Genomic DNA, 134,478 nt, shown 5'->3' on the forward strand with positions numbered 1-134,478 from the left:
GAGCAATCCACCAATCTTATTCAGATTTCCCATTTTACTGGTTCTATTCACATGTGTTCTATACAGTTCTATACAGTTTTATCACGTGTAGATTTGAGTCTACCAGCGCAGTGAAGATATGGTTCTATCACAAGGACCCCTCACACAGCCCTTTACATCACGCCTTCCTTCCTTCTCCCTAATCACTAATCTATTCTCCATTTCCATAATTTTGAAATTCCAAGATTGTTAAATAAACACAACACATAGTATATAATTTAATAAGCTTTTCAAATTTAGCATAATTCTCTGGAGATTTCAGTCAAGCGACTGCATGAATCAGGTTTGTTGCTTTCTATTGCTGTGTACTAGTTTATCCTGTGCCTTTTTACTGCATCCTCCCCAATTTTTTTTCTACACAAGGGTCTCTCATATTTTAATATCAGATTCAAATCCCACCTTCCCACCTCCAGCATTTGTTATATTTGTTCCTTTCTTCTACCTCCCTCTTCTCCTCACACCCGACCCTCCATATCCTCACCGGGTTGGGGGGCAGAGTTTATGAGCAGCCCTGTTGGTGCAGGGGGACCGACCCTCAAGCCACAGTTGAACAAACAGTGAGCGCTGGTTCACCCCAGCATGGCTGAGTCCCTTAGGGAATCTAAATTGGATTAAGAGATTCCCATCCTTTCAAAATGTATGTGTGTGTCAGAGTAGCTTAAAAACCCAGAGCCAGAGGCAGTAATACTTTTACATCATGTGGTCCAGGAGGCAGAGTTAGCCTAGAGTGAAAGAGAAGCATCCAGTCAGAGGCTGAGAAGGAGGATGAGAGACGGCAAGGGAAGACATCTCTGTTACCTACAGCTCCAGCCCCCAGTGGGATACTGAGACACTTCTATATCCTTATAAGCACCATCCTTTCCCCACCCTTGCTCCTGTCCCTTCTGAGCTCAGATGACTTTGTTAGATGTGATTCAACTAGACAGTAGTGTCTTCTAGGACACAAACTCATTTCTTTTTATGAATATGCTAGTACTTTTGCTTAAAAGTCCTTTGCATTCTGGACCGGTTTCTCGGCCTTCACTTCACTTCTCCCCCTTTTTAGAGACCCTCAGGATGCTCTCCCTATTTTGTCTGTCCTTTCTATCTCTCAGCCTTTTTCAAAGCACACTCTTATAAGACATCATTAACTTGGGCTTTGAACATACCTTATTTAACACTCAGGTCCCAGAGGCTTTCTGTCCTCAGTTTGTGAGATGCCTTCCCTTATCTTTTTGTCCTTCAATTGCCTGCCCTTTCTGAGTGCCTTTCTCTTTTCCCCATTAGGAGACCCCGAAAACCTGAGACTCTCTACCCCTGCAGTTTGAGAGTTCCCTGAGGGCAGAGAAAATGTCTTCACTAATCTTATAGATCCTCCAAGGGAAAACTTGTCTTCTATTTTTGTAATTCTGGCCTTCTCCTGGTTCCGCACACTGTGGGTGCTCAATAAATGTTCATTGACTGAGTAAATAATAGACTTAGTCCCCTGGAGTGTCATATTCTTTCCTTCCACAGCAAGAAAGTAATAACATTAGGCAGAGCAGGCTGGATCCCCTTAATGTGATTACCTGGGATTTGTGGGCAGGCAACTCTTTTCCTCAACTTTATTGGGTACATTCATCTCCACAGAATAGACATTCCCAGAGACCACTAACGCTCCTGGCCAAGTGGTGGGCTACCGTTAATTGCCCTGACCCTGTTAATCACAAATAAAGCTGCTGTCCCCAGCCCAAGATAGTGGGAGAACTCAACACTATTGTGGCAGTGGGTTGCCCTGAGATAAGTGTACTCTGACCAAGTTCGACATTTAATTCGCTCTGTACTGTATCTCTATTTAAGATATTCTACCATAAGCCAATGTATAACCTTAGCAAATAATTTTTTTGAACTATTTATTTATTTATTTATTTATTTATTTATTTATTTATTTATTTTTTACTGTTCCATTTGGAAGTCAAGGTTGGTGCCACCTAAGTGGGTTCCTGCTGCAAGGAATTTGAGGACATCCTCCTCTTCCATTCGCAGGATATCAAGGGCTCTGGACATTGTGACAGTTTCCCTTTAAGTTATGTGGGAACCAAGAACAACCCTGTATGGACCCTTTTCTGGGTAGCATGGAAAAGCTTTTTTTAACCTTTTAAAAACATAACAACTTGAGATATAATTCGTACTGCATACAATTCACCCAATTTAACTGTATAATTCAATGGTTTTTAGTACATTCATAGAGTTGTGCAACCATCTCCACAATATATTTTAGAATATTTTTTTACCCCCCACGCCCAAAAGAACTCAGTAGCAGGCATTTTCCATTTCTCCCAACCCCTAGCCCTAGGAAAACACTATTTTGTTTCTATAGAGTATTTGCCTATTCTGGGCATTTCATATAAATGGAATAATACAATATATAGTCTTTGTGTCTGGCTTCTTTTACTTAGCATGTTTTCAAGGTTCATCCATGTCATGACATATTTCAGTACTTCATTCCTTTTTATTGCCAAATAATATCTCATTGTTTGGAAATACCCTATTTACCTTTCATCAATTGATGAACGTTTAGGTTGTTTCCACTTTTAACAAGTTATTTTGTTTCAACTTATTCACCTATATAACTATAAATGACATTCTAAAGCATTACATGCATGTAATGATATAATTTTCATATTTATATGAGATCTACTAAGGAGAGTACTGTGGTTAGTGTTTGACTTCCATGAGCATATAGCCTGTTGTTGGTTAACTCAGGAAAATTGAGTGTCTCTTTGGGTTTGATTGCTATGTTAAGTCCATTTTGCTTTTTTCCTAGGTAATGGACTGCATCTCTTAGCCACAGCCTCTCATGTCATTAACATTTGTTGCTAGGACACCAGGTTAGAGCATGCTTAGCTCAATATAATCTGCTGCCAATGTAGAAAATCACTCGAATCATAAGAGAATGATATTTAGGCATTAAGGCAGTTTAATTTCATCCCAATTTTTAGCAAGAATGGGGAAAAGGGCTGAAGCTATAGGTATTCTTATGGGACTAAGTTTACCGAATATTTTGTCCACTCTTCTTTTTCTGATTTTAGGTTAGATTTCCTCCACCACACACACACTTGCATGTGCTAAGGTGACTTTTTCCCACTGCCCCTCAAGTAAGTGTGCTAAGGTAATACAAAAACATTTTAATATTAGACCAAGAGAAAAATGTATTAGGAAGGAAAACTTGTTGCCATAGTTAAATACAAAGATTCTGAAATCTAATTTAGATGTTAACATTACTTTGCTCCCATACTTTCTGCTATTTTTTCTGCAGGTATTTTACAGCTATAAAATGTATGGATGTGAGAGGTGTAGAGGGAAAAGGCTGGGGTGAAGAGTGGATTATACAAGAATGATTGTTTCCTTTACCACTAGTAGCTGCCTGGAGAATTTCCCTTTCAAAGCTTTGGTAAGAGCTGCTGGGAATAATGAACAGTGGTTAAAGCTGCTTTGTTTTACATCCAGCAAAAAGGATCATTAACACCTCAACTTTTTTTTTTTTAACCAAGCCTGTTGACAATCAGTAACCCGCAAGGTGACAGGGGCGAAAGGGTGGGTAATTCATCAGAAAATGGTATTCACTGATTTATGTGCACCACTACTCCTCTCCATTCATGTGCTTAATTAAGAGCTGACTAGTATAAAATAAATGAAATTGCAATTCTTCCTTGGAACTATCGGGGGAGCAACAGAAAGTTTGCAGGGAGGAAGGGTATCTGCTGGAAAAACTGCATTACCATCTCCCCATTATATTTCTATTCTAGGGTAATTTTAATGATACATCTGATTCTTATGAGGCAAGAGGCGCATGAGTCTAAGAGACATCTTACTGAAATGATGATAAAGGAAGAGTGGTAGTATAGTTTGTATAGTTTCATTTTCATTTTATCAAAGGAGAAATAAAGGCAAAGAGCTGTGACCAGGACAATACAGTTAGTGCAAAGCATAACTCCGATCCCATCAGGGAAAACACAGAAGGAATGCAGCCATAGCAGCCTCGGCTTTACCCACAACATCGGTTTCGTATCATTCAAAAGTATTTTGTAGAAGTGCTTGTAGTGACCAGCTGGTTGGCTGCCTGGGGGTCATTTCCATTTGTTCAGTCCTTGAGAGGAGAGAAAAGGGAACTGCTTTCTTATAAGTTCAATTAGGCAAATCTAGATGGAGAGAACTGAACTTGGTTCACAAAAGGTGCCAAAATCCACGCTGCCCCCTTTCAAAAACTGCATGGAAAGTTATAGCAAGAAGTCTCGAAATAATGCTTCACCTCAAGATAACGGCCAGGACACTAGTCTACGGACTACTTACGGCACGTGGAGAGAAATCATTGATGGGGTCCACACTTCCCACGTCCTTTTGATTAAACTTTTCCCATAAGCTTAAAAAGACCACAAACTCAAGGTTTATTTTAAATTATCAGAGTCCCTGAAACAGAGGACTAGTTTATTTTTAGTATTAAAGAGATTAACATTAATTCTCATTATTCTGACCTATCCATATTTGAACTCATTGCTTAGAAAGTTGCAAACTCATACAGTTTCTAACAACTCCTACTAATCGTGAAGAAAGGTTTAACAACAAATAAAAGTTATGTACACAGGAAAAATCAAAAAGGAGAAAATGTCAATCATAGGTATCCAGAAAGAAGGCTTTCTGTGATTGAAATCAATTTTTCAATTCCATGGTTCAGGAATAAGATGCTTCTATTGGAAGCTGAGAAATCAAGATAAGAAACCTTTGGTACCCAAAATGGATGCCTGAGTTCTCTGCCATGCCATTTTTGGCTAGTCTAATACAATCAGTTGGAGGAAGGCCTGAGGAAGAAGAGGAAGAAATTCTTGACCTCTGGTTAATCTCCAGCCCCAGGGTTAACACTGAGGATTGAATATAAAACACACTCAAGGCCTGATCTTGAGAGGTTGTGGAACAACTTGGAAAAATAATCACTTAGTATTTGGGTCAAGCCTGTTGTGAACAGCCAGGGGAGCTCCATCCCAGAGACCTAGTACTAGAGATTCTTGCAAGAATGGGCACCATAGGCAAAAGGCGGACAGTTATGTGCTTTAAAAAGTGGTAATGCGCATGGATGGAAGTAACAGCCCTTAACAGTATCTTTCAGATAATCCACATGACTCTACCTTTAGGGCAGCAGGACTGAGTAAATCCCTAATAATTTTAGGTTAGGCAGGATCTTGGGTTATAACTCATAGTAGAACCCATAGGTTGTACTCTATAAAATCTATGTACAGTATGTAGATCCAAGAGGCAAGGACACTTATAGAGTGTGGCAGAACACATGGTCTTCAAAGATTTGCTTTTCTTTTGCTGAGAAGCTCTTGTCACAAATGGGACAATTCAAATAAAGGGTCTGGATGTGCTGCTCTTCCAAGGTGTGATCAAAAATGTCATCAGCGATGTCTGATTTGCAGATGGGGCATTTCTTGGGGAGCTGGGAGGAAGAACAAAGGGGTCAGTAAAAAATGAGACCATGTCTGTCTTACTTTTCACTACATCCTCAGAACTTAGCACGATGCTTGGCACGTGGTAGGTGCTCAAAATAGAGAGGATGAATGAACAAGTTCACATTTGGAGGTACTCACTAGGGCTTTCTCTAACCCCAGGATCAAAAGGACCTAATATTAGTCAGACAGCTTGTTTTGTGAGCTGCCTAGTTCACATCTCCTTCCTAGTCTTGCTACCAAACTTAGCTCACAGTGGGGATCTATCTTGAGCAGAATGCTGATGGACGAACTGTGATTTCTTCTCCCTACCCCAACAGGCTCGTGTTTGGGCACTGAATAAATTGATCCAGCTGTTTTCTGAAATTATCAAAATGAACGAGTTTCCCTATGGTTCTCCCATGAACTGGAGCAGGAAGGGAAATTTTCTTAAGAATTTGAAGTGCTCAATCTCATGACTCAAAACACTTACCAGGCTGGGGGCAGAACTTTCTTGGATACCTGAGGATAATAAAAAAGATTTCATTCAATGAAAAAATATCATCCCTATATTCTCCAACTATGTTCTAGCAGCAGTTTTCTGTAACTCCTATTGTTCCCTTTCTCCCCATTGCCTCTACCTCTCATGTAAACCAATACTTCTGATAGAGGGGATCTAGGTCAATGATGAGGGAAAAAAGGAAAAAATAATGAAGTGTTATTTTCAACAGCCATGTATACATCACATAATCAGAAACAACAATAAACCTATTTTCAGTATGTGGAAAATGAGATTTTAATAAAAACAGTAAAAATCTAATGAGGAAACAGTGTGAGAATAGATTTTAAGACTGAATCTGTGCAGTTATTTTTCAAACAAATTCTTAAAAATATTTTTAAAGAAAAATAAAACTTTAAAAAAAAAAGAAAAAAAAAGTTGTACTCCTGCCTGTTGCAAAGATCTGATTGTGACCCTTGAAGGAATATGACTATTTTAAACTGTCCAAAAAAGCAAATGAGGTCTTATATCGCTGTTGGAGATAAAAGAGGAAAGTTCCCTGTTTAACAAGAACATCTGATCCCCAGTCTCTGAGTGACAAGAGAGGTTGTCATCTCCATTTCCAGTCCTCCAAACCACCCGGGGGTCTCTGTGGAACACCCACCTGCCACCCTTGGTCAAGCCATCGGGTGGCTAATGTAACTGCCCATTTCTGGGCAGCATTACACCCTCTTGTGCTCCATTTCTAAACCTTAATTAGCTTCCTCAGCTTTGTATGTGTATATCTTCCACTCAGAGACATTTCTCTGATTTATATATTTGGAATATAGCCACGGGACTCAATTTGTGTCTGCTGCCTCTAGGCGAATGATCTGATTTGCGTCTTCTAGATTCAGATTTATTTCTCAATTAACACTTCTTGCCTGGCAATCTTTCTATTGGGTCCTCAGCTTCTGCCCAGAATGTCTTAACAATGAGGCTGGTCTTAATTAGCATCTCAGACACAAAAAAATTTAGTGGGGGCGAGAGATGCAGGCAGGGCCGTTCGGCTTGAATGGCAAAGTCGTCTTACCAGAATATGGGTTTCCATAGACAAGTCCTGGGTTTTGTCCTGCACCTCCTTGATCTGAAGTAGGTATCTGGTATGGCAAAGAGTCCAGACCCATGTAACTCATCAATCTGCTGTTCTCTCTCTTCAAAAGCTAAAAATAGAATATTTATAGAGACATGTTGAAAGACAAAAACGAAGAAGAATCCCAAGGAGCTGGCTGGGGGATGCCCATTACAGGTTGTTCTCAGTTAACAATGTGGTACTGAAGAAGCCCAGGAAATTATAAACCATGATTCTTCAAAAGGGGAAGTAGCAGCCTCCATACTCCAAAGATCTGAGTTCTCAATATCTGAATTTAAACACATACCAGCTCAAAGGGGTACCATTTACGTGGATATATGAGGGTGGCAGGAGCTATATTAAGAATAAAACTGTTACACATTGAGAGTAAAATGCTTCTTTAAGTCTCCTTCCTAGGACAATTTTCTTACACAATGTGACTATTCATCTGATACAATTTTTCCTTCTTCATGTTTTATCTCATCAAATGGATATACCAATAGAGAGAGTAAGAGGATGGAAATAATAGAGGAAGGGAGGAAATGAGAGAGAACAAGAAAGAATAAGCTATGATGGGAGACAGACGGAATTATAGTTCTTAGAAAAAAGAAAATTAGTAAACTGCCCATTAGCATATTAAGAGGGCTTTAGTTCTTAACAAAGATTCCTAATATCAGATCTTTGCTTTCTTGTAAGTTGTGTGTGCACACCCTCCCCACCCCTGCCCAGCCCCAACAGATTGTCCCATGAAAACAGAGATTTCCAAGTCAAGGTACACTTATGACATGGCAAGAAACAGATAACAGATGCCTTCTGCAATAGTGAAACACACCGGCATAAATAAAACCAATACAGAAATGATCACTTGGAAGCACAGCCCAGAATGGTTACAGAGAAGGTACCGATGAAGAACTGTTAGAGGTGCAGCCAGAATGCATGGACACCCACTCTTTGATGCTTGGTAAGAGCATGACATTGACTTCAAGTGCAACCACTTCATTTGCTGCCATCATCCTCAATTAATAACAACAACTTGTGTTTAACACACAGCAGAAAAAAAATACTAGTTGTATGAATGAATGAACGAACTGATGAATGAATGAATGAATGAATGCATAGCATTTATTAGGGTCCTACCACGGGTCCAGCACTGGTACAGACCACCACTTCTGCTCCTGGTTTGGCAGCAGAAAAAAAGGAAAAAGTTGTGTTCTAAAGGAAAGGGGATCCCCAGCTAGCATAAGCGACATAGGATATTACCCTCCAAAGACAAAACTTACAAGAGTGGTGAAATTAAAACCAAAAATAGTAACTTAGATCTTCATCGAGGCTGTTCCTTTCAAGTTTACTACTGCCATGGCAAACAAGTTTGTTATTAAACAAAGAGAGGGTTTTGTGGGAGATTAGGAAACCAGATTAAATTTATTCCATTTAGAAGCAACTATCTTCTCCCACTGTCCCAGATGGGGCTCTTTCATTTAACTTTTTACTTTATCACCACATCTCTGGGTCACCCTGCTCCTTCCCCTTAAAACCTTGGAGTTTTCTACCCCTTTACGCACTTACATCGTTTTCTCTTTCCATTCTCTCTCTCTCTCTCTGCAGAACACTGCATATCGTCTGGTTCTCACTCAGTCTTTTTGACAAGTCAAAGTTCTGGTCCTGTCAAAAATTAAAAAAAAAAAAAAATGAGGATTAGGATCACGTATGGTAACCAGGATCCAAGGTGGGGTAGAATAAGGAGATTGCAGAAGCTCTAGCTTTCCAAAGTGGTGGGACTGAGGTGGGGAAGAAGGGAACTTGGGGTGGGGGTGGGGGTGATTCTATGGAGGGGACGCTAACTAACAAAAAAGGGACTTAAAATGCCTAATGGCCTGGGCTAGCACTGAGATGCTGGTTTCTCTTGGTTTAGCTGGGAATGTAAGTGACCAAAGAGAGAAAAAGTAAGCTTGGGGAAAACCTCGAGACTGACTTGTCAGAATTAGGAACAAATGAAGCCTTGCTGAACCCCACCCAACCATGGACACTATCATCTTTGTCTTGAATAAACATCTCCATCAACACTTAGGGTTACCTTAGCATGACTTCCTCCCGGAGTGAGGACAGGCACCTGGACTCAAGTTACACTGAGAAAGAAGGAACCCTGGAAGGTATTTCCCCAAGGCTACCAGGAACCCGGACGGGGGTCTTGAGCTTCCCAGTATGACGGGCTGACCTGACTAGTTTCATGGACCCAAACCTAGGCATGCTTCAACACATCCCATCTCCTACCTACAAACATGCACAAGCGCAGACCTCACAAAAACACTTTAAGCTAATCCTACTAGTTGTGGTTTGTTTTTCTTTCCAAGATTTTTTATTTGAATGCTGGTGCCCAAACTGCTGTGCGCTTCTAGCCGACCCTGAGGTAGTAATGCGAGAGGGGCTACCCGATGACAGTGCTGACTGCAGGCTCCTGGCTCCCCAGCCCCATTGGCTCCTGCTGGCTCTTCTGGTCCTGCTTCACTTCCTCAAAAGGCAGAAATAAGAGAGGGCTATCTGAGTCTGCACAGAAACCTGTCAATGGTAACCAAAGCCTTCCCTGAGACCCATGGCTGAACTGGCTCTATATTTCCGGGGATTTCAAGGCTTGTTTCCGGCCATATACTCTATCCCTCCTCTTTTTAGCAGAAATATAAATTTCTCTTCTTAACAAGAGTATAGAACCCTCTGGGCCTGGTCTAAGAACCACAAACCTTCACACCCCTTGCTTCCTTGGGCCCCTTTATCTCTGTCACCTACCAGTGCAGCAGCCCTGAGTTGCCTGATCTGTTTGTGGAGTCGTTGACACTCTTTGTACTTCTCTAAGAAACAGGCTTTCCCGGCCTCTACCTTTGCCTTTAGGTGTTCCACCTCTTGTACTAACTGCTCCTCCACTGCTGTTTTCTTGTTCTTAGGCTCCTAAAGTACAAGACACATAGTCCTCATAGTTAGGGGCCTTCTAGATGCATGAGGAAGAAAGAATTGCTATCAGATGGCTGGGGAGGGAGCCCCTGGGTCTTGAAAAATACTTCATGGAAATCAAGGAAACCCATACCTGCCACAAGAAGGTTAAAACCTTTGAATGGCTATAATTTAAAACAGTAATTTCTGTGCCACATTAGAGTTCACAAATTCAAATATGCCTATAGGGAGGGGCCAGGCAAGCAATGTAATCACACGAAGGAGCCGAATGCAGGAGCTGAACGGTGAAGACCGCAGCCCAGTGGAGAACATGTGGCCCATCTAACGGACGCAGCAGGCGCAGCAGCTACTTAGCTCCAGAGATTGCTACAGTGCAGGAATGTGGGCTCGATGTTTCCAGGTCCTCTAATTTGTCAAGAGAAGCTGGAATACAGTTTTTTATGGGAAATATTCTCATTTTTAAGTGTTGATGATTAATTCAATTTTAAAAAAACACCATGTAGGCCAAATAAAACATTTATGTGGACCAAAATGAACCCGTGAGCTGTTGATTTTCAAACTGTTTTACTCTTTATTATATCAGGCTAAAATAGACAGTATCTTGCATATAGTAGGTACTCAATAACTGACTGAATAATGAGTGAATGAATGAATGATGCACATATGATACCAGTTACAATCCTAATAGTTGGATATCTGCCAGACATCAGGATTTCTCATGTCCTCACATCGGTTTAGAAAATGGGGCGTCTGAGCACCTGTTATCATCATGAGGCCTCTTTTCCAATAATATATTACAGGAAATTATTAGTTAATTATGCTTTGACTTGCTGTAATTTTTTTTTCTTTTTTCCCCCTCTTTAATTCCACCCCTGACCTATGGATGCTGCTTTTTCCCCTTAAGAACTGGATCTCTGAAGGAGTGGCGTCTCCTCCCATATGCTTGTGGTATCTACCTGGGACCTGGTGCCCCTGGGGTATGGCCCATGGCTCCACCTGGGGCAGGAACCCAGGACCTTCTGTGTGTAAAGCAGACGTGCTAACCACTACACAGTATGGAGCCACCTGTAATATTTTCTAATCATAGAGCTCAACTTTATAATTATTAATTTGTCTGCCTGCATGATAACTCTTTAAGAAGGGGATGGGGTTATTCTATGTGATTCCTAGCGCGAGGCTCTATTTACTACAATCTGTCATGAAGTTTAAGTTCCAATATTCTTTTATCACCCATCACACATAGAAATGCCCACCTCTCCTAAACATTTGTAACTAGCAGATTCTCTGTATTTTGAGGTAGAGTGCAAAATGTCCAGAGGTAAGTGCTACTCTAACCTGTCTTGTGTCTCCTTTCCATCACCTGAAAACAGACCCTATCCTCTCCTTTCTGCAGGCTCCCACCCACATAGGCACCCAAAGACAGACATGCCGTTAACTCCTGCTGTTTCTTGGTTGCAGTAGCTTCTTTCTGCTTCAACTCCTCCACTGTCAGCTTGAGCTTCATCTGTTGCTCCCTCTGCACAAACACAGATTTCATTACCACTGCTGGAAAAATACAGACACATGTGTGCATACACAGACACACAAACACATGCACGCACTGGGGAAGGGACGGCTGAGTTAACAAACAAGCAGGATGCAGAGAAGCAGCAAGTCTTCACTTAACATAACAGTTTCTGAGAAAAGTCTTAAAATCCCTCATTTCAGATGGCTTCCTCTAAGACCCTTTCCAGAGCCAGTAATATCCACGGATATGATAAAGAAAGAACGATGTTTATATTCTTTTATAAATGCCTAAAATGTTATTTTCTTCCATGACTCTACCTGTTCAGTTAAGCTGAGGAAGAGTTTGCCATTTTCTTTTTTCAGATGCTCCAACTGCTCTGTCTTATCTTGTTCTCCTTGAATAAGCTTTTCCGTTTCTTTCTCTTGAGTTGACAGCTGGGCCTAAGGCAAAAATAGTGAATATGACCAAGATTTAAAGAAGGAAAACTAACCAGGAATTCTTCACTTTTCAGCCCTATATTATACCCTAAGATTCTAAGACTCGACTGAGTAAAATTCAACAACCATTCTCTAAAGCCCTTCTTTAAGGCATGGCTTCCCAAAAAGAGAGCAGTTGTGCTCTCTGCTTTACATTCCAGGCTTTTGAGTGAGAATTGCTTGAAAAGATTTTGTAGCTAAAAGAAAGAAGTTTGGAAACCATTGGTATAGATGACAGCTATCCATCGGAGCTCATGATAAATATAAACTGAATAAATTATTCAGTTCTTTGTAAACTGTGACCATAAAAAAAGGGGGGGGGATCAAGAATAGAAAACATATACTCTGAAACTTCAGCATGATGCTTTGAAAGGTACACCATTAGGCACTCATTATAATGAAATGCATCTTTCTGGGCCATTAGAGAGGAGTGGTGGAAAGGCTAGGAAACATACTTGGGCAAAGGTCTGGCATTACCCACCTGAAGCTGATCCACTCTGACTCCCATCTTCTCATTTTCTGAAGCTATCTTCTGGTTTTGTTCTTTCAGTCTGAGGAGGTGGAGATGGAGATGAGATGACTGTGTGAAACACATGCCGATGCCAGCTTGGCTACCCCAGGCCTTCAATGATTTAAGGCTGCCTTGGCCTTAAGCCTGAAGAGTTCTTTTAAAATCCACTAGTCTCATCTTGGCTTCCTGACCGCAAGTGCAAGTATTTAATACTTAACATTAATATTTGAATCCCCGTCATTTCTCCTTACCATTCTGATACTGATTCTCTAACCTACAATCAAAGAGCTCATGATTCAAAGGGGAGAATCACGCCTATCACTGTCATAATAGGAAGACAGTTTTCTAACAAATTCTAGAACTCCAAGGGAGTTTATAATACAGCAGTTCCTCCCATCTGAGAATCGCACTCACCGAAGCAGCTCAGTTTCCCAACTGTCCTTCTGCTCTTTCACTTTCTGCTCCAACTTCTCGTTGACACTCTTTAGGGTTTCTAGCTCCTCCTACAGATTGAAATTCCAAAGGGACAGACCATTTCTAAGACAGTTTTAGAATCTCAGGCAGCCAACAGATATTAACTGAGCATGTATTATACATTAGGCATAGCATGATACGCAGTGAATGAAAGAAATACCCAAGTAAAGGAATTTCCACATTGAAATGTTCTTAATATGTCATTTCCATTAAAAAAAAAACCACACATCTACCTTAATTTCTCTTCCACTGGAGCATACATTTGCCCATTAATTCTTAAACAAACATTTAATAAGTACCTATTATACACTAGACACTGTTTTGGCACTACAGAGACAGCAGTGGATGAAATAAAGTTGCTTTTCTCCTAGAAAAGTGCTGTGCTGTCCAATAAATTCAGAAAGCCACATATGTAATTTAAAAATGTTACTAGCCACATTAAAAAAAATAAACATGAAATTAATTTTACCAATAGTATATTTAAACAAGTATATATAAAATTTTGTTTCAATATGTAAACACTAAAAAATTTTACATTTTTTCATACTGAGTCTTCAAAATCTGGTGTACATTTTATGCTTACAGCATATCACAATACACATTTCACAGATGGCTAGTGGCCACCATAATGGTTCTAAATATTAGGTTTTTCTCGATTCCATTCTGCACTGAAGCCAACCTTGTATGTCAATAACAACTCCCTGCTTTTAGTTTCAAGATTTAAATAAGTTTTAAAAAATCATTTCTTTTAAAAAATCATTTTTTAAAAAAATTATAGTAAAATATACATAACATAAAATTTACCATCTTACCCATTTTTAAGCATATAGTTCATTGGCATTAAGTATATTCACAGTGTTGCACAATCATGACCACATTCATCCACAGAACTCTTTTCATGTTGCAGAACTGAAACTCAGTACCAGTTAAACACTAGACCCCTATTTCTCCCTCCCCCCAGCCCTTGGCAACCCAGTCTACTTTCTGTCTCTATTAAGATGACTACTCTAGGTACCTCATAAGTGGAATCATATGGTATCTGTCCCTCTGTGTCTGACCCACTTTACCCAGTATAATGTCCTCAAGGTTCATCTATGTTATAGCATGTGTCAGAATTTCCTTCCCTTTTAAGGCTTAACAATATTCCATTGTATGTACGCACCATGCCATGTCTATCCATTCATCCATCACTGAATACCTGGGCTACCTCCACCCTTTGGTCATTGAAAAAAATTACATTATAAACATGGGTGCACTAGTATCATTTTGAGAAAACAAGTATTATCAATCCCATTTTTATAGGAAAGGAAACTGAGGCTCATCAGAGATGTTAAGAAATTTCTTCTGGTTCATCAAACAATAAGTGAGAGAACCAGCCTATGTGCCTCCAAAGACAAGGTTCCTAATTATTGTATGATCCTACCTCTCAAAACCTTGGGCTTTAACATCAAAAGTTTCTGAGTTCAAATCCCAGCTCATTCCAAAGCTACAAATGAACTGTCACATTGAGGAAGTCACTTAACCTCTCTGAGGTGCAGGGCTGTTCTAAGAATAACGTGAAGCAATGTGCTTAATTATACTACCTAGCACACAGTAGGTGCTGAATAAGTATTGGCTTTTGTTATCGTTATAATAACTGGTCGCAAATATGTAGAACTAACTCAAGAACCCAGACCCACTGATTCCTTGGCTAGAACTGAGCAGGTGAGCTGGGCTGTAGGGCTCCTGGCCAGATGCTGGTTCTTGACAGCCAAGTTGTGAGTTATACCTAGGCCATGTTTGTTTGTTATCTCACTGCCTGGGACAGCCCAGGTCTGTAGCCTGGACCAGCTGTGCACACTCTATACCAGCCCAGGGTCGAGAATAGCACAGGCATGTGTGTGACAGCATGGTGCAAAGAACAGAGCACTGTCTGGGAATCAAGAGAAGTGAGTCCAAACCCAGTGTGATCATGAAACAGACCTTGCCTCTCCTCTGGGCCTGTTTTCTCATCTGTAGATCCAAGGGCTTTACAGGTGGCAATTGCCAAGGTCTCTGTGTTCTGGAAACGCCTAAGCTATAACCTCACTGTAATTAGTTTATAGTCTTTAGAGAAAACTTTAGCTTCTAGTATTATCAGCTCTTAGTCACCACCTGCTGATTTGAAGGGTGATTAAAAAGAGAAGTAGCAAAGAGTTTGGAAAACCTGCAAACTTGCATCACTACTCTCTTCTCTCTTGATGTCTATGTTCTAGCTAATTAGAGTAAATTATTTCAAATTATAAATAGGCAGTGGGAAGAAGCCATCAGATTGCCTGGTTTTGAATCCTGGCTCCATCAAGATTAACCTTTCCGAGCTTCAGGTTACTCGTCTATAAATTGGGATAATAATTGTACCTATTCCAAAGGTTTGCCATGAAGTTCAAGCAAAACAAGCCATATAAAACTTTTAACACTATGCCCATTCAAAGTTATTAGTATAAGGGAAGAAGCTCACAAGCAAAACAGAAAATAGCACAGGATAAGAGCACCAAATCTGATTTCCACACTCCAAGTTCACCTTTAACGAGCAGTCATACCTGCTTCTTTTGGAGCTCAGCCTGCATGTCTGAGTTCTGCTTCTGGAGGCTGGCACAGCTGTCCTTCAGCTCCTGGTTTTCTTTGCAAAGCTCACTGTTGTGCTGCTCAATCTCTTCCACCTCACCCTATGGAAGAGCATTTCATAAACTTGTATTTGACCCTTTATAACTTGGTGGATATTTAAATCCCTTTAGCAGAAAATTCCTATAGCCTGGGATGGCGAGGGTCTGGATGATTCTCACTCACTGCGGTGACATCTGTGTACTCAAAATGGGTGCAGCTCCTCAGTACATAGGGAGGGGGATAATAGAGTATGTCTCTATAATTGCAGCACTGAGCCTGCCATTATCTAGAAAGATAAAACTAAGGCCATCAAAAGTGAAAAGGGAAAATGACAAAGGAATGTAGATTTTTCTTGCAAACATTTAGTATTGTTTGTCTCTCCTACTGTACTTGCTCTTTGAGGCCAGGGACAGTGTTTTGATTGATTTGATTCTTCACTGCATCCTTAGTGCCTACCATCGTATTGAATGGAAAGTAGGTGTCCTGTTAAGTAACTGACTGAGCAAATGAATTTAACAGTCATGCATGACAGGCTCTGGGTCAGAACTAAGAGATACAAAGATTTGGAGCATCTCTCCTCAAATGAGCTTATCTATTTACTGCGGTGATAATATGTGAAGATGTTGAAAATTAGGTAACTGGAAAAGTTTAGGTAACAGAATTCCAACTAAATTATAGAAGCTTTAGATAAAGGAGAAATCACTTGTTCTCATTCTTATTAATGTTTCTAAGTCATTCCTGAGTGGGTTTGAGTGGGTATAGTGTAAGTTCTTCTCAAAAGTATCTGTTAGAGATTCAATAAAGCCTTATTGACTCAAATTCCATCCCATCCTAGAATTGTTACTCTTACTGGCAGGAAGGAATGGAGGTGAGATGTTTACAGACCTGTGTGGTAACAACCAGGATGTCCTCCTCGTTTTCTGGACGGAACTGGAAAGGGATACTTGCTCCCCGGACCACACCATCCTGATCCACATAGCAGAACTGGTAATACTCATCATCCTTGGGCAGGTAATAAGCTGAAAACATAAAGTGATTTGTAATCCAAAATAAAAACTAAAAAATCTGGAAGTTTTTTATCTGCTCCAGAAAGCCCAAGTTCAAGGGAGTAACTTAGTCTTGGCTACTAACTGTCTCCACCTTTGATCCAGTATTTTTCTCACCTTTGAAATGGACTTCCTGTTGCATAGTTGATTCGCTGTTTAGGTCAATGGGCAAAGTAACCCACATGAAGGTGTAATACTCACGGGTTGTCTTCCATCCCACCTACAATGACAAGAGACTTTCATTCGGCATCTGACAGTACTCAAGGGAAAATCTTTATTTGGACTATGTTTTTTCAAAATGCGCTGATTTTTTATTTATGTTGAAAATAAATATAATAGAATGAGTTCATTATGACAAGAGCCGCTCACCATGGATCAAATCTTGTTTTTTGATATGACAACCATACATGGCAAAATGTCTGATATAACTAAACACACACATGGCATTCAAACTACATGTCTTAGAAGGAAATGAAAACTGGCCACTCAATATCCAGGACAAGAGTTTCAAAAATTCTATCTCCAAGTCAGACATAGAACTGAGAGGGACTGGGAGAGAAGTTCTAGGATTGAGAACCTTAATCCCACTCTCTTCTTACATCGGTGTCCTCGGACCTTCTTAATCGGAAAGCACTTCTGATCCACTCTCTCCATTGGTTTGTCCTCTCCTGTCTTCAATTCAGTGTTGTCGCCTCTGCCAAGCTGCTTACTTACTGCATTTTTAAAAAATGCATTTCTTGAATAATGTGTGTGTGTTGGGGGTGGAGGGGCAAGAGGCTCCTCAGATTATGAGGCACCAGATAACTAAGTCCAGTCTATATAGTTTTCTTGCCTTTTGTGTTTTTCTTAATGCATGCTTAATGAAGACTTTTTAGTGATAAAAATAATAACAACAATCTGGTAGTCATAAAGGCCTCGTCTAGGTATCAAATGCAGTAAGTCATAAGATATAAGGATATCGTAAAATATGCCTCGGAGCAGACAGCTGGCTAAGTGGAAAATATTCTCACTAAATGTGAAGAGGGGTAAAAGATGGCTCAAATAGTGTCTGAAGATAACAGTACACCGGAGAATAGAAAAGGAGCCATTGTGTCTTCAAAGGGAGAACACTCAGCAAATGAGAAGCAAAATTACATTTATTGCCATGTTTTGACCCTGCCTGAACCCAGTGGGGAAAAAAAGAATGGAAAATAAATTCCATTTTTATATATTAAGGATTCAGAGCAGGGTTGAAAGGGCTACACTGAAAACTCATCAGAACATACTAGGGCATGCTTTAGTGTCTCATTAATACACACCCCATTGCTGTAAGCATCTCAGAGCCACTGCAGCCTGCAGTGGTGCGGGAAGTAGGAATTTTATGGAGTCTTCATTTACGTCCTGGAGTTTCTTAATGCACTGTGACCAAAAAAATCATCTGGAAAGGCCTAAGAATTACTGCTGTGTTGGAACAAGGAAACAACTTCTAGCCACCTGCAATTTCTGTCTTTGGCTCCTCCACCTGAGTAGTCCTGGTCCCAGTCTGCCTCTCGTGGCATGGTGTCTCCCCTCTCTGAAACCTTGGACACATTTACACACCCAGGTAAAGGACAGCCTGGAGCACAGGACTATGCACTGAAGGAAGGAGAGCCAATTCCCATCCACTTTAGGCTTCATCATGGGTGGCAGCTTTTGCTACATTGAGAAGGTGTAGCATACTGCACATTCAGGAACATTTCAGGAGTGCCTACTTGGTGCCAGGAAGTAGCAGTGTTATGGTTGACACAAAACTGAGCAATACAATTAAGACTACACTGAAAGAATACTGGGAGAGCTTTAGAAGTGAGATACAAAGGACAAAAATTCACAGTCAATTTCGAATTCTCGGGTTTACCATCTGTTGTTCAAAGGAATTCAGCAGAATAGAGGAGAAAAGGCAGCGGTTTGGGAGTGCAGCAAACTTGCTTCACCATTTACTGGGCAGCCTTGAGAAAAGCACCATCTTGAATATATTCATTATCTGTGGAGGTACTACTACTTACTTCAGGGGGCTATTGTGCTGTGAGGATTAAATTAGAAACACACAAACACACACACACACACACACACAACACCTCATCAAACACCTAGCACATCGTATATTTTCTAAAAGTTTGTGTTCTCTATTAGTCTTAACTTTCAGGCTTCAGGGTAGGTGTTCGAATCAATGGCCTTACGGACAATGAACATCAGAGGCCATTCTTTGGATTAACCATGATTTCTTTATTCAGGTATGGCAATACCTCTGAAATGCATGACACATTTCAAATGAAGATGTGTTTTTTAAATGTTTTTAAACAGCACAGATTTTAATTTGGTTTATGGTAAAGTCCTCCCTGAAAGTTGCTAAGTGCTTGGGGAATACAATCAGTATAAGCGAAACAGAAACAAAATGTTACAGATTATATTTCAAAGACAAAAAGTAAATTTTTAATCCTCTCTTTTTCTATGCCTGCACTGTCCAAAATGATAGGTACTAGCCACATCAGGCTACTTAAATTTAAATTAATTAAAAATTAATAAAATTTAAAATCCAGTTTTACTCGGTCACACTAGCCACATTTTAAGTGCCCAATAGCCACATGTGGCTAGAGGCTACTGTACTGGACAGTGAGGTATATAGCTCCGTTGAGGAAAGTTCTACTGGATAGTACTGACCATAGAAATTTCAGCTGGACAGCTTTGCTACATACGGGGAAGAAAAAAACAACTAGCACTTTCTTTCTAAAATAGAAAACACTCTGATGTGCCAGTTTTCTGTAGTAGAACATCTTTTGGTCTAATGTTTCAATATCCTGAAGTCTCAGGACTTGTCATGATAGCTGCCAGTGTCCTGGTTGTCTACTATCCTTGCCTCTAAATATCAGCCACCATGGCTCCATCAATTAGCTTGGAATTCCAAACAAGAAAAAGTAACTCAGTGAGGGATGTGACTAAGCATCCTTCACAGCGCAGTCAAGAATGATGTCTGATTCAGGATGAACAGCACTGGCAACTAGTGTATCACACTGAGGTGTCAAAATAAAGGTCACTGACATTGGGACTCAACAGCGTAAATTACTTAAAGTTGACCTTTATCTCTTGTCTTGGGAAATAGGAAGATTTGTTATTATGGAGTGTGTGTGTGTGTATGTGAGAGAGAGAGAGAGAGAGAGAGACGCGAGAGGGGTAAGAGACAGAGACAGACACAGATGAGGGGAGAAGCTGAGATAGAGAGTAAGCTTACTATAATTTAAAAAGTGCCATTTCTGTACTTGAGGTGACAGGCTGATTAGATACTAGAGGAGGTCACTGAGAGACCTCATAAACCTGTCCTTGAAAATCTTTACAAAGAAGCAAGAGACACTTATTCAGGGACAAACTTCTTGAAAGCAGGATGTCAAACTAGGTAACTTCTCAACATCCTCTGCAGATCTGTAATACTCATATGAAAACAAATTAAACACTCTGCTAAGAAAGTAATGTCTAAAGTCACAGAAATTATGTGAGGGACCACCCATCCCAGTCAAGTCATAAATGAATATTTCAAAATAGGATAAGTTTTAAAAATTTACATTTGGTCTCTGAAAGCATAAGAAAACTTAGGGGTTGTATGATTTGTCTTCTTGTTTTAGCTTGTGACTGAAATGAAAACTTGAGTTCCACAGCACATTTTGCTGTGCGAAGGGGGAAGTGCTAGGCTTTTAAAATTGGCCAGACATAATATGCAAAACGTTCATAATACACGGACAGTCATACACACTCAGGTAATGAAGAGTCGCTTCTAAATTACCCACTTACTCTAAAGATGCCAATCCAGTCCTTTCGACGAGGAATGAAATGCTGGGTGAGGGTGTAATAGCATGTGACATCCCCTCCGGGGACATAGAACTTCTCCACACTATTAAAGATGACCTGAGAGAAATGACAATGATCCAGCAAGACAGCTGATGTGGGGGGGTCTTCTACTGTCTCTTCCATGGTGGGGGTCCTGTTATGAGATATGGGATAGAATGAAGCTCAGAAAGGGTTGTCTGAAATGCTGGAGATTTCTGGGCTCTCACCCAGGGAACATTCCGTTCTAGACAAGTCAGGAAAAGCAAAAGCCTGACTACTACTGAGATCATACGACTTGCTTTCTGTTTCATTTTGAGGCATTTTGCATTCCTAACTTCCCAGGCCATCAGAATTTTCTGAGAATATCTTTGACCTCTTCACCACAGGCAACACCACCCTCACATACCCCAATTCTCTGCTCATAGCTAGTTTGTTCTCCTACTTTTCAATGCCTTAAATAAAGCAGCCTAGAGGAAAATAACCCAAACTGGGAATTATAAGACCTAAAGTTTAGATTTTTCATCCCAATAAGCCCTGTGACTTTTGGAATGTCGATTTTTCTAGATTTTAGCCTCTCCATTCAATACCATTTATCCTATAATCATCAGGCCCTTCCATATATTAAGGCACTCTGCTAAGAGCTGGGGATGGGCACAGGAAGAAAGACATGGATGAAAGAAAGGGACTATTTGACATGCAATGGTGACAAGCATGGGTTCGGAAATCAGAATGGTGGAATTCAAATTCTAGCTTCGCGATCTATTAAATGCATGATCTTAGGCAATTTAATCAACTGGGCTCTATATCTGTTTTCTCAACTGTAAAATGAGCTAATAACATCTACCTTTTTGGTTTTTGTGAGCATAATTGAGAAAATGTAAATAATGTAAAGTGTATAGTCCCTAAATCGGTACTTGCCACAGGGTGGGCACATCATACAAAATAGAGAAACGTTGAATGGCAGAATAAAGTGGTAAGGAGAATGAAGAAAAACTTCAAAAGTAAGTAGAATCCTAGATAAGCTCCTCAAGGAAGTGTAAGATTTTGACAAGTGGGTTTGGTGTGAGGAAATTCCAGGTGAATGAAATACCACACATAAAGCAAAGAAACAGAAAAATGCATGTCATGTTTAGAGATAGCAAGCAAGTTTGGATTCCCATTTATAAAATGGGGATACTAACATGTATTTCACCTTTCTAGGTAATAGTACTGATAAAATGCAATCAAGGGTGGGAAAATATTTGGGAGGTAAACAATACATAAGAGAAACAAAGTCTTTTAAATTGTTGAGACCCAATACTTCCTGCCCCTCAAAAGTCACATGCCCTATCTTCTAAGTGCCTCCCTGGTCTAACATTTAATGAGTCCATGATTTTCATCCCAGTATTTTACTAGGAAAAAAAGCAATATTCCAGTTCTACACAGCGGATGGATAAGGAGCTGTACATTGCAAACACTGCACGATACCTTTCAAATTCAGCTGTTGGAGCATGTTGGAAGATTGTAGGCATACGTACAATTTAAACAATAAGTAAGTACGATAATAAAACCAAAACAAAAACAGTAGCTCTTCTAACCCTGCCCCACCCTGATTATTTCCTGGTTTTATTTTAAACTGTAAACAACCAAGCCTCTTCTTCCAACTCTTCCAGAAGTCAGTTTCTTTCACAGAGAAGGCAAGGAGACTGAAGCACTGAACTATCTGTTCTTGGAGGTGAGTTTAGGAATGAAAAAAATGTATTGGCTTTCTGTTTTGTGACACAGTTTAACCACATCCTCAACCTCAAACCTCAGATCAGTTTCTTAAGGAAGCAAGAGATCATGTTGCAGTCTAGGTCAGGACTTGTCCCTCATGATAACCTGATGCCTGTGTGAGCTCTTAGATGTTATGGGAGGGTGGGGAGGGGGTTTGCTCAGCCTTCAGACCCCTATCTTTCCTAGTGGTCTCCAGTCAGACTGAGGACAGCATATCTTCCCTGCTCTAAGCCTGGACCACCATTTAGTGAGCATGTAAAATGACTTAAACTGTCCTTTGACTATGGATCTGAAGAACACTCGGGTAAGACTGACTTTAGGGCCTGTCCGAATTAGCCTAAGTACCATACTCCTTGTTCTTTTCCTTCATAACACTATCACCTCTGTATATACAACATAATGTCTAGCCCCTAATAATTGTTAATTGAGTATTCACTGAATAAAGAATGAATAAGATATGCATGTAATTCAGCTTTCTCTTTTCTAAAATGGAATAAGGAGATGATAATCTCCAAGTGTTGTGTCAATTCTTTGTATGGCTGGTTCAGCTGGCAGAGCTGGTTCAAGTGGCATGGTGCCAAAAAACAAAAGGCACAGATTTGATTTCCTTAAGGACCCATAAAATTCACACTCCATTACCCACCTTTGACACACTCAAACTGCTTTGCAAGCTGCTTTGCGAATGGAGGCTACTGTGAAAGGTAAGACCAGCCAAGGGTTTGGGGGCTTGGTATAGCCTCTTTTTCATTACTAGAAAAACAATCTGTAAGTTAGCTCATGAACAGGACACTGAAGAAGGGCCAGCATATATAGTCAAAATGACACGGAAGAGTTCAAGTCAAGGCTTGAGTACATTAGCTTACAGAAACTTATCTCTTTTCATTAATTTGAAAATCTAATCACCTGTCTGGAAAAGTCAACAGTCTTGGTTCCTTGCTTATCAAAAATGTAAGAGACTCCATTTGAGATCCCATCACCTTCCCAGTACTCACAGAAGGTACCCAATGGCACTCTGGATATTCAGACCTCAATCATTCTTGAAATCAAAACTCTCCTCTGTTAAAACTAGGAAAGAAGTCGAGGAGAAAGGTACAGTGGCTTCCCTTGTCTGTTTCCTACTAAAGCTGAAGCTGGAAAGGCCATGTGCACGACGCCAATCTGAACTGGGTGGGTGAGGGGGTGCCTCATTTGCCTTTTCCTGGAAGGAAGGTATCTACTGATTTTTAAGGTCAGCGATCTTTAAAACCTTTCCTTTCCTCCCAGTGATCAAATTCCCTAGGAGAAATGGGAAATTGCCTTTCTGACAAAGCAGCCTAGAAGTGACCTTTTGTAGAGGAAGGCAGGCAGGATGTAGAAGGAAAATTAAAATGATTTAAGCATCAACTTCCCCCTCCTTTAACCACTTTCCCACTAGAGAATCTGCCCACCATCCACTTCTAATTCTGGCAATATCCATAAAGGCATGGGAGGGAGAAAAAAATATAAAAACATCCAAAATGCATTTAGAAGCACAGAGAGCTACTAACTCAAGAAAAAGCAGTGGGATGAATTAGGCGCCCTGAAAATTGTGGAATGGTATTCTACCGAATTCCTTCTTCTTATCTTCAAGTCAAAGACTGGCCACATAAGGAGTGACCAGGAAAAACAAATAAAGATTTTTAAAAACAACCATCAAGCATGGGAAAATAATACAGATTCCATCAACTGTTACAAGCACTTTACTTGGACTCTGACATTGCTGTGACTTTTTTTGTTTCAGCTCAGTTTCCAAAAGAATTAGGGTCCTCAGAGGAGGAAGGCAATAATAGGCAACGTATTTTAAAACAAGTCCCCTGAACTGGCTGGTGGCTTCTCAAAAAATGACACATTTTCACCTAATGAGCTTTTCAAACCTAATATACTACTCCCAAGACTGTTCCACAAGGGCATAGATTTTCTTATGTTCTCCCGAAGAAAAGGAACGACGGCTAGTTCCACTTCTGCTTATTCTGTGTGAATCTTTGAACTACACTAATAGGCTTTGTAGCAGAAAAATTTCTAAGTGTTGTAAAGCTTCCTGGTTCAGATTCTGACCAATATTGATGCAAATATTCAACCAAATGAAATCAATTTTCCCAAAGATGTTTCCTCATGTATGCTGAATCATGAAGAATGATTTAAGTTGATGCTTAAATAACTTTATTAAATAAGTTATTAAAAAGTTATTAAATAACTTTATTAAAAATAACTAAAATTCTATCTTAAAGGATGTCCAGCATTTTTACATTAGTCTTTTACAGCAGTGGGCACATGCAAAAGAAATGAAGGCTGTATGTAGTTTCTCTGGATTAATTCACAGAAGGAAACTAAGTGCTTCCACAGCCAAGAGAGAAAAGCGAATCAATTCTTCATTTGTGAATAGTAAAATCAAAGGTAAGTAAAAACTAAACCCACATCAATCTAATTCCTTTATTCTTCTACTTACTTAACTTTCTAAACTATTAGCAATTAGAACTGGATGAACTGATTTGAGTCCCTTTTCTCCCTGGCCCAGGAGGAGATGCTTACACAGAACTATCCTTAGAAAACACTGACAATGGATACCAATGGGTTTGTAGAGGGCCTGAGACAGGGAGCAAAAGCAAAGATACAGAGTCACTGATCATCAAATTATTAGGCCACTTGTTCTAATTCAAAATTTCCAAGTTCATTCTAGTTCCTTACCTAAAATCTTTCAGAGTGCCTTAGAAATTTTTATACCACTAGGAAGCTTTAAATACTACTCATGAACAATTGTTCGGGCTGGCTGCCCAGTTTGTACTAAGAAGGCCCTCATCTCACATCACCACAGTGCCAGCAGTACTAGGGAAGAACTGAAAAATAGTTCTGGGACATGAGATGCAGGCAACCAAAAGAAACTGAAAAGCTCAAAAGTGTGTGTGAAATCTCCATTTTACTTTACTGAGATGTTACACTTCACCCTTGAAAGAAATGACTATGCTAACCCCTGAAATGACAAGGGTAGTGACGTTGTTTGGAGTGAGTGGAAATGGGATTCCTGTCTTAGTTCTGCCACCAACAAGCTCTGAGATCTTGGCCAAGTCACAGTACCTTCTTTTAGGCCTCAGTTTCCTCATCAGTAACATGCATGAATCGGGTTAGAAAATCTCTAAGAAACTTTCCAGCTATAATAATGATCCTGAGTGAAAGAAAAAGGAAGTAAAAGAGTTCATTTTAACTCTCTCTTCATCTAAGAAAATAAGGAAGCATGCCATTACATCAATAAGTACAGTTAAAATTTTAAAGAGTCCTAGCTGTACTATATGGCTTGAAAGCCAATACGACTTGTTAGTGATACAGAACTCTTACTGACCACCTTTCTCAGAGTCCTTTCCATCCCACAGCTGTCAAGTCTGCTAAAGGGTAGAGTTTCAGGTAGAGGCCTCTGAAAACACCCCTGAAGGTGAGTCACCTGGGTGGTACTTAATTATGTGCTCTACACTATCTACAGAGATCTACTACATAAAAAGCCCTTTGCTTCAAACGATTTTTGCAATAGCAGAGAAAAGTTATACAGAAGGTCCTCGAATAATGTCATTTAGTTCTAACGTTTATGAGATGCCATAGGAACTTAATTCTCATTTATGTCAATTAGCCTATGGTAAAAATGGTTTGCTTATACACCGTTAGCTTAAAGCTGCAAAACCTAGGACCACGTTCTGAGGACTTACTTTATAGCATCTTTATTATTCTACTCAGCTCCAACCAGGACCACTTGTTGGCTTGCATCAGGAGCAAAGAATCCAAGTGATTGAAAAAACTTAACATGCCGAGGAGAGGTTGAAATCATAATGTGAGTGGGAACATTAGCTCCCCAAACTAAATTGGACTGCTGGTGGCAGTGGGAGGAGCTATGGGAGAGCACCATAAAGATGCACGTCACTATACTCCAGGTGCTCTCTTCTCGGCTGCCTAGAACACCTCCTCCAACTACAGAGGCCTCATTTGAAGGAAAGGGGCTTCAGGAATATCACGCCTAATCTTAGGGAAAATGAGACCGAAAGAGAAAGTAACTTGCCCAGGGTGACTCGGTAGTCTCCCGCAACCCCCTCGAAGCAAAGGGGGATGATGTCAAGGACAGGGGTTAAGGAACCACCAGGTCCTCAGCCCGCGAGAGGGGGCAAGATGCCGTGACGTCAAGACCCTCACTCCCGTCCGAGGGGCTCACTAATACCCAAGGAGCCTCCCACCTGGTCACAAGCACTGAACCCTTGCCTTCCTCGGAAGAAAACTGTCCCTCAGCTTTTCAAGGCCGCGGAAGTGGCTCCAGGGGCTCCATGACGCCACTCCACTTACTGTCACCCTGGAAAGATGAAAGGAGATGAAAACCGAAACTGGCCGCAACTCTACAGCCCAAAATCCTGTCTCGGGACTGGAAGTCTGATTTGGGGGAACTGTGGGACCAGCTACCATTAATTAACCCCCTTCATTCCAGGGACTCACCACAGGGTAGCAGCCGGCGGCCGCGCAACAGCAACAGGGTAGGGCAGGGAACAGGGCGGGGCCAAAAATCCTAGGGAGAGCTTATTCCTTCTGACCCCCCTCCTTACGTCATAACGGTCAACAAGCCCCGCCCCTACTGCGGTGCTTGCTGGGACTTGTAGTGTTCAGGTGACTGGGCCCTAGGTATCCTCAGGTACTACACTCTTATGGTTATCCCAGTCCAGAGCAGCGATCTCACCCCAAAGATCTTATTTCTTCCCATAGATCAAGTCGTTTACTTACCTAAAAAACAAACAAACAAACAAACCTTATTTTTTTTTTTTAATTTTGAATGAGAACACTCTAAACTTTGAAGGACCATAGAGATGTCATCTTTATATTTCTCCTGTCTCCCCATAACACTTCGCTAAGGGTCTTATAGATAAGACTCCCTTTGGCGTTAACTATGCCTTCCACTTACCTCTAAAGAAGACCCAGCAATTTTCCTAGGTGCCCCAGATTTTGTGTTTCATCATTCCCTTTCTATAAAGCAATTGTTCTTTAGCGTTAATTCTGTCAAGGTAGTGCGCTTCCTAACTGCAATAAGAATAAACTAAGAGAGAATCCTGGAAAGTCAGTTTAGAGAGAATTCCCCATCCTTTTTATCTGAATAATCCTTGGCCTGCCTTCAGCAAGAATACTACATTGGTTTAGCAAGAATCCCCCTTACTCCCGATGTCTCTCTTTAGTTATTTTCCATCCACTTGTCCTTATTGTGTTTCGAGTTGAGCACAATCTCTCTCTCCTGTTGTAATGCCCCTATTTCAATAGTTCTAGATAAAGTCTTATCATTTTAACGAGTATGAGAATAATAATTTTTTTTAACACTGTGCATGCTATCTATGAAAGGTTAAATTCAGAAGTGCCTTTTTCCAATGGAGTAGCATGACATAGAAACTTTCTATGTCATCTAATGGGAGAATTACTGCCCCTGAAGCCACTTTAGGTTTCAGGCGGGAGACTGAGCATTTCTAATTCTGCCTTCTCACAAGACTGGTGGCATTCACTGAGATGAATCGATGGTGGGAAATGATGAGTAAGCCAGGGAGTGGGGCTTCTGTTGAAAATTCAAATCACCTTCTGAGTTACCAAAATAATACTCTTCCATTTTAAACTCTGTCTACAGAGATAAGTCAGTATCCTGGATACATTTCCCTTAATTTTACTTATTAGCATTTTAAAAAGCACTGAGAACTGACACCTCCTACACCCACACAGCTTACTGTCTACATTAATATGACAATCTTTCATGATTCATGCCTGAAAGTTAAAAATGCAAATAAATCCATTGTTCATTTTATAAACTTCCTAAACCACCCACTTTTCAATAGAAAGCATGACATGACAATTCTGCACAGTCTAAGATTCTTAGAATCCTTGGTTTCAAAATCCTTGCTTTGCTGTGTCCCCCAATCCTAAACTATTATATCATGATCTTACTCAATTGAAATCAACTCCTGCCCAGCCCCCAAGCCAAACATCCAAGTCTCAGTCAGTATCACTACTTCGTTCTGCTGTCCCTGAGCCACTACCACCACCACCGTCAAGGTAGTGTTTTTCATTACTGCAGTAAGAATAAACTCAGTTTTGTCTTATCGACAGCTTATTTTCTTGATAGTTTGTGGAGCTAAATTTGACAGAATAGAGTAAAAAAGAAAAAAAATTAATTAGTCTGGTTTATTTCCGATAGGAGTGTTGAGGGAAGGCTGCAAGTACAACCCTTTATAACTAGATAGTGAAGGAATGAGACTTGATTTTAAGATATAGAAAGAAAATCTTTCACTCCTATCTTTAACTGCTAGGTATGGAATCAAACAAAGACTGGGAGTGGATGTAGTCACTCTGTGCCGGACAAGTGGATTGTCTTATTTAATCACTATAAGGGAAACATTTTTATTATCCCCATTTGACAGGTAAGAAGATTGTGACTTAGAGACATAAAGTTACTTGCTCAAGCTCATACAGCTAGTAAGTGCCATCAGAAGGCTTTGAACTTAGCCTTCTGACTCATACTTTTCACGAGAGTTTAGTGATCCATAAAAGAAGACAAACACATAAATGAGTATAATACCACATGATATTGGCTTTTGAAGGGTAATTTACACAGTGCTAAGATAGCATAGAATTAATTTGTTTCTAGGGGCAAGAAGGAGAGTTTCATAAGAGAGGTGCCAAAGAAAAAATTATTCCAAAGCCTATTATAATGGTAAAAAAGATTTTATTCAGAACTATTGCAATAGGAACATTATAATAAGGGAGAGAGATTGTGCTCAACTCCAAATAGAATAAGGACAAGTGGGGATTTACAGTCATCAAGCAGAGTGAGGGGGTCAGTGGATGAAAAATTACTAAGGAGAGACATCGAGAGACTTGTTAAACTGACTTAACGGGATTCTTGCTGAAGGCGGTATAGGGATTGATCAGATATCAAGGGTGGAGCATTCTCCCTAAACTAACAGGATTTTTTCTAAAACCAAACATGGCAAGGATAGACAAAGAAGCTCAAAGTTGAGGCCTAGTCGAGAAAAGAGGGCAGAGGAGACTAATTGAAGTTTGGTCAAAGAGAGAGTCTTTGCTAGAGGTGACATTTGATTTATTTGAATAACAAGCTTGGCAAGCAGAAAAAGGAATGGGCGAGATGGAGGGCATGCTTACCTGCAATGCTGTCTAGTAGAATTCTTTGTAATGATGGGCATGTTCAATATCTGTACTATCTGACCTGGTAATCACTAACACATGTGATGCTGAGCACTGGAATGTGGCTATTGCAACTAGGAACTGGATGTTTATATAAATTAAATTTAAATAACCATTTATAGTCTCTGTCCTAGCCAGTGCACATCTACAGCATCTGGGGTGTGGACTCTGGGGAAAAGGGGGAGGCAGCTTAGGAGAACGTGCACAAGTAGCAGCTTCTTTAACCTTTGCCCTCATCTCCAGTCCTGCCCAGTCCTGTCCAGCAGCAATGATTCAACTTTGGACTCCCAATTCCCTGGAAAAAGAAAGTGAGAGAAATTTTATCTCTGAAGCTTGCTCTTTCTGTAATCACCTAGGCCTCTGCAATTTGATGACTTACAAAGTCCAGATAGTTTCTATGCCCAGGCTGGAAAAGAAGAGGATTGAATAATCAGTGGGGAAAAAAAAAGGAGACTACTAGTTAGCTTGAGACATCCTTGGGCTATTACCTGTATGCAGGCCAAGTATGGTGTTTTGTAATTTCAGGAGAAATAGGAGCCAGGTATACCTCACATTAACCACTGAATATTTGTTATTCATTAAACAATTTTTAGAAAGCACAGATTCTGTCTATGGCTATGCTACCCTGAACAAGCCCAATTCCATCTGATCTTGGAACCTAAGCAGGGTCAGGCCTGGTTAGTACTTGGATGGGAGACCTAGGAAGACCTAGTGCTGTAGTTGTAAAAAATAAAAAAATAAAAGATTATAAGATGACAAGGTCCTTGCAATCTGTGAGGTCAACCAAGGGTTGCCTTGCCTAAAAAAATAAATTAAAAAAAAAAAAGGCATAGATTCTGCATATATTTAACTGCTTCATAAGTCTAGATTTGACTATATATTATTATTTTTACCATAAAATAATACCAATTTATGAGGAAGAGGACTTCATTGTGTACACCTATTTTACACACATAAATATTGTTTGATCCACTAAAAATAAGTATTAGTGAGACATGGACGCTCCAAGCACTTTTAAGAAAAATAAAAGGCAACTATTGACTGCAGAGGATCTTTTTGTTACATGTAGCAGATGGATTAGTGCATGTGTCTGTGTCTCTCAGCAAATTGCCTTGCATATAGCAAGTGCTCAAGTAATGTGCCTGTTATTTCACCTGCAGTCAGGGCACTTTCTATGGAACTTGTTTCTAAGAGCCATCCATACTAAGAGAAGGATGCCCTAAAAGCAACCATGAGCTCTTTTCAGGGAAAGCTGTTTTCCCAGAGGTAGAGGGAAGATGAAGAAGGACAACATAAAAACAGAAGTGTGGAAGCTCCATTGCTCATGGCCAAGCAGCCCCATTCCCAGGGGCTCTCTCAGCCCCATCAGATACAAATCAAAATGGAGAACTCAAAGGAGGTGGTAGGCAGCAATTTCTGTCTCTATCCCACCTATAGCAGCAATAAGAGCATTAAGGAAGGAGGAGTGGGTTCTATGAATCCATTGCAAGACCTTGGCCGAGCCACCACATTTTTCCAGGCCTCACTTTCCTCGCCTGAAAACAAGAGAAATACCAGGGGGGTCTCTAAGAGCTCTTTTGATTTAAAAAGAATCCTGATTCTGTGATTATACATAGTTCTATAACATTCTCTCATACATGGCAGACCTAAAGGGAAAAATATAAATCTTCTAAGCATCTTTGCTTCATTTTAGCTCCCTACCCCATCCTTGATACATACTTCCTTTTGACTAGCGCAGGAAGAAAGAACTTCCAGGAGGGACCTCGTTATAGCGTAGCAGAAGCAGGACTCTCTTATCATTAACTCCTTACCGGAAGAGTCCCAAACTGAGAAACAGTTTGTGTGTCAACTGCAGAGCAAACAACTTTCTCAGGGTTTTGTTATTATCTTACTATTTATTTATTTATTTATTTATTTATTTAGTCAGGTGGGTGGCTAAGGACCAAAAAGACAGGGAAAACAATAGTTTCAGACCTGCTCCCCTCCCCATACGCTCTCTGAGTTGGTTCTTGGAAGAGGTGACACAATCCAAGTGTTTCGTCAACTGAAAGGACCCTCCAACATATCACTTCAATCTTTCACATCTGGGTTCAAAAAAACTCTTATTTAGTTTTGCCATGTGGAGTTTTCTGTTTCTGTCTTGCCAAGTACAAACCACGAACGCTCTCTGATTTCTTGGCTGTCCTTCTCTGGCCCTGGAGGGGATGCCTGGTTGAAGACAGGGGTGGCGGGGTGGAGCAGGGGGCTGGGGGAGCATTAAGCCTGCTTTGCTCTACAGTGGGAACAGCTCCACTGTTCACCCTGTGGTTGTTCCTGTCATCACCTCTGAAAAGACAGTGATGCCAGGCTCTGGCCTATTAAATCCCACTGCAGCCAGCCCTCTCATAAATAACCAGCTGTCAGGGAGTTTAAAGGAAATCCTCTGGAAATCATAAATCTTTGCTGCTCCCTCCTGCATCCTCTTCCTCATTTCCATCACAATATCACTCCAGAGGGATTTGAGACCAAAGCATGAGCTTCACAGAACAGATTGGTAGGTCACTAGAGAAAGAAAGGGTTGGGGGAGGAGAACAGAGCTGGGACAACTGGTCTTCGGGAAGCATCTGCTGGACCCTGGGGAGGGGGAAAGGCAAGATAGCCCAGGACCACCTGGAGGAAAGAGGACATAAAAAAGAGAACTGGATAGTAGAGGTTACTGGAAGAGCAGCAGGTGAACCGGTGGTCCTACCTTCTGCTCTTCAGGGTGAATTCAAGCACCACGTAGCAGACTTTCAATGTTGGCTTAGGGCTAAGATATGCCTTTGCCTCTAGCCTCCTGCCTGGGCAGATCAGCAGAATTTTAGGAGTCAGCTGCCACAACCTTCACCTCTAGAGACTGAGGACACTGAGCTGGCAGTGTCCTGTATTGGGAGAAGAATTTTTCCTCTACAAACTTAGGTCCAAAAAGTAACCAAGTTTTTCATATGCATATGAGAGCATTTAGTAGTAACTTCCCAAGTAGCTAGACGTAAAGATTTGAAGCCAGCTCAATAAGAGGGGAGAGTGGGGCTTCAAAGGATGGAAGGCTCTAATGAGACATGTTCACACAGTTTTTTTTGAAAAGTCAGATGTGTACAAGAATGAGCTTCCTGTACGGGAGGTCTCTCTAGAGGTGAAGGTTGTGGCAGCTGACTCTCCTAAAATTCTGCTTCTTTCAAATAAAGGAAGTTCAGATAAGTGTTCTTCCTGCACTACTGAAGCTCAAATGTTTTCACTTTGAAATGAAAATCATCTTGGAGGGTCTTTTCAGCCCCCTCATCTGCACTCACCTGACACAATGTTTGCAATGAATGTGCTAAAATCTTAAATCCTCTAGGGAATTTTCTTGGACTAACTCCAACATAAGATGTGGATTTTGCCTCTTCCATGAGTCCTTTTGACTGGAGACTTTCTGGGAAGGGCCTGTTTCTCTTCCTTGGATGTCTCTCCTCAATTCCTGGAAAAGGTTTCTACCCTCAGAAAAGAGTAATGATCCGTAGTCTTACATAATTCTTACTTTTTCCGACTAAACAGGAGCAGCTATATTTCAGTGGTATCAAGTCAAGCATCTGGAAAATTCTCAAGAACGAAGAGGTTTGGACGTAGGCAACAAGAATCTTTGGCTTCGTCCATAAGGGAGGGCCCCCAAATCCTATGGTTCAGGAACTTAAAGTCCCTTTTTTGGCCATTCACCAATTTTAACCTTGGCTGTCAATCCTTTGGAGGCAGGCAAATAGAAAGGGAAGGAAACCACAATTATTTGAATCCAGTCACTACTCCGATCCCCTCACCTATCTGAGGAGTGTCAAGAGTTGCTGTGAGAAACCAAGACCCCCAGGTCTGGGCGGCCCTCTCTTATTGGCCACAAAGCCCCGCATTCTGGGGAGCTGTCCTAATTTGATAAGGCTGAGCGGTTCATTGTACAGGTTTGCGATACCCATTTTACTGTTAAGCTAAGCCTCAGAGCGGTCATGTCAACTGCCGGAAGTTACCCAGGTAACAATATGCCTGAGATCTTGCCTTGGCTCTCAATCCAATGCTCTCTGCTCGCACCTCCTGCTCCTGGTTTTGGATATTTACCTTCCACAAAGGCCCAAGTACCAGGTGCACACACACACGCCGCCCCCCCCCCCCCAAGCTGAAGCTCAGGAGCCAAACTGTTCCCACCTGCGTCCGCAAACTGTGCCCCGACGGCTTGGACTGAGGCGGACGCAGGCGCGGGACTGGGCGAGACCCGCGGAGCGCGAGCAGTAGTGGCGCCCAGCGCGCGGAGCGCCGCCCAGCGTCTTCCGCGTCTCCCGGGACAACCTCCGGCGCTTCGCTCCCAGAGCTCAGGGGCGGTTAATTGGAATCGGGGTGGGGGGGGCAATGGCTGCCCACCGCCGGGGCCAATCGAAGGCTTAGAAAGCCCTATATGCAAATATGAGGGTCCGAAGGACCCCAAGGTTGGAAGAGCGCGGGTTGAGGTTAGGGGTTGTAAGACAGCCAATGGGAGCGTGTCTCAATCCTTCCTGGAGGGGGCCCGCAAGTATGGTTGCTAGAGAGACGGGCAGCGGAGCCGGAGCAAGACTGGGGAGTAGGAATCGCGGGTAAGATCTTCCCAAAGTCCAGTGTTGGCCCACAGATCGCGACCTTCTAGTGCCTCTTTACTGAAAAGCTGGTTCTACACGCCCCCGATGTCTCCCAGGGTGACCAGTTCTCTAGGACTAACCCTCTGCCCTTCCTGGTGGCATTCTAAAGGTCAAAGCCCCTTACCCTCAGGGCCCCTGGTCCCCCTCCGCGCCGTGGCCCGTCTTTCTGAGCCAGTAACCCTCGCCCTGTTCCCCACCCCATACTCGAGCTCACCGCTAAAATACCCACACTCCCTTTTCCCAACCTGAAGACCCCGATGCCAGGACCTTGCCCATACACCGACCCTTCTTGTCCCAGCTCCATAACCCCTCCTGTGCTCACTTCTCGAACCTGAGCTCTCTCCTGCGGCACCCTCACTTCCTGCCCTCCCTCGATTTCCCAAACCTGGTGCCCCCTTGGATACCGAAGATCTCTGAGAATCACACAGCTCTCTCCTCCTCCTGCTTCCCCATCATTGCACCTTTCTTACTTTGGAGAAACCTTCCAGAAAGACACTTCCGTTTTCTTTCCTTTTTTTTTTTTTTTTAATGGCTTGCCCAGCCCTCTGCAAATGTCCCTACTTCCGTTCTCCCTCTTCTTTCACTTCCAATTATTTCTCACTCTCCTGAAGGAAAACTCTTCTAGGCTTGAGGAAAGTTCTCCTTTGGTATCTGAGCTCTAGGAAGAATGTAACTTTGAGGATAACGTGGTGAGGTAGCTAACATTTACTAAGCACCAGTATGTGGCAGGTACTTCAATAAATTATTTAATACGTACTACCATTATATTTTCATCTTACAAAATAGTCCTTATTTTGAACCAAGCAATGCATTAAGAGCATTAGAAATATTAACTCATTTAATTTTTTTCTTTTAATTTTTAAAACAACCCCATGAGGTGAATATTATTATCCTCATTTTATTTATAAGGAAACCGAAGTACAAAGAGGATCAGTTTATCACCCACAGACACCCTTCTAGTAGGTGGGAAAGCTGGGTTGGATCCAGGTCTGTCTGTCTTTGCTAGCAATGCACATATTGTGGAGAAAATGGCTGGGCATGCACTTGCCCTGAAAATTGTTCTTCCAATTGAGGAATTGTGGAATTCCTCAATTTCTAGCCAAATAAAAGACAGCATCTGAGTCAGCAAGATGCTTATTGTTCTCAGTGAATGTGGCCAGTCATGCTCAGTACTTCTTTCATTTTTTTAAATTAATTTTTGAATTACAGTTGACACACACTATTATATATTAGTTTCAGGTGTACAACATAGTGATTCAACATTTATATAACTTCAGTGATCACTGTGATAAGTCTAGTAACCATCAGCTACATACAAAGTTATTATGATATCATTGATTATATTCCTTATGCTCTACATTATTCTCAGCACTTATTGGCACAGCCCTTGAGCAGTTGAGTGTCCCCATCCCTACCATGTTAGCCCATGTTTTGCTTCTGACCCCTTCAGGCTCTGTGCTGAAATTCAAAAGGTGTCTAAAATGAAAAGCCAAAAAGCCATAAAAGCCATCTTACTTTATCCTGCCTGCATCAAAGCTCAAAACACTTTCCTAGATATGAGACTTTTAGTCTTCTTGGTGATCCTCTAATCACAGAGAAGATAGAGAATGAGGGAGGAAATAATTGCAGTAAGCCCCTCTTATCCACAAGGGATATGTTCCAAGACCCCCAGTGGATGCCTGAAACTGGATAGCACTGAACCCTATAAATACTGTTTTTTCATATACATACCTATGATAAAGTTTAATTTATAAATTAGGCACAGTAAGAGATTAACAACAACTAATGATAAAATAGAATAATTCTAACAGTCTATGGCCATGCTACCCTGAGCAAGCCTGATTCTGTCCGATCTCGGAAGCTAAGTGGGGTCAGGCCTGGTTAGTACTTGGATGGGAGACTACCTAGGAAGAACAAGGGCTGTAGGCGTAAAAAATAAAAAAATAAAGGATTGTAAGATAACAAGTTCCTTGCAATCTATGAGGTCAACCAAGAGTTGTCTCACCTAAAAAATAATAATTATTATTTTAACAATATACTATAATAAAAGTTATATGAATGTGGTCTCTCAAAGTATCTTATTGTACTGTACTCACCCTTCTTGTGATGCTGTGAGATGATAAAATGCCTATGAGAGGAGATGAAGCGAGTTGAATGACAAGCACTGTGATGTAGCATTAGGCTGCTATTAACCTTCTGATGATAAGTTACAAAGAGGATTATCTGCTTCAGGTGATCCTGAATCATCGAGCATTGACAATGTTAGTGGTTGGATGTCAGGAGCAGATGATGTTGATGGCTGGGGAAATTTAATATTTTCGGATTTCAGTTGACCACAGAAAGCAAAATCACGAATAATGGAGGACCTATGTATTTGGCTTCTTAGTATATACTATGTCAAATAGGTAAAACTGAAAGCAAGGCTGTAAATAGGCTTCTTTCTTACCTCCACATCTCCCTCCCCCACATCCACTTCAAACTTTTCCAAGAACTATCCACTGGAAGCCTTCAGAGGGATGCTTTTAATAGGGGAATGAGGACCAAAAGATACAAAAGGGAAAGGGTTTAAGGAAAACCTATTATTTGGAGGAAGGGAAGGAAGTCACAGGCAAACACTGTAGGAGAGCTCTTCAGTGCCATACGTATTCCTGCAGACTGAAAGAAGAGTTTAGGCTGTAAAGGTGAGGATGAAAAAACTTGGCTGCAACTTGAAACATGTTCCCCTATTGTTCTTTATAAAATAATTCTTTCCTCCCATCTACAAGATCACCTATATTAATTCAGCCTTGCAAAAGGAAGCACTAAATATTTCTACCTTTCTGCAGCATCCCCAGGGGCAAGAAGAGTAGTCAACTTGTACAGTCGTTCAGAAGCAGAAATGAGACATGGTCCCTCTACATTTTCCAAATAACCTTTGTGTGTGCATGTAGCCATCCCAGTGCTCATTCCCTCCCCCTGGTGGCCAATAAAGGTCATTTTCATGTTGTCTAACCAGGATTTGGTTGGTAACCTCTCTCAGGCTTTGAAGATGCCAAGATCAAAAACTCCATTCTAAAATGTAAGGAAACATCATGTTGCTTTTTTTCCCCCCCCCTCCCACTGTTTTAACTATCCTATTTGGAAAGGTGAACTGAACGTGTCTTGTGTCATTAAGAAAAACTGGAGATGGTATTTGCCATGTTTGCTACATTGATAGCCCAACACAGTCTTCTTTTTAAAATGCCCCAAAGCATTTAATCCATATTGCCTGCCCACTAACCTGGCATAATGGAAAGATATGTTGAGAGGCAGAAAACCTGGACTTCTGTCTTGGCTCCACCAGCTTGCTCCCCAGCTTTGTGTAAGTTAAAACCTCTGAAAAGCAAACAGGTTGAACAAGACACTCTCCAAGGTCCTCTCAGCTGTAATATTCAGGAATTCCAAAAGTGCTTAGAAAATGTTCCAATTACACTACAAATAAGAGTCCTGGTACAGTGTGGATGTTGTTGAAAAGAAGACAAAGAAACAGTGAAAATAAAGACAAAGTAGAAATAATAGAGCCGTTCCCAGGTTATAGCAAATTTGGGAGATCCAAGCCCTTGTTGGAGGTGGGAATTTAGAAGCAGTTGACTTTAAGGAAAATGATGTGGGATCAACTGATCCTTAAGGGACTAAAGTTGCCAAGACTGCTGCTAGCAGCTAGGTGATCAGCTGTTTCACTTTATGGTCATGCCATTTATGGGTGATCAGCAGAGAGGGAAAGGCAATGGGTGGAATGTGGAGGAGAGACAGGCTGTGGGGTCAGACATACATGGCTTTTAATCCCAGCTCTGCCCCTTACCTTACCCTCTCCATGCCTTAGTCTTCTCTTCTGTAATACATTGAAAATAATATCTGTTATATGATATTAGAAGGATGAGACTGTGTATATAAAATGCTTTCCTAAAATGCCTGGTACTTGACAAGGAGGTTGTAAATAGTAGCTAGTGCTATAAATAAATGAAACTAAGTGTTTTAAGTGTCTACTATATGAAAAGACCCAAGGTTGATGCTTTAAACAATGTTATGTGTTTTATGTTCACAGCAATGCTTCTATTATGCAGATGAGGAAAATGAACCTTAGAAAGGCAAACAGTTCATGCATTTATTCATTCTTCCAGTCAGTTAATTCCAGAAGCATATGAATCTCTGCTATGTGCCAGACACCATGGCAGGAGCTGAGAATTCACAGACATGTTCTCTCCCATCAGGGAGTTTAGACCAGGGCCTCAAAGCTGATAATGATAAATAGCATTTGGTGAGATCTACTATGTGTCAGGCACCATTCTAAATACACTGTATTGACTCAAATGAATGAACTCATTTAATTCTCGTAACTGGGACAAACCATTTTACAGATGAGGAAATTAAGGCAAAAATAGTCACATGTGACAATGATGTCTGCCATCTTGTACCTGTCTCAGATGCCATCCAAGGGACTCTCATGTCATAGGAGCCTAAAATATAGGGAAAGACAGGCAAGAATCCTGAACCAGTTGCTTTAAAAGTACATGGATTCAGTTCCTTGTATGTGCCTGAGGCCCTCCCTCGCAAGAAGAATTTGACCCTTTTTTTGTTGTTGTTGTTGTTCTTCTCTTTGACACAGGCAAATATAAGCAGCCATGACTTGTTCTTACTACTTGGGCAAGGACTCAAAAAAGGGCAAAGACAACCTGCAACTCCAGAGGCCAAATTCAGGGTCAGTTTTCTCTCCTCAGGTTAACATTAACCTTTAGGTAAACGGGGCCACTCCTCCTCCAGGGCTTGGTAAACAGGAGCCTTTGTGGAGAGCTGGGGGAGTGGAGCTGGCTGTTTACCTGGAAGGAAGGAAGCAACCCAAGGTCAAGATTTCATTTACTTTAGCCGTCTTGAACTTTGCCAAGAATGTGCCTGTTTTCTGGGAAAACCCCCCTCAAGGCCCAGGTTTCATGGGTTAGTTGCATTGAGCACAACTCTTTCTCCCCCTGCTCAAGTGTCACCATAAAGGGACTTGGGTATAAGTGGCAGCCCTCTTTAGCAAGAGAGAGAGAAACAAGTGGCAGTCCTCAGCTGACTTACTACTTGTGCCTCCCTCTTGCAAGTGGTTGTGAGCATTCAGTGAGAGGGTGTATGTGACAATTCTTTGAAAAGCCTGAAGAACTACACCCACATAAGGGCTTATTATTAAGTGATTCATAGGTAACCTCTAAGTTAGAGGGTCTCCCCAGTTTTGTTTTGGAAAAAGGGGAGAAAGAGGTAGAAGCATGTGGTAATGTTAAAGATATGGCTGTAAGGTATAAAAGTTGTCTAGAATTAACAAGTTTGGGTACAAAGGGGAGGGCAGGTGATTCCCAAGAGATTGTGTGACTGTGGTGAGCCTGCTATAATTGCATATTGCTGGTGGTAGTCAAAACTGTTAGAATTCCACTGGGATAATGCGGTGCTATAAACAAACAAACAAACAGATAGATAAATAGATAGATAAATAAATAAATAAACTTAGAACCTACATAGTTTTCATATTCATTAACCTCATAATCTGATTCTGGATAGAAATCTTAAGAACATAATCCTAAAGAAGTAATAGGCCTTCTATACATGAAAGCGCATTGTAGAGCTGATTGTATAACAGCAGAATTGGAAGCAACTTACTTTGTCAACAATAGGGCAATGGTTGGTTACATTCAGATACATTCCTTCAATGAGATATTATTACACAACCATTCAAAACTAGAAATATGTAAACTTTGTCACAACCAAAAGGACATTTATGATATGATATCAAGTGGGTGAAAAGCAGACACAAAATTCTTTATATTGTGATTGCAATTATAAAAGAATAATTATGCTTTGAAATTAAGAATAAAAGAGATTACACAAAAGGGCCAAAGTTGCCATGTTAGAGTAGAAAAGCTAAAGATAATTTCCCACCCTACCCTTTCCTATGCTTCCTTTAATGTTATACTATAGTATTTCAATAGTAATAATAAAGATATTATTAATATCATCTTAAAAAACCAAAGAGTCTGTGAGGAAAGAAGAGGTATTAAGTAGCAAGAGGATTATAGGCATCAAGAGAAAGGGATTGAAATGGTGGAGAGGTTGGTAGGGTTTGAGAGGTGAAGAGAGGAGGGGAGAGCACCGGAAAACCGGTTCTGTGGTCATAGAAGCCTTGGAGGTGAAGGGGCTCTAAACCAATCAGTTGGGCCTGGGCAGTTCTGGGTTACCCAGAGACAAACTAAGCATATTCCTGAGGACTAGTGAAGCAGGGGCATTAAAAATCATTTGATATTTGAAATTTCAAGTAAATATCTAAGAAGCCATCATGGGGGTGGGGGGATGAGAACTTAGCTGGACTTCCTTATAAGTATTTTATGATTTGGTCTTGTTTTCACTTGGAATTGGATGGCTGGGGAGCCACGATAGCCTTTTCTGTGGTGGGGGCTCTGAAGGTCTGCTTCGGGCCCCGGGCTTGAATCTTGTTCAGTTAGCTGCAAGTCAGCCCTGCACTCTCTGAGCGCCAGTTGCTTTCCCTCTCAGGCCAGCAGATTGCGTGCAGGAGATTCGGTGCAGTGCGGAAACAGTTAACAGATCTCAAAGCATCTCATCTGAACCCACTGGGACTAACTCCCTTAGCTAGGAAGGCTTAGGGCTTGTTTCTGAGGCTGTCTCCAGACACTCACTCGCTTTAATAATAAGATTGTTTACCAGGTGGTGCTATGCATAGCGTCTCAGCCTGCTCCTGAAAACCCCTGGTGAGAAAAATCAAGGCCAGGGGTGGCCGAGTGAGTCCCCAAGATCATAGTCAATGGCAAAAGGTGTAATCAGCTCCCTCCCAGAGCCTGCCCCAACCTTGGAGGTGAGGTGGCATTTTATTAACAGCAACCTGTTGCCTAGTCTGAGCCAGGTCGACCACCCCCATGAGAAAGGGAGGGGGTCCCCCTGCAGGTCGATCCAAGTAACTGCCGCTTACCCTGCCCTCTTTCTAGTGGGGGCCGGTATTTCCCCAGAGTCTCCTCCCAGTCCCGGGAGATGCTCCAGCGCCTGCCTTTGGAAAGTGAGGAAGGGACAGAGTCAGAAGAGAGGGAGAACAGTTCTGTAGAAGATCTGAAAGAAATCGTCGCCCTGGCTTTTGTGAAAGAGAACACTGGGGCTCAAAAAGGACTTCAGAATGCCCAGCAGCAAGGCAAGAAGAGAAAGAAAAGGAGGTTAGGATTGAAAGATGGGGAATGGGGATTCCCGTTGGTTAAGAGCAAGAGGGACCTGGGAGGAAGGGGACCTTGGCTGCTAATGAGTGGGGGAAAGGAAAAACTGTGACGAGACCACTTTTCGGTTCATGTAAAAAGAACCCACTTTTGATGATCGGTTTTATAGAATCGAATAATGGTGTGTGTAATCTAAAACTCCACCTTGCCCTAATCTTCATTCTGTGTTTAGAATGTCATTTCTTTTTTTAATTGCGTGAGGTGGCTTAGGTTTCCTGCAGCCCCACCTGGGATGAGGTGTTTTTGTGCGCACTCTCTCGTTCTGGCAAGTGTGTCTGTCTCTGTCTTGCTGCTTTCCTTTTTCTCTTTTCCAGATGATTGGTGATCAATCTATCCAGCTGCCGATATGAGAGCGGTGAGCATCTGGATTCAAGGGATCTACGCTGGGGACCCACTGGATTCCCCAAAGGGTTGGGAAGGGTAACTCTTATATATTCTCGAGGATGAAAAAGGGTGTCTCCAAATCCTGTCCTTTGCTTCTCCAAGCTCATTTAACTACTTGAGGAAATTGGGAAGTTCATTCTGAGAAAATATGGGTTCGACCACAATGGTGTGTACTTCACCCATCTGTAGTTCTTGTATATGGTTATTAGGGGATCTGATTGCAGAGAAGGCAGCTTTTGCTGTAATCGGTGGCTCTTTTTTAGGGTACAGGTTCCAAACTGGCCATCTGTGGGCTGAAGATGATCTGCAGATCTACTCTGTAGTACAGAGTAGAATGTTGGTGTTTTACTTTCAAATTTGGAAGCTTTAGGCTTGCCCTGACTCTCTTGGTCACTGCGGGCACTTCTTCCTTTCCAGGCCCTTGAAGACATTTGAGTTGGTGTTGGATCAGCTCCTAGTTATCAATATTAACAGAGACAGGAGAAAAAGGATATGATACCATATATGTCATCTTGGTATACATTGTATAATTTTTTTTTTCTGTCAATTTACCTCACAAATTAAGCCTGGTTCTGGCTGATGTTAAGGATTTAAGTTTATATTCCCTTAACAATCAGTGCTTAGTGTTTGGGGAAAACCCAGAAGGCTTCTTCCTGGCATGGGAAAGGCAGGGTGGTTGAAACATTCTTCCCAGATAGCCTTTCTGTGGGGATGATTGGGCATATTCTTCAATACCTTTCAACTCTTTGTGTTGCTTTCTTGGCAATGGTGTGTCCCAGCAGGGCAAGATGGCTTCCAGTCCCTAGGAGCCTGGGTGTCTCACTTCATTGCTTGGTCTGGAGGTACTTAGAAATGTACCCTCCCCACTCCATGCTCCTCCTTCACTTCCTGGGCTAACAGGCCTTTCTTCCTCCAACTCTGCGGCAGTGCGTAGGGCTGCCCAACAGTACGGCCTTCGAGAAGGAGGGGAAAATGACGACTGGACTCTCTGCTGGACTGACTGCTCAGTGTCACTGGAGCGGGTGATGGAAATGAAAAGTTACCAGGTATCTGGGTCAGAGCTGGTCCTCAGCATAAGTGTGGCATCTGCCCCATGGGTCCCCACTGTCCCCCAAGGGGATCTTGTGTGCAATCCCATGTCTCCATTGTTCATAAATTCCGGCTTCCTTTGCAGAAAATCAATCACTTCCCAGGGATGAGTGAAATCTGCCGCAAGGACTTGCTGGCCAGGAATATGAACCGCATGTTAAAGATGTTCCCTAAAGATTTCCACTTTTTCCCTAGGACCTGGTGTCTTCCTGCTGAGTGAGTGCCTACCTGTGCTCCTTTCTCCATTCCCCATCCCTAATTACATTTCCCTTTTGCCTCTGATTCCTTGGTTACTACTTTCCCTTCCCATAGTATCTCCCATCTCTCTTTTTCCAGAAGAAGAGGGAGAATGGGTGTGGCCGACATTGAGGAAACACGAGGCTCTGCAAAGAAAATTGGATGACAGTTTAGGACTAGGTGCTTTAGAGCCTGTGCCTGCAGTTAGGATGGGAATTTGTTCGGACCCTGAAAGCTGTTGGTTTTGAGTTTGTTCCAACACTTTAACCATAGAGTTTCTGAATGTTTAAAGACCATAGGCACTTCTGCAGAGAGTGAGGCAATGGTTAATGCCCAGGTTAGGAGCAGGGAGGAATGCCTGACTTCTGTCCCGTGGTAGTGCCATGGAGGGCAGTAAGTCTTTCCCCACCTCTGGTCCCATTTTATCTATCTTAAAACTGGACATCCATTCCTGCTACATAAAATGCTGTGGACCACATCGCCAGGAAACAGGAGAAATTTCAGTTGACATGAACATGACCTGGGTACAATCTGGTGTTTGAGATGGGGTGGAGGTGGCAGAGAAGCGTCGCCATCAGAATCATACTACATGGCAAAGGCCCCAGAGAAATCCCACTCTCTCCTATTTGCCCAGCGCTTTCCCAAACCCAGAGCTCCAGGGCTCCCAGCCTTTCCTAGATGTCTGAAACAACTTTCAGGGTTTAGCAGCAACTTAGGAGAAAATGTGTTTACCATCAGGTCAACAGGCGCCTCCAAATTTCATGGCCACTGAGGAACTTTGCAGTTAAATGACCTCCAGTGATCACAAGTTTCCTTTGAGTTAAAATGCAAAACAAGGAATATAGCAAGACTGAATTAAGTTGGTTTCTTTATTTCTTCTGACTATAATGTCTTCAAAGTATGTTCAAAGATAGATAGTCTTTGCCCTCTTACATGCTGGCTAGAGTGGAGATGTTCCAGAGGAAAAGCTGAGCCCAGAGTCGGAGAAGAGACTGATTGATTCGAGGTCACATCGCCTGGGGCTTGAGGCAGATTCAGAACTCCAAATCTCCTATCTGCAAACCCAGAAAATCAAACTCTGTGGTCATAGCTAACTTTATGGGGTGTGCAGCATGTATCAGCACCTTGCCTACATGTGTCATGTATGAGATAGGTGTTATTATCCTCATAGCTAGACGATGGAATTGAGGCTTACAGAGGTCAAGTACTTGCAAAGGATTCAGACCTGAATTCCCTCCGAAACCCACCCTATCTTCACTGTGTGTGCGCAACTGCCTTCTATTATGAGACCTCTGGGCGTCTGCCTGTTAACTCCAGGACTTTCGTCACATTTTATGTATAATATTTATACACATAAATATATATATATTTTTTTTAAAAAATAAAGAGCTAGCCTTTCTTTTCACTGCTCCCCAGCTAAAGGTGTGTCTCCTTCCCTCCCTGTTCTGGTAGCTGGGGAGATTTGCAGAACTTCAGCAGGTCAAGAAAAAATAAGACATACATTTGTAAGCCGGATTCGGGCTGCCAGGGGAGAGGTATATTCATCACCCGGACGGTGAAAGAAATCAAACCAGGGGAGGACATGATCTGTCAGGTCTATATTTCAAAGGTACTTCTTCACCGTGACTGTTTACTCCCACAGCAGCCTCAGGCTGTAGCTCCACTGGACTGAACGTGAAATGAGGGAACGGAGGGCAGGGGTGGGGGTAAAGCCAAGTCCTGTCCTCTGCCTTGGACTTCGTCAGACCAAGCCTCCTGACCAGGGATGTGAAATGTACCTGGGCCCAAGTGTCCCGTGCCTTTGTACTGTTGTTATTCGGTCTGGCCCTGCTAGGCTGGACCTTTGCCTCTAACAGACAACAGCTGGGAGAACGCCTTTGGCCTCTGGAAGCCCCGGCTCTTTTGGGAGAGGGGAATAGTCCTGGTGAGATAACGGCAACCAGCTTTACTCCATGACTAGGGGTCAGAGGTCACAGTGGTATAGCCCAATGCAGGAAGGGAGCCCTCGGGAGTGCGCAGAGGAGCCTTGGCCAGCATTACAGGGAGAACTCTTACAGAACTGCAGCAATAACATAGCTCTGGACGGTGATCACATGTTCTTCATCACAGGACTTGTTAATATAATAATTTAGTTGCCAGGAGCTCTTTTGGAAGTGGTTACTCATGCGATTTGACAGACCATGAAACTGAGGCACAGTGTAGTTTAGTGACTTCCACAGGTCATGTGGTAGGTCAGTGCCCAAGTCCCCTTCTCCCTTTCCCCAGCCCTGGCCAAGCCTGCAGTGTGTAACACCAGTGTTGTCATGAAAACTAGACAGGATGCTAATGATTCGCAAGTCTGAATTTCTCCTCCGATGCTTGTGTGACTTCTATTCTCTTCTCCCAGCCCTTTATCATTGATGGGTTCAAGTTTGACCTCCGGATTTATGTGCTGATGACATCCTGTGACCCTCTCAGGATTTTTGCCTACAAAGAAGGACTGGCCCGCTTCGCCACAACTTCTTACTCTCACCCTTGCACAGAAAACCTGGTGAGCTCAGGGGACATGCCACTTCCCTTTCCTCCCTGGTTAAATCCACATTCTCAAACATTGTGTATGAGGCTGCCATTCGCCGAAAGCTTACTATGTGCCGGGTCGCATACGTTCTTTCCTTTAGCACTCCCAGGAGCCCGCAGAAATAGGGATTGTCACCTCCCTTTTACAGAGAGGAAATGAAAACTTAGAGAGTAAAAGGACTTGTCCAAGGTCACAGAACTAGGAAGAGTTCTGGCTGAGACTCACAGCCATGTCCGCTTGACTGTAAAGCAGGTACCACAGTTTCCTGGTAGGAAGGAAGGTCTTATGCAAGCCCCTACTGCTTCCTCCACACTCCTGTTCCCCCAGGACCCCTGAAGTGTCTCTCAGGCAGGGCACCACCCAATCTCAGGGGGAATTAGAGTTTCTTATACTCCAGGCTATAGGATACCCTTTCTTACTTCCTCTGTTTTGCCAGTTTAAATAAGCCCTATGACTTCCCCTTTTTCTTCCATCTCTAAGCCCCAGGGCCCTGGGAGGGCACAGAGAGGAAGTGGGAAGGCTGCCCTTCCTCCTAACCCCACAGACTTCTGTCTCTTCCCCAGGATGATATCTGCATGCACCTGACTAATTATTCCATTAACAAGCACAGTTCCAATTTCATTCAAGATGCTCACTCTGGCAGCAAGAGGTAAGGAAGCGGCTTCAGTACTCTTTTCTTTTCTGCCAGTCTCAGAGCTGCTCTCTGGGATTCTACCCAAACCCTGTCAGTTCCCCATCTGTGTTTCCATCTTAGATTACATGGTCTCAGAAAATATTTCTTTGCCTCTAAACCCAGAACAGACTCCTTAGTCTCTGCCCTCTGGCTGTTGTTAATCATTAAAAGAAGGCCACATCATAAACCCTAGGAAGAGGGGAAGAGGAGAATAAACATGAACTATTTCCTCAGCAGGATACACACACACACACACACACACACACACACACACACACACACACGCAGAGCAAAATATACTCTTGTTACAGTTGGCCCTTCTGACATTTCCAAACCAACAAATATTTACTGATCACTGGTCTGCCACGGGAAAAGGGCATGCCAGGCAGTTGTTCTAAGCCTGTGGTTCCCTGGGGTGTTGCTCCAACAGAGATTCTCAAATGATGTGTCATGATGCCTGGTGTGACATGGCATGTGGCTAGCTGGCTTTAAGATTCTCCAGAAGAAGGGAGAATCTTAAGAGGAATGCATGAGTCTCTTTCCAAGCAGCTTTTACATGCATGTTATCATCTAATCCTGTCTCATTTGAGTTTTAAGAAAAAGGGGGACTGAAGAATGTGAACATGACCAGACAAGGGGGAAAGAAAAGGGAAGTATTTTCTTTTGTGTTGGGGCCCAAGCTGGGTGTTTTGTGTGCATATTTTTTTTTTCATTGAATTTTCACAATACTATGGCAGAGGTATTATAATCTACCTTTTGTAAGTGGAGAACTATGAATTAGGTGCCATCTCTGTTTTACAGATAAGGAAACTGAGTCCCTGAGAAGTAAGTTGCCCAAGGTCATACAGCTATAAATGCTAGAACAGGATGAGAGGGTAGGTCTGTCAGACTGCAAAGCACATGCTACTTCTGCACCAAGCTTCAGAGGACCAATACACAGGCAATCTGTTTGGCTTCAGAGCATCAGAGAGGCATGGGAAATTTCACGACTCCCTCGGTGGCAGAGTTCCAAAAAGCAAATGAGGAGCCGTTAGATTAAGGGGACGTGTCAGGCTGGGTGGAAGCAGTCTCCCCTTTCTCAGGTGGCACCAGCCACTCGTCTTGCCTGAAGCTCTCCCACCTCCTCTCTCCTCCTGGACCGTGGGCACCAGCCGAGCCTCCCGCGCTGTTGCATGTGGAGCTTCTGTGCTCAGTGAGGCCTGTCTTCCAGTCCCATGCTGACTTTCGCTGGCTGAGTCAGCTTGGGCAAGTCCTTTCATCTCTTTGAGCTCCATTTCTTGGCCTGTGATAAGATGCCCTGCCATGTCCTACCCATCTCAAAGGGTCACTGTGGGACTCAAACAACCTATGATAGCAGCACAGATGGTGCTCATGGTTAATGCTATTTTTCCTTACTCTAAGGGCGTGTAATCGAAGGGCCCTCGTTTCCCTGCATCCCTTCCTTTCCACCAGGCCCACACCTCACTTCAGACTCAGACCTAATGGCTGCATTGGCCTCTTGGCTCTTCTCCCTAGCTCCAGGCACCTCTGCTTACCCTCTCTGTACTCCATTTCCTCATCTCTAAAATGACATAATGAAATAGGAACATTGGCGGGCCAGCCTCACAGAGATGCTGTAAGGACCTATTGAGATAATATGTATGAATGGGCTTCAGAAACTGAAGCCCATTCAAACTCCTCTGCTGAATTTACTAAAGTGACCAAATCCCACTTTCCACGATTATTGCTATTACAGCAATGGTCAACATTTTATTTGTTAAGCACTTGATATATGCCAGGCACTGCTCTAAGAAATTACATACCTCAACCCGGTTAATCCTTACAATACTATGTTATCATCATCCTGATTTTGCATATTAGGAAACAGTTGTAAAAAGATTAAGTAACTTGCCCAAGGTCGCACAGCTAGGAAGTGATAGAGCTGGAATTAAAAGTCCCAAGGCCACGCCCTTAACCGCTAGGAAACGCTGCCTACGCTATTTCCTCTGTGGTATTCTACCAGAGACACTCTCATGCTCATATCTGATTGCTCATTCCCACCTCTCTGCCTTTGCTCATCTCCAAACGAAAACATGGGAGAGCATCCTTGAAGACCTTTCTGTCTCACCAAGCTTCCACGTTGTCTTCTCTGACCTGGTTCTGAATTCTGATCCAGCCGCATAACACTGCAGTGTGGGTGACACCCATCTTCTCTGTGGGCCTCTGCATTCTCACTTATCAGCTGAGAGGATGGGGTTCCATCTCTAAGGACAAGTCTGTGGAATCAGTCTAACCGCCCACTGTGACCTTTCCATCTCTGGACTCCCACACCCCTTATGGTCACCATCAGCTGGATCCTATAACTGCTTTTTGCTTGGCGCACATGTTTGTCTTGTGTCCCCAGTGGTACTTAAGCTCCTGTACTTAACAGTTAGAATGGTGCCCTGGCCTTCTGGGTGCTTCCTATGTTGCTAGGCAGGGTCCTTTTTCCCGTCTCTCCCTCCCTTTCCCTTTCACCTTTCTGTGTCCTTTTCCCTATCTTCCGAGACAATCTGTTTCTCATACTGACTGCTTCACTGCCCCCAATTTCCCCCACCCCAGTTTGAAGCCAACCGCATCTCCAGTCAATCCCCCACTAGGCTGCAAACCCAGTAGGAGCAGTGACGGATAAGACAGAAAGACTGGAAACCCGGCAGGCCTCTGGGGCAGAGATCAGGTCCTCTTCATCTTTCAGCATGCCTGGCACACAGCTGGTGTGTTAAATTGAACTGACTAACCAGTCGGACATTATGAAATTACACAATACATAGTCGTAGTGATATGCCTGAGTTATCAAGAGGAGATTATGTTATGATGCATAATGTCTGTTTTAAGAAGGCAAAGAAGCGAATAATGTATTTTGAGAAACCTTATTTCCCAGTTTGACAAATTAAATACATTTTTTGCACTTGAAAGGATTGGCTTCAGGTAATCCGGAAAATTTGTTTATGTGTAGCCCCTATTCCCTGACAGTGGCAGGTAGAGGATGTGGGCCTCTGTATTAAGTGACCTTTGCTTATCTGTCTTTATATAAATGCATTTTTGGTTGTTTCACGTATATATTTACTTCTCAAATTGTCCTTAGGCTTTCCACGACAGAGGTGGTGGTTTCTTGGGATCCCCTCATCGCACAAACTTTGCACACACAGCAGACCCTTAGCAAACTGCATTGGCTGGATGGCCCCATATCCTCCTTTTCAACTCTGTTGGCTGGGGTCCAGTGAGCTCTTTGAACTACCTGGATGAGCCATGTCTCCTGTCTCCTCATTCTCCTCTTTGCTCTTCACTCCCCTGTGTATCTTCCTCCCATTTCCCCACTTCCCACTTCGACTATCAGTGCACACGTGTCTGCGTGCGAAGGATGGGTGTTTGTCCCCTTCATTACCTCTTGGACCTGCTGGATTCACCCTCTTTCTGTACTGCCCAGCATGAAGCTGACTGGAGCATCCCCTCAGATCTCTCCTCATCAACCTCTCCCCGTTGGGGAGACATCCTCTGATCTCTGTGATAGTTGGCCTGCGAGTGAGGGCTTTCCTGGGATGTGGTACTTTCAGTTCTGAAATTGAGACTCTCCTGGTCTGCCTGAGATGGTTGGTAGCTCTATCTGTGGAGATGCCTTGGGCTGCCTTTTTCTTGCAAGTCATCCTAAAACAAAATTTCTGTGTTTTTAGTGTCCCGAGAATCCCCTCAGATGGCCGAGGTAAAACTCAGGTAGCAGTATTCTTAAAAGGCTCCATGAGTACTTCTAACGAACACCAAAGCCTGAGAAATTGCCATCAGAGCAAAACCATGATGTAGGGTGTTGGTTTTTATTTCTTTTTTTCACCCATTAAGCTCTCCACCCAGAATACTCAGTCCCCACCCCAGCCTACGGGTGTTTTCTGGGCCACAAGGAAAGTGCCCAGGCAGGTCTTGACAGGTCATTATATCTGTGCCCACTGCAGGGCTGTGGAGGGTTGGGGGGTGTGGATCTGTGTCTCCTGCAGACCCCTCCTGAGCTGACATAGCCCTGGTGTCACCCTGGCTCTTGGGTGTCCATCCCTACTGGTTGGAGGGATGTATCTGCTCTAGAAGTTTCTGGTTTCCAGCATGCCATGGCCGTAGATGACCAGAAGCGGGCTGTGATTCCCCTCCAGGAAGCTCTCCACCTTCAACATGTACATGGAGAGCCATGGATACAACCTGGAGCAGATATGGAGAGATATCGAGGACATCATCATCAAGACAATCATCTCAGCCTACCCCGTCATCAAGCATAACTACCACACCTGCTTCCCCAACCACACGCTCAACAGCGCCTGCTTTGAAATCCTGGGCTTTGACGTTTTGTTGGACCGCAAACTGAAGCCCTGGCTGCTGGAGGTAGGGAGGTTGGGGCGAGGGGTGAAAACTGGCCCCTGTAACTGCGGTCAGCCAGCTTCAGGCTCATCATCTCTCTGCCCTCAGCTAGATCTTTTAAATCAACTTCCTGCACGAGTCCCTCCCGTGGCGCTTGCTGCCAGGGGCTTCTCTCTTAGTTGAGAAATGGCCACCAGAGGGGGGTAGATGGCCGGGAATTAGAGAATTCCTTGTGTCTTTCTGAGGTCCACCCAGACTTGGAAACTCTGATCTCAGGCACAGAGTGATTCTAAAGACAGCTCTACCTTTTGTAATAGATTCATCTCCCAGAAAGGGGGTGTTCTCCATCACAGCTGGGTTGATGATATTTAAGATCGGATGCGAGCTGCCAGGCCTGGCTCTCAGGGGCCTGGACCCCTCAGTTCGAAGCACCAACAGAGAAGAGCCTGATATCTGTGGCCGTGGGAATGGGTGGGGAGCCACTCGACGAGTTTTCTGCCTCTCCCAGACTCATGGGGTGTTGGGAGGAGGAGGAAGAAAAGCTTCAGGGTGGCTGTCTCTCTCCCAGACTGAACGTGTGCCCAGCAGCCCTCTCCAGAGTCCATTCAGTATGCACACAGGGAGCGGGGGTGAAGGTGGGGTGTGGTGCCAATCAGAGGTGCCAGTATCAGCTGCGAATGACATAGAGTCAGCCTTTAGAACGGAGAACCCAGAATTATAGATCAGATTCCTGGGGCCTTGCCTTTCCTCCGTTCCCCGTCTTTGTTCCCTGGTGTGGGTGGGAAGGACAATATGCTGTTTGGAGATCTTACCCAAAGAGCAGAATTAGCCACCAGGAGCAAACCTTCAGAAACTGCTAGAAATCTTCAGATGTCACATAGTACTGCTGAACGATATGGACGTTTCTGTGAGCAGGAATGAGTCTTCTTTTTCTCTTCCCACCTGTCTCCCCCTCAAATCCCGTCAGGATCCCCAAAGCGTCACACCTTCCTACTCCCTGTGTCCCTGCCTGGCCCTTCCAACCACCCCTTCCCTCTGCTCTGTGGAATGCACAGTACACGTGTGAGAGTACCACACCCCAGGTGGAGGGGAAACCAGAAACAGGGCACTCCCTGATGCTTCTCAAGAAGAAGGGACTAAAATGAAAGCTAGTGAAACTGGAGGGGGTTCCGCTTCCTCCTTTCCTTCCTGTGGCTCCTCCAGTCCAGACCTTCTCTCCTTCTCCCTTCCACTCATCTTGGTAGCCCGGGCCCCAAGGTGGGCGTGAGTAGCTCCCTGGAGGTGGCATTTTGGCCTCACTCCCTGCTTTCGCTCTGGACAGCCCAGTGCCCAGCTGCCATCTTGCCCTCCCAGGTCAATCACTCTCCGAGCTTCTCTACTGACTCCTGGTTGGATAAAGAGGTGAAGGACAGTCTGCTGTATGACACCTTGGTCCTGGTCAATCTGGGAAGCTGTGACAAAAAGAAAGTCTTGGAGGAGGAGAGGCAACGGGGGCGGTTCCTGCAGCAGTGTTGTTCCAGGAAGACCAGGTTCGGTTGCACCCCCCCCCCCCGCCCCGTCCCCCTGGGGTCCCCATTCTCTATGACTTCTCTGCTCCCAATAAGACTGATCTGTCCTGGTCCAAGTTACGACTTGACAGCCTACTAGTTATGTGGCCTTTATTTCACTTCTCTGAGCCTCAGTATTCTTTCTGTGAAATGGAGCTAATGATACATAAGGGTTTTTATTTTGAGGGAAAAGATTAAATGAGATAATGTATGCCAAGGCTTATCATAGTGCCTGGCACTATAACTTATGTTAGAGACTAGTAGGAATCTTGCCTGGAGTTGGTGGGGAGAGGAGTCAGTTCTTACAAATGATAATGCTACTTGGAAAATTTGTTTATATTTGCAGAACGTGACAGTTTGAACAGTTTTACTGTGAATATTCCTTTGTTTCTAAAAATAGGAGACTTAAGTGATAGACATAACTATGTATAATGGATATGAGTTTATTAATATATGCAGATTCAGGAATTACCAATACAAAAAATGAAACCATTCCTTTATTTTTACAAAAGGAAGAGTTGCCTGTCCTACCCCATGTTGGCAGGAGCTAATGTGTCCCTGATTCCTGATGGGCAGCATTTGCCTTTCACAGAGGCTTTCTTCTGCAGAGTGACTCTAGCATCAGAAGGCCCCAGGCCTGGTCCAGGAGATGCCCGCATTGCTTTTCAGATCTCACCATGGCCTCTGCCCTCCTCATGAGCGGAGCCAGCCTGGTCCTTCGAGATTAAACTTCTGGAGCTGGGGCAATAGCATCTACGTTCGGACGGCACCGTGTTTCTCAGAGCACTTTCGCCTGTGCCGTCTTCCCTGTAGGGAGGGTGGTAGGCAGATAGTGGGGTACTGTTTTGTATGGTCTTGTTTTGGCACTAAGGAGACTAAGACTCTGAACTGGTAAGTGGCAGGTCCGGACCCAGAGCCCAGGGAGTGTGCAGCTGGGATTCCAGTGTGCCTTCCACTGGGCCAGCTTTCCCTAAACTCCTTGAGGAGAAGGCAGCATCAGTACGGAACAGCCCTCCTCTGAATCGGTCTCCTTGTCATGGCTTGGCCCTGGCTAGTTCAGTGGCTCTTGGTTTCCCTGCTGTAAAAGGGGCTTACCCTTCCTCCTTTCCTCACCTCTACCTCTTCCGGGGGCTGTGAGGAAAAATGAGAGCATCACAGCTCATCAAGCTCATCCTAGAAGCCCTCAAGTTTAGCAAAACACAAGCTGTCATTCTCCAGAGAAAGGTAATAAGGGCTGTGAATTGGGAAGGTGGTGATAGTCCGCCTCGTCAGAACTAAGCCAGCAGGGAAATGGGTTTTACTTGTAAAAGGAGAGAATTTGGTGACCTGTGGGAAAGTCTGTTCTAACCAGCTCTTAGTGCGTGATGACATTGACTGTCCCAGGAGGGCTAGAATCTCCTCTTGCGGAAATATTGATTGACCACTGTTGTGTGCGTGGCCTCCGCCTGGCCCTACATGACATCCAGCTTCACCATGTCCCTTCCAAGAATTAAGCCATGTCCCAGTGAAACCCTGTGTTCTGCTTCTCAACAGGATCGAGGAAGTCAAGGGTTTTCGGGCTCTGCGTCTAGAGAAAACTGAGAAGTATGAGAAGGAAAATTGTGGAGGGTTCCGCCTGATTTATCCCAGTCTGAATTCAGAAAAGTATGAGAAGTTTTTCCAGGACAACAATTCCCTCTTCCAGAACACAATTACCTCCAGGGCCCGGGAGGTATATGCCCGGTAGGTTGGCGCCCTCAAGGTAGGTGGGGTCTTGGGGGGATTTTGCTTGACCTGCTGAGTGACTGGCCCAGACCAGACCTAGAGGAGAGTCTCTGAGCTTTAGTCCCTAACCTTGAAGTTGCCAGGGGGACATATACTTTAGTCTCATAAGGACCAGGAATTTTAAGATTCCCTGGTGTGGAGTATTGTTAAGTAGATGTGTGGCTGCTTCTGGAAACTCACCTCTGAGACAGGCAACCTCACCCCACTCCAGAATTCCTAGCCCCCTCAGAGCTTCCTCCTGGGTTCTAAGAGCTGGAAGGGACTCATCTCATCCAGTCCAGTCCCCACCCATCACCTCATTTTATGGAAAGGGAGGGCAGAACAGAGAAGAGGTCATTCAGCAGATAATGACAGAAGAGGGACTAGAGCACATGTCTTCTGACTCACATAACCATGTTATTTCCACTATGTCATTGGCCAGAGAGGCCCAGGATATGAAGTGGTCTAATGTGGGAGCCCCTGACTTTAGCCTCCTGCCCAGACTCTCTTCCCAGCACCTGCCATGTATGGAATTTGACCTACGCTGGTTAATGGGGGAGAGATAGGGTGGGGTGGAGTGTGGCGTAGGCCTTTCCTGTGCATCTCTACTTGGATACTATTTCCCAGACTGGGAATGGTATGGTTGGAGAGGTGACTCTCCTCCACCTCCTTCTTTGTGATCCATCAATCATCTGAGCGGACTGGACATGCCAGGGGAGGGAAGGTGGAGCACTCTGCTCTTTGCTCAGTCTTGTCCACCCCTGAAGGAGAATGCCCACTTTTGTAGCCCATCCCTAACCTACATGACACTAACCATTTCTCCATGGGCAGGCAACTGATCCAGGAGCTGAGATTAAAGAAGGAGAAACAATTCTTACAAACAAAAGAGAAGAAGATAGAGATGCAGGGGGAATCAGCAGGCGAGCAAGCAAGAAGCAAGAACTCGAGGAGCTGGCAACAGACACAACGGCAGAAATACAAGGCTGCTACCACCCACGCCTCCAAACAAGTAAACCCGGAAGGGAGGGGAGCATGCGTGCACAGCACCCTTCCCCGGCTGGGGCCAGTCCGTGGGGGGATGCTGAGGAGACCACTTCTCAGAGCTCAGACACACTAAAGAAATGGGGCTGCACAAGGGCCTGGGCCATAGGATGGGGAGCCCTGAAGTCACAAGGAGCCCAGCATCCTTCCAAGGATCTCTCCATCCAGGCAAAAAGGACGCTCACTGATCTGTCCTTCTTGCCTCCTCCAGTAGGAGCTAGCAGCTAGGAGGCTAATCACAACCTCCATATAGGGAGCAGGCTCCAGGATTGCATGTACTCATTGTCCTCAACTTCAGTCTGGGTTAGAATCCTCCCTTCCAGCAGGCCGGGGTCAAGGCTGAGGGAGCAGGCCACAGGGAAGAGCTCCTGGGAGGCAGGACCCTGAATATTACTTGGGGTCACTGACCGCAGCTGGGTCCTTCCATCGTACTCTGCTCAATATGTGGGCCAGCTCCTGGCTGTCCAGTTGTCCTGTGATCTGAACCTTTGGATCCCCATCCCCTTCTCTGCCTCTCTCTCTCTCTTCTGGCTCAGTGGAAAGATTCACTTGATTTTTTAGTCGATCTCCTTTTTCTCGAAGACTCACCTGAAGGGACAGGATTAGAGCAGTTTTATTTATTTTTATAACTTTGTTAGGGTCGTGGACCCTTTAAGAATCTCAGAAAAGCCATGGAATCTCTTGCCATAAAGTATTCAAAGACATAATTTTAAAACTGCAGTTTTAAGTGGCTTGAAGAGCCCATGAAACCATCCACGAGCCCTATAGGAGTCCCTAAACCACAGGTTAAGAGCCCCAAATTAAAGAAACTTTGATACCGATTGCTTTCCTTCTCCTCCTCATCTCCTTTGCACCTACTTTTGGGTGCAGATGAATCTGGAAGTGGACAGAGCTGGATTCCCATGGGCTGTGTGTTTGGTTTCCTCCTTCCCAGTACCTCCAGCCATTGACATTAATGACCTGCACACCTGACTTGCTCTTGAATGTCAGAGATGCAAAGAAAAATGAGACAGACAGAAGCCTTGACCATGAGGCCCCCAAGAAGGATGGCTTCACTTTCCATAATTTTACATCTGCAAGGCATTACCACTCTGTACCTGACCTGAGGAATTCAAGCCTTCTCAGCTGCTCCGGGCTGGAGCTCAGTAAACCCATCTCCAGAATCAAGGAAGCCAAGTCTGCCCCTGCAGTGAATATATTCACTCTGGTAAGTGGAGTGGTCTACCTCCCAGAGGGCCGAGCTCGGGAGGCAGTGGCAGGAGGATTGCTTTCTAGTCCCTTCTCTGCCCCCTGACTTGCTATGGCCCTTTGAGTAAGCCACTTTACTTCCCTGGACCTCGATTTCCCCATTTGTGAAGCCCAAGTTGCAGAATGACATAGCTGCTACAAGCAGAGATCTATACTTTTAGGGCTTTTAAAAAGGCCCATCTTATGCATCCTCTGTTTTTGGGCAGGGTGCCCCCTGTGGTATTCGTTTCTCAGGGCTGCTGTAACAAATTACCACAAACTTAGTGGCTTAAAGCAGAAATTTATTCTCTCAAGTTCTGGAGGCTAGAAGTCTGAAAACAAGGTGTGAGCGGACCGTACTCCCTCTGAAGGCTTTCTGGAGAGGATCCTTCCTTGCTTCTTGCTAGAGTTTGGTGGTTGCTGGCAATCCTTGGTATTCCTTGACTTGTGGCAGCGTAACTCCAATCTCTGCCTCTGTTGTCACATGGATTTCTTTGTGTTTCTCCTTTGTGTCTCTTCGCATGGCCTTCTTATAAGGATATCAATCATTAGATTTAGGGATCGCCCTAATCTAGTATAACCTCATTTTAACTTGACCAATTATATCTAGGGATACCCTATTTCCAAATAAGGTCACATTCTGAGGTCGTGGGTAGACATGAACTTGGGAGTTGGGAACAACCCTAATAAACCCAGTACAGCACCTAAACAGTGTTTCTCAAACTCCATTGATGTATGGATGCTTTTGAAGGAAAGAAAACTTTTTCAGGTCCCCATCATAGACTTAAATTATTTTTATAAATATATAAGCATAAAACCAGATACGAAATCTTTATACGTAAAACTTTTGTGTAACTACGAAAGCAAAACAATGCCATTAAAAATTCATGTCAAAAATTAACTTAATGTGGCAGTTGATTTTCTATTTTTGCAGAAACGAAGTTGCCACATAAATGTGGTCCTGGTAGTTCTCATACAGGTTCTTTAGTGTTCACCAAGGGCTATGTGATGACTCTACTGTAACTGCTGGAAAATCTTCAGCAGTGTTGGGCCTTCGCTTGGTCCAAGTGTAGTTATAGAGTAGCACAGCGTTTTTCAAATTTCTAACCATGGCCCACAGTAGAAATCCATTTTATTTCACAGCCCATCATATACACATACAACTGGGAAAAAAATTCTAAAACAATACTTAGCCATGTTAAATATGGTGACTCATTTGCTATTTTCTATTCTGTGCTATTCCGTTCTATTTGATTCTTTTAAAATATCAATTACAACCCACTAAATTAATTTCATGACATAACTAATAGGTCTACAACCCATAGTTTGATAAGCACATTTAAGAGAGTATGTTTTAGAGCTTCATGACATTGGATTTGGCAGTGATTTCTTGGATACGGCACCAAAAGCACTGGCAACAAAAGCAAAATTAGATAAGTGGGACCACATCAAATTTAAACAAAGCAAAAAGGCAATCTGTGGAATGGAAGTAAATATTTGCAAACCATGTGTCCGATAAAAGGGTTAGTATCCAGAATACATAAAGAACTCTTACAACAACAGCAAAATAACACAATTTTTAAAATGGGCAAGGCACTTAAATAGATAATTCTCCAAAGTGAAATAAGCCAGTCACAAGCAGACAAATACTCTATGATTCCACTTATATGAGTTATCTAGAGTAGTCAAACTCTTAGAGACAGAAAGTAGAATGGAGGTTGCCAGGGGCTGCAGAGAGGCAAAAAGGAGAGTCGTTTAATGGATACAGTATTTCAGTTTTGCAAGTTAAAAAGGTTCCAGAGATCTGTTGCACATGATGGGCATATAGTTAACACTACTGTACTGTACACTGAAAAATAGTTAAGATGGTAAATTTGATGATGTGTTTTTTTAAACCACACACACACATACACACACACACAAGAGTACAGAGTATGCTTTGAGGATCTGGCTACCTCTGGATCCCTGCTGATGTTCACAGAGCCGCTCCAGCTTTCTTCTGCTTAGTGTTTGCATGGCAAATCTTTTTGGGATCGGTGATCTATCCCTAAGTCCAGTTCTCAAAGTTTTTGGTAAGCTGTTTATGGTCAGAGTTGCAAATGGGCGGCTCAGGGGCGAATTTATAATCCATTTTACTAAGTCACATTCCCAGCTTCCTCCTCTCCACAATCTCCCTAGTACTTTCTGGTTCCCTGGGTCTGTTTGTTTGTTTGTTTGTTTGTTTGTTTGTTTGTTTCTTTCTTTCTTTCTCTTTCTCTCTCTCTCTCTCTCTCTCTCTCTCTCTCTCTCTCTTTCTTTCTTTCTTTCTTTCTTTTTTTTTTAGCTGTCTGGCAAGAAAGCTGAAGTTTTAGTTACCTTGCTTTGCGGCACACATCTTGTGACTATACCTACTTCCAGGACCAAGTGACAGAAAGTCACAGAGAGTATGTCTTAGGGGGTCACTCCACCCTTTTGGGACGACAGCTCCTTCACTAGAAGAGGAAGTTTCCCCTCCTTTAGGGATTTAGATTCCTCAGGTCCCGCTGTCGATTCTGTTGCCAGCATGGCTTCTGTCACGTGAGAATTTCATGGAAACGGGGGGTTCAAGAGAGTGGAGCAAAGAGAAGAAAAGCACGTCTTTGAGCCAAAACTACAGGGCTATTTATTTATTTGTTTATTTATCACCCGATATCATTTCTCTTTAGCCTGAAAAACTCCCTTCGGTATTTATTGTAATACACATCTGTTGGTGAGGAATTTTCTGATTTTGTTTTCTGAAAATGCTTTTAGTTAGCTTTCATTTTGTAGGATATTTTTGTTGGACCTGGAATTCTGGGTTGACATTATTTTTCTTGCAGCACTTTAAACATGTACCGTTATCTTCTGTTCTCTCTCTTTCTCTCTCTCTCTCTCTCTCTGTCTCTCTCTAATGAGAAATCAACTGCATTTATAACATGGTTTTCTATATGTAATGTGTCATTTTTCTCTGGCTGCTCTCTTTATCTCTGGATTTTAGCAATTCGATTATGATGTATCTTGGTGTAATTTTATTTGCTTTACCTTTTTTTGGATTCCTATATTATTGGTTTTGTAAATTGAAGTCTTGTACCAAATTTGAGAAGTTAATGGTTTATTTTTTTCAGATATTTTTTCTGTCTTATTTTGTTCCTTTCTATTTTATTTTCTGTCTCTGTGACTGCTCTAGGTAACTCATACATAGGACCATACAATATTTGTATTTTCGTGCCTGGCTTAGTACAATGCTTTCAAAGTTCATTCATGTTGTAGGTTGTATCAGAATTTTCTTCTTTTTTAAGTCTGAATAGTATTCCATTATGTATATATACCACATTTTGTTTATCCATTCATCTTTTGGTGGAAATTTGGCTACTTTTGGATATTGTGAATAATGTTGCTGGGAACATTGGTGTACACACTTTTTAAAAAAGAGCTATTTAACAACTTACTTAGTATATATAACTAGGAACAGAATTGCTGAGTCACAGGGTATTTGTAATCTTGTTTTACCAAGTATGGTTTCTAGTCTGCATTTTCATCAGCATGCATGAGAGTCTCTGTACCCCCACATTCCACCAACAGCTTTCTAATTTTTGCCGGTCTAATAACTGAAATAGTATATATTCTCTGATTACCAATATCTAGTGTATAAAATCTCTTTCACATTTAAAGACCTTCAGAGGATGCTCTATGGATAGTCCCCCTACCCCATCTTCTGCCCTGGTGTTTAACCAGTTCTTGGTCAGGAAACTATTCTGACCTAACTAACTTTTCTTGCTGCCGATGAACTCAGCTGTCAATCTGTTTGATTAAATCAGAAATAGCATAGGAAGTAGCCCTTTACTTTCCACAATCTCATTTTGGACTGTGTTTACTTTCAGCCCTTAACTTCAGTAGAAACCTTCCCAGAACTCACCACCCAGGTCTCAGACTCCTCTGAGTCTCTGCAAAACATGATCGTGACAACCAGTTCTGAATGCAGTAGCCCAGAGATGCACGGGGTGCTCTCCTTAAAATGCAAGCAGCAGAAGATCCCCCAACACCTCGTCCAGGAGAAAATATCAAAAATTTCTTTGCCTACAAAATCCCAGCGCTTCTTAAGAAGTCAGAACCCACACTGGATTTTGCTAAAGAATAACGTGAAGAAGCGGCATCTGCTATCGGAGATATTCACGAAGGTTCAACTGAGGGAGAAGCTCTTCTTGTTGCCGGCTCCCTACCACTCAAGGCTGGTGTTGAGGAACCAGTCACGTGAGTGCTAGTGTGCACGGGGATGTGCCAAACACTTAGAGGATACAGTAACTAACAGAGCCAGTCCTAATATTTGGGTAGCACCCAGTCTGAAGGGTGTGCATCCCCTGTCTTCAGGGAGACTGCAGTCTGATGGTGGAGACATAGTCCATGTCCCCAGGAAGTCTCTAGTCTTATTTGGAAGATGCGAAAGACCAAAATAGAATGCTATGTCAAAGTACCCTCTTCAACAAGTCTTGGTTCTCATTCAGATGAGGTCCATTCTTCTGAATCTGGACCATTTGGGGACATTAATATGGAGACACAGGGAAGAGGAACTATTTGGAGAAATTCTGATTCAGGATATGATTTAGGCTCGGGGACCCTAGAGGGAGGTGACATTTGGCAGGAATTTGTGCTGAATCCAGCAACACAAACTGATGATGCCAATGATTTTTCCCTTTTCAGAAAACTCCTTCCTGCCCCAGAAGTGCTACTTCCGCAGCCAAAGCTCTGGCGAGAAGAGATCACTGGATGTGTCCTCCCTCCTCGTCTTGCAGGGTTCTCACAGCCATGATGTTTCTCTGAGGGATCTGCTGGTTGTTGCCACTCCAGCCCGGCTGGATCCAAGGCCTGGCAGAAGCCATACAGGTGCTATGAGGGACCCGTGTACACAGCAGCAGGAAGTGTACAGTCACTGCCTGATCTCTGGCCAAAAAAGATGTGAGAGGAAATAGGTAGGCTCATCTATATTCCCTTAATATGGTGAGCACATTGAAAGGTACTATATGTATATAGTTCTGGAATGTTGAGTAGGTAGGTGGATAGATGGATTGATAAAGACATACAGGTAAATAGACAATTAAAATTAATGTCAGTCAAAATGTAACCCCCTTCCAATATATATTTCTGCTATGATTTATCCATCCTACTGCTTTAAGTGCACTTTGCCTCGTCTTTCATTTATGACTAAAATCGAGACAATCATTAATGTCAGGCTGAGAAGTAGAACCATGTCAACTGTGAGAGGTTGCTTTCCACACCTTCCATGCTGTGCCAGGCTGGCCTAGGTCCAGGTCACTTGCCCCAAAAGCTGGCCTTGTAATGGAGTACACTGAGGAGACCAAACAACCAGATAGTGGATCCTGAAAAGATTTGTAAACAAAGACCTTTAAGCTTTGACTCCACTGTGAGAAAGGACCAAAGACAACAAGGAGCCCTCTGTCAGACCTTTAGTGCTTCTGAGGGAAAGTGGTATGTGAAAACTTAGGAGAACTCTGCAGCATAGCATTGCGTATAGAAGAGGAGTTTGTGTTCCTTGGCTGCCTGTGGAAAAAGGCTATACACTTTAATCATCTCCCTCACTCATGCCACCTGAAGTAACTAACACCAGACAGTCTGACCTGGCCCACTCGTGACCAGTCGCTCATATTACAGAAGGGCCAGTGAGTGAATGTCAGCCCACACTTGCATCACTTTGAGTGCAAGTAAAAATGCATATTCCAGGGCTTGTCCCCAGAAATTCTGATTCAGTAGGTCCTAGGGGCCCACAAATCTGTATTTTTAAGGAAGCTGCTCTAAGTGATTCTGATGGTCCTCTCATGACCCTCAGGGAAAAACTGGGCTCGGTGTTTCCCAAACTTCCCAGATGATATGAATCATGTAGGGGCCATTGTCAAGCCTATAGTTTCCTGGCCACACCTCTGGAAATTCTGACTTGAGAGTTTTGGGTTGGGGCCCTGGCAATTTGTCTTTTGAGTAAGTGTCTCAGGTGTGGTAGTGAGGATGTCCTACGTCTAGACCCAGACCTGAGCAGTGGAACCTGTGACAGCCAGGTCTGACCTGTGAGTCCCAATCTTTACGGAGTTCAATCCCACCCCCACTCTCTTTGGTTCATCATTTTCTAGTACTGGATTTTTAAGTAAAGATATAGTTAATTCTTTAAAATTGGCTGTTTTAAAAAAGAGGGGTTATGTAGCAGATTACAGTGAAAGCTTTTATTCAGTATGACTGTTAAAATGAAGTTATAATGTTCAGAAGTCACACAGAGAAAGGGAGGAGACAGTTATATCAAAATGGTGTGGTAAAGTGTTTCCAACATTGACCATTGAATTTAGCTCTGAACCTCTTAGCAGAAAAGGCCGAACATAGCATTCTGTTTTGACGTTTTTTATCTCCCCAATCAGAATAGATACTCCCTCAGGACATGGACTCTGTCTGTCATCGGACTGGGGTCTCCCTATGGTCAGGGATGGCTGAGGGCACTGACATGTTTTTCATGAATATTAGTGATGATAATGGTTATCTTTTTTTGGTATTCTACTGTATAGGTGCCAACATTCCTCTAAATATGTATTTAATTTAATTCAGATCACAATTGTGCACTTTAGAAAAGAAAAAAACAGAGGCTCAAAGAGCATAAGGCTTAACATTCAGGATGTCCTGCAGCCTTTATGTGGCAGAGCAAGGCTCTGATTCAAATGTTTCTTGTTCCCAAGCCTCAAGCTCTTAAAGCCACACTATTTTTCTTTCGATTATCATTTTTAATATTAGTCTTCAGTTATAGCGGAGGGCATAATAAATGGCTCTTCAGTGAAGGTATTTCTACGGTTAGCAGAGATGGCCAAAACCAAGTAGGGTCTCCTAGATTACCTACCATGTGGAGTCACCAGATCTCAGAGCTGGTCCTCTGCTTTTAGGTCAAATAATGGCTTCTAAAATTTCCAGTTAATTAGACCTTAAAGGACTGACACATACAAGGCAAACTCGCAAAGGTCTAATTATATACAGCAGAATATCTGTCAATGCATTGATTTACAGATGGAGCAGGATGTGGTGTGAGAATAGGGCTTCTGCATAATAAATAATGGTTGAATGAAAGAAGGAACTAGCAGAGCACAAGTCAAAATTATGGATCAGGGGCTTTCTTGGTAGGTGTAATAAGAATACCATCCTCACGTCAAGTTTATGTACCATATCTCATATAATCATCAGGTAATGCTGTGAAGTTAGCAAAGCAGACATTCATACCTTATTCTCAAGTTGCAGATGAAGAGAATCAAGACTTGGGGACATTAAATAACTTTCCCAACCTCTTGCAAGTGATGGGCTCTGAACAAATAGTCCAGTGTTCCTTCCTCTTTACCACTCTTCCATGAGCTGAGGGCCAGTCTCACCCGTGTGCGGAATGGAGCCCTGAAAGATTTCTCCATTTTCGTGCTTAAATCTTTACAGTCTCATCTTCCTGGGTCAGCCAATGAGCCCAGGCTTTCAGATCTGACAACAGTTGAGTTTTAGGGAATATATAGCCTCTTTTGTAGGATTTTAAGGAGATGAAAAGCTTGCTAAATTGGAGTGCTTAGCACCCTATGATAAATAGTAGCCCCGATGATGATGATGATGATGATGATGATGATGATGATGATGATACTATGCTGATGGTGATGAGCCCAGCATGAACTGGACCAAGACACACTTGTTTTTGGTGTACCAAAAGCTTTATACATTATCTTAATCCTCTGGGAAACTCTATTTGTTGAATGCCATTGTTACTATTTTTTTTTCAAATGAAGAAAATGAGGTTTAGAGAGGTTAAGTAACTTGCCCAAGGACACACAGATAGTGAGAGCTCCTAAGCCTATGCTCTTAACCGCTACTATTTATTATCTCTGTCCGGTAATCTTGGCTGCTCTTAGATGATCCATATCAAATGTTTAGAGATGCAGGAAGATGAATGTCATGAAAGTGAAAATGAGTATCTGGTAACTGTGGATGTGAATCACCTGAGCACCTCCTGACCTACTAGATTGGTGGTGATGCGTTTATAGACTTCAATATTTTAGAGACTATTTTAAAGGAAAATCTGAAAATGGTCTTTTTTTTTTTTTTTTTTATCTCCCCAGAATCAGACTGGATCTCTGCTATTTTTTCCCTTTCTACTTCTTACTCCGGGAAATGATTTATTTCTTCTTACGATGCCTACAATGCCCATAGAATCAACTGAAAATTTTATTTCCTCATCTAAATATCCTGGTCTTATAACTATTTTCCATTAGCACCACTGAGGCCAACAGCCTTGCCTTTTGTGTCCTCCCAGTTAGCTTACATTGTTGTAGGACCATGACTTGGGAAGTTATTGGTACTGCCTCAGAACACAGCCCATTTGCCCCTTGCAATGGCATTCCTATGGGTCCCTCACATGGCACCATCATCCAGAACATTCCCCCAGATAAAGTAGTGTGAGGGGAAGAATGTTTCAGAGAAGGACTCACAACCTCCAGGAATCCAAAACCCTCAGCCTACCAATAGGCCTATGTCAGTTGGCCTTCAAACCCAAGGAGAAAAGGCAGAAAAAGATCCAGGCGTGATGGCATGGTTACAACTGCCTCAATGCCTTTACTTGGGCATTGGGGCAGCTGTAACCACCGGGTGAAGACCAGACCCTTATCCCATCCCAGCCACCTCAGCGCCCAAACATCTTTCTACTACTACCCTTACCAGCCCAACTCAACGTCGCTGGTGAAGACAGAGGTGAGGCGAGAGTACCCAGCCTTCGTGTGTTTCTTCCATCAACCTGCAGAAATGATGTATTTTCCTCTCAAGCGTACATTAATAAAATAAATTGCCATCCTCAATGCCAGGACTAGGAGCCTGATCCGGAGCGAGAATGTGAAGGGGATGTGGGAGAGGTAGCTCTCCTGAGCACCCCTCCTTAAGAAAGCTCCAAATCTACTGAAAATGTGTCAGGGGACTTTGAAGAATGTCTTTGGATGAGTGTTCTACAGTGAGCCCTGCCCACCTTGTTAGAAGCCCAGATGCTGAGGTGGTCCTTTGGGTGTGCTGTGGCTTCTGTGACTCTGCCCAGCATTGGGCCTGGCTTGACTCCAGGCATAACATCTCCCTTTGTCCACAAGTTTTTCTTTATCATCTCCAGGAATGTAATCCAAGATTTGGGCCTCACTTGCACTTCCTGAGTTAGATCTCTGGAGAGAGCTTAGGAGGAGGATATGGGGCAGGGGTGGAAGAAAGTCTGAAGTCAGGCACCTCCTTCACAGTGTTGACTCAACTTTGCCACATGGATTCCCAGTGGAATGATTTCTGGCTTCAAGGAAGTCAGGGGATTCTGGGATACCTGAAACCTACAGTACCCCTCAGGCAAAAGACCTTAATTATCCAAGATATTAAGTAGTCAGGTTAGACTGAGGTTAGCCACTGTGTCCAGTTGTAAAACACACACATGTATACAACACCTTCATTCCCACTAGGCCTGGTTTTCGGGGACTCCTAGCATAAGGTTCTTTTTAGTAAATAAGGCCCACCTGGATGGCAGAACAAGGAAGCCCTGGTTACTACTGGGCAGACTAGTAAACGCTTAACTATCATCTTAAACTCCCAATCCCCACTTTAGCCCTTTCATGATGCCATTCAGGAGGCTCAAAACAGATTGAACAGAGGCCAGTTTTCCTGTTGTCAAGTTCTCCTAGATCATAGCCCCGCCCAGGCAAAAGATCTAAGACTTGATAAAAACGAGGCTTCCTAGAAGCTCTACATTTCTCCCTTTTTCTCCAGAGCCACCTGCCCTAGGCAGTCAAGATTCCTGAGCTGATTAAGAGGAAGTCTCTTAAGGTGAAGTCAGAATTATTTGTCTTTCTAAGGAACAATTTGGTGCCAGCGCCTTTGATCTAAAGACAGGGTCGGCTTCGTGGGCATGCAGTCTGTGCAGTGGCATGGGGCTCCACACTTAGAAGGGCCAAGTTGCTGAAAATAGCAACCTTGGACTTGGCAGGTTCTCCAGGCTTGGAACTATCTGGGCAACTTAAAGTCACATGCGCCACTCCCCTCCCCCAAACAAGCCAAATTTGTTGGAGGTGAGGAGAGGTTGACCTGGATTTAGAAAGCTCCCTCAGAGGGTTCTGCTCCATAGCCATGTTTGGGAGCCTTTATCTGGCTTATCCCACAACCCCTAGCCCACCTCAGACTGGGTAACTCTCCCAAGCCTTAAAGGGGTAATTTCAGATTCCAGTTTTGCTTCCACCTTGCCAGGGAGTGTAAGTCAGGCAAATTGGTAGCTGTTCCAAGTGTCCTCCCCCACCCATACTAGGTGATTACATGAGCCGAATATAATCATTCACAACCCTTGTCTTTACAGCTGGCATGTCACTTAGCTTAATGACAGAACACTGGCGTTTCAACTCAAGGAATCTAAGAAAGCAATAAAATGGGCTTTGCAAATTGTTAGGAAGGCAACGAAGACCTTGGAACTGCAATTTACTAAGCATTGCTTTCTATTATTTTGCATTCTCTAGCCATGACTCTAACCAGCAGCTGGGAAAGCCAAACAGGCAGTGTATCATGTGGAGGGTATTTCATGTCTGCTGAGTGCACACTGTGTGCTGGGGAGGTGGCTGGAGGCTCCTGGAGCTGCCTTGGGGTAGGAAGGGTTGTGATTGTTCTGAGCATGTGTTCTTCCTATGAGGCAACTGTTAATCATGCTTCCTCCATGACTCTTTCAAAGCATGGGCTCTGACTGGTCTGGGATGGCCATTAGCAAGGGATCCCCTTCTTCTTTACTCTGGAACATCTGTCCCCAGAAAGCATGAAGGAGGAAATGTGGGAAGGCAAAACAAGTCCTTTAAAAATCTAGGGTTGGTACCTGGTTTCTATAGCTCTCTGATTTCTTTTCCTGGCTTATTTCCTGGTTCCTCTTAATCCTTGAGAATGTACTTCTTGGGCAGCCATTTATAAGGAAACACTGCTGTCTTTCCACCACCCTGCTTTCCCAAGCCCAGGAGTCTTAGGAACGATAAGATAAAGGGACACCGTCCATCTTTGAAAGGGGTGGGAACAGCAGGAAGCTGGAGCAGGCAAAGCTGACACAGGCTCCTTTTGCTGCGAGCAACATCGATGGGCATGATGATCAGGAGCAGAATGCCAGCCACCAGCAATTATGCCAGGCAGGAGAGCAAACACTGAAATCCTGTTGGCAAACCCAGCAAGACCATCACACTGTGGCCAAAGCAAACAGGGCAGGTCTGCTGCAATGGGCTCTCACTTCCAGGTGGATCAGGCCGAGGGTGAGACTGAGGTAGCTGAGGCCACGTGTCAAGGCACCAAACAGCCATGGGGATGCTCATCCCTGGGCTGCTCTCTTTGCTCTCCTTGCCATGGTCCCCTTTCAATGTCACAGGCCAAGGGAAGTCTGATAATGACAGAGTCTTTCACGTGTATTACTTTGTTTATTCCTCATCTTATAGATGAGAAAACCGAGACCAGGGGACATGACATACATACATAGAACCAGGACTTAGTCTGGGGACCTCTGACTCAGTGCCTGCTACACTTCTCATTCCCTCCACCCTCCTACTTCACCCCAAACTCTCCCATGTCAATTCTCGCAGTCACTTCATGCACAGAGCTCCCACAGTCGGAATGGGTGGTGATTTCTTTCCATTTTCTAGTTGAGAAGCAGAGGCTCAAAGGAGGATGGCGACTATTTTTGGTTTTAGACCAGGAAATAGCTAGTTGACATGCTTGGTTCTGTCTGTCACACCCACTAACACAAACATAGGCACAGTGAAATGAATATGATAATAAATTTTTAAAAATTATTCGCATGTTTATTTAAACATGAAAGATCCAAATCAAGATCTCTGGTTTTTGTGTTATAATTTGGTTGTATTTGGACATAGCCTGAATAGACTCTCTTATAACTGCCTGTGTCCGTCCCAGTGTCTCTAGGGCCCAATGTACCTGTGAAAATGCGTATCCCTTGCTTCCTGGTTGGGAAATTTATAGAGATGCACAGTAGCTATATTCATGTCTGGTGGGGGAACTGAGTTCCTACTGAGAGAAGAAAAGCCAGCTGTTGGATTGGCTGTACTTTTCTGGGTTCCCATTCTTCAGCAAATTTCCTGGTTGTTTGAAATTTCCTGATTCGCCAATATCCCTGTGTGAGAAGAGGGGGCAGACAGCAGAAGAGGACTCGTGGACCCCATAACCAGTCCTTTCTCCCTAGCATTTTGATTTGCTCTGCTTCTGGGGACCTCGCAGGGAAATGCCATTCCTCAGAAGGGGCCAGAGAGAGTGGGGGTGGGGGGCGTGAATGGAGCGTGTCCTCCATTTCCCTGTCTCTGTAGGAAGGACTTAGAGAGTAGGCTGGGGCTGCGGGTCCCGAGGAGAGAGCAATGTTGGTGAGGGTCTGGCTTGGAGGTTCTGTTGAAGAAGGTCCGCGGGGGAAGGTGTCTCGGTGCGGCGAATGTGCCGGCAATTGGAGATTAGAACGCGCAGAGAAGAAAACCTCACTCCCAGGCCCGGATGCTGTTTCAAGAGACCCGAGAAACAGGGCTGACTCCAGGCGCTGAGCCCCGCGCTCCTTGGCGGAGAAAATTCGCGGATCGACCGTTACTCCCTGAGTCCTCCCCGGATACCGCGCCTCGCACGCGCTGTCGCGCCCTAGACTAACCCGCTCCGGCGCCAGGACCAGGGACCCCGCACCGGGGCCACGGGGCCAAAGGGCACCCGCAGAGAAGCTGGGCCTTCGCTCCAGCGGGGTCCGAGGAGGATCCGCCCAGGGCTGGAAGTAGCAGGACAAAGATTGGGCGAGACGCGCCAGAGCTCCCAGCAGAAATGCTCAGGACAGGGCACCACAGCCCGTTACCAGGCACACTCCTCTCCCTCCTCTCCCCGTCCCCACCCCCCTCGCTACCCCGCCCGGAGTTTCGTGCTCTAATACCCCAAAACCTCGGAGGTAAAGTCGATTCCCCAGGGGGCTGGCGAAATGGGCTTCCTCCATATCTATTTAAGAATATACATATCACGTGCCAGGCACTGGGGCAAAGCCCTTTATTGTCTCCCAAACCACCTGATCAGGGGGAGCTACCATCCTCGTTTACAGATGAAATAACTGGACCCAAGAGGCAGAGTGAACCAATATGTGTCAGAGGCAAGACGGAACATGGTTAGGACTCCCAAGGCCCTTCCCAGACCATGGTTGCTTGCAAATTAACTGTGTGATCTGAATTTGTTTTTAGTTTGGAGATCAGCGTAAGGACACACAGGGAATAGAGCTGTCCGGTCCAGTGTGGTCACCTCCACTCTGTCTCTGCTTCCATCAGGACTCCAGAGGAAGTCAAGGTGGGAATGGCAGTTAGGCCAGTTTTACAATAGGAAACGGAGGCTCGGTGATGCCCAGGTCGTAGCTATTCCCAGTTCCAAGGAAGATCTTATGATGTCCTAAACCCAGAAAGAGCTTTCAGCCAGGCCACTCACCTGACTTATTTTCACCTCCGAAGTAAATGGGTACTGAAAACGCAGACTCTTCTGCGTGTTTCTGCTAGGATCTGCCTCTTCACAGAGCCAGTGGATCTCTTGGTGTGGGGGCCCACCGCCTGGACTCAGAGCTCTCTCCTTCCTTTCCTCCCTCCCTCCCCTTTCCTCCCTTGGTGCTTTCCTTCTGTCTGCTCAGTGGGATGTGGAGAAGAGTGGCGTTGGGTGTGACTTTACCTATGATTCACTTCTCAGCTGCTCTAGTCTAACTGGAAATGGGTAGAGGGCAAAGTGGCCAAGGGTTTCTCTGGGACACATGCAATTGGTGCCTTGGCAAAGTCTGAGAGGAGCATGAGGCTAGTGGGACATTTTTTGCTGTCATTAAGTACCGAGTTATTCTGTGCTAGGTGTGTCACTGTGTTCATTTTGTTCTAGCATCACCTCTGTAGCCGTTAGTATCATTCCCCTTTTACAGGCAAGGAGAGTGTGCTCAGGAAGATGAAGACACTGCTGGGGACTGAGGCTGGGGAGGAGTGGGATCTGGGTCTCTGCTGGCTCTGTTTGGTCTCACCACTTCTCTCTCCTAGTCCCATGGCACAAGAATAGCTTGGAATTGGGAATCAAAGCCGGCTCCCTCCACACCATCTTCAACGTTAAAATTAATAGCCATAGTAACCATGTTCGCTGGTAAAGCTGGTTAGGGACCAAATTCCTCCCTAAAGAGCAAGGGTTTCCACTCTTACCCCGAACGCGCCCTTAACCCTTCACAGAAGCCCAGTCTTCCTTCAGAGGGACGTCCTCCAGGTGATTCCTGGAGAATGAGAATCACACTGGTACCACCCAGCCTTTTCCTGCTCCCCCCATACACCTAGATTGGAACTACTTCCAAAGCCGTTTTCGGAGGACCTAGTGACACTATTCTTTATTCAGCTGGAGAGAAATAATGCCCCATGGGATGTTCAAATACGCTGAGCTGAGTAGCTTAGCCCAAGAAAGGCCACCACTGGATTCCTGGCAGGAGAGAGAGACTTTCAGAACCTCCCCTCGCCTTGGCCTCTCTCCTTTCCTCCCTCCATCTCCGGGCACCCCCTTGCCTTTCTGGTCCCACCAGTTTCCAAAGAGCAGAAGATGTTTACCCTTCGGAGCGAGGCTGGGGATGGCAAGGCCAGGATGGCGCTGTTGTCAGAAGCCTGATTCACCGCAGGGAGGCACCCAAGCCCGGCCCCCACCCAGCGGCTGGAGTTCCACCGGCAGAGGGTGAGGAGATGGAGGCTAGGAAACCCCACCCCACCCAGCCAATAACCACCTCTGCGACTCCTCAGCCTCTCCAGCGTCTGTTCTGAGACCCAGCCCTTCCTCCCAAAGGCTCCCACCAGGCCCGGATGCCACTAACCCATGAGAGAACTCTGAGGGATGCCTGCCCCTGGCCGCTGTCCTATTGGAACTTGAGGGATGTGGAGAGGGGGAACTCATTACCAACTCCACCTTGCCCCCAATTCAGTTTAAGACCTACCTGCAGCATCCTTCCATCCCTCCCCCCCCCCCACCACCAAATAGCTAAAGGTTTCTATTCACCACTCATCACCCTTCCACCTCCAAATCGGGCTGAGCAACTTTTTTCATTCTTGGGGAGGAGAAGCCTGGAGGCAGAGGAAACCCAAGAACATGGACCATCCCACTGGCCAGGGGTTAGAAGCTCAAAGGCTTTGGAAGTGACTCCCATGGATGAGATTAGAAGAAAGGGTAGCAGCTTTCTCCTTCTCTATGTCCTCCACCCACTGATTCCTCCCTTCAAAACCCAGAAGAGTTAATATTTCACCAAATACCTGCTTCCTTTCACTGGTGGCTCCCAAAAGGCACCTCCCGGAAGCCCAGCTGCCCTGTAGTCCTAGGGTGGGTCTATGGGGCCCCCCCCCCCCCGCTAGCCCCCAGGAAGCCCCTCCTCATCTGCGCAGCCCCACCTCAGCGTCTGCTAAAGCGGGTTGCCTCGGCCCCCGCCTGACCCTGACACACTGATAAGCCCCCAGACAGCCAAACATCGTTAACTTCTTTGCCTTTCTAGACATCGCTGCTTGTCCTTTCCCTGACCCCGGAGGAAAGGGTCACTAGGCTGTGGGGTTTGTGTCTGTACTTTCAGGTGCTGGACTCTGAAATACCACACCTTCGGCCTTCTGCCACACACATCCCCTCCCCCACCCTCATGCTTCCAGACGGGAGGCAACTTTCTATGACACCTGGTTGGTTTAAAATAATAATCCCTGTCTACCGCCATGCTACTCTGAATGAGCCCGATCCGGTCTGATCTCGGAAGCTAAGCAGGACTGAGCCTGGTCAGTACTTGGATGGGAGACCACCTAGAAAGACCAGGTGCTATAGGCATAAAAAATAAAAGTAATAATAAATAAGGGATTGTAAGCTGACAAGGTCCTTGCAATCTGTGAGGTCAACCAATGGTTGTCTCACCTAAAAATAAAAATAATAATAATAATAATAATAATAATAATAAAATAGGATTCCTGCATCCTCTGCCTTGCCACACTTGCCTTGCCCATGTAGACTCTGCTTTAGAAGAGCTCCAGGAAACAGTAAAAAATTAAGAGAGATAAAGGGAAGTTGATATCAGAGCATGTAAACAACGATTTGAGAAACTGAAGCTTAAAATCCTTCTCAGCTGAACTCTGAATATGGGGGAAGAGAGAAGGGTTAGAATGTCCGCTGGGACTACACAACCAAATAATGTTCTCAGTTTCTTACTTCTCATTTCTTTTTAAAACTTTGTTCACACACACACACACACACACACACACACACACAAATGGGATCAGACTGATAAGAGACAATCTGCCCCAACCAACCAGCTGCTGGGAAAGATTAGACTATCACACGGTGTTCCACTGGTGTCATGGGGCATGGACAAAGCGTGTGTGGGTCATGGCCCCAGGTTCGCAGACCATCTGTCCAGGGTAGAGGGAGCCACCATCACTAGCTGGTCGTTCTAGCTCCAGCTACTTGCTCAGGCGCCCCCACTGCCACCAGCGACACTAGTTCCGCCCTCAAAACCTTCCCTAGTGCTCTTCTCCCCACTCCTTCTCCCAAGAAAGAGAAGGTTCCTGGAAAAGATCCCTGGAAGACAGGCTGTGGCCAAAGTACGAGTCTGGGGGTCTAGGTAAATGGCATCCACAGGGGAGGGCAGGATGATCCCTGGAATGGGGATGGAGAGCTCGTCCTTCCTGGAAGGGCCACCTCTGTTTCTAAACCGAAGCTGAGGTCTTAAGCCCAAGGGTGCTGTTTAATGCAAGCAATTTTTCAGGTAAATTGGAACATTTTGTTGCCTGAAATAACACAATAGTGGAACCAAAAAGTTAAATATCTTTTGGTCAGAAGTCAGGTAAGGAAGCCCCTCAGGCCTCTCCTGGGAGGGAGGTCTTTTGGTGAAAAAGAAATAGGTAAGTCGTTATCTGAATAATTTTTTAAAAGCTTTAAAATTCAGTTTACCAAATCCAGACCTCACTGCCAACAGTTCTGAGGGGATAAAACTTAATAACAATGTGCCTCTGACACTTGGTTCACTCAGCCTCTCTGGCACACTTATTTCCCTCGGGGGAAAGTATACCTCGGTTTCAAACCTTAAATACTGCCCTGAGGCATTTGACGAGATTGACATTTCCTTCGAAGTTGTTAGCAAGTTTCTGACTCGAAGTAAATGCTCAGTAAATGTTAGGTGTCCTCTCCTCACTTGGGTGGACCTGGATCCTGATGATGGAACTCTGCAGGTCTGGAATTCCCTCTTGACCTTGCCTCTAAGGGTCTGCCTACTTTTTTTGCCCAGTTTCTTGACTGGTATCTCAGGTAGGGCAAATGGACGCAGACCCATCTGTCTTCCAAAGAATTCCTGAAAGCGCTGGCTGTGGCTCATTTTGTACACCAGCAGAAAATCCGGCAGGAAACCCGGTGCGGTTCAGAGGGGCTGCGTTTTGTACTAAGCTTGGAGCCCCCACCTGGAGTTTTGGGCAGTGGGACAGGGGTGGTGGGGTGGTGGGCTGAACTCTGGGATCCTGCAGCTGAGGGACGCCTCTGGGGAAAGTGAGAGGTAGCTTCTGCGGCCCTTCGGATCCTTCTTTCCTTGCCTCCTTCGTCCCCCAGTTATAGCTCCCCACCTACCCTTGCTGTCCCACTCCTATGTCTGAGGACAAAAACAAGCGGTGGTGATCACTACTAGGTCCCGGTGGTGATCACTAGGTCTCCCGAGCGCCCAGGGGCACCGGCTGCTTTCTATCAGTTCGCCGGAACTGGAGGCGGATAGGACAGACCCGCAGTCCTCTGCCAGGGTGGAAGGGCAGGATCTCCAAAAGCTCATCTGCCAGGTGCCTGGAGGGACCATATCTTGGACCCTACCCCAGTTTTCTGGTGTTTTGTAAGCTCTTAGGTGAGAACCTGCTGACCCGCGAAGGGGTTTTCCCTGGACTGAGGCATAGAGCGGAGGAAGCTGCGGGCCGCTGGGCCTGAGGTCTCTCGGTTCTGCAGCGCTCAAGCCGTTTCCATCACAGTCCAGCGAGAGACTTTTGCATGTTTCCTAAAGGAGAGTCAGAGAAGATGGGAAAGTGATTATGAAAAAAACGAATCTTCCCCTCATTTTCCGTTAAAGATGGAATTCCTCAAGAGAAAATGCAAGGGGGCAATTGTCTGAAATCTACATTCCACCCCCTCCATTTAGTCCTCCGCCTCCAGGAAAAATTGTCAGGAAAACTACAAAAAGCATAGACGGATAGACGTTAATCCATCACATGTACATCCCTATTGACGAAACGAAACCACAGTCTCGCTTTTTATAAAGCAGTATAAAAACAAATAAGAAACTAGGTTAACAACAAAACAGAAAATGGTAGTTCTCTGAAAAAGGACATACGAATTTCTTTCAACACTGTGAAAATAGGTACAACCTCTATGAACATTAAAAATATGCAAGACTTTTAATATGGCCCATTTCTATGAATATATCATATAGATATATTTGCATATATATACAGAGTAGTGTACATTATGTGCAATGGCAGAAAAAAAGGAAGAGACATTTAGAATCGATCTAAATATCAATACCCACTCAGTTAAATTAATTCTGGCATGGCGATACAGTAGAACGGAATCATTAAAAGGAGGCATTAGTAGTGATATAAAACTATCAATGTGTTTCTTTTTTAAGTAAAAGGCAAAATGCAAAGCCGTGTGTATGGTGGTCTGCAGTTGTGTTAAAGGCTGTGTTTGTAAGGATATGGAGGACAGTGGTTGCTTCTGGGGAGGATAGAGGTAAGAGGCAGGAGAAAGGACATGCTTTTCAATGTATACTCTTTTGTAACTTTAAAATTCTTCCTTTAAGCACATGTAGCCTATTTTTAAAAGATAGCTTAAAACATGTAAATTTTAATAGTGTTCATTTTAATTATTTAGGCAATAAAAGTTTATTATAAAAAATTTTGAGAACAGAAAAATTTTAAACTGCATTTCTGCTTTTCGGGTTTGATCTACACAAATCTTTATAACAACTGTAATATAGACTTCCCCCTCCCCCGGATAATAAGAACTAATAAAAATCAGACAGTTGACTTAATTCGTTTTTTAAAAAAAATAGAAACAAAGTGGGGTTTTTTTTGTTTGTTTGTTTGTTTGTTTTTAGTTTCGTTTTCCTAAATCGAGTTTGCGAAATTTAACTCCAGGAGAACGAGGTTGGTAGTCCCGTCCGGGTAAAAATATTTATTCTGGGGGGGAAATAGCTTTTAGCTCTTTTAGCTCCCAGAACAGGTCTGTACAGCTGAGATCTCAGACTGAAGAGTGAAAAAGGGAGTTATTTGCACCATTCAGACCAAAAATTAAGTCAGGATCTAACCGTTCATTTTCAAGGTGAAACGTGTACTGTTGCGAGGGCTTCTCGAGCTGAGTTCTCTGGGTCGGTGTGATTTTATGGATCTTGGACCTTTTCACGCGGCCCCGCGGAGCCAGATCCAGGGATATGGGAGTCGCAAAAGCAAACTGGGGCTGCCCTAGGCACATCTCGGAGGAACAGGGTTGGGGGAATTGGGGATGAAGCCCAGGCAGGGGTAGCAGGCATCCTACTACCTCTAATGGGAATAAATGTTACTTGAGGGAAAGGCCTCGTTCTGCGCCCCTCTGTGGCCTCTCCACGCCCAGGAGATTGTTGAGAGCCGGGACCCAGGAGCCCTCATTCCCCGACCGGTCCCAACGGCTGTGCGGCTGTGCGGTCTCACGGGCTTGGGCAGGCTCCCGCGCCTGATTCATAGGCCCGGTGAGCGCACCGTGCTGGTTCTCCCAGGACTGGGCAAGGAAGTCGGTGGCCTGAGGTTCTGACGCTCCCAGCAGTGGGCTGCGGGCTCCGAGGGGGAGGGAGGGTCCGTACCACGAGAGAGGCGAGAGCTTTTGGGTCCGCTGCTCTCACCCATTTCGGTTGGGGTGATTCTGGGCACTCGAGGTTGATGTCCCTGAAGCAACTCCAACCCGTGCAAGAGAAATATGGGTCTGGGGTCAAGCCCTCTCCCCACAGCTTCGCCCAAATTCTTCCTTTTAGACATCGTCCAGCGCCTCAGTTATCTTCTGAGTCTCCTTCGCTAAAAACGTAAGGAAACCAAGGCACAGAAAGAATAAATTGATTTGCTGGAATCTGGTCAAGAAGGAGATCGCGGAGATGGGTTTTTTGTTTGTTTTGTTTGATTTTGGTCAGTAGGATTCTTGGCAAGCATGGAGGATAGATTGCGTGAAGGGGAACAGACAGGTGAGGGTGGCCCAAATTGGGGGTGAGGAACACGGGGGCTAGGAGAGGGGCGCTGGAGGACAGGGAGATCCCACATTCCAGAAATTTCACAAGGACCCCTGGGGAGAAGGACTTTGACTTGAGAGGGAGCAAGTCAACCTCTCAGGCTCTTGGTTGCCTTGTCAAAGAGCCGCTTCTCAGAGCTTGAAATGATTTAAACATCACAGGAATTACAAACTGAGTGGATTTACCCACAAACCAGCAATTTCCTTCCTTTCCTCCTTTCTCTCCCTTCCTGGGGAGTCTGCTACCCATTGTCGGTCCCCTCCAAAGAAACTGTTAAATGAAGGAAGGATTTTTGTGAGCCCAGCAGGGCCCTTGGAATCTTAGTCCTCTGTCACCCCTCCCCCTCCCCCTCCTCCCATTTGATTAGTGTGGTAAAATGGGGGTGGGGACTTGGAATCTGAGTATTTGCCCCAACTTTCTTTGTGTAACTGTTATTGTGGCTCTGTCATACCAAGCAAAAGGACTAGTAATAAAAATTAAAATGAAAACACATTGGCTTTTTGGGATTTTAAAATTGTGGGTAAGTCTCTCTGATCCTACTTCTACCCTATAATCCCATCAAGGAGATAAGATTAAAGCTGATAAAACTTCAAGATTGCTCTAGGTTGTTTTGTTTATAAATAACAAACCAGAACACTTTCTCTTCGATATCCAATCAGTAGAGGGAGAGGTTTCCTCCCCCTCTTTGGGGGTAGGGAGCCTACTCCTAGGTAAAGGCAAAGTGAGCTTGACTAATTCCCCAGGAGTTAACAACTCAGGGAAAGTAAAGATTCCAGCCAATCCACTATTGTTTGGTCAAAGAAAAGCCAACAGTGGCTCTGGCTGATTTGTCCTGGAATTGGCTGAGCTGGCTGGTTATCCTGGCATCACAGAAAGCCAGCCTGGGCTGGTGCTGAGCTGAGTGATCTATATCTGTGTCAACACAGGTTCTGGATGACCCCAGCCTCTGCTGCCTTTCTGTCCAGCTGGCTAGGACTTCCCTCTGCTGTATGTGTACTGAATTCCCTGATTTCTTTAACTCCAATTTCCATCGCTGTTCTTTTCCCTATGTATGCTCTCATCTGTTCTTCTTTTCATAGGCCACAGACTGCAACTGTTGAGGGGAGGGGTCCTCTAAATTTAGTTCCTCAGGTCTGGTGAAGGAATTAACTGGTCACTGGTTAATTGGCTCCTTCAAATGCTAGGTCAGAGCATGTGTGCATGGTGTGTGTGAGGACGCAGCTGCTGTCTGTGGTTCTGTCAGCCTGTCTTTTTTCAGGTGGTGCTTGTGAGAAGTATTTCGGATGCCTTATGGAGCAGACAACTTTGTCTTCATGGAGAGGGTGACCTAACACTGTCTGTGTTTATTAAATTCCCACACACTCTGAAACGATACCAAAATTTCTTTCCCCTGAATCTGAAAAATCGAGTAGGCCAGAGAGGAAGAGAGGATTTTATTTTGTTTCAGTTTGGAGTCTCCTTGGCCTGGCCATGAATGGAAAATAAAATTCCATTCTGAAACTCCAGCGGAGACAGATTTTTACCTGCCATTTGGAAGAATGTAGGGTACTGCAGGGACCAGCCAGGACAGAGCTCTGGGGTCTGGAAGTAGCTGAGGGGTGTTGGAATCTATTTTTCCATTTACTAAAAAATAAATAAATTCTGATGTCCAAATCAAGGAAGGTGTCCAAAGGGAAAAGAAAACCAGGAAGAAAAAAGTTGGAGCGGGCCTTTTTAAGCTTGGAACTGGCTCAGTACATGGCCCCATGTTAAAGCCTTCCACACCCAACTCAGGAGCCAAAGTCTAGGAGGAAACAAACCACCCAGTTGTTTTTCCTTAAGTTTTTCCTTACTTTCCTTCCCCAAAGACCCACAGTCTTCTCTAGAGCAGGAACCCAGACACAATACTGAGTCTTCCTCCTTCTATGGTTAAACTCTGAGTGGGAGATGCAAAGCCAGGCCTGGGATTCTTGCCCCTTTCCCATCCTCCCAGCCCACCCCCGACTCTGCAATACCTTTGCCTGGAGAAGGAGCCTAGCAGACAGGTGTCACTGCTCAGACTACCCAACCTGCCCCCCCCACTTCCCCCCACCCACACACACTTTATCTCCATGTTCTCTTTAAATAAGCAGCTTCACCACAAACCCAAACATCATGAAAAGGTTTTAAAAATACAGACTCCCCGATATTTGGACCAGCCCTGCAGGGCTAATAGCTCTATAGGGAACCTGTACCCATTCTGGAAAGAAGCCTGTTTTGTAGATATGGGCCTGGAATAAAGGACTTTTTGGTTAGACAGAAAGGAGTATATAGCTCAGAGGAGAGGGATGCCATACAGCACACACAGCAACCTCCTGATGTGTGAACACGAATCTTGCATGATAAAACTAAATTTCAGAGGCCCCAGCAGTAGAAGCTGCAGCTGCCAGGTCAGGTGAAGCAAAATTCAGCATAAGTTTCTATTCTACAATGAGATGACTTCACACGTCCTTTGCAGATATCACAAAGTAAGTGACTAAAATATATAAATGTGTGTGTATGAAATACCAGATCTACTAAGAAACCCTGTCAAATCAGCAGTTAAGAAAATAAGACTCAGTCTCTTATTACCCCAGCCAAATGAGTGAGCTCTCTTTATGCTAAAGTCATACTTATATTTCAACCCAAGACCTTTGAAGGATAAACAGAAGTTTTCTGCAAGTCTCCAAAGAAGAGCACAAGCAGCCCATCAGGATGGATTACGTGCGATTCAGTTTAGAAGGGCATTGTGTTTCACACACCAGTCACCTTGAATAACCCAATAATTAATTAAAACCATGTTATTCAGGGAGGAATTTATTACATTTGTTGGCTTTTTATGAGCTAGGCGTAGTTGGGAAGTGAAAAATGTGAGGACTCTTCAATGATGTCTGTACTGCATTCTGCACTGGCTCATGGAGACTTCCTCTTGCCAGGTCCCAGAGAGCAAAGGGAGGGGATCTTCAGTTTGGAGGGGCAGAGCCAATTGATTGCTGCCTGGGTTGGACCCCCTTCAGCTTCTGTACCCAAGTTGATGCTTTGGAGGTAGTTGATGCACTGAAGCCGGAAGTCCTGGAAAGAGAGAAGGGATGAGGGAAGTGGGGAGGAGAGATGGGGTTCAGGGATGAAACAAAATTCTGGCTCCAGGCTCCTTGGCACTTCCTGGGAAAGAGGAGTGAGCATCCTGGTACTTTTCTACCTAACATGAGGCTTCCTTGTCTGAGTGCCACCAAGCTCAGGTCTTTTCCTAGTTTTGGTGTGTTTGTTGGGAGTGTCGTTATACAGGGTGGGGAGGGTGGGGGTTTCTCCATAGACATGAGGCCAGAAGAGGTTGTAGGCTGGTTCCTCTTTCCCCAGCAGATATCCTCACCTTCTCCTCAGATACCACCAACTGTGAGAAAAACAACTCATTAATTGCATACATGCCATACATACTCTTTACAGAGTCTTCACTTCCCTCATCTTTGTCTTCGAGCAGCCCTTTGTGGAAAGTTGGACAAAGACAATCACCTCCATTTTACAGATGGCACAGTGGGCCAGAGCAGGTACAGAAGTTCAAGCTCCCCATATGAGTGATGCCCTAGGGGCAGGAAGGAATAAAAGATGGCAAAGCAAGTCTGGTTACTCCACCCTGGAAAGATACCAAACTCTTTGGTTCCCTTAGGAAGGATGGAGGCCTCTGTGAGCATCCCCAAGGAAATTAGTCGGTTTTGCCCCAATGGCAGCAATCTTGCCTCTAGATCTGGAGCTGTGTATTCAATCTTTGACACTCTGAAACCTGGATAACCCAAAGACTCATCAGAGGATTCCATTCTTGGCTGTCTGGGAGTGGGAGAGGGAGGGAGGTCTCCCATTCCAAGAGAAACAAGGGAACCAAAGGGAGTCAGGAAGTGTTGGGGGAGGGGCCCTCCCTGGACCAGCTCTAGCTTTCTTTGGAAGGGAGCAGAGGGAACCGTGCGTGTAGCCCTCCTGGCCACAGCTGGCTGCAGTGGACAGCAAGGCAGGATCTGGTAAAAATAAGTTGATTGGTGCAATACAGAGCAGTGCTCTCTTCTGAGGATGACCAATGCTTTGAGAATAGGGTTGACCCAAGGATTTAAATAATAAATGGTATGAAAAAAGGAGAGGAGGGGACTGTTAAAGGTTATAAAAAAAAAAAGTTAAAGAGACGTGTCAACCAAATGTTATTCATGGACTTAGTTTAGATCATGATTTGAACAAACTAATTATTTAAAAAAAGGCAATTTTGAGACAACTGAGGGAATTGAAACATAGTCTTAAAGATTATTGTTAATTTTGTTATGTATGATAATCAAATGGAGGTTCTGTTTTAAAAAAAGAAAGAAAAAGATGTCTTTATCTGTTAAATATTCAAGCCAAAATACATTTGAGTGAAATGATGTCTGGGATTTGCTTTAAAATACTTCAGAAAAAAAATTGAAATAAGATTGGCTATGAGTTGATAATTGTTGAGGATGAATGACAAGTATAAGAATATAATAAGAGGTTATTATATTCTTCTGTATATGTAAATTTTACTCTTTTTACTGTTTAACTTTCTGTATGTGTGAAATTTGCAACTAGAAAACAAATCAATAAAACTGTGGATCCATATCCCCAAAACCACACACACACACACACGCACACGCATGTTGCACATACCAAGTTTCACCCTAAATTTCACAGTGCGAGCCTTTGAGAACCCCCATGGAATCAAGTTCAGAATCTTCAGGCTACCAAACACCCACTTTCCTCCAGGGAGAGGACAGAAATGGAAAGTGTTTTGACACCACATTGATCCCACCACATTTTTCCTCTCCGCGGTTGGGTGCTATATGTGTTGGGCAACAGGGCTGTCAGACGCTGAGGAGTTTGGACCTCAGGAGGTTCAGCTCTCTGTGAAAATTTCCAGTCACAGCTTCCTTGTTGCCCACATGGATTTAGCTTCAAAGTGAAACAGGGTGGTGGGAACAGGTTAGGGGTCAGGGGGCTGAGCTTAGTCTCCACCTTTGTAGTTTTAGAGCTCATGAGGCGTAAGTGGTCAAAAATTACTGAGTTAAAAGGTTCCTTTATTTTGGAGTCAATATTTTATTTTCCCCAAATTTCTTTATTTTTTCCTTTTCCCTTTAAGAAATTCCCATGTATCTTAGGTCTATTTTCGTATCAGTTTGTACTTTTTAATGAGATTTATTTCCATGGAAATGGCTTTTACTCGTATGTGGGATATAAAGCTGAAAGCAACAAACAAACAGGACAAACAAACAGAGACTCATGGACACCAGGCATTGGATTAGTGGTTAACAGAGGGAAGGAGGGAGAAGGAGACAGATAGGGGTAAAAGGGGTCAAATATTTGGTGACAGAAGGAAATCTAACTGGTGGTGAACACACAACACAATACATGAGACATATTGTTGAATTGTACGCTTGAAACTTATTTGGTTTTATGAATGTCATCTCAATAATTTTTACTAAAAATATAATAAAAATTGGACACGACTTGGTGTTTGAGTAGGGAAGAGAAAATGAAATGGTCAGAGCCTAGACCTGATGCCTTACAGACCCACGCTGGAGCCCAGGCTTCATTGATCGTTAGCCTCTGGAAGTTGCCTAAATTAATCTTCGAGACCTCGGTTTTCTTATCTACAAAACCGGAGTAACAATTGCATTCTATCCCGTTCCATTGTATTAAATGAAAGATAAAAACAGGCCGTTTACAGTACCGCGCACAAAGCTTAGGATGATTAGGACTCTGAAGGGGTCGCCCCAAGAAGCCGGAGGTGCAACGGGACAGGGATGTAGGGGTCTGGGGGGGAGAAGTGCTGGGCAAAGTGGCGTCCAGGGAGAACCGCACCCTTAACCGGGGTCCGCAGGAGGGAGCGCGCCGCGCGCGAACGCACTAAACGGGTTTCGGTTCAGCGCGAACTTCGGTCTTGAGGTAGAACCTCCGCCTGAGGATGAGGGATCCCTGCAGGGCAGGGTGCACCTGCTGGCCTTGAGGAGATCTCTGGGTGGGTAGAAGGAAGGTCTGGGAGGAGGCGCCCACGCTCTCCAGCTGTGCCATCTGAGGTTAGAAACCTCACCCGCCGGCGGGGCCGCTTTGCCATCCAAGAGTGGCGGTAAACGCGGCGCGGTGTCTTCCGTCGCATTACTGAAAAATCTGCTTACCAAGTGTTTACACACGGGGAAGGAAGGGAAGCAAAGCTCTTGGATAAAATGGAGAAAGTCCTTAGGCTGTCCCTAGTCTTGACGGAGAGTTGTTGGGTTCCGCTTGTTTCCTATGAGTTCCCTACCTGGAGGGAGCGCCTAGTCAGCCTAGCTTGGGCCCCAGGATGATGCGGCTGGTCCATGGTCTGTCTGTGTCTCCCCTGATCCAAAGCTTGGCCTGTGCCCCTGGGATGGATGATTCCTGAAGCTAAAACCATGCAGATGTGGAGAGCAAGGGACAAATGAGGCAGAACCTGAAGGTGGGCTCCTGTGAGAGATCACAGGCCAGAGAGTATCCTTGGTCCCCACCTGCATCATCCCCAAGCACACACACGTACACACACATAGCTGGACATCTGGGCTGGGCCTGTGCCAGACCCCAGAGTTACTGACAGTTTGGAAGGGATGGAGTGGATGGGGACTGCTTCCATAGCTCTTCCCAGGCCTCCATCTAGGTCTCTGGGGCTGAGCCCCATTCCTAGGGAAAGTTTCTAACTCCACTTTAGGGGTAAGAAACGGGGAGCTGCAACAGTCAGACCCGCAGTTCCTCAGTCTGGGAGAGGTTGTCCTTGTGACTCCTTTGGACCTGGTAGACGTGGAGCTTCTATATACTCACATCCCAGTCTGTCTGTCTTTTGGGATTCCCCTAGGGTAACCATAGAGAAGGACAGTCAGGGAATCGCTGGAAGTTCCAACATTGCACGCAGCTGCCATCGCTGTCTGCTTTCTATATTTTTATCCTTCCTTCTGCTCCCACTGTGGCAGCTGGGAGGTGCCTAGAACCACAAAACTGGTAATTGGTTTTCTGAGGTCAATTTAGTCTGACTTGGACAAGACAGCTTCTTTCCCTACACATCGGCCAGCCAGCCACTTGAGCACAAGGCTGGCTAGAACTGAAAGATCTCTAAGGATCCTCTCAACCCCAAACACCAACTGACCAGTTTGGGTAACTAAGGAATTTGGGCTTTCTATTCTTAAAAAAAAAAACAAAACGGTGGGGAGAAAGGGCGAGCTCCCCCATATTCCCCAATCAGAAACAACCCTAATTAATCAATTCTTTTTTGGCAGGGGGTGAGGTAACCCTTGGTTGACCTCATAGATTGCAAGGACTTTGTCAGCTTACAACCCCTTATTTTTATTTTTTATGCTTACAGCACCTGTTCTTCCTAGGTGGTTTTCCATCCAAGTACTAACCAGGCCAGATCCTGCTTAGCTTCCGAGTTCAGATGGGATCAGGCTTATTCAGGGTGGTATGGCTGTAGACCCTAATTAATTATTTCATAGGAGAAAAATTTTCTGTGTTTCTAAGCTTCTGAATCCTTAGCCTCTTGTGATAATTCTACACAGTAGCCTTCAAGATGGGAATCTCCTCCTAGGTTCCCCCCTGGCCACATAAGCAACATGAGGGGAAAGCAAAGATCTTAAGGTCTCTGGGGAGAGACTTCTGGCACCCAAGGTCAATAACAGCCACAATCCCCTCCAGTGATGGATAAAATTATAGGCTTTATGAGACCAAATATTTTAAAATATTTTTTTGGTAGTTCATTTTCCAATTTAAAGTGAAGGGCATTTCATCTGCCCTCTTAGAACTAACTCTTAGAAAACCTCTAAAGGAGGTTAGAGGGGAAGAAATACTAGTTTAAGCCCAAGTGGTCCAGAGCTAAGACAAATTATGTGCCCAGCGCTCTGCTCCAATTCTAAATCTCACTTTGATGAGGGGATTTCATGTGTATGATCCAATATCAGCTCTGGACATTTAGAGTCCGTGTAGACAGGCTGCAGATGACCCTCCTCCAGACTCTTCTAGCCTTATAAGGTGTTGGGATCTTGGGTAAATGGCTGCCCCAGAACCTTGGGAGCCTGGCTAAGATGATCTTTCCTCCAGGTCAGAGTCCTCAGGTAGTAACCAGGAGCTACCCAATATTCGGCCCAGGTTAGGGCTGAAATTCAGAAGGCAGATGGAGGCAGGAGGATTATTTCTCAAGCCTTTATGAAATCCTAAGGAGGTAGTCCTTTGTAGCACCTTTCCCTTCCATCTTGGTGAAGACAGGAACCCAGGAACCCATGAGCACCATGGAGAGGACTGGCTTTCTTTAGTGGACAATTTTTCTTTGCTTCTTCACGTGTGTGCATATGTATTAAATGCCTGCCTTTCTCCTCTCTTATTGTTATGAGGCAGGGAAGAGATAGAGGAGTGGGCCACAAGATGATCAACTTCTGGGCCATTGGAAAGGTCTCAGGCCTCTCAGCAAGAGAAATGGGGCAATCAGAGCAAGAGATCAAATTTCTCAAACTATACTTTCCTTTAAGCCTCAAACCTATAGCTCCACTTCAGGCTAAATAGATGGGTTTGGGACTCCAGGTTTAGAGCCTTGGCACTAATATTCCTCTTGAATTGAAGAGTGAAAACTCAATCTTTGTCTCTAGCAAGGACTATACACAAACAGCCTTGAGAGTAGCCAGCATTTATCCTAATAATTATCACCTATGTCCACATTCCCTGAGGGAAAAAAAAACAAGGTGGAGATTGGGGACAGGGTGGGGGGGGAGTTGTAAGTGACTCTAATTGCTTTCTTGAATTTGCAGGTAGGTTTTTTTGATATACTCCCCATTCCTGAGTCCCATCCAGGATCCCAGGGGATGGAACAAAGGAAGCTAAGTTTCCCAGTACCCTAGACGCTGCTTCAAACCCCAAAGACCTTGGCCGTGAGAATCTCACCCCTGTTACTCCACTTCCAAGTGTATGTGTATGGGTGGAGGGAGTACTGGAAGGCTCCTCGAGGAATTACAGGGTGAGGGTGGAAGAGGTGATTTCCTGCACCAGTTTGGTCCTGTTTAATGGGCTACTGCGGAGTTCACACCCTGGATTTGACTGTCCCAACTGAGTCAGTCCATGATGATTGTGCTCCACACATTCCAGGTCATGGGGCTGGGCTCCCTCAAGGCCCTAATAACCATGCTGTACCCTAGGACCCTGTGGAATAATCAGAGTGATGAGTCTGGTGGCCTCGTTGTGACTTCCTCCGTGGCCTTCTTCCACACCAGTGCCCTCAACCTTCAGTAACACTCCCTCCCCTGTTCTTGCCCGCCGCTTCTCTTCTGCCCGAAGTAAACACCTATGTGAATTAAAGAAGAGCTGGTCCACAGTGCAGATGGGAAAACGGAGGCACAGAGAGGAGAAATGACTGTCCATCACACCAAGCTAGAACTAAACCTTGCCAAAGACTTGTGCTCTGCAGGGCAGCCCTCTAGACTCAGAATTCCTAATGCTTGGGGACAGATCCAGGCTGGGCTTCTTTAGGTTGGGTTCTGGGGTTTGGTGACTGAAGTCAGCCAACCCAACAGCAAAGCTCAGTTTTGGTGTTGGGAGAAGGGGCTGGGGACTCTGGGGCCAGTGAGCCTTTCAAGTTGGCACACAGGGCAGGCAAAAAGCAGCCAGCTTGCCTTCCTAGAACTGCAGGACCAGAGGGTAGCAACCTTCAATTTTATCCCCTGCTTCCCCAATTCCTCCCTTCACTCCAGACCCCACTCACAGTTCCTGGGCTTGGCTGAGAGCTCCTCCTGTTTCCCGTGGTTGGAGGTAGCTTCTCCCCTTAGCAGACCATCCTTTGATCGCTCCTCGGATCCACTTGTTCCATGATGGAGTCCACGATCGACTCTAATTTTGTAGCTGGTCCCTTCAGTCTCAGCCTCTGAAGCATTTGGTTTTGTCCTGAGAGTGTCTTAATTACAAGGATGTCTGTCACAGGGCTGCCTGGGTGTGAAGGGACTCAGAGGTGATAGTGGCCTCTTCCTGACCAGCCAAAGCTCCACTCTCTGGTACTTGTAGCTCCCGGACCCTGCCTTCATTTTGTCCAAAAGATTTCCCTCGAAGGCCTCGAGAGGCTCTGTCTGACTTCATCTTAGAAAAAAAGGCCTGGGTGCCTCTCATCCCCAACTGGGCCTCAAAGTTATAGCTGCTGGCAGGGCTCTGTGGGTGGGCAACGCTGCTCCAGACCACCCTCCCTGTAAGACTGCCCCTTGCCAAAGGTAGGCTCCAGCCCTGCAGAGAGCAGCTGCCTGGCACGCCCTTCCCAGACTTCTGAGAAAAACAATGGAAAATGGAGAGGGCCAAAAAGAAAAAAAAAAAAAAAAAAAAAAAAAAACGAGTGTGTGTGTTTGGGGGAAGGGAGTAGAAAAAGTAAAACTGAGATAAGAGAAAAAGAAATTAGTAGATGAGAGGAAAAGACAGAAAAAGAGGAAGAGAAAATGAAAGAAAAATGAGAAGGCAAAAAAAGCAAACAAAGACAAAATAAAGTAAGCGACTAAAAGAGAAAGGAAGGGGGGGGGTGGGGGCGGGAGCACCCCTGCTGGTAAATGTCGTAGGAGGGGACAGAAAGTAATACAGACAGACAGAAAGAAAACAAGAAAGAACGCACAAAAAGCAAGGTAACTGAAATTAAATGAAAGAAAGTAGAAAAATATAGATATAAAAAAGAAAAAGAAATATATAAAGAGACTAAAGACAGATGAGCGAATATACAGAAGGAAAGAAAGGGTAGAAGAAAAGATGAAAGAAAAGAGCTCATCCTAATTAGGCTATTTTCATAAAACCGATCAAAGGAAGCAACCCAAGAAGTTTAGTCAAGCCCGCGCAGTCTGGCGGGGCATGGAGCGCCGACCTTTCCAGGAAAAGATGCATCGCTACTGCAGATAAATTCTCAATATTCCTCATTACCAGCCTGAGGGTCACAATTGTCGCAACTACATACGCTCTTCCAGTTGGGAGAACAAAGTCACTGGGCGTTCGCTTTGCTTTACAAAAAGTAAAACATAATTTAACGAATGCCAGAATGCCACAAGTGGGGCGGGTGGGCGCCTCTCGCCCCCTCCCCCTGGTTGGCGGGCCAGAGCCTGGGCGGAGGCGGGAGCTGACACCGAGGTGCCAAGTCCCCGTGGCCAGAACCCCTGGGGGCGCGGCGGCTGTGCTCAAAGGCCCGGCTGTAAAGGTCGCAGGCAGTCTGTGGGGCCGCGTTGAATGGGCTCCCGGAGGTAAACAGACTCTTAACTTTCAACTTGGCCTTGACCTTCCTGGAGGTGTCTGGCCGGTATGTAAAGGAGCAGCTGAGACTTGCGCGCATTTGGCTGGATTAGTAAAGGGACCTGGGGGTGCAGGGAGGCTCAGGGGCCCAGAGGGTCTTCCTGGAGGCTCCCAGCAGGACACAAAGGAGTCTTTGAGGCTCCGACGCTGGCTGGGAGGTCAGGATACCTGGATTGTCCTGGGACCTGAGCCTTGAACTCAGGTTTGGGGGATCGGAGCCTCAGTTTCACTATCTGGGAAACTCGTGACTGGGAGAGCCAACTGAGAAGTGACCGGTACTCTTTAGAGCAACTGTTCTTTTCTTTTTAAATAAAAGCAGGTGGCTTGCAATTCATTAGAAATAGATACACATACAGAAACACAAATAGAACTCATATTTATTCTGTTTATAAAATGCTTTCATTATGCAAAATCTCTGAATCTTCACAGCATTCCTGTGAGGTAGGAATTATTATTCCTATAAGGAGGCAGATAGTTTTTACAGATAAGGAGATTTAATCCTACTTTATTTGACTCTAGTTGAGGTCTACGATAGGTTATAGACAGATGCCCATACATATACGTATACAGGAAATGGAAGCACATGCTCATATGTCAATAACCATGACAGTCAGAACTGTTCTCTGGGATCTAGTAGATGCTTAATAAATCGTAGAGTTAAACAAAGCAATAATACACATTATTTATTTAAATTGAAATGTATCTGTTCACTTAGGGGTCTCCAGAACAGCTGGTGAGATTCTCCAGGATAAGGTCCGAGTTGGACATCTCGGAATTCCACAATGATAAAGTGCTTCATGCATTTAGCTCCTCATTTCCATGGACATGGGTAAGGACACCACATACCTAAAAAGCCTGGTGGCAGGCAATGTTGCTATGAATCTTTAAATTTTTGTACTTTTTCCTTCTAAAAAATAGTGATAAAAATGATGTACAGTAAAGGGCAGAAATAGCAAATGTACAGTTTGAATTTTCAACATGAACACACCTGTGTAACTAGCTTGCAGACCGATATCAAGAACACTTTCCAGAAGGCTTCCTTATGTCATCTCCCATTCAGGAGTTCCCATCTGCTGCCAAGGTAATCTCTTCTGACCTCTATCACCATAGATTAATTTCGCTTGTGTATTCTTGAACTGCACAGAAATAGAGTCATGCAAAAGTTACTTTTTTGTGTCTGGCTCCTTTCACCCACATATTTGTGTGATTCATTCATGTTGTGTGTAGCAGTAGTTTTTTTAAATTGCTGTGTAGTACCTCATTTTTTTAATTATAGTGTGATTTTTTTGCTTGTTTACTGTTGATAGACAGTTTGGTTGTTCCTATTTTTGAGCTATAATGAATAAAGTACTTTGGACACTCTAGTACATGCCTTTTGATGGATATAAAGATTTATTTCTGTTGGTTATTTGCGCAAGAGTGAAATTGCTGAGTCATAGGGTATGACTGACTGATTATTTACTTTTTTAATTTACGGATTTAGTCATACTTGTACTGTCATTTACCAAATAAAAGCAAGTAAAAAAGTAAAAATACTTAAATCTTTAGGGAAAAAATCATGGTATTTCTGCCTTTCATAATTAGACAAGCAAGAAGCTACGATAAGAAACTGAGAAGCATTGAAGAGCATGTCAGTTATTTTCATTGAAACCATCTTTGCCTTAGACACCTTTGCCACAAGAATTTTTGCCACAAATATTTTCACCACAGAACTAATTGGCTGTAAGGCAATTTTGCCATAAAAAAAGTTAAAACAACTGTTTGACAGTTTGATTTCTTCGTTGTTGTTTGGTTTCACTTCTCCAATGACAAATCAATCAACCACCTTCGCAGACTTCGTATATTTAAGCTAGTTTTTAGTTTGGTTTCATTTCTCCATTGATCAAGTTCTCACAGTTACTTTCGTTTTTATATTGTATAGAAATCTTAGCTATAAAGGTAGATGAGTGGATATGATGGTTGTCTTAAAATAGTTAGTATATCTTTTCAGAGGGTGATGGTTTGTCCCAAGAGCGGGTTTCTTTTCTTTTCTTTTCTTTTCTTTTCTTTTCTTTTCTTTTCTTTTTTCTTTTCTTTTTTTCTTTTCTTTTCTTTTCTTTTCTTTTCTTTTCTTTTCTTTCAATTCATGTCTTTATTCATACTTGTTGACGCTTCCCATAGAGAATTGTTGAAGGGCAAGAGTTGGTTTCTTATTTTGAAAAATGAGGCATATCTCATTTTTTTGCACTTCACAGATACTGCATTTTTAACAAATTGAAGATAAGACTTTCCAGTAGCAAAAAGATAACAACTCATAAGAGGTTCAGATGATGGTTAGTATTTTTTAGCAATACATAATTTTAAAATTAGGGTATGTACAGTTTTTAGACATACTAGACTACAGTGTAAACATAACTATAGTGTAAACACAACTTTTATATGCACTGGGAAACCAAGAAATTCATGTGATTCACTTTATTGTGATATTCGCTTTGTTGCAGTGGTCTGGAACTGAACCCAAAATATCTCTGAGGTATGCCTATACATTGAGAGAAGGAAGATCAGTTATTCGTGTGGCATTGCCATGAATCGGCACTCATTTTAAATGTGTTCAAATAGTTTGTATTTCACAGTAAATCTTTTGAATCTCATGTCCTTTAAATGTCCCTTTTTATTCTTCTTGATTTTATTTTTTATGGCAAAATTGCCTTATGAACAATTAGTAATGTGGTGAAAATGTTTGCAGAAAAAAAATGCTTGCACCAAAGATGTATATGGCAAAGATACTACAGCAAACGCACTTGGAACTACCAAAGAGACATCTCCTCGCTTTTCTCTCATGTCGTTTTCAAATACAATAAAGTCTAGTGAGGATTTCATGCTTGGTGTCTTCAATTATTTAGCAATGTTTGTTGAGGGCGATCTATAATCTCCACTACAGTCCTGCAATTGCGGTTTGCATGGGCCCTTTCCAAAGAAATAGTTTTAAGTTCAGGTTCAGGTCGGTAAGTGGACATAGCTAAGCCTACCTAGAGCTCAGAGTGGTCTGTTCTATATAACTTCCACGACCCCTATGTAGAATGGAATAGTTCCTGTCTTCTCCAGAAAAACTGGAAGTACTAAAAAAACGTGGACTCAGAGGATTTGATTTGGGAGGGGTAGTGAAAGAAACGGAAAACCTCTGAAGACAGATTTGTGAAACAAAGCAGTTTCAGTCTTCCGAATTGCACTGCGTGATAGACCCCAGACAGAGGGGCCTCAAGCAATTTCTCCAGTGGTTGGGGCTCCCTCTCCCGTCCCCTTTTCCTTCTAAGGAAATGTAAAGCCCTGAGGAAGCAGATAGGGGTCCTGGGTTTTACTGTTCACTCAGTTCAAGTGGAAGTGTCCCAGTGCCAGGGCTTTTCCTGGGCCTCTGGGAACATAGGAGGAGGACTTCAGGGCAGAGAGACTGGGCATCTTCACACAGACCAGGCTCCTGTGTTCTTGGGGTGCAGAACCCCCACGACTAGTTCATGACCAGTTAGCTAGGCCTGGCTTCCTGGAAATTCCTTAGATCCCAGAAAAGAGAGTGAATTCTCTTTTCTGACTGGTACGTCAGGATTTTATGAGAACCTTTCCCATCTCCTTCTTAAACTTCTCTCTGTCCCTCTTCGTGCTGCTATTCCTGGATCTCTGCCTCTCTCTGAATATATGGCATGTGCGTTGCTTCTCCCTATCTCTTTCTTCACCCTTAAACAGAAATCCAGACCTTTCACAGACCAGGTCTAGAAAGTCTATTTCCCCATCGCGTCTGAACGTTGTGTGTCCCAGGTTCCAGATCTCATCTCCTTCTGTGGAGCTTCACACCCCCTCTTCTTCCACCCCCACCTTGAAGCGGGGAGCCCTCTGGGAGGTAGCTAGGGTCCCAGGGGAAGGGGTCTCCCAGGCACTTTCCTGAGTCTGGAGCAGTTTATAACAGCTCACCCGGGATAGGAGGAGCATCTGGGATGAATTGAGATGCTAGGACCCAGCACCCAAAGCAAGGGCTCCTAGAAATATCCTTAAATCCCCATTTCCCTGCCTCTTCTGGCTTAGGCCTACTCCGAGGTTCCCCTTTTCGGCTCAGAGAGGCCTCCCAGCCCCACCCCCGACTCCACTTCCCCCTCGAGATGGACACTTTATAGGGAGAGCTTTTTATTTTCTCGTTAACCTGCCAAAGCACAGGAGACAGAGCCAGAGCGGGAGAGGAGGCGACGGAGGTGGGGGCGGGTTCCTTGTCCTCTCTCCCTCCGCCTCTCTCCTCTCTTGAACGCGGAGTTGGGTCGTTCCTGCTGGAAAGCAGAGAAAGGACATCTCTTTTCTCTCTCTTGTTTTTAAGTGAGAGAGGGAGAGAGAGAGAGAGAGGGCTTTAGAGAGAGGGAGGAGGGAGGAGGCTTTTCTCTCTCGTTTTCAAGTGAGAGAGGGAGAGAGAGAGAGAGAGGGCTTTAGAGAGGGGGAGGAGGGAGGAAGGGGGAGAGAGAGAGAGAGAGAGAGAGAGAGAGAGAGAGAGAGAGAGAGAGAGAGCGAGAGAGCGCAGCACGGGGCTAAAGTATTTTCGCCATTTCTGCCATGAAGATTTTATTACCTTCTCTCCCCCAGGCCACAGCCAATCAGCGCGTGTGCCCGGGCACCTGCGTCTTTTGCGTCAGGACAGCCAAGCAGAGCGAATGCAGGCGCCTTTAGAGCTGGGAGCGATTTAAAACGCTTTGGATTCCCGGGGCCTGGGTGGGGAGAGCGAGCCGGGTGCCTACTGTATCCCCCAACCCCAGCACCCCATGAGCCTACACTCGGCCCCATGGAGCCAGGCAATTATGCCACCTTGGACGGGGCAAAGGATAACGAAGGCTTGCTGGGAGTGGGAGCGAATCGGAATCTAGTCGCCCACTCCCCACTGACCAGCCTCCCGGCAGCGGCGCCTACGCTGATGCCGGCTGTCAACTATGCCCCCCTGGATCTGCCAGGCTCTGCGGAACCGCCAAAGCAGTGCCACCCATGCCCCGGGGTGCCCCAGGGCGCGTCCCCAGGTCCGGTGCCTTACGGCTACTTTGGAGGAGGGTACTACTCTTGCAGAGTGTCGCGGAGCTCGCTGAAATCCTGCGCCCAGGCGGCCACCCTGACCGCTTACCCTGCGGAGACTCCCTCGGCTGGGGAAGAGTACCCCAGCCGCCCCACAGAGTTTGCTTTCTATCCGGGGTACCCGGGATCCTACCAGCCTATGGCCAGTTACCTGGATGTGTCCGTGGTGCAGACCCTGGGCGCCCCTGGGGAACCTCGCCACGAGGCCCTGCTGCCTATGGACAGTTACCAGCCTTGGGCCCTCACCGGTGGCTGGAACAGCCAGATGTGTTGCCAGGGAGAACAGAACCCACCGGGTCCCTTCTGGAAGGCAACATTTACAGGTAACCTTCTTCACTACTCCGGGTCCCCTTGGTGTCAGTCATGGGGTTGCAGGCCTCCTGTCACTTGCCTGGGAGGAGGAGGAGGGAGACTTGGGGCTGGTGAAGGGAACTTGGTGCTGCTCTTTGGCGTTAGGACTCTGATGGAGGGTCCAAACAGTTGGAGATCCCTGGTGGAGCCCCCTTACCCCACGATCTGTGAGGTGCCAGAGCTGAGTGCTATCTGCAGCCAGAGGGCCATCAGGCCCCTTCATCTCCCTGGGAGGCCTTGCGGCCAGCCTTTCTGTATGTCCGTGTTTGGGGCTCAGTGTGTCCCTACCCAGCAGGTCTCAGTTTAAGTCTACAAAAAAGGCTAAATAACTCAATTCTGTAAGTGTGGGGGGTGAGGTGGGTATGATTAGAAAGATTAGATGTTCTGTAGAGTAAAAAATACAACCTCTCACTTTCTCTTACATGAGTTTTTCAGTTTCCAAAGGAAAATTTAGATTTCCTGCAGCCAAAATTTAGGTATGTGCATCCGTGTGTGTGTGTGTGTGTGTGTGTGTGTGTGTTGGGAGTGGGGGCAAAAACTTGTTCCCTTCTGCATAAAATTTGTCCATAGAATCTATAAGAGCGGCCAAGAGTCTGAAAATGCACATGAGGGTGGATGTATGTGACTGTGGGCAAAGGTCTGGCTGTGCGTGATGGGTGTGTTTACAGATTTACAGGTATGAGGGCAGTGATGGGAGAAGGTGGCCCATAGAAGCCTGGTCTTCCCAAGGCTGAGTGCTGATCAGAGAACCAGCCAGAAGCTGAGGTGTTCCTGGATGCTTTGCCGGGGGGCGGGGGCCGGCAGGAGCTTGTTGGGTGACCTGAGTGTTTCTACCGGATGACTTAGTTTGTGGGGCCTGGGTCTGTGCATGGGTAGGGGTTTGAGTGTGTCTTCCTCTCTCTCCCTCTCCTGCCCTGCAGACTCAAGTGCTCAGCACCCTCCAGACAGCTGCACCATCCACCGAGGCCGCAAGAAGCGCATTCCCTATAGCAAGGGGCAGTTGCGTGAACTGGAGCGTGAGTATTCAGCTAACAAATTCATCACCAAGGACAAGAGGCGCAAGATCTCAGCGGTTACCAGCCTCTCAGAGCGCCAGATCACCATCTGGTTTCAGAACCGAAGGGTCAAGGAAAAGAAGGTCCTCGCCAAGGTCAAGACCAGCACTACTCCGTGAGGGAGCTCCCTGGCTGAGGAGGTGGGCGGGGGAAATGAGGGGTATCCTGGGGATACCAGGAGCCTGCCAGGGACAGGCTGGGGCCCAAAACTCTGCTGAGGGGCCTCCAGAGGTGACACTCTTTTTAGGTCATGGCTCCTGTGCTGTTCCTCAGAGACAGCCTGAGTACCCCTTATGTCCTAGAGAGCTAGTGAGGCCCAGAGTTACAGCTCAATCCACCAGAGTGACACCACCCAAAGAGCCTGTCCCAGTCATAATCATTCACCCTGACAGTGGCAATAATCACCATAACCAGTACTAGTTGCCGTGATAATTAGTCTCATATTTTCTATCTAGGGCTCTGTAGAGCACTATAGAAACTGCTTTCATGGAGTGAGCTGATCATGAATAAAGCTGGAAGGAGACGGGTAGCAGGGAAGCTTCCTCTGGATCCCCTTCTGTTTCCAGAGCCCATCCCTCTCCCAGCATTGGGAGGGGAGAGGAGATAAGGCAGAGTCAGCCCTGTTATTACATTGCCCATTTAGCATTTTTCTAAGATGACAGCTGGGCAGGATGGACAACGCTGGAGGGTGCCTCTCCCTCCCTTCCTGCCCACCCCATAGATTGAACCTACTGGTCTCAGAAGTCCCCACCCCCAACTCTTAGTTTTCCTCCCTGTGTGAAAATGAAGCCAGCAGGCTGCCCTGCCAGGTCTGTCCTCCTTCCTTCCAGAGAAATGGAGTTTGAGAAAGTGCCTGGAAAATTCACCACCTCTCATTTCCTTCCTCGAACTTTCTAAGTCTTTCCCTAACATTCCTGGTGGTTCTGACCTAGGCACGGACAACTGGGAGCCACGTGAAATAGATGTTTGTGGCCCTCTAGACGCGGCCCCTCTCAGGCACAAACGGTTACAGATGAGAGTAGAATCCTACCCTATTGGCAAGCGGGCCCCAAACACGCTGGTGTAGCCGGGCAGGAGAGAAAACCGCAGAAAATAGCCCCTCCACCATCCTGCAGACCCTTCTGTGGATGAAAGAACCGCGGGTGGCGGAAGCATTACGATCCAGGCTCACCGCGGCGAACCCCTTGCGGCCTAGGCGGTAGTGGCCACAGACTTCGTTTCCTTTTCACTTTGTGCAGGTTCAGCCCGCGTTCTTTGAATCCCGGTGGGCAGAGGGCGGGTTGGCACAAACTCAGTTCTTCCGGGCCACGTAGACAGAGACGCATAGTGTGGGATTCCAGAAACCTGGGGCAGACCGGCTGTTCGAGGAGCAGGGACCCTGACACGGGGTCTCTGCCTCTGTGCCGGCTCCCTGATGACGTGTACCTAGGTGCAGTGCCTGGTGGGACTTGCTACCTTGGCCGCGCAGCAAAGCTGGAGGGTTTGCGCTGGATCTTTCTGCAGCCTGGGCTGAGAGGTCCCAGCAGACACGTTCCCTGAGATCGAGCGCACAGGCGTGAAGTGGAGAGGACCTGTCGGAACCACGTTCCGAGCCACCCAGCAACTGGAGGGCGGGCGGCGAGCAGCGGGTGGGGGGCTGCGGCCGCGGTCTGGATGGTAGCTCCCTCTCAGAGCCAGCGGCTGGCAGTTCTCCAGGAAAACCCAGAACGGCCCCTGCAGCCGAGAGATCCGGGTATTCCAGCCTGCGGTCGGGTGGGATCCCGGTCCTGGCTCCGATCTCCGAACAGAGTTGGAAAGTGACTCAGACTCTTCTAACTCTGTTTACTAAAGAGGAGCGGGGACTGAAAAAAAGACCCCCAACGCGGACAGTCACCCAACCTCCCTGGGTCTCCTTAAGAGTGTTTGTGCTGGGGGATGGCGTGTGTCAATTTCGTGATTAAAAAAAAAATCTTTCCAAGACCCATGGTCCAGTTTAAGCTCCTTGATAGCGCGCCCGACTCGAAGTTACTTTCTGCGCCCTCCCCACGCTCCCCTTCAAGCGAAGTTTCAAGCAAGTAGCTTTTAATATCAATTTCTCAAGGACCCTCCCTCGCTGCTTCAGAAATGGAGAGACTTCAGCGCAGACAGGTGTGTGGATAGGGTGTGGAACAAATAATGGGGAGCGCCATGCTGTGGGGTCTCCCTGCGGAGGGAAAAGCCCAGAAAAGGGGTTGCCACCTGGACTAACCTGGATGGCCTACGTAGAAGCCTCGAAACTCTGGACTTTTTCCGCTTCACGATCAGGGACTTAAGTTTTGGGGTTCCTCTGTTATTCGCTCACAATAATTTCAGAAGGAACAAAAGATTTGGGATTTTAGATTTACTCTACCAATGCGAGTTTGGACTATTAAAAAGACAAGGGCGCCCCCTTCCGGCAGAGAGTCTCCATTTCAGGAAAACCTGCCAGTCAGCTGCGCTGTAAGCCGCAACTAAGCCTTTCTGGCTTCGCCTTGCCTTGGAGCCTGGAGCCTCCGGAGTTGCAGAGTTTGGGCTAGTGTGAGAGCGCCAGGACGTGGAGTCATCGGCAACTAGGCCAGGGTATCGGTAGATGTTTCGGTCCAGCAGCTGAGAGACCCAGGAGGAACACCAGGAGGGCAGCACGAGCGATCTCGAATAGAGAAAGAACTGGGCAGTCAGGGCTCTGGGAGCGAGACCGCGGCGCCATCTGCCCTCGGTCCAGGTCTTCGTTCCATTGGAGTATTATATTTATCTTCCTCGCCAGAACAATTTGCGGCGGATCCCCGCTCCCCACTTTTTCTGAATGATTTATTTGTATGCATCCTGTGCAAAAAAAAAAAAAATTAATTTCGTTTCGTAGTAAACTTTTTATTTTTTAAATCTCTTTCTAAACATCAATTTACTGCCAAGGAGAATGATAACTCCCTTCTACCGAGACCAATATTTAAAAACCTTTACTAATTTGTGTCTAAGTTACAATAAAACCAGTACATCTGCATATACTTGCCTGCAACTATTTGCTTTTGAATGCCGTCTTTTTTGCTAAATTTACTCATGCTGAAACATATGAACGTAACCTTCACCAGTAGATAAATTCAGACAACATTCTCATGCACAAATACACGCAGAGGAGCACAGATACACTCCGGAAAAATCCACCAGGCGTGTTTTCACCAACGAGGCATAATTTTACTGGGAGCTGTCCTCCACTCCCTCTCCCTGTCTCCAAGCCAAACAGCTCCTCCGGCTGAGTCTCAGCAGACGTGGAAACGGGACTGAGAATCTCGTGTGCGCTGGCTCCAGGACCCAAATCACTTCTACCTCCAAACCGGGTGGATTTTATCAGACTGAATTAGGGTGTAGTGGTGAAGTGCGTAGACGCGCTCTCCGGAAACGTTTCGAATCTGGGTTCCAGCTGCAACCCAGCAGAGAGTCCACCCGAGCCTCCAGTTCCCGGGTCCTTTCCTCCGGCTGGCAAAGGTTTCCTGGAATTCGCGAGGCCGAGGCCGGCCGCGTATCTGCACCACCGTGCTCCGGCCCCCCTAGTCACCTCTCCTCTGAAGCTGTCCCTGAGGCAGGAAAAAGGTCGTGATCAACGCTCCGCGCACACACACCAGTTCTCCAGGAGGTGCTGCCTTCCCGCCTCCCCTTCATTAAAGTTTTATTCAAAGTCCTAAGTGCTGCACTTCAATTAGCTTTCCGGGACAGGGGGCTCTGTGCCCTCGCCCCTAGAACTACAATTGTGAATTAATTAAATGAACCCGTTACCGTCAACTTGTAACAAAGCTCAAGGGCAACTGTTTCAGAGGGCGTGAAAGGAGGAGGGTCCACTGTTTTTGAAAGAAATGTGTATCATATTCTCACCCATCTGAATAGTCCCTCTCTGGGAAAGTGGAGAAGAAAGCACTGGAGGGGCCCTAGGCTTCTCATTCGATTGGGACACCTCGCCCCCCAATTCCCAGCTCTGGCCTGGGCCTGGAGATTTAAAAACATCCAGTGGGGATACCAGCCTTTCTTCCTCTCTCAGCTAAAAGTAACTTCTGTGTAGAAAGAAGGTGGGGGTGGTTGGAGCAGACGGAATAAAAACGAATTCCACCACTGGCCGCCCTCTCCTAAATTGTGCCCAAAATGAGAGGGAGATAGGGGGCAGCAAGAGTTCAGTCGCCCCCAGAATGATAGGAAGGAAAAGACAGCGTCTTGCCGGCGCCCAGAGAGGTGGAGAGGGTCAGGGACATTGCCATTGAACTTGACGTTTCAGACTGGTGGTCTCAGCCGCCCTCGCCACGCCCCACTCTCCTAAAAGCTTTACGGGGAAGAGGGAGGAAGGTGAGGAAAGGGGGGACACATCCGGCCTCGGGAAGGAAGGAGGGGGCCAAGCGGCCAGGGAAGGGCGAGAGAGACTGGAAGACCGGCTGGAGACTACGAGGTTGGCGGGGAGGCGAGGAGGCATCTGCACTGGGGAGGGGACACTCCAGCCTTTGCCTGACTCGTCGCCTCGAGGTGGGGAGCCTCGGGCTCTGTGCTTCGCTCTGAGCCCCGCCCCAGGCTCTGCTGGGAGCTGGGCACCCACGGCTTCGCTCCTGTACTTCCTTCTCTAGCTTAAGGTGCGCGAGCAGTGCCCGGAGCCACTCGGAGGCCGAAACCCTCAGGCCAGTCCTGCGGAGCTCGGGGCCTTGAGGCAAACTGAATTCTGGTCATGGCCTTTGCAGGGAGAGCAACAGTGTTACGCGCCCATTTCTCAGACCAGAGACCGGCCCATTTCTCTGCCTCCAAGAGTGTGTTTCTCCCTAATAAGGTAAATTAGCTTATCCATAGGCCAAAAACGTTACCGCTCTCTCAGTCTGGGACGCACCTCATGGGGCCCAGAAGTGCTCCTCCCAGGAATGCGGGGGCCTCTGCTGTCTGGGCCGGCAGGAAAGGGTGGGCGTGAGACTCTTGTAGAGACCACCCAGCGGAGACCCCCTATTCGATGATTCCTGGAGAACCACGGCAGCGGCAGCGGCTCGGGCAGGAAAGGACGAAGAAAGCCCTTCGCAACAAGCGGGACAGGCACGGCCTCAGCGGAGAGGCTGGCTGGTGGGAGCAAGCGCCAGAGGCAAGCCCTCCCACCCCCACACGACCTTATGTTTGTCTCAGATTGGACGGAGTCCCAGCACAGACAAAATTAACATGGTTTTTTATTGTCATTATTCTTATTTAAAGATATATAATACTTTATAAGACACCTACTTTGAAAACTGGGCGGGGATTAACTGCAATGCTAACGATGATTTACTAACTCATACTTCAGGAAAAGGCTCTGGACCTTTTTAAAAAAAATATATCTGTATCAGTGCACTCTAGTTCCGGAGCTGCTGCCTTCTTTCCCCCATTGCTACACCCTCTTCGGAAGCTTGGTGAGGGCCAGGATCTGGTGAGCGACCGGAGAAGATTCCCACTGCTGGCACATGTGCACAGGGTTTCAGAGCCTGGCGCAGAAGCAGGGCGAGGCCATGCACCCATGGCCTCTGCGACAGGCACTGCTAACTCGTTGGTCTCGAGGTGGGCAAAGTGATCTACAGACACACTCTGGACTCACCCTGCCACTGGCTTCTGCACCCCCCCCCCCCGCTACTGCCCCACACAGACAAAACCCACAACTGAGTAAGCACTTCATAAAATTTAAAAAACAATTTTTTTTTTTTTTAGACTAAGAGAGGCTAAGTTACTTGGTTGGTCTTACTCAGGGGGCAGTGACAGAGCTGACCCCCAAAGCAGGAGCTCTTAACGTCTAAGCTCCTTGGTCTACACCAATGAAACAGAAAGTGCAGCCTCTCCCCCACCCCCAATCTACTCTCCTCACGAGGTTCCACCAGATACTGACAAACACCTGTTTCCATCTGGAGCCATTCCTTGCCGTCACATAGCTACACCCTAACCCCCTAGACCCAGATCCTCCTGGGTGCCATGGGCGGATTTACAAAAGTGCAAACAGAGGATTAGACACAAGTGGAAATTTAGTTCAATCCGCTACTCATTTTGCAGGCAAAATCTTCCATTGGAATGCAAGCCTGGAGGGGACAATGGAAATTCCACCTCTTCTCACCCAGTCCTGGTTCTGGATTTACCCAGATTGTGGGTCAGCAACTTTCTCAGATGTGACCTGAGGCCAGAAGATTATATTCCATGACCTCTGATATTGTGAGGTGGAGAAAATGGGAAACAGAGTGAGAAAGATCCCCTTTCCTCTATTGGCATCTGGACAGGCTTCCTGGAAAAGGCTGTGATGAAGGACCTAAAAAGATGCTTCGAATATCAAATCCAGGAGGAAAGATGTGGGCAAAACTCAGGGTCAGGGGCAGGAACGCAGGTCAAGGAAGGAGACCCTCTGGTCCAGGGCTCTCCTCGGGTCAGAGCTGGCAGGGTAGAGGGCAGGGACGTTCTCATTGGGTCTTAAATGCTGGGCGAAGCTTGCTCTGTGATCAGACAGCCTCTTGCCCTTTCAGACTGCGACCACTCCACTCCCACCCAGGCGAGGCGGGTACACTCCACTCCCACCCAGGCGAGGCGGGTACGCATGGAATGTTGGTGCCGCCGGCCGCACATCTCGGGTCCGAGGCTGGGCAGGGTCGGTCCTCCTTCCTGAGAACCTTCGGCTCTCCGTCCAAGGTGGGCCCAGCCTGTCGTGTACTCCCCCACCCCGCAACCCCGCTCCCCGCCAAAGACCTGAGCCGGGTCTTTGTCTGGTTGACTGTTAAAGTTCGCTGGCCCTCTCACTTCAGGCAAAGTTTTGTCATTGAACTTGAGTCAGGCAATAAACATTCCTTCATCTCTGAGGCAACTGGACAGGGGATGCGGAAGGGGTGGAAGGAAAGGGCGCAGAGGAGGGTTGTGGAAGGATCCGGATCGGCCAGGCCTGCACTGCTTCCTCAGTGAGCTCCTGATCCTTGCTTTCTGCGAAAAACTAGCTGATTCTGCTTTTAAAAACCCGATTATTGGGGCCATACAGCAAGGTAAACTAATATTTTAGTTAGGATCAACATAATGTAACGTTTTCATTTTCACTCATTCTAAAGTTATGTTTTCTTATATTTAGGCAGTACAATTCCTTTTTTTTTTTTTAAATAACCAGGATAACTAAAAGTATAAATAGCAAACGAATAATATCTAAATCAGATGGATTGTTAGAGAAGATTCTAGTAGGTGATCCTAGGGCTGTCGCCTCTATATTTTAAAAGCTCCCCTTCCTTGATGAGGTAAACCCAGCGGAGGCAGACGAGCCCTGTGCAGCCTTCGGTCTCCTCAGGTTCTGGAAACTTAAAATCGGTAAATGGGGCGCCTTCCGCCCCACCCCACTCCCCAAGCCCAGCCATTCGTGGCGGAGGAGATATGGGCTTGAGGAGCCGCCAACCGGGGGGCCGACAGCCAGGCTGCACAGAGCAGCCGGTTGAGACAGCGTTAATGTTTTTGTTTTCTCTTCAGGTTCCTGGAGCCAGGGAAGATCAAAGACTCGATCCCAGGGCTTCTACTGGTTCAATGAAGTCCAGTCTAAGGGGCACTGGGCGCGCAGGGTGGGCGGGGAGACGCGGGGACTAGTCAAGGTCTCGTGCGGGGCCCTCGCCGCATTCAGAGTGCTCGGTTCCAGCGAGGAGCCCCGGCGGCTCAGCGACCCGCCAAGGCACCAGACCCCGGAGAACCAACGAAAAGCTCCCGGCTTCCTCATTGGGGGCCGGATAAAATGGCCAGCGGCAGATCCTCAAGGGCAAACCCGCAAAGAGGCTTGAGGGAGTTGTCAGAATAATGTTCTCTAGGTTCTACCCGCCACCCACGTCCCAGTTTGGCTTTCGCCTGGCGCAGGATTTGGACTAAAGGGGGTATGTGCTCTTACCCTCCTCCCCATCCTTGATCCCCAGGCCTTCTGGGTCCTGGAAAGAACCCAGCCAACCCATCTTCCTTTTTTTGACCTTTAGGGCAAGTGGGCCACCCTCGTCATTTGGACCAGGAGTGCTCTGAGCAATTGAGACGTGTGTGTGAAACAGAAGCTGTGAAAAGAACTTTTCTATTTCAGTTTGCTGTTTCATTTCTGCACACCACCCCCCCACTCAGCTCTGTGGAGGAGAAATAATTCAATCAGAAACAAAACCATTTATTTGGAAAAATAAATGCGAAAGTATATTGGAGTGAGGTTTCCAGAAGTGGTCTTAAGTCTAGGCACTTGGGTATTTTTGCATTAGTTCGATCTTGGCATTTGGGAAAGTTAAGGGTTTACGATATTCGTTCTGTACAGATGAATCGATTTCTGAGGAATCTGATTCAGAGTAAAAGAGGCCGCATCTACACGGCTTCACAAAAGCTCCAGACTAAATACATTGAAATAATTACCCCCAACATTCCTGCTCTTAAAAAAAAAAAATCTCAAAATGGAAAAAGCTTATCCAGATCACAAAAAATATATGGGTTTTAAATATATGTATAGTTTCAAAACTTTTAATAAACAACCATCTTTAAAATTTTTCCATTCTTTTTTCCCAATGCTCATGTTTTACAGTGTGCAAGCACTATTATTAGTTACTTTTATCTCTCCCCTGTCCAATTTAGCTATATACATTCTATTCTGGCTTTAAAACATACTATACATTTTCTATGTCATAAGCAATTTCCCAAGTTATTATATTCTAAACACCATTTAAAAATGCACAATATGCAATGAAATGAGTTGCCATAATTTAGAAAAACATGTCTTTAATGTTGGTCATTTAGGCTATTCCCACGTTTAAAAAGAAAAGTTTTTCCCTTAATTAGAAAAGTAACATTCTCATCATCAAGAATTTCAAAAATATTTTAAAAATATTACAAAGACAGAAATAAAAGCTACCCTATATCCTACCTCTCAAAATAGATGAAAGCTAATCTTTTGTTGTATTTTCTTCAATTGGTTTTTATTGCACAGCGTATAACTTTGAAATTGAGATTCTGCATGGATATTTTTGTATTTTGCCTTTTGCTTTAGTATTATGAACTTCTCTCAGTGTCATTAAATGCTCTTCTAAAGAATGATTTTAATGATTGCGTAGTATCCGATCCTCCAGGTGTGCTATCATTTGAAAAGCATTTATCTAATTATTGGTCATTTCGATTGTTTCTATGTTGACTTTTTAAAATAACTCATAAGTGAGAGAGAACATTGTTAAGGTCCTAAGAGTGTTTGATAGGAAGATGAGGGTTGAATCTCCCTAAAGTAGTATGTTTTGAATTTTTTAGGTTAAAAATTCCCTCCCAGGTATTGATTGAGAGAGAATAAAAGGGGGCCTTTTAGAGTACTTGAAATGTTCCATGTTTTTGATGTATATTTGTAAAAAAAAAAAAAATCGTTAAGCTGAGCATTTAAGATTTGTGTACTTTATTTAAAAAATTTTTAACACCTCTCCTGCTCCCACAAGCCTATATTTGTTTACATAGAAAAAGGACAATGCAGGAAACAGGAGGAGGAAGTGAGGAAGGGGTGCGGACCGACCCAAACTGGATCCGTTCACCCCTTACTAGGGTATTATCTTTAGTTCATAGAGACCAAAAGTAAATATTTGACAGCTAGTAATGAGGGGGAAAAAAAATAAAAATAAAAAAGCCTGGCCCTTTTCTCCCATCCCAGTGCTAACCCTGGCTAAGAAGAAAAGGTTTTTCTATTGTAGTTGCACTCATGTGGCTTTGAATTTTCCTAGTGAGTAGAAGAGGAATAAAATAGGGTAGAAGAAGTTTACAAAGGGAGTTAAAATTAACATATAAATAGCTGACTCCTGTAACATTTCCTGTGAAATAAAAGTGGGGTGCTTTATATAGGATGTGAGCATTCTTAGAAAAAGATTTATTTCGGATCTATTTTATAATCTTTTTTTTTTTTTTTTTTTCACTTTAAAAGATAGCAGGCAGGACTTGGAGGCTGCAGGGACAACTGCTTTCCCAGATGACAAGGAGGACCCATGAGGGCGTGGAGTGGTGTCTGGTGTCTGAGTCCAGTTTTATTGGCATTATCTTGTGTGGTGCCGCATGCTGGCCAGAACATATGCTTACTCCCTGGGATGCTGAAGGAAAGGGTAAAAAAAAACCTTCAAACTATTTGGCATCACAGTTACTTCCTGTCGTGCTTCACAAAAAATGACTGTTACAACCATTGTACAATATTTAGCTGTGGTTTTTAATTTTTTATTGTCATTTCACTCCTTTTTCATTAGGATCAAGATAAAGTTTAATTTTTAATATCTGATGAAGAAAGACATCAAAGACGACTTTTCTGTGTCAGGAAAATATACTGTGGGTGTTCTATAGAAATGCTTTCCCCAGCTTTTGAAGTAAAATGTAATTAAGTAGAGTGCATTTTAATCTTAAGTGTATAGCTTGAGAAGTATTTATTCATGTAACCACCATTCAGAACAAGATATAGAGCATCTCCTGAATCCCTTTATGTTCCGTTCTGCCCCTTTCCAATGTAATATCCTAGAGATAATTGCCATTCTAATTTTTTAAGATTAAATATATTTAAATTAAGAAAACAAAAATAAGAACAAAAACAATTCCCCTCTACCCCTGCATCTGGCGACCACCAAACTGTTTCTGTATCCATGAGCTTGGTTTTTTTTTTTTAAAAAAATTCTTTTTTAGATTCCATATATAGGAGAGATTATATGGTAATCATCTTTGTCTGACTTCTTTCATTTAGCATAATGCTCTCAAGGTCCATTCATGTTGTTGCAAATGGCAAGATTTCATTCTTTTTGTGGCTGAAATATATCTATATATCAGTTTCTTAGTGTCTTTATCCTTTTATCCATCAATGGACACTTAGATACTTAGGTTCCTTCCATATCTTGTTTATTATAAATAATGCTACCCTGAACATGGGAGTGCATGTATCTTGTTGAGTTAGTTTCCATTTTCTTCAGGGAAATACCCATAAGTGGAATTGCTAGATCGTATGGTAATATTATTTTAAACTGTTCCATAGTGGCGGCACCGATTTACATTCCCACCAATAAGGCACATGGGTTTCCTTTTCTGCACATCTTCTCTAGCACTTGTTATTTCTTGCCTCTTTGATAATAGGCTTTCTAAGAGATGTGAGGTGATATCTCATTGTGGTTTGGATTTGCATTTCTCTGATGATTTATAATGTAGAACATTTTTTCGTGTACCTGTTGGCCCTCTGCACGTCCTCTCTGGAAAATTCTATTGAGATCTTCAGCTCATTTTTTAGTTGGATTATTTTTTTGCTATTGAGTTGTATGAGTTCTTTATGTATTTTGTATATTAGCCCCTTATCAGATATATGATTCGCAAATCTTTTCTCCCATTCAATAGTTTGCCTTATTTTGTTGATTATTTCCTTTGCTCTGGAGAAGTTTTTTGTTTGATATAGTCTTACATCTTATTTCTATTGCTGTGGATGAGTTTTGCCTGTTCTTTAATTTGGTATAAATAGAGTTATACACTGTATATACAGCATCTATACTCTTTTGGGTTTGCCATTCAACGAAATATGATTTATGTATGTGGTTGTGTGTATCAGTAGTTTATTCTTAAGCTGCTCTATGCCATCCCACTGTATAGACATACTACAATTAGTGTATCTACTCACTTCTTGGTAGACATTTGAGTTGTTTCTATTTTTGTCTATTGTGAATAACGTTATTATAAATATTCTTGAACAGGTCTTTTGGTAGACAAATTGACTCATTTCCTATAGAATTTCTGGATTATAAGGTAGGCATATATTTAACTTTACTATGTGGTATCTTTAAACATCGAGTTATCTATGCACCTGTCTCAATTCTCCACAACTGGTGTAAATGGTCAGATTTAAGAGAAAGAGGAATCATGGATCTGATTACATTTGTTGAATTTCTATAATGACCTGCTTTGAAGTCTTAATGATCTGGATCCTTGGGACAGCAGAAATTTGAGTTTGCTGATAGCAGAGCATTAAAATTCATGGCTCTGGTTCTTCCTGCAGCCTCCTTCCACTGATCCAGTCCTGGGACACAGTCACATCTGCAAGTTATTTCTATGTGGATCCCAAATGCAAGAGAAATGAGTCAGGGCAAAGAAGAACTATGACAGAGGTCAATGGTGAGGGTCAGTGGGGCTCAGTAGTCCCGGGGGTTAGTGTTAAAGGATGGGAGTGATTCTCCTGAGTCCTGATTTGGAAGCTGAGTTATGAGTTACAAAATTTATTGCCTTGTGGTCTTTTAACAAGAAGTGATCTATCTTCCGAGGCAGAACTTCCATTATCGGTGACAGGTGCCTGGAGCCGGCTTATTAAAAACCATCATTTCAACCCTCAAAGTGAAGATGCCACAGTGTGTGGGAACAGAGTGCTAATTTCCAGCTTCACATCATAATCTGGGACATGGAGAGAACATTATGAGGCATTTTAATATTCAAAAAGGAAACCCAGTGCTATTTCTGTAGCTACACCCTGAGCTCAGGGAGCAGTAGGATCTGCCTCTCTTCCCAGGTCAAACTTCCTGATCCCAGCAGGATAACACGGCTCACAGGCTCTCCCTTGCTCCCACAGGCTGGCCCTGTCCTGGCATTGCTCTGGCCTGAGACAGAATTTACCTGGATGCTCTGCTGCTGTGGTTGCATTGGAATGAGCAAGGGACTTTGAGTCAGTGGGTTGGATTCAGGTTCTAGCTATGGAATGGATCTTATGGATCCATTTACATCGTGTGTGTGTGTGTGTGTGTGTGTGTGTGTGTGTGTGTGTGTGTGTGTGTTTAAAAATGGTAGTATTTTATTACTACCATCAGGTGTGGCCTGCGTGAGGTGGTGGGTGCACTGAGCTCAGGGCACATGCAGTCTGTGGGATGGGATGGTGATCGGGATGCTGGAAAAGGTGTCCGTCCAGAGACCAGCTCCAAGGGCTCCTCAAATATACTTCTGGGAAAGGGTCAAGGAGTCCTGGCAAACTACTGCCATGCCACCAATAAGATTAAAAAATTCTTGAAACTCTAGCTGCCTGTCACAGTTGATGTCCAATTTCTTCATCGTGCAGTCAAGGACACTAGGGTCCTTCTGGTTCTGGTGAAGGCAGACAGTTCCGTGTTCATGAAGGTCAAGAACTTGGTCTTGGGGAGATGGCACTTGTTTCCATCCCTTCCAGCGTACCTCTGGGAAATGGCGATCAGAGACTCGATGCACCGCTCTATCTCTGTAGGGCTGGACCTTTTTGCCATTTCGGAGCAGGGCGAGGCGTGAGGGCTGTCCATCCATATCTTTTATCTCCTGGGGTTGGGTGAGATACAGGGAGTGGGAAAGAATTTTACAGAGAGGGTAAATAAATACTCTGGAGGCAGCAGGGTATTTTTTGGAGGTGAGGGGAGCTTCTACTCCTTGGCTTTAGCTTTTAACTCTTTCCTGTGCAGCTAAGGGAGTAGGTTTAAGTTTAGACGGCCAGAAGGGAAGATATTTCATGGAAATCTCTTAGGATTGAGCCTGTTTTTAATGCCCTACAGAGTTTCTCTGCCCCCATCCAGTCTTTCAGTGATCTTCCTGGCTGAACTTTCTCTGTAACGCAGGCCTGAGTGTGCCCAGGCTGAGTAAAAGGGAGATCTAAGGAAATGGTCTGAATAATCAGATCAAGAATTAGCCACATGATTAAACCAAGCACAATTACTTTCCAGTCCAGCCTGTCAGTAGGTATCTCATCTAAAGTGCTTGGAGTGGGTGTATTGGGCTTGGGGAACTGATTACTTAGGCGTGATGGTGGCAGGGATCACCCCAGGAGGTGAGGCTGAAGGGTCATTTTCAGCTGCATCGTAACAAAATATTCACAGTTGTCTGAGTTTAGATTTCTCTCTTAATGACAACATGAATTTTACATAGTTGCCATAGAATATCAGATGTTTCAGAATATATGTGGCTGAGTTCATGTACTTTCATGGTTTATGTCACTTACAAAAACTGCCCTAGAAAGTTTTGTCCCTCCAACAATTTTGTGGGGCACACACTATGTCCCTGACACTCCACCTGAAGACTAAAGATTATTTTCTTTGGTCTCCTCTCTCCCTGATTAACATATTTGTATAAGCAAAATGAGCTTATTTTTAAATTTCCAGTTGTTTTAACATCTCAGTGGCTGGTAAGAAAATGACGTTGTGCCTAATTGAATTTTTCATTGGATGTTTGGTGCCATGTGGTCCGAGGCGAGGGAAATGTGAAAACTTGGTGTCAGAGACGTTTATGGAGTGTGGGTAGGTGACGATTAAACAACAACAACTACAACAACAACAACAACAACAACAGCAATAACAAAACAGTTGCCTCCTTCCCAGCAGGTCCCACGATGGGGCTTACCTGGCCTTGTAGGCAGAATATTTCCTGGGCCTCAGACCTGAAAATCAGCTGTCTCCTTTTCTAATGCTACTTTCCTGGACCATAAGCCAGGGCTCTAAAATGAAAGATTCCCCATTCACCTGCGAAGCGACAAGGGTTTCTCCAGGGGAGCATCTCTTTTAACCCAGGTGTGAGTAACTGGAGACTGATTATCATTTCATTTCAGAGGTGATTTGGATGGTCGGCATAAGCCCTTTCCCAATAAAAACACTTTATTTGTCCCTGAGAAGGTTTCCTTGGAAACATCTCAACATGCCCCATATACTGTTTTTATTTTATTTCATGACCCAGAATCATTTTTGGAAACTCTTTGGGTGAAAGTGTGACTCCGGGCTGAGAAGTTTGCTTCCAAGTTGCCAAGGGGGTTTCTAGTGGCTGGGCTGAGGTGAGCCATCTCTTCCACCTCCGTGTAGTAAAGAGGATGAAGTTTGCCCTGCAGCTTATACCACATCTCAGTCTGTATCATATGTAAAAGCAGGAAACTGCAAAGTTTCAGGAGAATCTAGGGATAAAGGTGAGTGGGAATGATGGATTTTCCCCTCTAACTTTGAACCTCCGAAGGGAGAACCAGGTAATGATACACCATCAAGTTCCAGTGACCTGCAAGAGAATTTCTTGCCCTGGGCTTCTCTTGGCTAATCTTACGGTCCACATCGTCACTTCCTCCTCTCAATCTGACTCTTGTGGTCCTCAGCACTGCCATGGTTGCTTCCTTTCAATTGCATGGAGCTAAGAAGGGTGAGAGAGATGTGACCATTGTTGACCTTGAGATTCAAAGAGAAGGAGAGCTTCTCTCAGACTCTGTTTTGCTGTCTCTGCCATGATATTCCAGAGAGACACCAGGATATAACTGAGACGTTGTGGAACTTTTCACTCAGCCCTTGTAGCATAACTTGATAGCTTGACCTCTGGGTTACAAATCGTAACTCTTTGTAGGTGCTGGATAAATGTGGTTAAAAGAATAAATAAACAAGGAGTGAATAAATCAATATAGTCCATCATACAGTTACACATCACACAACTGAAACTGCTTTCAAACGTAAAACTACAAATTGTTTTTATAATAAAGTAAAAGTTTGATATGTGTTTGCCTTTCATTGGTAACTGAGAGATAAGATTTTAATACTATCTTACAGTACTTAATGAAATGCCTATCACACCATTCCACCCTCCTTCTCCTCTCAGTTCTATAAATTGCTTCTTTATCTCAAACTTTCCAGCATTCTGTTTTCTAAGGCCTTCAGAATAAAGCCTAAACTCTGCATTATGCTCTTCAAGGGCATATAAGGTCGGATTCCTCTGTTCACACATATAGCCTTAACAATTCACACGGCATAGCCTTAATTATTTACAGAATTTTCACTTATGTTACCTCATGTAATCCTTCTTACAATGCTGAGAGGTAAAAATTTTTATTGCCATTTTACAGATAAAGACTCTACTGGCCAGTAGGAGGTAGAGCCAGGACTTGAACCCAGGCTGTTGATCCCACATTCTCTGGCTTCCCATGCATTCATTACCTCTCCTTTCATATCCTCTCCCACTCCGCCAGGCTTCTACTTTTCACTTCCTTCTGTGTGCCAGAACTTTTCTACCTCTAGATCTTTGACCACATGGAACCCCCCACACCCTCACCAACTCTGTGTGTTCAGAACCTTATCTGCTTTTCAAAGTTCAGCTCAGATCCCTCCTCTACCCTGAGTCATCAGGATGCATTTAGTCCCCTCCCTCTTCCACACTCTCATCGCCCCTGACTTTACTTAACAGTGCAGTTTTTAAAGATATGGTGTGTTTTTTTTGTGGATGAGCCTGTCAGGCTCTGTCACTAGATGGAAGATCCCTGAGTACAGAGATTGGGTCTTACTCAACTGTGTGTGTCCCACAGTGCCCAGCATGGTGTGTGGCATGCGATAATTACTCAATAAGCATGTATTAATAAAATTATAATTCAATCGAGTAAAAAAAAGCATTGAATAGGATTATAGTAGTTTACTTTAGTCTAATAAGGGAGAGAATAAGACTAGATTATCACAGTAATGTTCATTTGCATTAAAAAATTGTGAAGGGCATATGAGACTAATCACAAGGGTTTCCTTCAAGGGGACGGGGTGACAGTGAGGACAGGAGACAGGAAAACAGTGTGGGAGGAAGGATGTTTGCTCTATACATTTTCATATATTCTTTAACCATGTAAATGTATTTCTCTTAAACATGAAAAAAGGTTGCTGACATGGGTTAGTCACCAGAAACTATTCCTAATGCTGTCCCTGAACTTTTGAGGTGACAACATCCACAAACTGTCATCAGCCCATCAACTCTGTGGCAAGTGGCAGAACTGCCCCTGAAGATGGTGATAAAATTTCACTTGATATATGAAAGGCCAGGGGCTGGGAAGGAGAAAGAGAAAGAAAAGAGGATAGAAAAAATGATTTTTCCCCCATTTCTTTTTAATCAGATAAATGTCAGCTCTCTTGAATGAAAAACTAGAAAGAATATAGAAATCTTTTGCAGGAAGAATATAAGTGGCCACTACTAATGCAAATTTAAGGTCACTCAAAGACTTACTCATGTGGACCAAGACCTCATCTCTCAGAGAATCAGCTCTGAGAAGAAACTGTTTTAGAGATCATATAAAAAGGAAAAGGGTAAAGGGAAGGGAGGGAGAGAGAGCGCCACTAGAATGAAATATGAAGCGAGAGAAAGAAAAGAGACAGGAAAAATGATGGAGGAGATAAGAAAAAAAGTAGATATAGACAGAGCAGAAAGAGAGAGACAGACATAGAGAGAAGCAGAGAGAGTATGTGCCTGGGAAAGGCTTGAAGGGCAACTTCAAAATCAGGCCACCGAAGAGCTCACCCACCAGGGGGGACCAGCCCATGCCATTGAGTTTCTGGAACAGAGTCTCACCGAAGGTTTGGCCCCACCTGCCCCACCAGGTATCTGCAGGCCCTCTTCCATACCACCTCTGAATTCCCAAGGGCAGGTCCCCCCGACAGCCTGAATTATGCAGTTTCCTCAGATAGTGTAGTCCAACCAGAACACATCTGTCCTGCTCGTGGTAGAGGGCACAGTTGCCAGGGGACAGTCCAGCCTCCGGCTTCAGGTTTCTTAACAACTGGAGAGGTGTGGCTGTTGTAGACTTGGCTCCAGATTCCTCTTCCTAGGTCGGGAGAAATTATGGTTATGGTTGGCGGTGGAAGAACTTTGACCTTGAGTTTAACCGTGTCCTCACAAACCCAGCCAGCGGGGAGGGTATGAATGTCCAGTTCCACACAGAGCGAGGTTCTCTCTTCCCCACTCCGGACAACTTCCATTCCATTGGTAGAGTCTATGGAAGAGGAATTCAATAGCATCTTGTTAAAAGGGGGAGGGGAGTTACATTCTGACTTTTTTCTAGGGCGTCTTCCCTAAACAAAAGCAGTTGAGTGAGGATGTTCTCTTCTGTTACCCACTACCTGGGTGAGTCACTTCCTCCTCCTGTGCCTGATTTCTATCCCCCTCTTTTACATCTTTCTCCCATTTGAAGTCCTGTCCTCAGGCTTCAGTTCTTCTCTTGACTGTGGTGAGATCATAACTTCTGAGATCATCTCCATGGTAGACCTCTGGGATGCTGATGGGATACACACATGTCTCCTCTGATATCCCTCTCTACCTCCGGGCCCTCATTTCCTGCAGCCCCCGGAACCTCCTGCTACACTTCCTAGCCTGACCTTGCTCTCCTGTGAGGTCTGCTGGGGACGCACTCTACTCACTACTCTGAGGAGGAATGGTTCTGAACGATTAACATAAATTTTTCTTGGAAATATCTGATCTACCTGCATAGAACCCACTGCCAAGGGCAGTATTGTTTCTAAATGTGAATTTAATTTGCTGTGGTGCAGTGTGAAGGGGAGTTGGGGGAGGACGCAGGAGCAATAAAAGAAGAAGCAGGCATGAGGAGCCAGAGAAGCTGGGGAACGAATACCCTGGGCAAAGTTTCTATTTCTGCTCCAGGCCTCTGGCCAGTCAGACCCAGCATCTGCATGTAAACCAGGAAAGGAAAAAAAAAAAAAAGAACCTAGCTCATAATCCAGACATTTGGTTTGCATACCGCTGAACATCTGGACACTGGAAAAGATCTGGTTTGGCAACAATAATTTTAGATTCCTTTCGAATTTTGGAACCCATGGTCATGCTTGATTGCCATGAGACCTTAAACAAACACATTTTTACCTCTCGTACATTTTTAAGAGATCTCTGTATATATAACGTTATCATCTAGATAACTCACCCTTTTCAAGGCTTCACAAAGAGTAAAGGAAAAAGGCACAGACGGTCCAAGAGATCCAGATAACTGAGTGTGGTCAGGGAAGTCTGCAGAGACATGACCTCTCTTTACATCAGAGAACACAGATGCATCTCTGGAGAGCATTATTCCCATCCTTTCCTTACCCCAACCACTCGGGGTGTATGTTGGAACAACCCCTCCTTTGTTTATCAGCAAATGAAATTCCAGAACGACTGGTGTCCAGATACTGAGGCACTGACAAAGCCCAAGCTGGTTGATTTTTATAAGCTCTGCTTTATTGGCCATTCGATAACCAGCTAAGGAGCCAGTCCAGGAAATGAGGCCTTCTTTTTCCAGGAAACTGCTCGTCTTGGCTTTGGAGCAGCTTTCCCAGCCATCTCTGAGCTGAAGCGGAACACAATTATTAACTCTTTTTGCCAAAATCTCCAGTTCTGCCACATCATCATGATTTGTCTCCTTCTTTGGGAGGGGCAAGGTGGGGAGGGGGATTACTCTGTCCAAATGGCCATGGGAGATTTGAGCCAGGCAGAAAGATGCTGAGAAGGTCATATTCTGATGGGCAACATCTGTCTTCCTAGATGCCAGCTGAATGGCCCTGTAGAAGTAACAGTCTGCCTTAGACTGCTCAGCTCCTTCTCCTACTTCATCTCTCCCAGAATCCTCAGAACAACCAGCAACATTGTAACTCTTCTCATTTTGCAGAGGCTGAGAGAAGTGACCTAATCTGCTCAAAGTTATATAGATATTTAATCCTAGAGCTAAGGTCTGAACTGAGACTTTCTGATTCGAAGACTTGTGCTCTCCATTCTAATCCAAGGGGCACGGTATATACTGCAAAGACAAGACCAGCCCTTATGAAGCAAGAGTAGACAGTGAAAGGCAGAGGATCGTGCAAAAAGAAGCTTGTTGGAGTAGTCATGTGAGGCTTCCAGGAAGGGGGGCTATGTGAACCTTGAAAGAAAGGATATGGCTAGAGGATGAAGGGGAAGGCATTGAAGCCCGTGAACAGCGTGAGTAAGGAAATGCAGGGCGGAACTGGGCTTGGATGGTTCATGGCCCAACAATCAGAGTTGCCTAATTATTGGTAGTTTGATTCTAAATAACAGCCAAATATAGGAGGGCTCTAAAAAACCACAAAAGTGCCCCATTAGAAAGAGTTAGCCTTTGGACATTGGCCACAACCAGAGAACTCCAACACTTGATTAAAACTATGCTAGTCACATAAGATCTTTTCTATCCCTTTTCTTTCCTCTCTCTTTCTCACTCCAACACAGGTGGCGGCAAATGCAACATGGAGAATGAGGGAGGATTATAAAAGTCAGACGAGGAAATAGTAGAAAAGATAACTAAGACTCCTTTTTCCATCACAGGCAGGCCCTAAGGTAGGCCCAGGCTTTGGGAGGGCAAAATTAAATTGGACAAGAGTTCAGAGTATTGATAAACACACACACATGTTTCTAACTGAAAACGACTAAAAACTTATGGCTCTGCCTGAGATTTCATCCATGAGAAAAACGAGGTTGCAGATTAGTTCGGAAGAGACAGTTGTAAGAAAGAATAAAATTGCTCTCTGCTTGCTCCTTTTTGAGTCTGGCTTGTTCGAAAACAAGAAAGCAAAGATTTCCACTCCCGAGAAGACAGAGGAGCTGTACTTTCCCCTGTTCCTCTCACCAAGTACTGCCAAGAACCCTGGACATTATCTGTGGGACAACAGTAAGAAGACACTGAAGGCCGGGGGAAGGCGAACTGGCCCTGGATCTCCGGACCGATGGGTGACGCAGTGGCGACCTCTCTCGGTGTTCTTTTCGTTTCATACATCCCAGACTTGGAACGGCAACCCAGAAATGCCCACGTGTGAAGACAAAAGAATAAAAAAGAAAGAGCCCCAACTGAAAGCCGTCTCTCACTAGCCAAAGGACCAGAAAAGGACAGCCCGGAAAGACAAGAAAACTTAAAAAAAATAACCATTCTACTCCAGCCAAATGTCACAGAAAAGACTGTGGCCCCATCCAGGCCAGCAAAGGCCAAATGAGGAGCCTGGACTTCTATGCTTTTGAGGGTGAGGTGGTAACAAGGCCCCCCAACACATCCACTGGGGTGCTATCAGAGAAGGCCATGTAGGGATTTGGGATTTTCTTTCCTGCAGGCCGGTAAAGGGTCAATAGAAACCACGTGGTCTTCCCCCCACCTGGCAGTAATAAGGTGCCCTTCCCTCTCTCTACTAGAGTGATGTCAGAGGAGGCCTAGCGGAGCGGCAGGACTTTCACCATCACCCAGTGATAACCAGAACACCTCCCGTGATATTACTGAAGACGGTGTGGGGACAGAGGCAGAACTGTCGTCTCTGCCCAGCAGTAATGAGGAATAACCCTTCTTTGGGTATCAAGGGAGATCAAGTGGAAAACCTGGACTTTTACCCCCACCTGGAAGTAAACAGGGATGCCCACTCCCCGCCCCCTTCAGAGCAGCGTCAGTGAAAACCAGCTGAGATAGAAGCTTTAAATAATTCCGGAGTCTCATAATATAATGTGAAAATATTTAGGTACCAATTAAAAATCAGTCATACCAAGAACCAGGAAGATCTCAAACTGATCAAAAGGAAAAAAGACACTAAGTAGATATCAACACTGAGATGAAAGAGATGTTAGAATTATCTGGCAAAGATTTTAAAGTAACCATCCTAAAAACGCTAAATGAGGAATTAAGAACGTGCTTGAAATGAATGAAAAAATAGAAGTTCAAGCAGACATAGAAAGTCTCAGAAAAGAAATAGAAAATATATAGAACTAAATGGAACTTTTAGAACCAAGAAATACAATAACCAGAGTAAAAAAAACTTGGTGAATCAGCTAGACAGTAGAATGGAGGGCACAGAGGAAAGAACCAGTGAACTTAAAGGTAGAATAATAAAAATTATTCAATCTGAAAAACAGAGAAAATAGACCAAAAAAAGGGGGGGAGGGGGAACAAAGCCTCAGAGATTTGCGAGACTAGAAGAAAAGACCTAACATTTATGTCATTGGTTTCCTGGAAGAAAGAAGAAAAACAGTGGCTGGGCTCAAGAAGCTCAAATGTAGTAGGTTGAATAATAGCCTCCAAAGATATAAGGTCTTAATCCCTGGCATCCATAAATATTTGGGGAAAAGATCTTTGCAGATACGATTAAGTAAGGATTTTGAGATGAGGAGATTATCCTGGTAGGCCTTAAGTACAATCACAAGCGTCCATATAAGCAAGGGGCAGAGGGAGATCTGACCAACACAGAAGAGGAGAAGGCAATGTGACCATCGGAGGAGAGGTTGAAGTGATATGGCCACAAAGAACACCGGCTGCCATCAGAAAAGGCAAGGAATGGATTTCCCCGCTAGAGCCTCTGGACGGAGTGTGGTCTTGCCAATGCCTTGAGTTTGGTCCATTGATACTGGTTGTGAATTTCTGGCCTCCAGAACTGTGAGAGAATAAATTTTTGTTGTTTTAAACCACAAAATTGTGGCAATTTGTTACAGCAGCAATAGGAAACTAATACACCATAAACAACTCTACACACGTAAATGTGGCAACTTAAATGAAATGGACCAATTTCTCTAAAAACACACTACCATAACTCATTTAGTTTGAAAAGGTCATTTGAATAGTCCTATAACTATAAAGGAAATTGAATTTATAATGAAAATCCGCTCCTTACTCCCCATTTCCAGATCTAGATGGTTTCAGTAGAGAATTCTACCAAACATTTAAAGAAGAATTAAATTCTATACAATATCTTCCAGAAAAGAGCAGAAGAATACTTAGCATTTCATTTCATGAAGCTAACATTACCCTGATACCAAAACCACATAAAGACAGTGCCAAAATACACACACAGCTGCAGATCAAAATCCCTAATGAATATAAATGCTAAATTCTTAACAAAATATTAGCAAATATAAAACATACACACCATGACCAAGTAGAGTTTATTTCAGCTATATGAGGCTGATTAAATATTCAATAGTCAATCAATGCAATCCACCAAATGAACAGTATAAAGAGGTAAAACCATGTGACCATTTCGATTAATGCAGAAAAAGCATTTGACAAAATTCAATAATCATTTAATAATCAAGAAAAACCTTCTCAAAAAAACAGGAATAGAAGCTTATATCCTCGACTTGGTAATGAGCATCTGTATGAACCAATTAACATTCTACTTAGTGGTAAAAGATTAAATGCTTGCCCCTAAGATTCAGAACAAGCCACCACCTTGAGGGGCCTTGTGAGCATGTGTGTGGACATCTCTGCACCATCAGCCTCCATCTACACCTGCTGCGAATGGCTGCCCTTTAGTCACATCTTAGACCTAAGAGTGAATATGCCAGGCCAGTGGCATTCTCTTCTGTATAGAAAGTATGTCTGTTAAAGAGGGCTGTATATGCTTTAGTCTCAAAAAAAAGAGGCCTAGGCAGGCTTTTGGCCATTTGGACAGCAAATTCCAGTGTCCCGGGGAACTGGGACACAGTCTGGATAAGGGGGCGGAGCTTCTCAGGCTCTGAGTGGAACTATCTTTTTATCTCACAGACTCTTCATCTAATGAGAAAGAGGGACAGAGTGGGGCCCTCCAAAGGGTGGGGTCCTCTTGTTTGGGTCTAAGGTCAGCATTGTTGATGAGTTTTGAAATTCAGAAGTTTTCTGTTTCAGAAAGGTAATGTGCTACATACACTGCGGATCATCAATTCCCCAGTGGGGCCTGAGGAAACAGAGCTTAATCAAATACGTCGACACTTCTACAACAAAACACATTGATATTCATTCTAGGAAGATTTACAAAAGACTATAACTAGTCTCTATAGATGCCTCTGTAAATTCCTCACGTTATTTCAAGTCAAATTTTGCCACCATATGCATTTGGGCCAAACTTCAGGAAAAGCTTTTGATTTTTTAGAACTTGCAGATAAGGGGTTGTGGAACTGTAATAGAGTTGTCGAGTAATTCATGGCTGCCCAACAAAAGACACATTTTCAGGCTCCCTTTCACCTAAGCATAGCCATGCGTGGTGAAATTCTCATCAATACCACGTGGGCACAAGTGAGGAGGGCCATGTTGGGTCTGAACTTTAAGACATCAGGCTTATGCTTTTCCAGTCTCTTCTTCCTTCTTGCACGCTGGCATGCAGATGGGCCTGCTATCCAGCTTCTGTCAAGACAAGGAAAAAGTCCTCATATTGGCGAAGCAACAACATGGAAGGAACCAGAGTTGTTAGATGGCCACGTGCTTACTAACCTGGACTGCGCAACTCAGGACTGCCACACAGGAGAGGAATAAACTTCTATTCTTCTTTAAGTCCCTGTATTTTTGAGTTTTCAGCCCACTTAGTCTTAAACTATTTAATATAAGAGACAAGTGCTGGTCATATTAAAAATGAAAGATAGAGTCCCTACCCTCAAGGGAGTTCTAGTTGAAGTGAGGGAAATCAGATAATCCCATAAAGTGTGCTAAGCCCAGATGGCTGCTGTGTAAGAGCCCAGGCCCACCCAGGGACTTCAGGGAAAACTTCCTTGAAAAAAACGCCTCAGCTGAGGTATGAAGGTTAAAGAGGTCAGGTAAGAAAATAGAAAAGGGTTTAAGTTGAACTGTATCACCCGCCCCTCAAAAACAAACAACAAAAAACCCATATGTTGAAGTCCTAACCCCTAGCACCTCAGAATATGATCTTGCTTGGAAAAATGGTCACTGTGGATGTAATTGGTTAAGATGAGGTCATACTGGAGTGAGGCGGGCCCTTAATATAATGTGACTGGCAGCCTTTTAAGAAGAGGGAAATTTGGACACAGTGACAGATACACAGGATGAACACTATGTCAAGACACAGAGACACAGATGCAGGGGGAAGACAGCCATGCGCAGACAGAGACAGTGATTGGAGTCATACTACAGAAGCCAAGGAATGCTTGGGGCCCCCAGAAGCTGAGAGAGGCAAGGAAAGACCCTCTCCTGAGGTTTTAGAAGGATTATGATCTTGCCAGCACCTTGATTTCCAACTTCTGGCTTCCAGAACTGTGAGAGAATAAATTTCTGTTGTTTTAAGCCACCCAGTTTGTGGTACTTTGTTACTTCAGTCCTAGGAAAGGAACACAGGGTGTTTCAGACATAGGGAAAGGCAGAGAGATGAGGAACAAATCACATGGTACCTGCAAAGAAACTCCAAGCAAGTCCCTACATTGATTGATATTTTAAATGATCGTGCATTTTTAATGTAATCAGAAAATAATTTATTTCATTCAAGAAAACAAAGGCCATCAGTGAGAAGAGTGGATTAGAAGGAGCAAGACTAGGAGCAAAGAAACCAGCTAAGAAACTATTGCAGTATTCCAGGTGATCTGTGCGGAGAGCCTGAACTCAGAAAGTCATAGTAGGAATGGCGAGGGGAAATATTTATTAGGTAGAATTAGAGGGACTTGGTGACTAATTGGATGTATTGAGGTTGGTGATAGAGAGGGAGGATTCTAGAAGGACTCTCAGATCTCTAGCTGGGGAGACTTGGCGAATGGTGATGGCATTTACTGAAGTCAGAACAGGAGAAGAGTCAGATTTTCAGGGGAATTTGGTGAAATACCTGTAGAGGCATCTAAATGGGGATGTCCTGTCCTGGGAGCTCTAAGTGGTGGTCTGTCGCACTCCATCCTTCTGCAAGTTCTCCTTCCCTACTCCATCTCTGTGATTCTAATGGTAGTTGCTATGTTCATACAGACTCCATCCCCTTGGCTACAGTTGATTGGCCAAGAAAGGATATCTGACCCAAAGTTCTATTTTATTTTTTAAGTTTTTTGAATATCAAAGACAGCACTGGTGATGAATCTGGGAACCGCTCCATATAGGTCACAGTTGGATTCATAAATGACTGAGACTTTCTAACAACACTTTCCAATGAGACGGTGTAGAGGGAGAGAAATGGAAATCTAAAGATGAGATCTACCAAAGGTTAAGGAGAGAGCAACGGAAGAAGACTTCACAACTGAAATAAAAGGAATGCTCAGAGAAGTAGTAAGAAAGCCAGGAGAGTACTGCCCCCATTTAGAGTTGAAAAAGTGAGCTGAGAGGCTAAGCCAAGGAGTTGGCTGATTTAGGACTCAAATCCAAGTCTTTGTTTTTTCCACTGCACCACTGCCCTCCCCAACCCTCCCCAAAGTCCCATGGATTTTGATTAGTCTGTGTTGTTGTTTATTAAAAATAGACTTTTAGGGAAAGAGTCAGTATAGACAACCTGTTTTATTTTCCAGTTTCCCTCTTGAGACTATGCTTGGTTTTGAACTGAAGCCTGCCTGTCCTCTGCCTTCCTGTTGTTGCCATCCTGTTGGTCAATAATCACAAGTATTTCTAGAATTTGGTATTTCAGGCCTAAGGGCCTGATCAGCACTGTGAGCAAGGTCCTCAGAGTGCTTTGGACAAGAACAAATAGACTGCGGAAGCAGGGTGAGGATGGAGATGAGGCTGAGGGATGCAGGAACCCTGAGGCCAAATGGGAGAGCATTCTCGGGACATTCAGAGCCACATGCTCACAGCATTTGCTGAGACTTCAGTTTTATCATACCTGTCATTTCTCCAAACTTTATTCTCAATGGCATAAGTCACAAACGCGAGTCATTAAGCTGGTTTACTGACTTTACCTTGTGAACATACTAATAAAAAGGTTGTTACTGAATGCCCATGACTTAGCTAATGCGAGGGTGGTAGGGGTTTCAGGATATCCAATAATCCCTTTTAATTAAATTAGACAATGGCCATTAGAGCTAGTAATTAGTGTCACTTGCCTGGTGATTGAATGACTGGTATGAAAAATGGCTCCATATTAAGGTCTGTCTTGGAATGAATTTAAGAGGTGTGTATACTGATATATTCCTAAATATTTACTGTGCATCTACGATCCATCTGGAACTACACTGAGCAACAGACTCAGAGCAGTGAGAAGACAGATGAGTTCCCTACCCTTCCGGAGCTTGTGTTCTAGTGTGTTGGTCTCACGAGCCCTCTATTAAGGGACATTTCTAACAATTGAACAATGCCTTCCCCTACTTCCTCTCTTAGGAGGAGACAGCACTCACCAGGATATAGGCCAAATGATCAGAAGAGAATGATAATAACATTTTTCACATTTTAATTCTCACTATAGCCCAGCAAGGCAGGGTAAGATGGTGGGAAGAGCCAGACCTGAGTTCAGTTGCCGGCTCTGCTACGTTCTGCAGCTAACCATGTCTCAGAGCCACAGTTCCCTCATGTTAAGCCCCGAAATGATGATATACATGGTATATGGCAAATAAATCTTGGCACATGGCCTAACAGCTATTGTTATTGTCATTAGATCATTTTTGAAGACGAGAAACTAGTCACAGAGAGATCAAGTGATTTTCCCAAGGTCACACGGCAGAGCAAGAACCTGAACCCAAACCTGACCCCAAGCTGTGTTCTCTTTCCAATTCAGCACCACTGTGTGGCATGAGGCTAAGAAGTAATTGTCCACAGGTGGAGTGCTGCATGCTTATGAAGGAGTGTAGACATCATTACTTGGGAGGGGCAGCCTGGGGGAACCATAAAGGATACGGGGTCTGGACTAGGCTAGAACCCAGATAACGGTGAACAAGTCCAGACTTGAGAACGGCGAGACCCCACCAGAGGAACCAGATTTAAGCTCTTGCTGCAGCGTGCTCAGCTGCGGCCAGACACTGACCCCTGCCGGCCGCCCAAGGAGCGGAGTCGTCGGGTCCAGCTCCCGAAACCTGCCGGCTGCCCAAGGCTGGGAAGACCCAGCTGTCACTCACCGAACAGGCATGAGCCCTGGGGACTGCGCTCCCCGTCTCCTGAAACAAGGCAGAGAGGGCCAGAGAAACGGCGGCGCTTTGTGACATCTGTGCCCTCCTGAGTCGCCTAGGGTGACGTCGCATCACCTTCCTTGCTCACTCACTCCGCTTTTGAGAAGAAGCCAGAGCTGAGGATGTTCCCTGACGTGGGCTCCCACCCCGAGCATCTCTGGGCCTCGGCCTCCCATGTCCCACAGCCCCCAACCTGTTTAGGGACCTGAGGGCCACCCGCCTCACCCCACCTAGAATGCCGGTACCTGGGGCGGGCAAGGGACGCTTGCAGGCCTTAGCCTGAGCCTCACGTGGGCTATCCAAACCAACACTGGACCAAACGCCACTGGCTCTCCCACCGAGGAGACACTCTGTGGCAGCTGCCACCAAATGCAGTCGCTCAGTTGTTTTCCCTCCTGGCCTCCCTCGTGCCTTCCGGTATTAGGCTCCAGAGGGGTTAATCCTGCAGAGCCAGGGCACTGCGCTTTAGGCTGCTGGGAGCCAGGTGTGGAGCACGGGCTTCTCCCTACTTCATCCCACGCCCCGCCCCCTCCTCCCTCTCTGCTTCTCTTGGCCAGAACTGCTTTAAAAAATGAGTTAAAAGTCCGTATTTCAGCTTTTGGTCCCTACATGGCTCTGCATCTCCATTTGCTCTCTGCAAAATGAAGTTAAACACTACAAGAATGAAGTAAACAGCATATCTTAATATAACCATGTGCATTTCCTAATATAAGAGAACTACTGGGGGGAACAATCTGCACGAGACTTTGTTTGCAATGCAGCCAAACGTCAGACACAGCCAGAGAGCAAGCTGGAGATATGACATAGTTCACATAATAATATGAAATTGGTGAAACAACAGAGAATAAGCAAAGTAGCAATCTGGAGGGAGGTGTATTGAGGGGAGAGGGATTTCTAGCCTCCTGTGCAGGGCTTGGCTTTTTATTCTATGACTTGAATAAAAACAAAGAAGACAGGCTTGTTAACAATTCAAATATACTGATATAGGATGCAAGATTTTAAAAGATTTTAATAAGCTAGGATTACCTTTAGAATATAAAAAGATGTTTTCACAAATAAGGATTGATGTCGGGTCCTTCATCTTATTCTCCCCAAATTAAGACTCCTCATTTGGAATGGAAGATCTGACTCAACTAAGATTCCTGTGAAAAACGTGGGCGAGGTGAGTTGGCTGAGTTGATCTTGATTTCAGGGTGAGAAAGCCTGCAGCCCAGTTGTCTGAAGATGAAAGTAGTTGAGCCTGACTGAGTAGGCAACACTCATATTTACAATGTATAAGGAACTTTCCAGTGCATCCTTAGGTCAACTGAACTCCACTCTGACTGTAAGGTAGGCCAGGCAGCTATAGACATTCTCATTTTCAGACAAGGAACTTGGAACTAGCTCACAGAGGCAAAAAGATTAGCTTGAAAGAGGAATCAGAGCACAGGTTTTTGATCCTTTCCAACCCAATATATTAATATCTTCTTAACCAAGTGTGACCTGCAGTCCCAGAGGGGAAGTGCACTATATCCCTTGCACTCTTAAGGACTGCATTTTAACAACGACACCATCAGACTCTCCTTCTCATCATAAATTATGTTTCCAATTAAATGTCACCTCAGAGAGGTCTTCCCTGACCTATTTAGTATTGTCACCATCCCCAATGATATTCTTTCACTTTATAGCATCACCATCTGAAAATGTCTTGTTGATTTACATGTGTACATGTTTATTCTCTGCCTTCCCACAAGAGTGCAAGGCCTTGTCTTATTTCCTTCTGTGTTCCTAGGGCTGGAATAAGGACTAGCACATGCCAGATGCTCCATTACAATGTTTGAACATAGGATTGAACTAGAGCAGTGGTTCTCAAGGTCTGGTCTGCAGACTCCTGGGGAGCTCTGGACTCTTCCAGAGAGCCTGCAAAGTCAAACACGAAGTGATAATTTGTCTTTTTCACTGCATTGGCATCGACACCATTTACAAGGACGATGCAAGAGAAATGATGGGCAAAGCTGCTGTGGCACCAAACGGAACTAGTAGTCATTGCAGTCTTTACCACCATGCACGGACAGTAAACACGAGACAAAAGCCAGTTTCACTTAAGAATGTCCTCATGAAACAATAAAATGGTTCACTTTGTTAAATCTCAACTCTTGTGTTCGTGAAATAAGAAATAGACAAAGCATTTCTGCTGAACACCAAAGGACAGTGGTTATCTTTAGGAAAAGCAGTTGATTGCACTGTGAGCTAAAACTAGCAACTTTTTAATGGCATTTCATTTTTCCTTAAGAGAGTGATCGATAGGAAAAAAATCTATGCTAATCCAAACAATAAAATACATAGAAGAAAACATAGATACTCAACTTAAGGACCTTGGTCTCTGAGGGGTTTTTTTTTGTTTTGTTTTGTTTTTTGTGAACTTACCCCCAAAGGTAAGGAAAGTAAAAGCAAAAATAAATAGAACTACATCGAACTAAAAAGCTTCTGCACAGCAAAGGAAACCATCAACAAAAAGGCAACCAACTTAATGGAAGAAGATATTTGTAAATGATACCTCCAATAAGGGCCTAATATCCAAAATATATAAAAGAACTTATACAAAACAACAACAACAAATCCAATTTAAAAATTAGCAAAGGACCTGAACAGACACTTTCCCAAGAAGACATGCAGATGGCCAACAGATATGTGGAAAGATGCTGAAATTCACCAGCTAAAAGGGAAATGCAAATCAAAACCACAGTGAGATACCATTTCACACCTGTTAGAACGGCTATTATCAATAAAACAAGAAATTCGAAGTGTTGGAGAGGATGTGAAGAAAAGGGAACCCTCATACACTGCTGATAGGAATGTAAATTGTTACAGCTTCTATGAAAATCAGTTTGGAGTTTCCTCAAAAAATTAAAAATAGAGCAACCATATGACCCAGCAATCCCTCTTCTGAGTATCCAACCCCCAAAATTGGAAACACTTTTTGTAAAGATATATGTTCACTGCAGCGTTATTCACAAGAGCCAAGATATGGAAACATCCTAGTGTCCTTTGACCAATGAGCAGATAAACGAAATGTGGTGTATATACACAATGGAATACTACTCGGCCATAAGAAAGATAAAATATTGCCATTTGGGACACCATGGATAGATCTCGAGAGGATATGCTAAGTGAAATAAGTCAGGTGGTAAAGGATAAGAACCATATGATTTCACTCACATGTGGGCTATTAAACAAAGAGAAGCAAATGAACAAACAAAACAAATAAACTCATAGATACAGACAACAGTATGGTGGTTACCAGAAAAGAAGGGGGTGGGGGTAGATGAAAAGGGTAAAGGGGATCAAATATATGTTGACGGAAGAAGACTAGACTTTAGGTGGTGAGCACACAATGGAATTCACAGATGATGTATTATAAAATTGTACACCTGAAACTTCTATAATGTTATTAATCAATGTTATTCCAATAAATTTAATTTAAAAAAATCTTTTCTAATTCAGACTTGGGTATTAGCAGATGTTTTGGTTTGTTTTTTTTAATGAACAAAGTAAGCCTTCCTTTTCAAGGAAAACAACTGTCAGTATTCAACGCCAATTATGAAATTCAAGTTTTAAGACAAATGTTGGAATTTTGGAAAACTTACATCTGCCACTGTGAGCATGACAGCTTTCCAAATCCTAAAGATTCTTCTAATGAGCTCAGTGTTGATATTAAGTGGGACATTTTGATGTTGACACATGAAATGGGTCAACATTTAGAAGAGAAGTATAACTCAGCAAAATAAATATTTCCCAAATGACCAATGCACAATGTTCCAAAGTCATGTGTGGATAAAAGACCCATTCAAAGTATATTATAGACCAATGGAATTTAATGTAACAGAATGAAAAAAAAAGTTCACTGTTATGGTTTCAAATTCAACATTGTAACTAATCTTTAAGAAACTACCACTTGTCCAGTTTTGGTGTGGTATCTAAGAAAAATATCCATGTTTATTGGAAAAGGCTCTAAAATACTCCTCTGTTTCCCAACTACGTATCTCTCTGAAGTCAGATTTTTTTCATTTATTTCAACCAAAACAACATATCACAACAGATTGAATGTAGAAGCAGATATGAGAATCCGCCTGTCTTCTAATAAGCCAGATATTAAAAAGATTTGCAAAAATGCAAAACAATACCACTCTTCTCACTATTTTTTTTTGTTTTGGAAAATATAGTTATTTTTCATAAAGTGTTACTTGTGTTAACATGTAATTATTAAATGTTATTTTAAGTGAATTAACAAATAACTATTTAAAATTATTCTGAGTTTAAATTTCTGGAAATGTCAATGGATAGTTAACATAAATGCATAAATAAAAACAAAACACAGAAACAAAAGCTCTTTGGGACCCTCAATAATTGTTAAGACTATAAAAGTGTTTTGAGACCAAAATGTTTGAGAACCACTGAACTAGAGATGAAGAGAATATCAACTTTTTTCTCTTACCTTTTCTTATTGAGATAATTAACATATAACAAAACTGAACATTTTAAAGCGTATAGCTCAGTGGTTTGAAGTATATTCACAAGGTTGTGCAACCATCAGCCCTAATTCCAAAACACTTTCATCATCCTCAAAAGAAAACTTGTACCTATTAACAGTCATTCCTCATTGTCCCCTCTCCCTAGTCACTGGAAACCACAAATCTCAATGGATTTGCCTACCTGGTAATTTAATATAAATAGAATCACACAGTATGTGGCCTTTCGTGCCCAGCTTCTTTCACTTAGCATTACTTCACTTCTGTTAAGGTGCATCCATGTGGTGCATGTGTCTGTACTCCCTTCCTTTTCATGGTAGAATAATATTCCATTGCATGAGTAAAAAAGGTGATAGCTGGGTGTGTGTGATGATTAAATGACTTAAATGTGTTAAGAAATATAAAACACTTAGAAGAGTACCTGGCACCTTCTATACTGTTAGTCGTTGTTGTTCTTTTAAGGGAAAATTTTAAGGAGCATCTTTTGAAGACAGATTACTAGGGTTCAAACACTGGCCCTGCCATTCCATAATGGCATGACCTCCAGCCAGTTATGAAACCTTACCATATCTTAATCTGTAGAATGTGCATAATAACCTTAGCCTCATAGGCTTTTTGTGACAATTAAATGAGATAAAGACATCACTAAATAATAAATACATCAGAGATAATAGGAGATGCTTGAACCCAGTAGGCACTAAACTTATTTGCCTTACTACAATTCTGCCGAGAGTGATCAATTTGGCAAAAACCCTGGAAATCATTCCACGTGAAGGACATTAAGGCAATAGAGCATGAAGCTGCATTTAAATATCTAAAAACCTGATGTGAAAGAAAAGGTCTTTTCTTTATACTCTAGAGAGCGCCGGGACACCTGAATTTAAGGAAGCCCTTTCTTCCCCTACCCTCCCCAACCTCCAGCCTTCTGGGAGCTCCTATAAATACCAGCATTTTGCAATATGTAGTTATAATTATTTAGGTGTCAGCTGCTCCCGTTAGCTGGTCCTAGTCCACAAATACGTACAAAGTGCTTACAGTGCCCCAGACACTATATGTGTTAGACTCTCGGCTCTTGGATAAGTAAGACACTACTGCCCCAGTCTTCCAGAAGGTCATAGACCAGCTGAAAGTAAATTGGTGAAAGTTTGAGGGAGCCAGATTTCTGCTTGATACAGCCACTTGCTGTCCCCTCTTAATTCCCCCCAAAGTCCTTAGTTTAGGAACCAACGCAGCGGCTCCTTCGCCAGATTCAAGGGAAAGTTTCCGGGCGAGCGGTCCTAGCGTTCACTGGCAGAGGTCGTTGTGCCTGGAAACATGTGGCTTTATGAGCGTGGAGCACCCTCTAGTGTCTGTTAACGGTAAGGCAGGTCCAACGCGAAACTTTCATATGTTTATTTACTGCCAAGAGTTTCTTACCTTAGTTTGTGGCTGCTTATGGAGACACTACTTTCCGGTTTCAGCTGCAAGAAATAACACTGCCAGTTTAAACTGTGATAAACAACATAGTTTCCAACATTTTGAGCGTTTACTGTTTAATTGTTAACTGCCTTACCTGGTTTACCTAAGAGGCGAATATTATTATTATTATTATTATTATTATTATTATTATTTCTAGTATATGGATAAAGAAACCCAGGCAGGTGAGACAGCCAGCTAGAGGCAGAGCCAGAATTCAACCTAAGTGATTAGACCCCATAACCATGCTCTTAATTTTTTTTGATTTATTGTCAAAGAGAAGTAAATAACACAGGCAATACCAAGATAGTTCTAGTCAAATTTCTCCTGGTTACTTGGGAGAACTGTAATTTATGTAAATACAGAAAATTTATGTTGAAATATCAAGTATGGAATGAGAACAAGCCTTTCTTCGGTTCATATGGAAAGGGATAGGAAAAAAATAATCTAGACCAGAGATTTTAAACTGCAGGTTGTGACTCAACCTGTAAACAATTTACTGAATTGTGACCAGCACTTTAAAAATCGAAATACAATAGATCGGAAAAACACCAGAATGCATAATGACCCGGTACATATTCTCCCAACCTTCTCTCATATATACTGATCCAGCTATTTTCTTGCCTACCCAGAACTATAGTCAGGCCATTTTGTCCAGATAAAGCTGCCCTTGTGTTTTGAGACCCCAATAATACGGCTTCACAAATCCTTTCCCCTATTCTTAGTTATTCGTTCTCTTTGAGAGTCTCACACTGCCAAAAATGTCATCTTAGGTCTGGATTAAATTTTCCATGCTATCGCCACCCTTCTCTCTTTTTGAAGATGAAGAATTGAGATTTTTAAAATCTAATTTGGTTATCCAACACATTTTATTCTCTAAACTTCAGGGTTTGGGATTAGCCTCCTCTGTGATAATACATTAAAAGATGATAGATGTTAATTAGTACCAATTCGTATTTGCATTTTAGAGAGGGTAAGTAATTTGTCCCAGTTCACACAGCTACTAAGGGCAAGACCTGGGATTTAAACATAGGACAGTGTTACTCCAGGACATCAAGCTTTCAACTACTATGGTATGAAAAAAACAGCAAAATTCTTCAGCAGCTGGGGCTGAGAGTACACAGACATAGTGTAAGGGATGCTGGTGAACCAGGTAGGGAAAGAGTATGTGATGAGTTGTAATGTAGGAGGTGCTACATTATAGAGGTTTGAGTTCCCAAGTATTGAAGATCCCATGACAATGAATTGGGTGGCCTTTGGTATTTGTGCTCTGATCTGTTACATTGAGGGTTTATGTGTTGCACTGTGAGTCATTAGGATAGGTTTCAAAACAACTCTGAGACGCTTGTTATTATTGTCCTCATATAACAGATGAAGAAACTAAGGTTCAGGATGGTCCCTAAAGAGTAAATAGTTGAGATGCCAATCAGGTAATAAAAAGTACAACTAACAGTTATTAAAGGCTTACTATAGACATCATCTTTAGCTCTTTTCATATATTATGTAATTGTTTCAAGGAATTATTATCTGAGTTGTGAAGATAGGGAAACTGTGGCTCAGCAGCTGATTAAGATGCCTGAGGTTACACAATGAGTGCAGAACCATGAGTCAAACTGGTCTCCTTGTCTCCAAACATTTTGCCCTTCTCCACTCTAAGACCTAATCAGAAAATGCCTGATACTGTCCTGTGTGACAGAAGCAAAGCAAATTTAAAAATAGGAAAAAATTCATAGCCATGAAAGAATCGAAATGGTATAGTGGTTAGCACTCAATAAATATTGGCTATTATTTACTCCAGTTTTGTATTGTTGCATAAAAACTCACTCACCCACAAGCTTGGCATGGCAGTTCCTGCCTCCTTGAAAAGGGTATCAATAAGACAGAGCAAAGCCTGATCTCATAGCATATCCCACCTGAAAAAGGGTGCGGCATCTCCAGTCCTCAATTTCTGGTTTAATATCACAATACTGGAGGAGGTCATTCCTCTCCCAGACACCTTGCCTCCTTGGGGAGCTCCTTGGGAGCAACTGAGTGAACAGCGAAGGGAGTTCATATACTTTAAGGATGACAGCGATACCATTATACCTAATGAGTCTTGCTTTCTATCTGTGCCTTTCAACCCTTAATAGACATCTCAGATAAAGGACAGGACTCAAGGGTCCACACAATTTGCTAAATGTCAACAGTCATCTTAGAAATAAAGGATGCCTTGGCCAACAATTGGCGTCATCTGCACATTTTTTCAGACTTCCAGACCATTGCCAATGATCTAGCCATCTGGTCTAACGAATGGCAACAACAACAACTCCTTATGCAAAGTCATCCACTTTGGAGTAAAGAACTCTTGGAATGTTCTTATTTCACAGATACGCAAAAACATAAATCAAAGTCAGACACGTCTCTGCACATACTAAAGCCACAATACAAGGCCTCACGAAGACACTCTTTATCCCATTCAGAGTTCCAGACATTATTGAGAGTGACCAAGGCATTCATTTCACTTCTAAAAATACATAACACTGGGCCCTTGAACAGGCATTCAATAGAACTTTCACCTCTGTTACTGGCTTGAGGCTGTAGGCTTCATAGAACACCACAATGGCTTACTTAAACAAGTTCGAATTTAATTAAATGAAATGACATATTTTAGTTATTAGTCAAACATCGGGTGAATTGTAATAGAGTCCAGGTTTGTTAATGGGTTTGATCATCTTTCCATATGATTATTGGCTCATAATCTGGGCATTAAAATAGCTCTCAATAAACTTAAAAGGATTGAAACTATACAAGGTATATTTTCTGACCAAAACAGAATTAAAGCAAAAATCAATAACAAATTATGACAAATCATCAAAACTGACACACTTCTAAATAACCCACAGGTCATACAAGAATCACAAAAGAAATTAAAAGTTATTTTGAGCTGAATGAAATTAAATAATACAATGTATTACAGAGTGTGGATGCAGCTAAGACAGTGTGTTAAGGGGAAATTATAGCATTAAATACTTAAATTAGAACAGAAGAAAGTCTAATATCGATGTTCTAAACTTTTATCTTAAGAAATTAGAAAAAATTAAAAAAGCAAATTACACTCAGGGTAAAGTGGAAAGAAGGAAATAATAAAGATAAAAGTGGAAATCAATGAAACAGAAAAATGTATCAACAATAGAAAAAATCTGTGAAACACTTTTTTTAAAGATCAAGAAAATTTTACAAGACAAAAAGAACTTTGCAGATATGATTAAAGGACATTGAGGTGGGGAGATTATCCTGGAGTATTCAAGTGGGACCAGTGAAATCACATGGGTCTTTAAAATTAGAGAAATTTTTCTGGCTGAATCAGAGAGATGAGACCAAACAAGAAGGAAAAGAAATTTGAAGCATGAGAGGGACTTGACTGGCACCAATGGCTTTGAAGATGGAAGAAGGAATGAGGCAAGGAATGTGTGTGACCTCTAGAAGCTCCTGTCCCCGACTAAGGTAAACACTTAAGGATCCTTAGACCCATTTCCTGACACCATCCAAAGCGCCTTCTGGCTTCCTCCTTGTCTTCCCTTAAAAACTGGGAGCTCGATGGCAGGACCTGCCTAAGTCTTCCTTACAACTATGCTTCCCAATGCCTAGCAGTTAATGGTTTCTGAATGAATGAATTCCTTAATGAAAACAAAAAAAGTCTTTCAAAGAGGAAGATATCCATAAGGCCAATAAACATATGAAAAGGTACTGGACTTCACTAATCTTCAAAGAAATGCATATTAAAGCTACCATGAGATATCATACCATAGGATCCAGCAGTCCCATTTCTGGGTATATATACAAAAGAATTGAAAGCAGGATCTTGAAGAGATGTTTGTACACCCATATTCATTGCAGCATTATTCACAATAGCAACCCAATGTCCACTGAAAGATGAATGAAAAAAATGTTACCTACATGCATGGAATATTCTTCAGCTTTTAAAAATAAGGAAATCCTGTAACATGCTACAACACAGACGAAATTTGAGGACATTATTCTAAGCGAAATAAGGTAGTCACGAAAAGACAAATACTGTATGATTTATATGAGATATCTAAAGTGGTCAAACTGACTGAAACAGAAAGTAGAATGCCAGTTGCCCAGGGCTGGGTGTAAAGAGGAATGGGGGAATTGTTGGTCCGTGGGTATAGGTTTAATTTTTGCAAGGTGAAAACGTTCTAGAGATCTGTTGTTCAACTATATAGCTAACTACCTAACTGTACATTTAAAATGGTTTAGATGGTAAGTTTTATGTTATGTGTTTTTATCACAATTTTAAAAATATACAAATACACACACACACACATTGCAACATCTCTATTAACCCATCAGAACAATTAAAATGAACAAGATAGACAATAGCAGGTATTGGAAGGGACATGTAACCACTGGATCTCATACATTACATTGCTTGTGGGAGTGCAAATTGATCAACCACTTTGGAAAACTGTCATTATCTAGCAAAGGTAAACACATCCCTAACCGATGACACAGTATTTCTACTTTCTAGTCTCTAAGTGCAGATGTCCATTAAAAGACATTGAAACAAATGTTCATAGCAGCTTTTTCATATTAGTCCCAAACTGGAAACAACCCAAATCTCCACCAAGAGAAGAATGGATAAATGTATTGGGATAAGTCCGTACAATGGAATAGGATACTAAATGGAATATGGCAATAAAATAGAATAACCACTGTTATATACAGCAACATAGATGAGTCCCACATACATAATATTGAGCAGATGTAGCTAAACACAAAAGAATATAGACCATGACTTCATTTATATGAAGTTCAAGGACAGACAAAACTAATCTATGGTGATGGAAGACCGAATTATAGTTATTTCTGGGGTGGTGGGGGGGGGTGGAGATTGACTAGAAAGCTATTGATCAGAAGGATTTATAAGAGAATTTTCTGGTAATCTGGAAATATCTTGATCTAGGTGGTGATTATACACATGTGTAGATATGCAAAAAAAAAATACATTGAGCCATACACTTAATATTAGTGCCTTTGCTGCATTTAAACTTTACATCAATAAAAAGTGCAGAAAAGGAAAATAGAAAAATACTCATTCATGGAAACAAAATTTAATCTTATCATTTGTCTATATTCATATTTAAGTGGCTATCAAATAAAATCACTGTTTGGAAGCTTTTTTTCCTCTGGCAGTACAAGCTCACCAGAATCTGTAAATCAAAGCAGGACACAGAGACACAACATAGATCACCCAGCCTGTGCCTTTACAGAGGAAATAAACTGAGATGGGGTAGGGGGCAGTTGCCAGTTGAAGTTCCACAGTGTTAGTAGCAGAACCAGGCCTAGAACTCAGATTTCAGACACACCCCACCGCACTCCTGGACAACCATTGGCAAGAAGGGGCTGGATATGAGTGGGTTGCCAGCCCGGTGTGGGCAGAGGAGGAAGGTATCAGATCTCAGGTCAAGCAGGCAGTACAACTCCTGGAGACCAGCTACCTTGGAGTCAGAAAGGCTGAAACTCCAATTATTTGTGGCAGTTTCACTGATTTTAAGTCAGAATCTCTATTCAGGTCTCAGAGAAAAATATAGAGAAGAGCCTGGGGTTTTAGAATGACCCTAAAGGAACCCAAAGGACCAAAAAACATAAAGGGTTCTTACGGCCTCCAATGGAAAGTGAAACTCCCAAGCTCTTCCTTTGACCTTGGCCAAGGTCATTCCCTCCTGGCCTTACTCCTCTGTTTATTCAATGGGGCATAATCTCTTTTAAGGCACAGGGGACAGAAGAAAGGGACAGGTAGAAGGGCAGCCCTCAGCGGGTGCTGTCCTCGAGGCAGGACCGAGCCCCAGAGAGACAGGGGCAGCAGGAAAAAGCGTGGGAAATCTCCCGGTTGCTGCATCAAGCAGGAGATGGGGTGCAACAGGGTGAGGTACTGGGGGCTGGGAAGGATGAGGGCAGAGGAGGGTCCCGTGCTCTCCTCCTCCAGGTTCTGCGTTTTCTACAAGGATCGTTGGCCTCCAGCCTCCAGCCTCCAGCCTAGGGTCTGTGTGCCCACCCTCCCACACACACCTTCTCGGACTCCTCCCGCCTCACCCCTCCCCTCTCACATTCCCAACTCTCAAGGACAACTTGTCGCTCTTTTCAAAAGCCAGGCCTTCTTTCTGTACCCCAGATTCTGTTTTCTCCCCCAATTCTTTTGTCCATTTCTGCGTTTGACGGTTTCTCTAAGAAGTGTTTCTGAAATCTGTTTCTCCCTTGTCTGTTCTCTCTCTCTCTCTCTCTCTCTCTCTCTCTCTCTCTCTCTCTCTCTCGTCGCTCGCACGCACACGCACACACACACACACACACACACACACACACACGCATGCACACCCTCTCTCTGCTGGCCATCTCAGTCGTCTTTCTTCAGCTGTCCTGGCCTTTCAGAAGCTCGCAAGGCCCATTCTTGGAAACGCCAAGCCGTGATCCGACGGCGCCTTGGGGGAAGGGGCAGGTGAGATTGGCTGGAGCCCCACCCGGCCAGACGCAGAGGAAGGTGGCGCCCGCGCCAATCCGCCGCCCAGGCCGTGTCATCGCCCCCCACCCCAACCCCCCGCTCGCTGGCGCCAAGGGGATAGAGGACGCAGAAGTCCCTTCGCGCTCCCGGCGCCCTCGGCGGCGCCGTGGCTCCAGACCTAGACTCTGCGTCTTGAGGCCT

At 44.1% G+C, this 134,478-nt stretch overlaps 4 protein-coding genes, 2 long non-coding RNA genes and 4 pseudogenes across 14 annotated transcripts; 5 read left to right on the plus strand and 5 right to left on the minus strand.

Moving 5' to 3' along the window:
* Positions 1 to 4,444: 4,444 nt before the first annotated feature.
* Positions 4,445 to 26,859, minus strand: CALCOCO2 (calcium binding and coiled-coil domain 2). Of its 5 annotated transcripts, none has more exons than XM_036222594.1 (14): positions 26,741 to 26,859; positions 20,468 to 20,657; positions 16,787 to 16,889; positions 16,509 to 16,642; positions 15,560 to 15,685; positions 12,942 to 13,030; positions 12,498 to 12,567; positions 11,858 to 11,980; positions 11,463 to 11,549; positions 9,872 to 10,030; positions 8,657 to 8,752; positions 7,052 to 7,181; positions 5,974 to 6,002; positions 4,445 to 5,491 (listed from the first exon to the last, which is right to left on the minus strand). In XM_036222594.1, the coding sequence occupies exons 2-14, from the start codon at positions 20,645 to 20,647 to the stop codon at positions 5,318 to 5,320; spliced, it is 1,500 nt and encodes a 499-aa protein (XP_036078487.1). In that variant the 5' UTR covers positions 20,648 to 20,657; positions 26,741 to 26,859; the 3' UTR covers positions 4,445 to 5,317. The 5 variants fall into 5 exon arrangements, with proteins under 5 accessions (XP_036078487.1, XP_036078488.1, XP_036078489.1 ...); XM_036222595.1 differs by lacking the exon at positions 26,741 to 26,859 and adding an exon at positions 26,513 to 26,655; XM_036222596.1 differs by lacking the exon at positions 26,741 to 26,859 and adding an exon at positions 25,969 to 26,440.
* A 2,076-nt stretch (positions 26,860 to 28,935) lies between these two features.
* LOC118603846 lies at positions 28,936 to 34,580 on the minus strand. Its single transcript, XR_004951349.1, has 3 exons — positions 34,530 to 34,580; positions 32,785 to 33,211; positions 28,936 to 29,771 (listed from the first exon to the last, which is right to left on the minus strand). It is a non-coding gene; the product is annotated as an uncharacterized LOC118603846 (long non-coding RNA).
* LOC118604859 lies at positions 30,084 to 30,199 on the plus strand (annotated as a pseudogene).
* On the plus strand, positions 33,827 to 65,355 carry TTLL6 (tubulin tyrosine ligase like 6). 5 transcript variants are annotated; one of them, XM_016164745.2, is made up of 16 exons: positions 33,828 to 34,083; positions 41,112 to 41,330; positions 41,705 to 41,742; positions 42,699 to 42,817; positions 42,946 to 43,076; positions 44,550 to 44,706; positions 45,484 to 45,627; positions 46,218 to 46,303; positions 50,482 to 50,707; positions 52,037 to 52,212; positions 53,764 to 53,952; positions 54,805 to 54,982; positions 55,949 to 56,221; positions 60,120 to 60,489; positions 60,937 to 61,205; positions 64,371 to 65,354. In XM_016164745.2, the coding sequence occupies exons 1-15, from the start codon at positions 33,917 to 33,919 to the stop codon at positions 61,203 to 61,205; spliced, it is 2,742 nt and encodes a 913-aa protein (XP_016020231.2). In that variant the 5' UTR covers positions 33,828 to 33,916; the 3' UTR covers positions 64,371 to 65,354. The 5 variants fall into 5 exon arrangements, with proteins under 5 accessions (XP_036078486.1, XP_016020231.2, XP_016020234.2 ...); XM_036222593.1 differs by lacking the exon at positions 55,949 to 56,221 and having other exon boundaries at positions 33,827 to 34,083; positions 64,371 to 65,355; XM_016164748.2 differs by lacking the exon at positions 41,112 to 41,330 and having other exon boundaries at positions 41,702 to 41,742.
* On the plus strand, positions 35,936 to 36,054 carry LOC118604193 (annotated as a pseudogene).
* Positions 65,356 to 71,992: 6,637 nt separating the features above from the next.
* On the plus strand, positions 71,993 to 72,111 carry LOC118604189 (annotated as a pseudogene).
* A 7,248-nt stretch (positions 72,112 to 79,359) lies between these two features.
* On the minus strand, positions 79,360 to 86,749 carry LOC118604009. Its single transcript, XR_004951607.1, has 2 exons — positions 86,295 to 86,749; positions 79,360 to 79,627 (listed from the first exon to the last, which is right to left on the minus strand). It is a non-coding gene; the product is annotated as an uncharacterized LOC118604009 (long non-coding RNA).
* On the minus strand, positions 83,907 to 84,025 carry LOC118604528 (annotated as a pseudogene).
* A 5,789-nt stretch (positions 86,750 to 92,538) lies between the features above and the next one.
* HOXB13 (homeobox B13) lies at positions 92,539 to 94,738 on the plus strand. Its single transcript, XM_016164617.2, has 2 exons — positions 92,539 to 93,237; positions 94,186 to 94,738. The coding sequence occupies exons 1-2, from the start codon at positions 92,634 to 92,636 to the stop codon at positions 94,437 to 94,439; spliced, it is 858 nt and encodes a 285-aa protein (XP_016020103.2). The 5' UTR covers positions 92,539 to 92,633; the 3' UTR covers positions 94,440 to 94,738.
* A 2,074-nt stretch (positions 94,739 to 96,812) lies between these two features.
* On the minus strand, positions 96,813 to 102,245 carry PRAC2 (PRAC2 small nuclear protein). Its single transcript, XM_036223349.1, is given in 4 exon segments — positions 96,813 to 96,957; positions 96,960 to 96,984; positions 97,702 to 97,802; positions 102,185 to 102,245. Coding segments are annotated over 4 exon segments (267 nt in total). The 3' UTR covers positions 96,813 to 96,877.
* Positions 102,246 to 134,478: the final 32,233 nt, after the last annotated feature.

The sequence above is a fragment of the Rousettus aegyptiacus genome, unplaced genomic scaffold, assembly GCF_014176215.1.
Source record: "Rousettus aegyptiacus isolate mRouAeg1 unplaced genomic scaffold, mRouAeg1.p scaffold_m13_p_6, whole genome shotgun sequence".
NCBI classification, from domain to species: domain Eukaryota; kingdom Metazoa; phylum Chordata; class Mammalia; order Chiroptera; family Pteropodidae; genus Rousettus; species Rousettus aegyptiacus.

Coding starts and splice junctions, on each gene's coding strand:
- CALCOCO2 (XM_036222594.1), bottom strand. CDS start 20,647: ATGGAAGAGACAGTAGAAGACCCCCCCACATCAGCTGTCTTGCTGGAT. Junction 10,031..11,462: donor AGAAACAGCAGGAGTTAACG/GCATGTCTGTCT, acceptor CTTGTACTTTAG/GAGCCTAAGAACAAGAAAAC. Junction 5,492..5,973: donor AAAGTTCTGCCCCCAGCCTG/GTAAGTGTTTTG, acceptor TCTTCCTCCCAG/CTCCCCAAGAAATGCCCCAT.
- TTLL6 (XM_016164745.2), top strand. CDS start 33,917: ATGAGGGTCCGAAGGACCCCAAGGTTGGAAGAGCGCGGGTTGAGGTTA. Junction 54,983..55,948: donor CCACCCACGCCTCCAAACAA/GTAAACCCGGAA, acceptor CCTCCTTCCCAG/TACCTCCAGCCATTGACATT. Junction 56,222..60,119: donor CAGTGAATATATTCACTCTG/GTAAGTGGAGTG, acceptor GTTTACTTTCAG/CCCTTAACTTCAGTAGAAAC.
- HOXB13 (XM_016164617.2), top strand. CDS start 92,634: ATGGAGCCAGGCAATTATGCCACCTTGGACGGGGCAAAGGATAACGAA. Junction 93,238..94,185: donor CTGGAAGGCAACATTTACAG/GTAACCTTCTTC, acceptor CCTGCCCTGCAG/ACTCAAGTGCTCAGCACCCT.